Raw genomic sequence first — 116,130 nt, forward strand, 5'->3', positions numbered from 1 at the left:
TGCAATACTTTTTTATATTCCCCCTATGTGTATTGTACTGTTTCTATTTTTATACTTCCATACTTCTGTTCTGTTCATCTCCTCCTGTCAGCTGTAACGTTGTACATTTCCCAGTTGTGGGACTAATAAAGGAATATCTTATCATATCTTATTTCAGTTCATACCAACAAAGTATTGACCCATCCATTTCCTGCACATCCAACAGAGCAGAACTGGATGACAAATGCTCAGGCCATTAATGCACATCCTGAAATGTGGAGCACCAAGTAGTTTTTTTTAACTATTTGCACTGAAATCCCACAGCAGCCTTATTTAGAACCACATCCAAGTGTGCAGCCAAATGTGTGACTGGAGTTAGTGACTGCTAAAACTTCAACTGTGTAACAGGGCTCATTAATGAGCAACGTGCTTTGGTGTTTTGGGTCTGATCCAGTCCTGCCAAATATGACTGATTAGTACAAATATCCTGATCCTGTTCAGACAATATGATGCAGCACAGAAAAAGACGAAGGAATCAACTCCATCATTCCCATCACTGACACATTTTAGTCATTTCATTTATCAGAATCATTTCAACGTGCATATTAAGTCTGCTAATGTTCAGGAAATAGCAGCAGGGGTCTGTAACAGGCAAACACGTGTTTCACTTTCACAATTTAATACTCACTGTGTTTTTTTCTATGCCACCCACACGTCGTCCCACAGAGACATACAAGAAAACCTAAAGTAAATGTGCCAAAAGTACAAACTAAGCGTCACCAGAACTTCACCAAAGAAGCTCTTCTCTGTGAACACAGAATTACATCCTGTTTACAGAGCTGACTTCCGCTGGTGTTACACCCCTGGCTTCCTACTCGACTGGATGAAAAATGTCAAACTAGCTGAATAAAATGAGCTCAAGCACCGTTTTGGTCTTTAAACTTCCACAGAGCTTGTACATAATAATTAAAAGATCAGCGATTAAAACATATACTGTGTATAATCTCCTGGAGGTGAGGTGAACAGTCTTCATCGGGTGACTTTATCCATGACAAAACACTGTCCCCCTGGACCTTCAATCGAAAGTAAACCCACAGAGATACCCTGTAGTTATTTTAAGAACCCCAAAATTATGAAGGAACAATGTGGTTGGCTGGTTTATTTGTTATAAGATCATCTTGAGATAAAATCACATCAGAATTTTCAAGTAATGCAGAAGTCACCACCCCATCTTCACTGAAATGACTTGTTTTGCTCAGTTTTATGGTCACGCTATCCCCTGAACTAGTAATAGCAGAGGAACCCAGTGGCCCAGTAAAATAAGTTCCTCTCAAATTGGTCAGGAGGTCATACATACCCTGAAATAATAGTATAGTTAAAAAAGAACTAATGTCTGAGTATGAGTTCTTTGAAACTGGAGATTGAGGCCATGAACTCATTAGGAAAATGTTTACTGAGGTAATAAATAAAGTGAGAAGTTGGCTCATTTTTCTCATTGACTTCCATTCATTCATGATATCAACTCCCTTTTTTTTTTTTTTTGCCACCAGCACAGTCGCCCCCTGCTGGCCTTTATGGAGCAACACAGGTTTAAGGCACTTCCGCGTTGGCTTCACTTTTTTTTTTTAAGCCTCCCAGAAAACTTCACTTTTTTTAAAAAGAACTTGCTGTTTTGCATCTTTTCAAATAGTCTACTGTGTTTGGGAAAAGATAAAACACTCTATCAAGGCGGACACTTCCAAACAAACTGCCTCCATGTGACCCCACATGACAAACGAAGACATCTGAGCGAACCACAGCTGCTGTTCCTGTAAACTTACTTCAGGAGCGTCTCCGCCGTCTTTTCTCTCACCTGGTGACACTCCGCAGGTGATCTATCACACATTAAAGCAGCTTCAGTCCCGGACGGAGCAGCTTCTCCTCCGCCGACGTGAATCGGCAGCTCCTCACTTCCTTGATGCCCTGCGAGGCTGCACTGTGTCAGACAGACAAACAATCAGCCACAAAACAGTCAGATTGTGAAGAGCACTCATGTGCAGCCTGCGGCAGAGCCAGAGCAATCAATTCATTCTGAGAAGTCATTAGTCATTTAAGTGGTTTTTCTTAGGAAGTGTACCAAACACTTACTGGTTCCAGAGCTCAAACTGGGACGTTTTGTCACTTTCTATTGACTGTTTTGAGGGTTTGTGCTGTGAGAAGTCAAAAACAGACATAAGTTTGGGCTTCAGGACACTATGCCAGACATTTGGGTTTATTTTATTTCATTTTAGTTTAGTTTTCGTTACTATCAAAAAACTATTTCTCTTAATTGAGAAAGTGATTAATTCATAGGTTAACTGATAATAAACATAACAGCGCAAACTATTTAAATTTCCACCATTTCCACCAACATAGGGAAAGGAAAACTAGAAATAAAGTCTTTTTCCCCAAACATTTATCTAAACTGCGCAGCTTCCTTATGCAATAAAGTTTATTCTAATTCTAATTCTGTATTTATTATTGACATTTTTCCATGTGCTATATATTGAATCCTGCTCTACCCTTTAGTCACATGTCACACTTTTCTGTGTTCACTGCTCTGACAAACACACTCTCCCAGATTATACTGGAAGTTAATTCAAAGTAACCAGTATGAAGTCTGCCAGGTTTGACATTTGTGGTTTGACCACTAATTTGACATTAGTTCTAAATAACAAAGTTCTTCCTAGAAAACAAAGTGTTACCAAATATTAGAGCTTAAGGCTTGCAGGTTTTTAAGGGTTATATTTCAGTCATGGATGGATCATTGGAGACACTTATAGTTGAAGGATTTCTCTGCCTTTTTCCTGTAATAGGCCTTTTCCACCACTAGATGTCACCCTGCGTTCAATGTTAACCAATTTCTAACAATTGGCACAGGGTGTGAGAGATATTACACAACTCATCCAAGTCAAGTCATGAGGTTTTTCTTTCTTTTCTTTTCTTTTCTTTGTTCATTCTTCCAAAAGACCAAAATAGAAACACGATTGGACTTTGCATTGAGTCCAAACTTGTCTCAATGGATGTTTATTCAAAAAGCAGGTGACAGCAGATTTGTCATTGTCATCTAGAGTCCTCTGTGGTCTTGAATGTGAGTATTTGACAAAGGCGAGTGTTTGCCTCCATACCAGTTAGTGACAAAAGTAACCCCAGTCTTACTTAAATTAAACCTTAGATGAATTAAAAATGAAACCTTAGATGATTATCATCAACAATACCCTTGATACTAAAAGGTAACCTTAGTTTTTCTTCATCCACGTCACGCTCAGCTGCCTCACACTCGAGCTTCACCAAACAAGACACCTCAGACCTTGAAAGTAACTTGATATCCAGTCCATGAATGTCACATGACAGCAGAGGTGAAACAGCACACCCTGATTAATATATAAACCTCGTGAAAAAGTTATAGTGAAACATATTAACCGTGCCAAACAAAGATTTTGGGAACACTTCTTAATTTCTTTTTATGTCAACACAGCTGACACATATTAGTGTATTAGCACATACTGTGTTTCAGCAGCGAAACACACATATATGCATGTCATAGAAGTAAAAAAACAACCTTCAAAATTCAATATATTATGTGAAAGTTAGATTTTATTGGCACATCAATGATATTTGCAAATTCATCAAAAAAAAATCAAACGTTGTGACTTCCCCCTGCTCCTGCATTGGATCTCACATGTTCACGTGTGTTATTCATTACTGATGGCTGTTTGCACGCCAAATTATCACTCAGGGACATTAAAGCTTTACTTTTTTATAAGGCCATCATCATGTCATGAATGCAGTCTAAGAAAAAATGAATAAAACGTATGTTAAATAATGAGCTAAATGATAACATGAGCTAAATCTGAGGAAAATATCAATTAATTCTCCCTTTTCTCAAGTGTTCTGATGTGTAAAAGGCTGTTTTTGCTCAGTCAATCAGGAGAGCAAAACATTTCTTCTCACATAATCTTTATATCATGTGCCCGTAGATGGAGTGTCACACACTATCTGTGACAAAGTCTGGTCCAAGTGCTCATAGTGTCTAATGTCCAAACTCACTGTATCATCATTGAATTGATGAATTTTCTTCATCAGCAGATGAGAAACGCACATAAAGATGGACGACATGACGGCTCCATAAAAGTGAAGCCAAAACATCTCAGTCGCCGCTGGTGTAGTTCTTATCATCCTGATGTATGTTCAAGTGTTTTTCTGTGCTAATTTTTCTGTGCACAGTGGGAGGAAGCGGAAACAAGTCGTCCATCTTTGTATACAGTCCAAGGTTGAAATGAACCCTCTGGTCTTTTAGAGGTGTAAACAGTAAGCTTTGCAAAACGCCAACATGCCATTCTCAACATTTTCCCCACACATTCCCACTCATTCCTGTGTCTACAAAACATTCAATCCCAGAGAGAAGTCATCACAAAGCTTTGAACCAAATCATTTTTAACATAACACCAGTGACGAATGAAGGTAAAAGCAAACTTCCTTGTACCTCTGCGCTTCCTCAATGAGTCAATACAGGACACTTGTATGCTAAGCTTCTCGTGGGAATTTCCTATTGGCGTAAATGAAAATCACTCTTGTGTCCAATCCGATTCAAGTCCAACGGAAACGGTACTGAGCATGATACACATCTGACAACACCACACCCACAGTGAACTTGAGAGGGTGCAGGCTTTGTGTGATAGGAGACACAAATAATTAAGGGTGAAGACAAAGACATGAACAGGGTTTTAGACCTTTTAGACCTCCCTACAGAAAAATGCTCTTCAGGAGCTTATCACTTTGGCTTTGTTATTTTCCTTCTGTTTGCGAGGGCATGTAGAAATTTCTCTCAACTGCTTTATCTTCATGCAGTGGATGGCCCACTAACAATAAATACCATCTCTGCAGAGATCATTCACCTTTCCTGTCACGGCTTATCTGACATCTTGTTCCACAACTGCTCTCATTTTACGCCCTTCCTTCAGTTTACGTCTACTGTTTACAGAAGGGGACTGTCTTTTAATGGAATCCCATCCAAGTATTGTGGCTGTGGATTCTCATTAATAACAATCTTGTACAAACCTGTACAAAAGCGTATATAGATGACAACATACAACAGTCATTTTTTTAATAAATAGTGTCATTGAAAACCTCTATGGAGTGAAAATAGTGCCACATTTGAACTGCAACACTACCAGAACTCATTGAATATAGGTTCCAGTCTATCTTCATGCTATACTGACATGAGCCCATACGCACAGTGGAAGAGTTTCTCATCTTAATACTCAAATACGGTGTTTACATGAGCATCACATTACTGAGATACTGCAAAAACCCGATCATAACCAGGATAACAAGCATGTAAACTCATTCTCTTTAGTGGCATTAAGAAGGGGTCACTTAACAGCAGCAACAAATAACTTAATGTATTTATTGGAATATATTAGAATAGACTCTCTGAATGCATCCTTTAAGAACCTCCACGTCGGGAACCTCGTAGATAGAAACTTCACAGTTTTGATGATAATTACTATTCAAGTTAATTCTTTTTTTCAATCTGAATTGGAAAAATTCAGTAAAATAATAACTTCTGCACCGTTCCAGAGGTCAATGACTTGTTTTCTTTGGCACCAAGATGAGGGTTCATAGTAAACCAATGCTGGCAGCCTTTCCTACCTCTCAATAGTTGCATAGACTTTTTAAACATCATGGGGGGTTGCATTAGCTTCAAATGGTCCTCCTTTGAATTTTTTTTTTTTTACATTTTGACTCATTGTTATCTTCATGCAGCGTTACTGCCCCCTATGATTAGCAAATTCCCGGCTCTCCAGTGCTTGAGACATGTCTGCCTTTGTAAACGTATAGGTACAGCAAAGATACAAAAAACAATACATGACCTACTTGTCAAAACATTGCACTACAGCAACATCAGTGGTCAAAAGCTCCTCAGGGTGCCTTTAATTCCACTCATTCACAATTCCACTTTACTTCACATGCCAGGACAGATAGGATAGGATAGGATAGGACGGGATAGGATAGGATAGCACTTTATTAATCCCTTGGGAGGGTTCCCTCAGGAAATTGGGAGATAAACACTCCCTTCATTGTTGTTTCATTGTTGGCCACCCTGAGGAGTTTCAAATACACGCAAGTAAAAAAAAAAAGGCTCCTGACACCATTTCTATAGTGCAGTTCAGTAACGTCTGTAGCTTTTCCAAAAGAGTGATCACAACTCTCATTTCCAAAATGAGGCGGGTATGAGAGTGATGCACCAGAACAGTAGAAATCTATAAATAAATTAATCTCATAATTCCCTTCCGCCTAAGTGATTTCTCAGTGCACCTGTAGTCATTATTGTCCTAACAAGGTGGTCCAGGCTTCTTTAAGTCTGCCCAGTATTTCACCAAGTTTTGCGAAGACCCAAGGATGTAGGTGATGATCCTGGAGAATTCACAGCGATCATATCTTGTGTTATAGGTCTTGAACTGGGAGGGATTTGGCGGTGATGTGGGTCCAAGTCCTAACTTTTTTATACACATTCCAATATAAGCATCCTCTATGTTAAAGGGTTTGATTGATTTTGAGACCTCCACAAATTTCTCTGGAAGGTCGTTGGAGATAATATACCCCATACCCAGAACGTAGGTCGGGTACGTGGCTTCTGGGTACATCTCCTCAGGGACGTACCACTTGGAGCTCTTCGAACGGATGACCGACCTGCTCCACATGAGCATCCCGGTCAGGTAGTTCAGCTTGGGAATCCCCGGCTTCTGTAGCATGATCACCAAGTTGTCGATGTTCAGGAACATGTCCGAGTCGATCTTCATGGCGTACGCTGCGGTGGGGCAGCGAGTGGCCAGCCAGTCCATGATCACCATGGTTTTGATGGTCAGATTGAGATAAGAGTCAATAAAGTCACTCTGGATCAAGTCGTGGTGCTGCTGATTCTCCTGTTTGAGCTGCTCAGCATCAGCTCCTCTAGACAGGCCCAGCATGAAGAGAGTAAGCACCACCTCGCCCTGAACCAGGCGGTCTCTGCCCCATGTCTGCCGGATGGCGTCCCGAGCTGCCACGTTCTTTGGTGCCACTGGAACCATCAGGACCAGGAAAGGAGTGTTGTTCTTGCATGCCTCTGTGTTATCCATGATAAAGTGGTAGTTGCGTGGGTAGGCTTGGTGGTACTGAGTGCCTGTAGGTGGTACAGTAGCGAGTTCTGCAGCTCCAAGGGTTTCATTTGGTTTAACTCTGTGTTTTGGATGGATACGAAAAGGAGGAGGTAGATAGACCTGATTGGTCCGATTGAGAAACCTATGGTAGTGGTCTTGGAGTGCAAAGCTCTCCCACCACGAAGGAGAGTAGCTGGACAGAGTGTAACACAAAGTGAAGAGTACTAGACTAGACAGGAGCAGGAACTGGAACCAGGAGTGTAACAAAGGCTTCTTCTGACAATGCAGGATCTCCACAAGTTGTCTAAAAGGACAAGAAAGGCAAAGTTAAAACTGGTGAGAACTTAATTAGGATGTAAACTGTGGAATGTATAATGTTTCAATGGAGTCAGTGAGTTAGCTGTGGGCTACAATGGGGTGTCTGTATTCATTTACATTTTGGAAAACTGGTACCATTAAAACTATGCTGAGTTTGTTTATAGCAGCTCCTGTTTGCAATGTATTCTTGTATTGATTACTTTGATACTAAGGAACACTTCAAACTTAATGAATCCTGGGGGATTTATGAACAATTAGTCACAATGGATATAATCATGTCCTTGGAAAGCATAAGTCACACTGAATCTAAAAATATCATGTCTGTGTGTTTTTACTTGGAGGAGGAGCACGATTTCTTATGCAAATTGCAATCTGCACCAAAGGTTTTTAAAGTACTTTAACTGTCTCCGTGTGCTGGGTGTTGCCACGCCAACTGCTGACTTTGATGGTTAGTGGGCCAAATCATCAGTTCAAAACTAGAGTAACTAACGTCTCATTGTTTTCAGGATACCAGCATGTACCCCCGTCCCTGACCTTACCCATGCCCCATCCTTTATACTGGGAAAAAAGTCCTGTTTCTCAGTGATATCTTACTTTACATAAACCTGCTTAATCCCTTCAGAGGTAATTAACATGTGAAATCAAAAACAAGTCAAACTGGAATAAACTGCAGAACATTTGTTGGGATTTAAAACAAAACAGTAATCTGGAGTCAGGAGGAAGTCTTCTGCTAGCGGAGGAGCTACAACAAAAAAACACTGAACTGTGAAATGTAGTGCTACGTCGTCACCTGCAGACTACAAAGATGCATGAAAACAAATTCACTTTTAACAGCAACAAGTCTTTACAGAAACAATGTCCCTCTGTTCTTTGGACCAACCAAAGAACAGACTGTAGACAAGTTTAATTAGTGCTACTAACACGGAGGAGGATTGTGGAAAGAAATGCTTCTGTTTAATTCTTTTAAGTGCAACTTTTCTATGTTTTGAGCAGCGCTCAAAGTTTAAGAGACAGATTAAATGCTCTGGATAGTTGCTTTTATCTCATTTCCATTAATATTAATATTGTTAGGATGCTTATCTGAATATGAAAAAACTCTAAATGAACTGTGAATGATGTGAGGGAGATGTTTACATCCTTAAAGCCATAAAGCTAATATCTAATACCCAAGGGTCCCCAAGTACAGTGACAGAGCTCGGTGACTTCCTACAATCATGTTGCTTTGCTTTGGATCCTTTGACAATGACAGCAGAAAAAACAAAAAAGTTGCTGCTTTTCTTGGTCTTAACATTAAAGTAGATTTTACAGTTTAGACTGCTGGTCAGACCAAACCTGACATCTGAGCTCTGAGAAACTAGGACCGACTCTGGCCTTGTCTCGTGTTCATGAAATAAAGAATGAAACTAATTGTTAATTGCAGTCCTAAAGATAAACTTTATTGATCCCACACAGGGACATCTAAGAATAAGAACATACAACCTGCATCACAGGGATGTTGTGATGGTCTCCTCTGTGACAGGCCACTTTAAAGATGGACGGTATTATGTATTAGTGCGCAGGAGGAGGACCGCAGTGATAAGACCAGGTGAGGCCAAGCAGCCAGCAGGTCACACAGCGGCCCACACACACACACACACACACACACACACACACACACACAGAGAGAGACTGAAACGCCGCAACAAAATGTGCCTGGATCCCTGAATCAGACCTTTAACTGAGAAAACAGCCAGCGGCCTCAAAGCTTTACTGCTGTGACGCGGTGATCACCTGCACCTCACCGGAGAATAACCCCAAGAACCTCCGTGATCCCAGCGGACACGCGGATAAGACGGACAGAAGGACGCCGAACTCCTCCATGAAGGTGGGTCAGAGGCGGAGAGCTGACACGAGTATGGGCCGACGGGTGAGTGTCTTAACCCGGGCAGCTGCAGCAGCAGGGCCCGCCGAGCCTCCCTGGAGCTCCATCGGTCAAGTTATTGGCTGCCTGCTTTTGAAACTAAATGCGCCTGACTGAGTTCAGACAGACAAACCGGAAATAAACAGTGTTGTTGGCTTAAATAGAGTGAGACTAGCTGTGAGTGATAGGGGAGTGACATTAAAGGTACAATATGTAGAGTCAAGTTTTAGGTTCTAACATTAAAATATTAACCAATGATATCAACCAAATGTGCAGAGTATCAGTACTGACGTTATTTACGAGGAACAATCTCAACTATTGACTGTAGAAAATAAGTGGATGTAAATGTGAAGCCAATGCAGAAGGACCTTAAACCTGTGTTCTGTCTAATGGCCGACAAAATAGGCCCATGAGAAAATGACCCTATTTCTCATTTGATTACTTTTACTTCTGTAAACACTTTCCTGATGAGTTTATCACCTCAATCACGAGTTTCAAGCCCTCTTCAACACAGCATTGTGTTCATTTAATAGATTTTGGTCCCATTTAGTGAAAAATCAACCGCCTTGTGAATATTGTCTCTCTCATAATTAAAGAGCAGGTCTGCACCAAACTCTTTAATTATGAGAGAGACCCAGTGATTCAAGTATTCAAAGTTAAGGAATAAAAGAATCCCCACATGACCCACCCATCAGGCATTAGGCGACAGTGGCAGGAAAGACTCCCCTTTAACGGGAAGAAACCACTGACAGAACCAGGCTCAGAGGTGGATGATTGGTGATTGATTAAGATAATGAGTCTTTTTATTTTAATGTCAGACACCACTTGATTTACCCCCAGAGTCAAAGGAAACACAGTCTAGTATATCAGATATGACTGCAACAAAATCAACATACAAGTCAGTCCCACTCTAAAGGCTAAAGGTTCTTAAGGTTCTCTCTTTAATAACAATATTAGCTGTCATTATTGTCTTTATTGTCTTTATTGATAGCTGTACAATTAAGTACAATTTCACAATATCAAAGAAGACAAATAATTTCCCATGAGGCTATGATGCACTGTTATAGGAGCTCTCAGAGACTCTGGGAGAACCAAGAACTTCTCATTAAAAGTCATTATGAAGCCACATTATATCGAAACCAGACAAAACTCGTGACTCTGTCGCTTATATTACCCACAAGCGGATGAATACGTGGTGGTCGATGTCAGTGGGTGTCTGCAGCTCCAGAGAAGCTGGTGTTTGGGCTGAGTCTGGCCTAAAGGTGGGACCTCATTTACTCATCAGGTAAACAGCATGATTTCCGGTCAGATCCTTTGTGCGCTTCTGTGCGTAAAATACGCACACGATGACGTTTAAAATATATTCTCCTCGGTTGTTATGAATGGAAAACCTAGTTTGTTTTTTTTTAGTTTTGCGTCTCTTTTTGTCTACGTGGTAATTTAAATACCTGTTATTACTTACTCGGTCCTGTCAGCTGACAGCGGTTCCAAAAGGGCTAATCATTTAAATTTCACTGAGAAAAAGTCTATGTGTCTTATGGTAACTGTGTTGTGTGACTTCTCTTCTTTAGTCCGCCTAAAATAGTTAAATAGTGACTAATCTGTGCGTCATGTTCATTTTAAAGCCAAAAACGCTTATTCACACTCCACCCTGTTTAAACTGGTGCTCTGCACTAAACTAAAGCTCTGTTTTATTTTGAAGGGAGTAAAACGCTGTTTAAGTTCTTACCTTTTCAGCCCGTTCGCACCTGAGTCGGTCTCTGGGACCCCCATGACAGCAGAAACCCCTCCGTCCCGATTTCCTCAGTCCTCCCCTACCTTCTGCGCTTCGCATTGACTCGACTATTAAACTATGAGGAGCTTAATAGTAACTAACCTAAATGTCACATCATGAACTCCAACACCGCCCACGGGAATGAACTGTGGGACGGTAAATGAGAGAGAGAGACAGAGAGAGAGAGAGAGAGAGAGCCTGTCCCCTTGTGGAGGTCTGTCAAGTACCTAGTCACACACACATATAGAAACTATACAAAATCTCTATACAAAAAAGCAAAGTTTGAATTGTTCCTCAAATTAAAACCAGCTCTTCCCTCCATCACCAGAACTCAACTGTCATCTGAAAAGTTATTGCACAGGCTCATGTGGTCTTTTTAGTATTTTCTGGGAGACAGCGGAGGAAGAGGGGGCTTCACCACAGTAATTATGCAGAAGGGAGGAGGCACATTCCTGCTGATCTCATTGATTGAAATGCTATGCTAAAAACACTGTTGTAGATCCCTTTAGGACGATTTGACTGCAAAACTGTTCTCTGTTCCATTCTTTCAACCGTGTGCAGGTCCTGCATTGTGTGGACGTGTAATTACCAAAATGTTTCACCAACAAGTTGATCGAATGGCATGGTGGTGTACTTTTATCGGGTCACCAACTCGCTCCAAATGAGAGAAGGCAGGTAATCAAAAAGAACATTTATTCTTCAGTTTAAATAAAAGGCTGAACTTCCTTGTTCAAACCCGCCTGAGAACGAGCAGCTGCACAGAGACGACACTGAACTCCTGATTGATTATTGTGACAAAAGAAAAGTCAGTTTAATATTGCATACATACGATGTGAAAGCACTTGAGGAACATTTTCTTTTAGGGAATAGTTTGACCTCTTGGGAAGTAGCCTATGCTAATTCGCTTGCTAGTGGGGAGCGACATGAGAGGATCTATGCCACTCATGTTTGTACAGTAAATATGAAGCCAAATACCAAAAAATGAAGATACAGGAATAAACCTAAAAGGATGCAAATGCTTTGTTACTCCAGCCGTACCATAGCCGTGTATAATCTGTATCTTTGAACATGACAAAAATGTACCTTTTATGTCCTGGTGCAAAAATGTATCCACTGGAAAGATACAGATTTGGTGCTGATGAGGTGCAGCAGGACCAACACGCCATTTGATACCTTTTATGAGCATTTATTTCAATAAACCCAACTCTCTGAAATCAGGATTTTGTGATCACTGATTTGCTTGTTAGCAGTACAATGATGTACCCTTTGCTGTCAGCAACGGTTTGTACATCTTGAAATAAACATTTAGGAACCTTACACTGTACTTTTCTGATAAATGTATCTTAGGGTACAGAAATGATACCTCTGTTTCTCCGTGTGTGTTGTTGGTGTGCTCAGAAACAGAAGGAAACTAGCCTGGCTCTGTCCAAAGGTGACAAAATGTATCTACCTGCACCTCCAAAGCTCAACCTGTTAACTCAGACTTTTTCTTGTTTGGGACCAGTTGACAGGCAGCTATGGGAGAGTCCAGGAAGTTAATGGTCCCAGTCTGATCTGTCAGCAAAGCAGCTAATGAGTAACAAACTACTCTTTCAGGTGTCTGGCCAAGGTCGCTATTAAACTTAGAGCCTTGATGTCAGTGTATAGTCTAACAAGTAAGTTGTTATGGGATCTACTTGTGTGCCCCTCAGACATGTGGCACGCTGTCCTGGAAACATCAAGATAGAAATTAACTGAAACATTTAAATGCCTTAGTAAATTACCACTGTAATTTTAGTCCAGACTGCAGATTTACCGTGAATCCGTGGTCCCCAGAGACTCCTCATTACAGAATAATATATTATGTAAAGCTTTAAAAATGGCCTTCCTGAGTTTTACACACCAAAACTTGATTTAAATTTGGAAAATATTGCTACCTGTTTATAGTAAGAAATGGGTGACAGGTGCCTACATATTCCCCCACTATGTCCAGTGTCAGATGATATAGCAACAGCTCACATACATCTATGCAAACTATCAGCAGTCGTACTTTTAAAGGAAATTTCTCAGTGAGCAGATGGGCCCGATACCAGTTTCCTTGTCAGAGTAGTACAACGCAGTGGAAAATTACCGCAGTTTACCTGATGTTCTCTTTACTTATTTAAATAGTATTGGTGGCCTGCAAGCGTCTTATGCAACGAGCTGCAGACCTGCATGACCTTGTGAAGGCACTGAAATGCATTTTCTTTATGGATAGTGTCTCGGCTTTGTATTTAAAATTGCTGATCTCGTTTTATAGTTTTCAGATATGTTAAAATACGAACTAGAACCTCAAGCCTCTGCCTGTAATCATTAATTCTGTGTTCCACAAAGCCAGTCACACAATAGATCAGCCATTGTTAGATCAGATTAGTCATATTTCTCTCTGTTTCCGCTGTCAGCCATTAAGACTTGATTAACTGACCGTTAACCACATCAGTGTGGTGAAACGCTGCAGAATCTGAGCTTCAAGCCTCCAAGACTGAGATGTATGCTATAACCACAGTTATTTGTTTATTACATACGGTGCAATTAGCCGCACTCGTATCCGATTGCACCAAATATGTTGTCCGCCAGCTAACGCCACCGCTGAGCTAACAAAAGAGAAAGAAGTTATTGTGTCTATATGTTGTTTTCTGTTCAGTCTCTGTGGCCAACTTTTGAAAAACAGATCAGAAAGAACCTTTGACAGCTACATATTTTTCCGAATGTATGCCCGATATGTGGAGAATTGTGTCTGTGGCTTCACTGCACATTTACTGTGCAGGTCAGCGTTTACACTCTCTTCTAACTTCAGATCTACTTTCACACATCTACACTCACTCTTTGTATGAAATGTTTCTGTTAGCAGCACCGCTACCGATTATATTCTACTTGTTTGATCTGAAAAAAGTGTAAAAATGACAATGTGTGGATTAACGGAGGGGTTAACTTAATGTGGGGACTATCTCTTGGCTGGCAGCTGTTATTTCCTGGAAACTTGTCATGACTGTGAGGTTGCCAGGCCTGGACCAAAAATGGAAAGAAATAATTAAAATACAGACAAATCATCTAAAAAAAATTAAAAAAAAAATGTTTTACTTTTTTATGTTTTCTTAATTTTGTATTCTCTCACCTTTGCTTGTTATTGGTTTATCTTTACAATTATGTCCAAGAGGTCATTTTTCCAAAGTTCTACAGGCAAATAAAATTGTGCAGTTTTCCCACACAGACACACACAGCATGTGCTGACATTAACTGGAGACAGAGACGGTGGCCTTTCATCCGTTTGTGTTTATTGACATAGAGTCATTGTCATAGTCGTGACTTCCTTGGAAAGTGTTGCAGTGGCCCCGATGTACAAATCACATCTGTTGTCAAGTTATTCAATTTCAGTTTTCTAAAATGCAATGAAAAGTACATTTATACACTTTACATTTGTGTAAATATTTTTCATATATTGTGTGATATAGTTCAGTTGAAACACAAGGCACTTGGACACCTTTGAAATACTGATTAGCATAAATCAATGTGCAAACGAGAATACAAGATAAATCAACACAGTTACTGGCCACATGTGGCCATTGTCAAACATTCAATGTTCAGAAATACTCAAGAGACAGTTTTTTAAACCACTGTTTGGCTTTTTCTTGTACCTTTTTGTGTTTAAACATTCATATGAAGCAAATGTGTACTCCTTATTGCCTAATACACACCTTTGTCTACCTTAGTCCCCTTTGAATGTCGTCCTCTGGTCTTGTCTAGAAGGCAGAGCTGATCCTGTCTAGATCATTGTCTTGGAATGATTAATAGAGCAAGGAACTAGCTAAGATACACTGCAAGCGAAAGAGTGAACCTCAAACCTACATTCAGTTGCGTCAATAGTTTTTTGTCTTCCTTCTTGCGACTTGAAAAATCACATAGTCAAACAGATTTGCTCTGCATGGATTATATCTTTGTCACATATCGTACTGTCGTAAAATGTCCCAAACTAATTCTTAAAACTAAACAACAGAGCAGCCGTCAGCCACATTGAGATCACTTTACCACCAGTAAATCGGTGAGACAACTCTGTCCTAAATTCGGGATGTTTGGCCAGTTATTTTGCATGTTGTGGGCTGGAAAATAAAGCAGGTAAGGGATCACCTCTGGTGCACATGATAACGTACCAGATTAAATCCGAAGAAACCACACAAGACATTGAGTCAGACATGTGAGATTGACTCCAAATCACCTCATACCCATTTTGTAACCAGACGACCATGTAAAATCAGTCCTGTCAAATTTTTCGAATGATTTTTTTTTTTATGTAACCCCTTAATTGCACAAATTCTTAACTTAACCTGAAGGAAAAACATAGATGGGCTTAACATAAGTAGATCTTAAGGTGTATGAACTGTATTTGCTCCCCATAATCCTGCTGTCCCCCATATTTATTTATGAGTCTGAGGAAGCAGTCAGTGGGGGTTGTCAAACATCAAAACAACAAAATGGTTAGTGCACCTGCTCTTTTCATGACCTGGTTTGGTATATCTAACACAGGTGATTGTCCATTGTAAACTGTTATTTGACCATGAAGTCAAGGTGTAGATGAATGGGAGGAGATGGCTGAATCGAGGACCATTAAAAGGGTCAATTCACCCAATTAAACGTTATATTTTGTGGCTTATGCCGTGTCTAGCCATGCCGATAGATGTGGTTTGTGTGTAACATTAGCATGCTAACATGCCCACAATGACAACACTAATATGCTAAAGTTCACCTTGTTGACCACAGTATCAGTTAGCTTAGTTTAGCATGTTAGCAATTTTATTAAGAATACTAAACACAAAGAATAGCTGTGTTTGTTTTTCTTTCTGTGGGTCATAAACCAAAGTATTGGACAAACTGAAATGTCGACCTGATGATGGATGTTCTAGGATTCACCATGAATGTCTGTGCAAATGCCATGGCAACTCATCAAACAGTTCATGAGATATTTCCATCTGTACCAAATTGGTGGACTGACCAGCAATGCTATCCCTAGTGTGGCTAGACATTACTTTTAAAAATAGTAGTAGTTCAGATAAAGGAATGGTGATGCCTGTGGACTGTCCAAAACAGTTTGTTTGTGCAAAGACCAGTTACTGCTGAATTTTTCAGATGGCCTTTTTTTTACGCTGTTTACAGCAGAAATCTCAAAACGATATCTCAAAATGTCAGGTAAAACGGCATGGCCAGATTCCACGGGGGGTGAGTTTTTGTCATTTGGGTGAACTGACCCTTTAAAGTTTTAGACAGCTAAAACTAAATGGTGCAAAAACGTGTTGCGACACAACACTCCAATGCCTTGTTTAGGTACACAAAGACGTCTGTAGGCTTCTTTTCAGTCTTTCAGTCTGTCTTCAGTTGCCTCTGGGCTGGAATGACTGAAGTGCTTTATGGCTGTAGCAGGTGACGCCGACCTTTAATCCCTCACGTGCACACACACACACACACACATACACACACTCATCATCATGCATGTATGGCTGTCAACACATACACCCAGACATACATACATGCAAGTAGGGACACAGAAAACACAAACACACACTTCCGGCATCTATGCATTACTGAGTGCACACCCTAACTGACAACGGCTGGTTTGAGGAGGAGCGCCCTCGGGGGAACAACCACCCAGGACAAAGAATCACTTCGCCTGGGTCCCACCCCCGCAGACAGGTTCAGCACTTCCCCCTCCTCTCCTTCCTCCTCTTCGTCTTCGCCTTCCGTCTCCCTCCCTGCCATCTGTCCCAGAGCTCCCAGCCCTAACATCGATGCAGCTGAAAGTCCGAAATGTAACAGAGGAGAGTCCGAGAGGCCGAGCGGCCCGATGCCGCTGCCTCTTCCACCCATGGAGAAGAGCGGTGCCCCGTGGTGACCCAGGGCTCTGGCATGGCAGAAAGCTGAGAGAGGCAAAGAGGCCCCAAGGCCCCCGAGAAGAGCTGCAGCAGCCCCAGGGATGATGATGTGGGCCCCGCCTACAGATGGTAGTTCAGCCGCGCTCTGGTTACCCAGCAGACCCAGCCCCATCCCCAGCCTGCTCGGACCACCTTGCTCCTGAGCAACAAAGTGCCCGTGGGCCTTGATGTGCTTCCTTAGCGAGCTGGGATCTGTGTAGCGCTTCATGCAGCCTGCCATCTTGCAGTAGTAAGGCTTGTCAACGTAGTGGGTGCGAGTGTGTTTGAAGCGGTCGCTAGAGTTGGAGTAACGCTTGCTGCAGCCTTCATAAGGGCAGATGTAGGGTTTTTCTCCTAGAGGAGGACAAAAGAAAGCAGAGGGAGAATTAATAAATAACTTGATTACAGTATAAATACAAATAGAGCCAGAAAAGGCTGGTTTAATGGGTTTCACTGCAGGTGTAAGAGAATAAAACATTTTGTAACTTATGATGCTCTGTTACTTCATTTTAATTTAAATTAACATTGTAATCAAAGGCCCTCAGAAATTGTCTGACCAGTAAAACCATTGTTTTATCCATACAAAATGGATTTCGCTAATTTGTTTATGCTGTGTCATTGCTTTACACAGACTTTAGAGTGGTGCATCAGCAGTTTGGTGCCACACTCCCATAAAGAACAGAAAGAAGTACAGAAGACAGAAAAAGAGATAACAGATAACCCTGTGACTTTTTATTTGGGGTCATCTTTAGAAACACAAAAGACACAGATGGCCTTACAAATCTGTTCTCACACATGACAAGCAAAAACTTAGCTTAATTTTGTACCTTTTTGTACCTACACACGGGGGAAAAAACAAAATAACACTGCAGTTTACCATGAGTTTACCATTTGAGAGCAAGATTACATTAAGACGGCCATTCATAATGTTCAGTTTCCTTCTGTTGCACAAACTACTGCACCCCCTCCCACTGTATGCTTCACCCTGAGATCATAACTGAGAGAGGGGGAGGCCAGTGACCCCTTAACAAATGCATGACTCGAAGTTCTTCCCTTTTTAGAGGAGTAAGATGTACTGTCTAGTATACACCGACCGGAATAACAGGTAACTATAGACCCAGTTTCCAATTTAAATCCTTGATGATGAGGACACGACATAGCAAACATTCAAGCCCACGTCAATGGGCACAATTTCACAAGGCCATATTGTTATAAGTTATCCCACCTTGTGAAACTTTGTATTTGCACAAGCTTTGTGTGCTGTGTAAAGGTTCTTCATTCATTGGTATGAAAGGACTTCATTACTTCTCGTCATTATCAGGAGCTGTCAAAGGCTAGCAGATCCTGTTCATGCTGCGTTGCATGCCTTATTGATGTCATTGTTGAAATATAATTTAAAGCGATCAAGAAACACCTATAGGGCTGGTGGAAAAGATGACGCACATAGGCTACTGATAAAGAACAGGTAGGGAGCCATGTTTTCTGTAGACGTCAGAGGACTGATAACAATCAGAATAAAACGTAACAATAGAGCGAGTGAAGTGAAGGCTTTCTGCTGTTTGTGAGAATCCCTCTACTGCAGGTTGGCAGAAAACCAAAATAAAGTCTTATGATGATGAGTCTTTGAATTTGTATTACTTTTGGGGCCTTTTGGAAACAGACGCTTATCCAAACCAAGATAAAGTCTTTACATTGAAAAAGACCAGAGGGTCGATTTGCACCCAGATGCAAAGAACCAGACGGCTTTTTGGCTATTTACACCCAGGAAAATGGAGTTCAAATCCTGTGTGAACAGAAAATTATATCATTCTATTAGTAGACTTACTTAATATATATTTACTTGTATTTCAGTTTTCTTTTATTATCAGTTTTGAGTCACAGTTTGGTTAGGTTCAGGCACCAAAACTATTTGGTTATGTTTAGGGAAAAAAAATCATGGTTTACATTAAGATAATAAGTCAACTACTTTTCAAGTTATCTTTCATAACAACTTCACTATACTTTTCTGTCTTTGGAACATTATTTCAGGGACCTCACAAGGTGACATTGTATTGAAACTGTTCAATCTTCTTTGGGATGAATTGCCTTGTTGAAAATAATTCCAGTTTTTCGGTGCGCGCCCAGTGATCCATCTTAACTTGTCTGGTTGGAGATACAGAAACAAGACTGTCAACAAAGTGCATTGTCTCTCCTCCATCTGGCAGAGTACTTTCATATCTTCAAAACATCACTAAGGCCAAATAAGGCAAAATGACTTGTTAAGACTTGTTTATCCCAGTCTCAGTATTTGTTTGTTTCATTTGATTTTTCTCTGCAGTTTAAAATGAAAGACCAGACTCCTGATTCACGCTTGTTTAAAAAAACACAGAGATAATTATGTCAGACAAAAGCCATGTGGTGTCTAACAGCAAGAACGTAGCTACAACTCAACTCAAAGTGATGAGTTGTGTAAAACGCTGATAAGCAGGAGTGAAGACGGGAAACGGTGAACTGACCCTGGCAGCCCCCGAGGGAATCAAACACAATACACTATATGCACGTAGGCTACAATAGAGCCAGATTCTTCCTCTTCTGGGCTCACATGACAGTCACAGTACATGACTACTATAAAAACTAAACTATTTGTTCTTTAAGAGATGTGCATTTGTTTGAACGTTTCAGAAGTGCATCACTTTTTATGGAAATGCAAAAGCATATTTCGTTTTTAACTATAAGTTCCTGACACACAGTTGGCTGCTACTGAAGCCATATCTCCTAGTCTTTAATGTATGTTTTTAAATACAGGGTTTTTTTAGATTTAAGCTGTAAGGTTTAGTATCTTTTGACACCTATGAATGCTCTGGAAGCTTAAAACACAGAAACAGGACAGGGTTTGGAACGTGAAAGCCGATAAGAGACCCATGCAGGAGACACTTTGGATTCTTTACTCGAGTTTCGTGCCCCCTTTCTTATGTTTGGTTATTGTCAACAAATTGCATGAAAAAGTCAAAGCCAACAAGGGTTTAGTCCATTTCTTAACACTTTCTGACTTCCCTTCCACTTTCTTTCTTTCCTTCAGTGACAAGCCCATTTGTTCCTCATGAAGTCTTAAATCTTTAAAAACATGACATTAATTTCATTAATTTTTTTTTTTTAAAGGCTCAGCCATTTTCTAAAGAAAAAAAGTTATTAGCAATGTTACTCAAACAGGAGTGAATAGTTGATTTATTGGGGACTATTTCCAGCAGCATGATGGTAAATGTGGGAAAAATAAACCCATGTTCATGGTAATAGTCACCCAGTACAGCGACGTGTTTCACTGATGTGTTTTTAGTAGTTTTGAGGTCTCAAGCTTTGGATACAGAGATGATACTTGTTAGTAGGATCAATTCATTGTTGGTCTTTTGAGCATCTACCCTTTGAAAGCTGCCTTTTTTCTTTGCTGCTTGTGAATTTGTCATAGTGAACTCACCTGTGTGTGAGCGGGTGTGTATCTTCAGGTTCTCCAGACGTGAGAAGCTCTTGTTACAGGTGGGACAATGGTGTGGCTTCTCATTAGTGTGAGTGCGAATGTGAATCAGCATTTTGTACCTATAAAACATAAAAACAAAAACCTGTTAATAGAGTACACACAAACACTTATAATGCGTTGCTTTTGAAATATTCAGTATCTTTTCTGATGATGTAGCTGCTTATATTTGAAATAGAAGCCACTTGTGTGATCATACAAGGCTGCTAGTGACGGTGGTTTTATATCTAAAAGGCCTCATCTCATTGCTAACACTCTCTCTTGTGTGTCTACTGCTGCAGCGAGACTATGATAACTACTTTTATGTTTTATGCTTCTGTGCACTTTGCATGCAGCCTGGCATAATTGACATTTGGTGACTGAAATCACACAGATGCCTTACAATATGATACAACAGATGTGCAATTAAAACAAATCTGAAGTGCATACTGTGCTTGTTTAGTCAGAAGAGGTGTGGTTTGAACTAGTTCTTGATACAATTTGCCATATTGTTAAGCAAACAGCTCGTCTTTCAGGCAGTGTCCCTCTTTGATACAATGTGGTCTTTATTTTAAAAATGTCTTCATGATTTGAAATTAAAATTTCTGACACATGACCCATCAGTTCAGACGGCGTTCCTCCATTTATAAGATAAGATAACTTTTATTGATCCCACAGTGGGGAAAGTTCCCTGTTATTGCAGCTCAAAAGACAGACATAAAGTAAAACAATTAAAGAAAGAGAAATTAAATTAACATTATATACACAGTAATACAATAATTATAAAGAAACATTACGCTGCCTTGAACATCTTTCTTGTGAAAATAGGGATTGATGGACCCCCATTAAAGTTAATACATACAGATAAATAGTGTTAAACTAAGTACAAACACTGTCGATCTGTTGTTAGTGCATCATAGTAATCCATTATCGGTCTTTTAATGGGATTTAATGGGTCTTTAATTTTAAAGGCTAAATTTGAGGGAAGTTTGCAAAATGATGCATTTACAACATTTAAGACAGTTTCTACACTCACAACATTTCCATGTGATGGAATGACGCAGTCATAAAAACAAGACTTTTGGGTTTGTATATTTCATTAGATAAAAAAGTGGATACAGAATATTTATGATACTGTCAGATGTGGAATAAATAGATTTTAACGAATTTAGGAGGAATTATAAGGTGAAGTTGATGTCAGGGCTTGATGTGACTTATGGCAATGAAATTAATTGATTAACATCTTTAATCATTTATCACACAGTAAAAAAAAAAAAAAAAAGCTGGTTTCAGCCTCTCAAAAGTGAGGTGATTACTGTTTTATATTTCATATCAGTGTAAAGTAAACACCACTGCATGACCAGACCCCAGACTACATATCACCAGGAACCAGGAACCTGTTGGCTGTTCCGGTCTCAGGGTGTGTGACTAAGGAGGGGCAGAGCTTTTGCTGTTAGGGTACCTCAGCTCTGCAATGACAAACTGTCTTTTTGCAAAGTCAGTATCTGACCTGGCATTGAAGCCCCTCCCGTTGCGAGCACAGCCCTCCCACTGGCAGCAGTACCCTGAATCCTTTTCAGGCTTGACATGGAAGTCGTTGATGTGATCCACCAAGTCCTGCAGCGAGTCGAACAGCAGGTGGCACTGGAGGATAGAAAGGGAGAGGAGACAGACAGACTGACTGACTGACTGAGCTCAGTTAATGATCACAGACACTGCTCCTAATTCTAGCAGTGATTCCAAACATCATATGTGTTTTATGTGACTTCATATCAATGTTTTGGGGGTTTTCTTTAGATTTGAAATGTACTGATGTGATTGAATTATTTATGTTCTCCTGAATCCAATTAAGCATCAAAAACATTTTCTACTATCTTTCCTACTTACACTTTAAATGAAGAATGATTTCTCACGCTTGAAACGTTTGTCCTCTAAAACTTAAAAATACTGCAAAATCACAATTTTATATAGAAAATCCCAAACCACCAAATACTCAACTTCCAGTGATAATACAACTGAGAAAAGCAACAACTCCTCACATTTTATACACAAGAACACGTGAAGTTTTGGCTTTTTTGCATAATGAATGGCTACTACGATTACCTGAGTGTCGCAATCAAATCATTAAATTAGTTTCATTATCAAATGCTAATTTTTAGTACTGTAAATATAAGTCATCTTCCTCTGTCCCACTGCAACTGTCACTCACAAATAAATTGTGTTCACAGCACCACCTACTGGTCAAAGTGTTTATTGCAGTCTTTCTTGACCGAGCCCTCTATGATATTCTTGATTGACTGATAAGGACTCAAAGCTCAACTGAGACTAATTCTTGTATTTTGTGAGAGATCATTGTAACTCAGACCCCATCAAGCCTCTGGCAAAACACATAATTCGTACTAATACATTTGTGAAGAAAGCTGACACAAACCCCTCAGTGATTTACTAACTATATTCACCTTCATCCAACGGCAGGCCAGCTGACCATCCAGTGAGGGCTCTGGTGAAACTTGCTTATCTCTGTTCTGGCCAATGAACATGGGGGGAAAGCTGTACGCCCTCGGTGGGCTTCCGATCGGCAGATAAAATGGATAACCCTGTGGTGAAGCTCCACCTTCCACACCTCGATGACGAGCTGGTTCCTGATTGAGGAGGAGGAGGAGGAGGGTAAAAATAAAGACAAGTTAATGTTGTGTTCACCACTTCACGTTGTGTCATTCATTAGGAGAAGGGGGGAAAAGTCCCATTTGGGATTCCAAGATATTGCCATTGCTGACATATACATCTAAATAAAATCAATTTTTTTATACAATCTATCCAGCTAAGTAAAATTGAGCTTTATTTGTATCTGATTTTACTTATTTACCACAAAGTAAGTGACATAAAAAAAGCTTATTTAGGATATTTATCTGTTGTGGTTACATTCGGGGTAACATTCTTCAAATAATGTGTGAACACTTCCAAATCAGAATAACATACACTTTCCCTTTCTTCCTATTCTGCTGGTGTAGCATCAATGCAGCATAAACACAGATGGTAGGACAGATATATCTGCATCAAGCTGAGCAAAAAAAAAAAAAGTTCAGTTTGGGTATTTACTTTACAATTTTACTTAAACATTTGGGGAATATTTTGTCCTGTGCACCCTGGAACACCAAGAAGCATATCTAGTAGCACTGCAATACCTCGCCAGTGAAACTGACATCAAATGGATCTATTGTCTCTGGGAAATTCACATGGTTTGTTAAGAGTGACACAGAGTCACAATGTGTCATGGGTTATACCTTTTAAGCAATTTCGTTGACTGTTTTCTGTGTCTGGTTGAATATTGTCTGACTGCGGATCTATCTAAATAATTAAATGATAGTTATCAGTAAAATGTTAAAACATGTTGGCTATAAACAGTATTAATCTCTGTTAAAGATTTTAGTTTTCGTAAATATTGGACTTTTGACTGGAAAACAGGCAGTGAAAAGAGTGGAAAAAATGACAAATGTTTTTGTGACATGCTGTTGTATAAAAATAACTAGCATATCAAGCACTGGCAGAGTAGACAGCATTCTAAAGTGGCATGTGAAAAAGTGAAAATGGCAATATGACCTTGTGATGACAGTAAAAATAAATGTGAATTTATATAGTTAGCCATATATGGTTATAATGGTTTATATGGTAAGGTAAGGGCCTAGTATTGAACCCTGTGGAACCTCACCTCTGACCTTACTGAAAAGAAGAATGATTTAACAGTGGCATCGGAAAACTATGCTGATTATGCACTTGAAATATTACTAGTACGACTTGCTTCTTTTCATCACTGTTGCTGTAGCTGTAAAGTTGTAAAGCAACTTTGGCAAAGCTGTTTTTAAGTGCTATACTGCTTGGCTAAGTACCACCGTCTTTGATTAGAAAAACTTTTTAAAAAGATCTCTGTAGCCTATTTATGGATGGATGATGAAACCATAGTGTTTTTTTTTTTTAATGGTTTGAATTGGAAGGAAAATTCACACTAGTCAAATGAATTATTATGGAGGAAGGCTGCTGCTCAGAATTTCAAAGGCATCTTTGAAGTATGTCTGGGGGACATAATAGGTGTTCTCGCACAGTTCTCTTTTAGTGTTTTAGACAATTGAAAACCGGTACTTTCTGAGCAAAGAGGGGAGATGTGATGCTGTAACAAAGAAGTTGTGTGTTTCAAGTTTTACCATTCAAGCATGGCTAGAATTTGATTTAGACAGAGTTACTGGACGGCGGTGTGTAAACAATTAGATTTCACTCCCAGGGTCCCAATTCAATTCAATCCTGTTGAAGAAGAGAGGGGCACATTCAGCCACAATCAGTAGCTGGCTGGATTATTCTGAGAAGAATTGTGGTCTTGGATAAGATTAACTGCTGACATGAAGATACACACCAACACAGAACTTCTTCTCCAGCGTACCTTTATGAATTCTAGGGTTAGAGGCCTAATTTAAAGCAGCTATAATATTATTTTCAATGACAATTTATCAAATGGGAAAGGGATCACTCGAGCAATGAGTCTGCAGAGAATGATCAGCTGAATCTGCTGCTCCCCTCAGCTTCATAGAGCTTTATAGCAAGTTTTATTGCTCATATATTATATTGTTTAGCTGTCAAACAACAACTTTACTGTTTTGATTTGCTCTTTTTGGTCACTATAGGCAGCTGTTTTCCTCAAAAAAGCTCAAAAGCTCTAAAAACCCACTGTGCACTAGGACACTGGTGTATTCCAACAAGTTGATTAGCTTATGTAAGATTAAAAAATTAGGTTTAGAGGTGTTTAGCAGATTTGATTCCCTTTCAGACAGCGCTAACTCTTCCCCCTTGTGCCCAGTCTTTATGCTAAGCGAGGCTATATTCACAGCACAAAAATGACTGGTATGGATCATGTAACTCGCTGCAAGAAAGCAAACAAGCATATTTTCCCACATATAAAAATATTCATTTAACCCTCAATGCCACTTGCCATATGCTAGCAGTGTGTGTTGGCCTTCGATGGCCAAAGATAACAGATCTCTTTTCTATCAGATTTCCCAACCATCTTTGTGTGCCTAGTATGCTTCATGGAGCCACACTGTTCAATGGCAATTCAATATTTGAAATCTAATCTTAAAATCCACTTTAAAATGACAAATGCAGCTGTAGCTGTCACTATCAGATCTGGTGATAATCTACGTTTGAAAATTACAACTTTTAATTCATACAGTGATGATTGGAAAAGCAGCAGTTGTTCGTGTCTCTGAGCGAAGACCTGGACTCACCCGTGAGAAGATATGTGGCTGAGGGCTGCTGCTGCTGTGAGGGGAGTCCATGGGTGAGGAAGGGGAGAGGGAGGAAGGGGAGGAAGGAGACGGGGAGAGGGAGAGGGAGAGGGAGGAGGCATGGCGGGAGGAGGGTGACAGGCTGAGGTCCATGGCTGGAGGACTGAAGCAGGACCTGGGTCGTTCTTGAGAGGAAGACTGGGAGTCTGGAGGTTGAAGAAAAGCAAAGTCCAATTGTAGTTACTGCAGGTGAGCTATTTTAGCTTAGTTAGCATACTGTCAACAAACTGTACAACAGATTGTATAACAGATTGTAAAACAGATTGTAAACAAATCGTATAACATGTTTTCCTACATAGTGATATATTCTGTTTGTGAGAGGTCAAACTCCCTGTTTAGACCTCAATTGTAAACAGATTGTTAATAAAATGGGAAAAAAAGAATTCCATAATTCATAACTGTGGTATAATCAACCCATATATAGATGTATTCAATGAGCGCTTGGGCTGTAAAGTTATGTAGTTATACAGTCCATTCAAACTGCCACAGAGGCTATGCTGTGTTTAGTCTTGAGGTCACTTAATGTCAGTGTCATGCTTTACTTGTTATGAGCCACACTGACAAATCTGGGGACAATGTCTGCCTGCTTGAGGATAGAAGAGAGCTCCCATTCATTGGATTTACAATATTGAATTACAAGGAAAGTGAGAGCACAGAATCTACTTGTTAAACTATTGCATTATGACAGTAATCGTCTTAACCACAGCAGCGGGGCATCGACCAAGGCATGCCATGTGTGTATTATAGAGAGGGGAGAAATGATGGTGGCTTCGTCTATAAGCAAACTGTATGTTGTGCCTCAGTTGTTCTGGTTAAGTCTACCTGGGGAGGAGGGTGGAGATGGGAAGGTTGTGCATAGCAGGCGTGGTCGTGTGGCGCTCAGAGGGGCACAGATAGAGGACGGACACGCCCTCTTTCCTAATCTCACTGGACCATCTGTCCGTCCTGAGGGAAGCTTCAGGTCCAGCGGCTCATCCAATGACAGCATGGCTGCTGGTTATTCCTTCACACCTGAGGAGAGAAAACCATCATGCAGTCAGCAGTTTATCTTAGTACTAGAGTGCAGAAAAATCTCCAAAATTCCCTAATAGGACATTTAATCATTCTGTGATTCAACTCACATGTGAGAAAATAATTTATAGGAAGGTATCTGATGCAAATGACTGCAGGCTTTTTAGGAGTTTGCACACAAGGTACTCATTATGCTCTCTCTCCCGTGATTTCTCTCTGGCTCTGACAGAGATCCACAGGTCTCTTGTGGGTGTTAACCAAGACAGGAAGTCCCTCCTCGCACTCACAGTGGAGTGAGACAAGTCTGATCCATCAGTCAAACCACTCCAGCCACTAGTTAATCAAAACAACCTCATGAACAGTCTCTCACAGCGGGACGCTGACCAGTCAGGTGAGTAAAACTTTTAGCACCAATCTGCCACTGACATCAGTGCAGAGCAGAGTTAGATGTGAAGTGTGACTGTGCGGGGAAAACAAATCTCCTCTGTAAAAATGTCTACTTGGCTTTTAAAGACAGCTGGACTCTCATTTTAGCTGTTTGCTATTGTAAAAATAAAAACTCTAACAGCATTAGTCACAACTGCAGTCAGATCCTTTGGGGTCGGATAAAATCATTATTCAAATGTTTCATATGACATGTTTATAGACAAAATGAACCACAGGAAGCCAGTGTAGTCGCTGTGGTAAACATGACATTAATAATTAAAAGTGACACAGCTTCAGACAAGGAGACATGAATAAGCAACTTCAATGTTACACACAATAACAGTAATACTGATGATGCTGTAAATGATGACAAAATACTAATTAGCCGAATTATTACAACACTGAAACTGTCCCAAATAGTGTAGTGAAATTACTCCAGCTAAAACATATCATTTATATAGATTATTTAGATTAGTGTACAGTAACTAAGGTTACACTTTTTCAGGCCAATAACAGAATCTCTACGTGCTCAACAAGCTGTATATCTATTGATCTTTCAATCTATCTACAGATAAACTATTTATCAATCAGCCTGCTGTAACAGCTTACTGGGACGCTTGAATAAAACATTACACATAAAACATTATTACAAAATTATAGGCCTGTTTTACTCCTGATATCAGAAAATACAATAACCTCGATTTAGCTGATGTCTCATCCTGTGACCGCTGTTTTCTAAGACAATCCACTCAATTTGAGAATGACAGCAGTTCTGTGAATTGTAGTTGCTGCTCAGTTCCTGAGGAGAAAAACCTCCTGTGAATCATTATGATGTGGGCTTGTTACTGCGATCCACTACATTTCTGTGGTCGGGCTTCACGGAGGGGCTTAACGAGATTTTGCAGTAGTTTTCCACCCATAGTGGTATGATACTCTTGGTGAAGCATAAGACAAAAAGCAACCCTGGTCTATGACTCAACTCGTAAGTTTTTGTTAGACCAAGTGACTCAAGACCCAGATATCTGCTTCAAAGGAAGGAATCTCACAGGAGGAAACCAAAGGGGGAAAACTGCAGTGAAGTGGACCAAACCTGCGAACAAATGCTCGACAGCTGCTGTGAAAGTTGAAACAAAACACGCTCTGATTTTCATTAACAGCCGCACTGTTACACAACATACACACCTGAGAGCTGCCTGGCAAATCCTCAGTCATCTGTTTGCTTTAAGAGCATCTGTTATTAATTCTCAATATGTGGAAAAGTAATAATGGTTAACCATTCCTTTTGCCACAAACTGGGCCTGAGCGTTACAGAAATAAGCATAACGCATTATATGGGCTACAAATTTAGAAATGCATATTCCTTTTGTTTGCCAAAAACGTATTTACGGACAATAAAATGTACAGAATGTTTTCCTACATAGTGATGCTGCTTATGTTTGTGAGAGGTCAAACTCCCTGTTAGATTGTCAACAAAATGTTCATATAATGTCCATCAGAAATCCAGATTTACTTCTTTGAAATTTGGCAGGTGTCCTATTGGCAGTACTGAAAAAAAAAATCACAGATCAATCAACTAATCACCCATTTAACCACCCAGTGGACTTGTGAAACATGCCATCAATTCAAAATGATGTTGACAAAATGTTGCTTTGAGTGATTCTCGTAAAATAAAGAAAAGTCTTGAAGCATGAAGATGATTTAAACAATGTTTTCTGAGCTGTTAAAGAGGGCCTGGGCTCTCATGGACCTAAAACAGCATCAGCATTAAGAGTTCCTGTTCATTTAAACATATATTGTCATCAATACACATCAATATTCAAATATCGGCCAGTGCTCCAGTATTGCCAGAGAGTAGCTCTGCACCGAGGCAGTCTTCACCACTAGAATGACAAAGTTTGTTGGGTTTTGTTTTCCCAAACCTTTGACAAGTAGGTTTCTCTGCCAGGACCACAGGACCTTAACCAAAGAGGTGGTAGAGCAGAAAATGCTACTGATTGCGCTGAGGTACGATATGAGGACAGAGCTCATACAGTATGCTGTACTTCAGAGGAGAAGCTTGGAGGCTAACGGCTAAATAGTTTGACATTTGGGGAATTATGCCCCTTCACTTTCTTGCCAACAGTTACAGGAGAAGACTGATAATGTGACGTTTCTACAGGCGACCAGCAAAGACTCCAGGGAGCTTCTTTGTCCACCTGTTGGTCGCCAAAAATAACGATACAACATGTACACTTTAAAAAAGAGAGACCCAATGTGTTAATTGCTAAGCTTTAGAGGTGTTGGTACATACATGTAGGTGTATACTATACCTTGGAAAAGCCAGGTTGGCTGTTTTCTCCTGTCTTTACGGTAAAATAATCTAACATAATATAAAGTAAGATAAACCCAGTCTTTAAACTAAGCTGAGGTAAACTCTTTATGAGAAGTCATCCTTGACTTTAGGGTCTATTGCTTCCTCGTGTATGTATACGCTATGACTCATGACTTTTTAATAATCTTCTCCTTATTCTCTTCTTTCTGTCCTTGAATCTGGTGAATTAAATAAAAAGGGTAAAATTGAAAAGACAGAATCTGAAGTTTCTTAAATCTTCTCCTGTCTTTACGGTAAAATAATCTAAGCTAATATAAAGTAAGATAAACCCAGTCTTTAAACTAATCACCAGCTTGTTCTAGCTCCATACTTAACACACAGATGTAAGGGTCTCATGGAAGTTATCTAACTTTACATCAAGAAGGCAAATAGACATATTTCCCAAAATGTCAAACTATTCCTTTGACCTGAGTCTGGAAACAACTCCACCTTGTAGACTTTTCACTTTCACATAAAACTTCACACCCACAGCACAAAAATGTTTTCAGATATCTGTTTTTCTGGTCAGCTGTTATATATTCAGGCAGTATTTGTGTCCTGTGGAGCTCCTAAATGGCGCCAGGCGTGGGTTGCAAGTAGATTTGTGACACAACTGTAAAACCTCCATTGAGTGTCTCACTGTATGGCTCTTTAATGATAGCTGGCAGTAAGACCATTCTTAATTTACTTTCACTGCCTGGATTTCCAAACACAGTCTGAGATTCAAACTGGCAACTTTCCAGCTACATGTACACCTCTTTAACTTCTAAACTTGCTGTCACCACAAATTCTTCCACAATCACCGACAGGATCCCCCGACATAATATGAGGCAGAGGCTAAACCACAATGAAGTCAGTGTTTAGGTCCTTCTGCCGGCCTGCCAGCTACTTCACCACACTGGTTTCACATTCCACAGCAACCTCGCTGACTTCTCTCAAACACACACACACAGTTTTATTCGGAGGTATTGTGACGGCACGCACATACAGGGCCATATGTATCCAGGCACGCATGCAGACTAAAGTCGCACCAGCAGGCATGCGCAAAACTCATAACCACACGTGAGTCCCCCACCTCCAGCAGCTCCTCCCCCCTTTTCCCTCAGTGACCTGTGTTTGGGCAGCATGCCCGGGCCCTCTTATGGATCCCCTACTGCCTAGCAAAACACATACTTTGACTGTTCACACACTTGCACATAAGCACATGTGCTTGTGTACACATGCACACACAGTCACGTATAGTGCATATTCTAAACACATGTAAGGAGAAGTGCTTTTTCATGCACAGACAGTTACACACACACACACACACACACACACACACACACAAGTTTGTCTTTCTGTGCTTGTGAGGACCATCATAACCAAAACCACCACAAGAAGTTCCTAACCACAAATCTTATCTTGGACCTTATTCTAGCCTCATATTATGCAAAATGCACTTTTTAACATCTTTTCAACATAAATATGTATCTAATCTAGAAACCCTCAATCTATGAGAAAAGGCCACCCTCTCTCTTTTTCTTCTGCTCCATCTTTCAGTAAATGTGACTGGAAACATGCAGTTTAGATTTGTCTCGCTTTATGATGTCATGAGGGGATCTACTGATCATGCGAGCTCCTCCAGCTCTTCAGCAGACTGACTGACCCCACCCACTGAAAACCTCCTGAATCCATCTCTGTCTGCCATTGTTTTTTCCTCCGTAACGCCAGCTACAGGTAACACAAAGATGTCGAAGGCTGTTCTGTTCTCTCCTAAAATGGAGCGTACAGAAAGAGGCTGAAAACAGCTGCAGCAGCCATGTCTGGTATGAGGAAAATAATGGACTCTTTTGAGCATTAAACCATGTAAATCTATTCAAGTAGGACCTCCAAATACAAGTACAGCACACCTTTGAAGAGATATTGGTCCTCACAAAGATACCAATACAACCGCTTCACACACACACACATGCTCACTACATGAATATTTATGTGTTTGGTCACACTCTTATTCTCAGGACCGCAGATTTTAATGGACTTCACATCAGCATACACACTTGTACATGCAAATAAACACCGACTCACACTTGACAACAGCAGAGGCAGAAACACTTTGCACGCAGTTGTATGTAAAAGAGTTCACACATACAAACAGACCACAGAGTGGTGCTGATATTCCCGGTGTCTTCAGGAGCAAGCAGCAGTGCACATGCCTGTATACATTCAGTCACACCCAGATTCATTGCGATGCAGCTCCTCGGTGCACGTAGTGTGCGCATGCAAAGACAAAGCAAATCTTTTCCATGATGATTCCTCATAGAAACACACTGGAGGCTAAATATTGTTTCACAGAATTACGAGTAAAACTCTACAGAAACACATACTGTACAGATTGGATGCCCCCTTTGGGTGTAACGTACACACACACACACACACACACACACACACACACACACACACACACACACGAGACAGACTTTCCCCCTCCCACAGGAAACCTTTGCTTCCACGGCGCCCTGATCTGGCCTCTCCCTCCCCATTTTTTTTTTTTTTTACTCCTCTTGCTCTCTCTCTCCTTCCCTCCCTCTCACTCCTTCCTGTGGTTTTCCTCTCCCAGTCCTCCAGCAGAGCATACCTCTCCTGTTCTCCTCCCCTCTCCTCTGCCCTCTGCACCTCCCACTCCTTTTTCTTCTCTCCCATTTTTTATTCTCCAGAGCGTTTTTGTACTCCCTTTTCCATTTTTCTTCAATTTCTTGCCATTCTGTCGTAGCAGAAACTCTTTATGAGAAGTCATCCTTGACTTTAGGGTCTATTGCTTCCTCGTGTATGTATACGCTATGACTCATGACTTTTTAATAATCTTCTCCTTATTCTCTTCTTTCTGTCCTTGAATCTGGTGAATTAAATAAAAAGGGTAAAATTGAAAAGACAGAATCTGAAGTTTCTTAAATCTTGAGCAGTATTGGAGATGAACTTTGAAAAGTTGGTATTTTAGGGGGGTTTGGAGGAACAGGGGTGTGACAGAAGATGGTCCATCACTCCAGGAACGATGACAGCCCTTACATCCTGCAATCTTTCCATCCCCCGTCCTTATAAGGTATTGCGCAATGCTGGTGCAACAGCGAGGATGACAGGAGGCTTTGTTTTTGTGACTTGAAAGCATACAGACGCAGGAGTAGAGAGGGTGACTGTAAAGGCTGAGGTGCGTTCATGGGAAATGGCTGGATTTGGCTGAAACTGGACACCTGTTTGAGCAGAAAATAGCAGGGAACATTTCAGTGGAAAAAAACAAAAAGACAGCAGTTTGCCTAGAGAGAAAAAGGGATTCTAAGGACATCGAGTGTGGTTGAGAAGCATGGGGGGAAACAGCAGGGGGTTCCTCTTACCACTCAACAAGCAGACAACAAGCGAAACATGCTGTAGTTCTTGGAGGTAAAACTTTTCATTAATGGAGGACAAACAAGAGTTCTTCTTTTCTTATTCACAGTATTATTTCAGATTACACAATATATTTTTGACTGTTTTCAAGGTCCCAAGTCTACATATATCACCCATAACGGTAATGCCCATATCATGTTTCAAGCTCAAGTCACAAAAACAAAACCACCGCCACAGCAGTTAGGTGGTTTCTGCCGCCACGGCAGCGAAAGGAAATTTACTGTCAGTGTTCACAGCTTGTGAATGTGTTGAACCACTGTATTATATTATGTCAGCTCTGATTCACAGCATGTTCCCAGTGCCAGCATTCAGGAGGGCGAATTTCTCTCAGGATGAGAAAAATGGCAACATACAGGGAGACCGAGAGCGAGCGGGCGGTGAAAACAGCAAAATCAAAAACTGAGAGAGAAGAAAGGAGGGAGGGAGAAGACAAAGTGTGGGAGTCAGACGTGAGCTCCCACCCTTTCTTCTCCTCACACTTTTCCCATTATTCGTCTCAGTATCATCCTCCCTCCCACACTCCCTCTCTCTCTCTCGTGTCTCGGCAGCGCTAAGTGATGCAACTCTGCAGAGCAAGTCTGCAATCGCCACCAGTGGAGCCTGCAGCGTCTCTCGCACTGACACTGGCGTCTTTACCATTTAGTAGGGGAGTGGTGGCGGCTGTCAGGGGAGGAGGAGCGGGGGAGTAATCTCTCAAGACAGGGATTATTTAGCCCTTCACTAAAGAAAAAAATGTTCTTTCCAGACTTTCTGTACATCTCTAACCTTATTTTTGAATCACTAGGACACCAGAATGTATTTTTCCACCTATACCAGAGAAAAGGGGGGTTTCTCAACTTTCAGAAGTCTTTTAATTATTGACAGTTAAGAAAAGAAGAAATTAAGAAAGTCGACCTCATGGTCTTCGTAGTGTAGCACACACGACACTGTTTGAAATGTCCTTCTTGAGTGGTGGTCCTCCACTGCTTCTAGGACTGTAAATTATACATAGCTGGTCTTTGTAGTCTTTGGCTTATGTCTCAGTATCATCTGAGACTGGGTCTAGCTTAAGTAAAATAGAAAAAACATCAATTAGTGACTCGCACTTATTGGATCATATGGAATACATGGAGCAAGAAATTATAACGTACTACCTGCCAAACAGGTGGGATCAAAGAGGGCTACTGCCACAGAGTTCATCCTTAAATAAACAGGAGACAAATATTTTGAGGCAGATGGGAAGGAGATCACTTGGGGTCAGTGGAGTGATGCAGCAGGAGCTGTTAGACAAGGATAAACCCACCTCATCCCACTTTATCCCTTTGCAGCTCAAAGATGAACGTAACCATGTATAGTCATGATATACAAAATTCAAGCTGATACCATTTTGGAGCAAGTTTGTATGGATCTTCTTCCTCCCCAGCTTATGTGGTGGCTGCTTCCCTTAGTGGAGGGTAACACAGTTTTAGTCTTTTTCCCATTCAGCAAAACTAAACCGAGCTTGCTTTCTTTTTCAGGAACACTACTTTACATTCACTTGTCAATGGAAGCAAAACATACCTATTGAAACATTTTAAAGCTGCAATAATTTTATATTGACAATGAATCAAATTACAGCATGTAAAGTAAAAGAGGCCCCTTATAGTGACAAACCCACAGAGAAGTATGAACAAACTCTAAATCTTTGGGCTTTCATCTTTCAGCTCATTGTTGTGATTTTACTTCCCTGTTTTGATCGACTCTCACCGCTCTCGTAGTGTCGTTTTCCAGCCCCACCGAGCGGCCGTTTTCATGCAGAAGGGTCTGTTGTTCGGAGTGCAAGGCACTTCAAGGTAAGTGACGAGGCACTTGAGCTCAAACTAATGCTAATGTCGCTCAATGTTTCCTGAATGTTTGTTTATGTAGAGATAATATGTCAATTTTGTGTTTGAAGTTTGTTCTGAAATTCTGGAAATCACTGCTTTCAGTTCAACACATGGCCTGGTCCGTTTCATTGGTTATAAGGTAACATCGAGCAGCTGTAGACTACCTGGCTCGCTGATTTAGAACAGCTGACCAGATCTTTGTTTGAGGTGTTTGATGTTTTATTACTTATTAATCACATCAACTGTTGTTCACTGGTTCAAGATAAGTCTGAAAGTGTATTTATAGTTTCACTCATACATTTTTGTCAAATCATCGCTACGAGCAGCGAGTTTAAGAGGGACATCACGGCCCTCTACAAACCCAAACACTGAGGGGACACTGAACAGATCACAGCAATTACACCGCAGGGGGTGACGCAATGTGAAAAGACCACATGCCTGTAGTGTTTTTCACCTCATATTTTAAATCCTGATTTAATCATATTCTATTGTTGTTTGAATTCAGACTTGTTCATATCTTATAGTCTCATTCTTCCACTTTACTTTATTCCTTCCATTGCAGTTGAACTTCTCTTAATTTATTTCCAACTCTATCCTTTCTACTCACTCATAACCCCCACCCATAATCCCTTGCACCACCACCACCACTACCACCGCCCCACCGTTTGGCAGCCGGACAAGGTCAACACAGAAAGCTCTTCTCTTCTCCTCTCTGGTTTCCCTCCCTGTAATTCTTTGCATCAGCGGAGCAACAGATCCCTCCCCCTCCCCAATCCTATCATCCCCCGCCGGCCCTCTGAGGAGAGAGGGAACGGGAAGGACTAAAGATGGAGAAGAGGAGGAAGGAGAGGTCCGGGGGAAAGGAGTGAGTGCAGCTACTCTGTGCTGTGTTAAAATATGAAGACACGGAGGATGAAAGAGGGAAATGAAAGACAGAGACAGGGAGGAGTGAAGTTGGTGGAAAGAGACAGAAAAAGTGTTTTAGACCTTTTGTTTTCAGGCCTGAAAGACAAGGCCAAGAGCAGTGAGCGTCCCAGAAATCAATCCCTCTTTTTCTCTCCATCACTGACTTTCCTTCTCTCCCTTTCTGTTTTGTCTTTGTATTTAATTTCTTTCTTCTTTCATTCTTTCTTTCTTCCTCTCCATCCCTCTTTCATTCCCTCAGCTCTGTCATCCAGACTTAAAACACACAAACACATGAGCCTCACATTCCTACATGCAGAGCAGATTCACCCAATTTGTTTCCACTGCGTGCGTGTGTGTGTGTGTGTGTGCGCGTGTGTGTGTGTGTGTGTGTGCCAAGCCAGTAAATAATAACCAATCCCAGCTGTACTGTAGGCTGTTCCTCTCATTCTCGGTGGGGAAAACAAAGAAAAAGGCTCCATCAAATGACAGAGTATCAAATAATGAGCTGGAAAAACATCAGCGAAGAGTTAAACAGCAAGAATTAATAATGTTTTAATACTAATAGACATAATGAGTCCTGGTGTCCACGTATAGAGGTTACATGTACATGTACAATTTGTACTCATGTCAATGGGGAGTTTCACAGTCAAACCACCTCAATCCTTTTCCATCCTGTCATCAAGCACTTTTTTGGGGGGGGAAGCTGCTGCACAGGTAAATAAACTCCAGTTTCCTTCACAATCACTCATTAAGTAGGCTTCCTCACACTGGGGGAAAAATAACCCACCAATTTCATCCTGATTCTCTGGATCACTGTGATGTGGCTGAATCTTAACAAAACAGAGAAGCGTTTCTCCACCTTAAGGGAGAGGAAGGGGGTGATGAAAACAAGAATATTGGGGGACACAGTATAGATAAGACAAGAGAGACAGATGGAGATTAAAGAGAAAAGGTGTTGGAAGTTGTCTTGAATACATCATTCAGTATACAGTAAATTTCAACATCTTGAAATGCAGATATATTAATCTGACCACTAAAGCCAGTTCTGTATTAAAAACAGCTAAATATTCAACTTTAGATAAGTTAATTTTCATGGGACTGCAGTGATTAGCAGACATTAATAGCTAGTGATTTGAAATACTACATGTGTGTCCTGCTGTTCGATGTGCAGGGAGGTAGTTGGTGTGGAGAAAAGTGCAGGAATGTCACACCAGAGTCCAAAGTTCATGTCCGTGTTCGGTGTGATTAAGTTTAGGTAACAAGAGCAGTTTAGTTAAGGTTGGGAAAAGATTGTTATTCTGTCGGAAAACACATGAAATACATTTAGCTGATGTGTTTAGGGGCAGCATGGTGGTTAGCACTGTTACCCCACAGCAGGAAGGTTCCAGGTTCAAATCCGCTGGCTGGTTTGCGGTTTGAACCTCTAACATTTCTTGTGGTTTGAACCTTGAACATTTTCATTAAAACATATTTGATGTTGAAAATTAGTTGTATATAAAGGTAATTTCAAGGGATTTCTAAGATAGAAAGTACTTTGTTATAGAAAGTACTTTGTTGGAGAAAGGCGCTGAAAGAATCAGTGGTTTAGTCAGCTGATGGAATATTAATCAACAATTTTGAGAATCGATCAATCATTTCAGTCATTTGTCTTTAGCTGGTTCTTCACAGCTTTCAACAGCTTTAAACAGCTTTTTGCCATTTTAGCCTATAATGAATTATAGGGATATATCTTTTATATATATATATATATATATATATATATATATATATATATATATATATCTTTAGGGATTGGGCACTTGGTCGGACAAAACAAGAAATTAAAGACCTCACCTTTGGATTTACACTCCTGTCTTAGATTTTATGGACCAGATGATTAATTGATTATTTGAAGATATAATATAAACATCTGATTGCACACAGTATTGTTTGTGTATTCTGTTACAGTCCTACTGGAGCTGAAAACATGATGTTGACACCAAAGCAATGGGTCAACATCATCAAAGACACCATGACAGAGTGATGAAAGAGGAAGAGGAATAAGTCTATCCATTGTAGTCCACATCCATGAGCCAGTGGGGCACAGAAGAAGTCCATCTCTAATTCTACACCCATCTTTCATGGCAGTTGATCCCTCTACACAATCACAATTCTCTTTCATGCCAAGATATCTTTTTTTTAATCCATTTTTTTTCCTCTCTTTCTCTGCTCACGCTTCACTCCATCTCTTTGCCGGGCCGTCTTGCACGGAGGCCAGCACTTCGTTTGCCTCCTTCCTCAAACACAGACCAAAGAGAACGAGCGCAAGAGGCAGCGAGTGGGAGGGAAGGGAGAGGAGAATAAGAAGGGGGAGAGAGGCAGAGTGATGGAGGGGGGTGTCGGGTGGGGTTTGTGGAATTTGGTCTATGTTTGGTTTGGAAGTAAAGGCCCTCCTGAGGCGCTGGGCTCTCAGGAGCATAATGGAAAAGAGACGGAGAAGAAAGGGAGGTTTATGGATGTGTGTGTACCCTCACAGGTGGTCGGCACATACTGATGGGGGGGCCTTTTGTGTGTCAAAATGTGTGTGTGTGTGTGTGTGTGTGTGCTGAATTGTGTCATCGTGTTGGCGAAGCTGCGTGTGCTCAAAGCACGCGTGTATATTTGTGAGTTTATTTGCAGATGTTGGGACGGATGCATGTAAGATTTTAGCATGTAAGAATCAGAGAAGGACGACAGAGAGAGGAGGTGAATAAGACATTCCTAAGATGGAGGAGGAGGAGGGGGGAGATGCAGGGAGCCAGTGGTTAGTTAGTGGTTAGAAACTAAGAGGAGAAAAATGAATGTCTGGTCCAGGGCTGGGCCCAAAAACGATACCGCAACCAAGCAAGGAGCCAAGCGAGAGGAAAGCAGAGGATAAAATAAAGTAAAAAAGAGTTATGTAAAGGAGGAGAACCAGGGGAGGCCTCCTCCTCCTCCTCCACCAGCACCACCACCTCCCACCTTCCTCCCATATGAGGCCTGCTAACTCCTGCCTCTGCCGCAGGGGAGAAAATGGGGGAGTGGTGCTTTTATAGCTGAGCTGAACCCGCTGAACCCATCATGTGCAAACAGCAGGCAAAGTATGAAGACAACAGAGGGCCGAGGCCAGCAGCCACACGGGGGCCACCAGTGGGGGGTCTCAGGTTGAGGAGCACAGGAGGGCTGGAGGTACGAGGAGGAAGAGGACAGTGATGAAGGGGGAAGAGAAGAGTCACCGCAGGTCAACTATACACATCACTCTGGGCCGGGGTCTTTGTTTTTTCTTTCACTTTTTGCTTATTTGATTTGCCTTTCTTTACTTACTTCACATTCTTTTCATCTTCTTTCATTCCTTCTTTTCCATCTTCCTGCTCCTGCATTCTGTCATTCCTTCTTTTTTTCCTTCCTTTTCTTTCCTTCCTTCCTTCTTGCTGCTGTTTCCTTCACTTTTTTATTTGCTCCTCCACTTGCTTTTCTTTTTGTCCTTACTACTACTTTCATTCCTTCAGTCATTCTTCTATCATTCTTTGCTTCCATTATTCCTTTTGCCTTTTTCATTAAGTTTCTTTTTTCTTCCACACTTTTATTTTACTTTCTTTCTGCCATTCTTTGCTTTCTTTATTTCTTTGGCTTTATTCCCATTTTTCATTTCTCCTTCCCTTTCCATCTTCCTTTGTTGCATCCTTCCTTATTTACTTCCTTCCTTGCTCCCTGTCTCTTCCACAGTTTGCTCGCTTCACTTTTTTCTTTACTTACTCCATTTTGTTGACTTTTGTTTCTAGATTGCTTTGTTCATTTTATCCTTTCACATCTGTTTACTCCGTCAGTGATTCATCCTGTCATTCTTTGCTTCCTTCCTTCCTTTTAAGTACTTTTTAGGTATTTTCTGCCTTAACTAGAGAGTTAACAGTGGAGAGATGGCAGGAAAGAAGGCTGCACTCAAACCAGGGACATTGCAGTGGGTTGGCACCATAAACTCTTTGGCCACCAGGGCTCCATCCTTCATTCTTTTTACTTTCTTTTGCCTCCTTTGCTTTCTTTGGCTGCTTCCTCTTACTCCCTTCACTAATTTCTTTCTTTCCTTAACTCTTTTTTTGCCTTTTTTCAGCCCTTGACTTTCTTCCATCTTCATTTTCTTCTTGCTCTCTTTAATCTATTCGTATGTCTCTTCCCTTTCTTCCCTTCCTCCCTTCGTCCCTTCCTTTCTATATACACACCATTTTACATACACATGCAAGCACATACACACACACACACACACACACACACACACACACACATATGCTCATTTATGCCATATGTATGAGCAGCACTCCCACCCTGCAGCAGACAGTGTGGGTGGAAGTGGGCTCCAAGGCAGACGCACCCAACAACAACAGGAAAAGAGTTTGCTTGGCTCCAGGCCTTTTTAAAAATCCATTCATGAGCGTTTGTCCAACCTTTAGAGAAGAGCATGATGCAACAAGCCTGCAACCTGCACATCGCTGCCATCACGCGAAAACCTCACATCCTCTAAAAGTTTTCACCCTGACCACCATGATGCATCTCAGAAAACTAAAGAAGGGGTTTGAGTGGAGTTGACGCACCCATGGGTCAGTCCCTAGACCTGCCCTGCCTCTTGGGACCCAGGAGAGTTTCAGTTGAAGTAGAAGCAAAAACAATGAGTGTAGCTGCAGTTAGGCAGTTTTTCTAATAGGGAGTCGTATTCATGCTTTAGGGAGGATGAGGAGTCATGTTCGGTGATGGGCAGTAGTGTCACAAGGGTGGGGGATTTTGTGTGATTTGATGAACCAAACTGCTGGGAGGAAAAAAAGGATCTTGTGTCCACCCATTTTCACTTGGGAGTTTGTAAAGTGGGGGTGTATGTGTCAGCTTTAGGGTTTTAAACTTGTGGACTATATCACACATTAAGGTCCCACTTTGTATCAGTGCAAGATCATACATAAATTGGCATACTGTTCATTGCTGATCTGGCACCCACACAGGCAGGATGAAGACACACTAGCAGTACATTTCTCAAGTTAAGGTCACACTTGGTTAAGGTTAAAGAAAGATTGTGCTTTATGTTAAAAAAAATCAATATTGCCTTTTGAAGCAAACCCATCAAGCTCAAATGCTTTGTGCAGCCATTCAACCACCCTGCACCCTCCATAAGGTAGTATAAAGGCATCTGTATGCTTCAAACAAAGAGCACGTCAGATTTTCAAAACAGAGTCTGAAACTAGTTTAGAACTTGCTGAAACCAATAATTTGATAAGCACACTCATGTGCTCAAAATCAATACTACGCCTGTATTTCATCAAGTCTGCAGATGTCTGATGTATGTTTGTACAATCGTCACATCGGTACATTTTAACCTTGTGTTTTCACCAAGCAGGAGTACATAAAAGGACAACAACAGAGGCCCCAGGGTAGATCCTTGAGGAGCTCCATATCTAAGAAAAGGAGAATGTAACTACAGCTGCAATTACTGATTTTTCTCAAATAATAAGTTTGTCAATAAAGTCTGAAAACAAATCTTGATATGCAAATATTAAGATAATATTCAAATGTCTTGAATTGTCCGAAAACATCGCAACATTGACACATGAAATTCAATATATGCAATTTACTATCATGTTAGACTGAGAAAAACAGCAAATCTTCACCTTTGGAAGCTGGAAACCGCAAATATTTAGTATTTTGTTTAGAAGAAAATCTGAAATTATTGATCAATTATTGAAATTACTGCTGATCAGATTAATGATTTAAATGAAATGAAGGGACCACATACAGTCCTATTCACCACACATAATGGGCCAATACCAGAAAATAGAGTTTTTGTATCACTGCCAGGTTTACGAAAAGAATACCTGAGGGCCTAAGACAGATCTTTGAGGAGCTCCATATCGATGAAGAGCTGTAAATGAGGAGAGCTCAGTAGTGCCAACGTCATATAACTGTCCTTGACACAAACAAACGTTAAAAATAAATAAATAAATAAAATAATATATATATATATGTACACACACACACTATGTAATATATCCGAGGCCATTCATGTAGGATATATGATTTTAGATAAAGGTTAAAATTAACAAGTCCCCATTAAAAAATCTAAATGTTATATTATGTCATAACAGATAAAGGCCCATTAAGTGTGATAACAAACTCATAACTGAGTAGCCCAGATATTCAAAACCAGTTACAGAAGCGCTTTAAGGGACTGTTTCATATTAGATTCATCTTTTTGTTTGGATAAGGAAGACAAGCCAGCAGCTGGATTTACCTTACACCAGCCTGTAGACAGTGGATCAGCCTCCTCTGCTCCCTGTAGTCTGTCTGAAGAGGATTTCGAGCCTCCAATAGACAACACAAAAAAAAAAAAAAAAAAACAACTGAGGACGCAGATTACGAAAATCAAACGAGTTTGTCCGTCGTTTCCCGCACCATCTTCGATTAAGTTATCAGTTTTCTCTGGCGTGTTTCAAAATAAAAGAAAGTGATCGATATTTTGAAAGCAAATCCTCCCACAGGGGATCGTTCAAGGGTGGTGGTGGTGGCAGGGGGGGGTGCCTGTTGCGAATGGTCAGTTTTCAGATCCGCGACCGAAAACCTTGTCCTGTCAATTAGTTTTCTCTCCAAATGAGACTAAAGCGAGCGACAGAAACCACCGAGCAGGGGGAGAAACTAAATGTCAGTCAGATGCGAGGATGTGAGCTGCGATGTCAACGTGAAATCCGCCGTAAAGACAAAAGGGGAAAAAAAGAAAAAATATATAGAGGCTCTCCGGGAGGCGCATCGCTCTGTTGCGACGCTGGTCAACTGAGCTTCCAGCGGCGGAGAGGAGGGAAGAGGCTGTCTGGGAGGGAGGGAGGGAGGGACACCGAGACAGAGGGAGGGAGGGAGAGACACTGGAGGAGAGAGAGAGAGAGAGAGAGATCCAGCTTCCTCCTTCCAGCTGTTGACTCCCAGGACAGACTGAACTGTGTTGTCCTCACACTGTTGAAGAGAAGCAAAACACTAATTTAATTTGCTTTATTGGTCTAGAAAAGATGTCTGTGTTTCCAAAAGGCAATGAGAGGGGAAAAAAATCATAAAAACAGGGTTTCTTACAATAAGAAAAGCTGAAACAGTTCAGTGCCAGTTTGAACTGTCCAACCTCCACCCAACATGCACCCTGACAGGAAGCCACCCTGGCTCTGTTCGAGGTTTCTTCCCATTAAAGGGGAGTTTTCCTGCCACTGTTGCCTAATATAATATCTGATGCTTGCTCATGTGGGGATTCTTGAATCCTTCATTTTGAATTCTTGAATCGTCGGGTCTCTCTCTTAATCAAACAGTTTGGTCTAGACCTTGTCTTTATGGAAAGTATGAACTGTAGGAGCCAGTGCAGTGATTTCATTAGCGGAGTAATGAGTTCAGTTTTTTGTGTACCTGTAAGGACTCTGGCTGCTGCACTCCGAATGAGCTGCAGGCGTCCAACTGATTGTTTGGATAATCCTGCAAATTACAGCAGTCTAACCTGCTTGAGACGAAGGCATGAGATCATTATCCAAAATAAGTCCAAGGTGTGAATACACAGGAGTGTATTTATATTTTGAGAGTCAATAGACTTATTTATATAGTCTGAAAATACAATCAGCCTTAACGTCATAATGTAGCGTTATTATTTTACTGGGAGGTTTCTCGTATATCAATATCTGTTTTTAGTGTCACAGTTTATTTCTTTCAGTGTCTGAACTGAGGGGGAACTCCTCCTTCAACATCTTTCTTTCTTTCTTTCTCTCTGCGTGTATGTAAACAAGTCACCTTGTTCTTTCGTCATCATGTCCATCATGTAGGGGAATTCTGTTGTTTTAGGAATAACAAGACGAAGGCAAAGCGTGTTTGTGTTTCTCAAACACAGCTCAACATGTTTTACATGCACACGTCAGAGAGAAGATGCTGCTATCTATTGGAATTCAATAACAGTTCTGTGGTTAAAAATGTTTGTGTTTTAAAGTCAGAGTGGTGACATCTGCTGACCTGGGCTCAGTACTGAGCAGGAATGAAGGGATGAGCGGTGTCTCATGAAGACATGAAGACACCGGGTTGCGACCAGCTTCCGCCCCAGGAGAGAACCCTGAACCTTCTTATTGTGTGGTGCCAGAGCTGACTGCAGCGCTTCACAAACGTCATGAAGATGTATTTTGCTGATACGTAAGTTTATATGAAGCAGCTGTAAAGCACTTTGAATTGCCTTGTGTCTGAGTGGTGCTGTGTAAATAAGCTCGTCTTGCCTTTTGGAAATAAATCACAAGACCAATATGAAGTCAGTGTTGGTGCACATGAACAAATCTATGACTAACAAAAGAGCAATATGCAGCTTCTTCTTCACAGCTTTAGCACCTTTTACCAACAAACCTGCAGCAAGCAGCACTTTGGTCACTGACACCTTCACACCTCTCTGGCATCTTACATGTAGATGCTTCTTGTTACTAAGAATAAGGACATCAAGAGGAAGGAGAGGAAGTTCAGAGCTGCACACCGTGTGTTAACCTTCACTGATCAACAGTCACTTCTGTCCTCTTCAGCCTTCACTCCAAGCAGACGGCCTTTTATTATAAGAGTAGCCATGTTGTTGGCAGAAGTTGGATGTGTGTTCATGGGTTTCATCCTGTGCAGCTCAGGTATTAATGATTATTACTTTATATCCATTACATATTCCTGTTAATAACTGATATTAATATAATTGATAGTTGATTGTAATTGATAGATGTTTTTACTTGAGTTTATTGAGTTACTAAAGCTAAAGCTAAAGTTAATTATGTTACTATTTTAACCTGCATTAACACCTTAAAGAACATTGTGTAAAAAAATCAGTCCTCTCTAAGATTTTTATCACAGATCAATATGGAATATTAGGATGAGAATCAGGTTTGCTGCAAAGGGAGGTTTCACAATAAAAGGAATTTATAGAAATAGAAGTAAAAACAAAACAAGAACCGCAAGTCAAGAAACATACCTACACTCCTCACAAAAAGTTAGGGATATTCAGCTTTCAGGTGAAATTTCAGGATGAACCTAAAATGCATTCGAACCTTTCCAGGTGAACTTAATGTGACCTTCTCTAAACTTTTGAATGCACATGTCCAACTGTTAAGTGTCTCAGTACTTTCTGCACAAGTTGCTGTTCTCTAACAAGAAGCTTAACAGCAACATTCACAACAGGTTTGATCCATGAATCCACCAATACATTTCCTGCTTCAGTTAGAATTGGTATTTAAACAGTCCTCCTCATCATGCTGTTCACATTCTGACATCATGAGACCAAGACGACACCTAACAGTTGATCAGCAGCACCTCAACACTGGAGGCTTCAAACAGGAAGTCCTCAGACGGAGGTGTTCACTGAGCTTAGAGGGTCACAGAGTGTCATCAGGAGGTTGGAACAGTGATACAGAGACTGGAAGAGTCACAGAAAGGAGAGGAGTGGACGTCCTTTGGCCACATCCCAATTTATTGAGACACTGAACATGTTTTGTTGTGGTATACCTACCACCGTTGTTAGATTTTCTTCAAATAAATTGTTTAAGATGAATAAAACTACCATTGCATGCTTCTACTTAAATGCCCTACTTTCATGATATAATATCACTGTAGCATTCACTTTTTACATTTTCCATATATTTCACCTGAAAGTCGAATATCCCTAACTTTTTGTGAGTAGTGTATAAAAATAATTTACAGTATGAAAAATAGATGTAGAATAGATGTGCAATTTGTTTTTTAAAAGAAATGAAAAAGCTGTAACATTTGTGCAAAATATTGAACATAGAATGTATGAAGTATATTACTAAGCAATAGAAAGGCATGTGTTTTTCAAATTGTTGTCTTCTCTTAAAGGGCTTCACAGACAAGCAAACAGCATCTGTGCTTTAAAAGGTTCATCAGTGGATCTGTCCTGCACAGCTGAACATCCCACTTCAGGCATGAAATGGTACACTGTACACTGGGATGAATACGAAATTGTTCACAAAGAGATCTCTGCAGACGGAAGTCGTGCATCGTACAACATGTCTGAAGAGAGTAACTTCACTCTAACGATCAACGACCTAAGAGAGAGTGATGCAAACATTTACAGCTGCAGAGACAGTACAGCTAGATTGGAAAACTCCTGGGTCAGAAGAATTCAGCTCCATGTTGCAGGTACAGTGGCTGCCTTTGTTACTTACAAAGAATCGGATCATTTTATGAGATTTGATTTTGTCATGACATCGTGTCAGACCTGCAGGTGAAGGTGATTCCTTCCACAGAGGGACTGACAGTAACACTGATGTGCAGCACCAGCTGTCCTCTGACTGAAAACCCTGCAGCCTACATCTGGTACAAGAACAGACAGTTTCTCTATCAGGACTGGTCTCCCTGGTACCAGCAGCTGGTCAGCAGTGAGGAGGCAGCCACATACTCCTGTGCTGTCAGAGGCTACGAGGATCTCAGAGCCCCTGAAGTCTCCGTGGGTGAGTCACAACGTTATGCATCTTATGTAACAAAAAACTAAGCCTGTGAAAAACTGTGACTAAAAATGCAAAAATGCCGTATTTCTGTCCAGATTCTGTCACATCGAGCTGCTTCAGTGTGACCTATGCTAAAGGGAGGATGTGTTCATATAAGCAGACATCAGAGGATGAACCCTGCTCCATCACATATCCAACAGGTTACTTTTTACACAAACACAAGCACAACTCCTGGAACCCCTCACCCCACACCAAAGATATGCCAACTTCACCCAGGACAGCTGTACACTGTGTGTGTGTACAGATGTAATGATAATACATACTAATACTAACAAATATCAGACCTAGTTAATCAGCCAGTTCTGGTTATATCTTTGCCTTCTTTAAAAATGACAACAACAAAAAACACACACACAATTACCATCATTAACATTCTGCATTTTTTTTCAAACTATCTCTCAACAGAGGTACATGTTCAACAGACACCTTCAGAGGGATACATCACACTGAACTGTGCCACCAGCTGTCCTCTGACTGATCCTCAAACCACCTATAGGTGGTACCAGAACGGGCAATTATACACACATGTTAATAGTCAACATTATTTAGTTTCCCCCTCCGTGAATAGACTTTCCTGCGCTGTAAATGGCCACGAGGATCTGCTCTCTGCTCAATCCTGTGAGTATGAATCTATCTATCTATCTATCTATCTATCTATCTATCTATCTATCTATCTATCTATCTATCTATCTATCTATCTATCTATCTATCTATCTATTACTGCAAATATCCTGATGTTTTTTGTGTATTATCTGCTCATATCCAAATGATGCATTCATATTCACTTGCATCCCTAATACCTGCACACTCGGTTATGCCATAGTTACAATGGCATTATGTAGAGGATGTTTTTAAAGAGTTAATTTAATAGTTAGTTTTTACAATTTACTGCAGCAGTCAAATGAACATTCATCCATTCTGCCAAAATCACTTTGCGGTCAGTCTTGTCAGTTAATATCTACGCTTAAGTCTTAACATCAATCAAGTATCTTTCTGTTTTTCATCTATATTTCAGGTGCTGAGGCGCAGAGGTGCTGGAGTGTGAATTATGTCAGAAGGAGAATCTGTGCTCTGCGAGGGTCCTCGGTGAACATTTCCAGTGAATACTCATATACCAACAGCTTGCCGCTCAGGTCTAAAACATGGTATAAAAGAAAGAGAAATGCCAAGGCGGATGCTGAAGAGCTGATTCAGGCTGCAGGTCGTGTGCAGTTTAATGACGAGGCGAAGAACCAACACATCCTGAGAATTGAAAATCTGCAGAGGACAGACTCTGCAGAATATGCATTCAGACTCCTGACAGTTGAAGGAACTCCAAGACAGTCTGATTTACCTGGAGTGACTTTGGTTGTGACAGGTAATTCTTTAGAATAATGAATGGAGAGTTTGTCGCTCCCTCTCTGTGTATTTGCAGCAGTAAGAGTGGCTAAAATGAACTCAACACCACCTCAAAATTATAGGTTTTTTCCTTGTTGGATACACAGTATACACAGAGACAGTAATGTTGGTTCAGCTGGGTATTTCAAGCTAGGGGAAAACACAGGCCTGCTGTCAGTGGGTGTTAAAGGAATAGTTCAACAATTTGGGAAATATGCTCAATCGAATCCCGGCAGAGAGTTACATGAGGAGATTGATACCACTCTCATGTCTGTCCATAACATAGAAATTTACATCAAGTAACTCACAGAATTAACCGGCCACACCTGACATTGTTAGCGCTCCTCTCGTCCCATTGAAGAGCACTGGCTGGCAGAATCCGTGTATTTTGCCAGCCTGGTTGTCAGAAGAGAGTCAATCTCAGGCGTGACCAAACCATTTTTGTCACTCACATAGTCCAATGTGCTGAATGCTCGCAGTGTATGTATGTGAGGTGGACAAAACCCAGTTGAGTACAGTAAAGGAAGGGTAAGGTTGATTATTATATATGCCTCTATAAGTAAGCAATCTAACCATGTTTCAGGTCTGAAAGTGACGTTCACTCCCTCTTCAGTGGTGTCAGAAGGCCAGAGAGTCACAGTGACCTGCAGTACCAGCTGTCCTCTCACCCACAACACAAACTACATCTGGAGCTTGAACGGTCGACCTCTGAACCTGCAAGAGACCCAAAACAAACACCTGGTTCTGGATCCAGTCGGCAGTCAGCATGCAGGAAACTACGTCTGTGCTGTCGAAACCCACAAACAACTCAACATCAGCTCATATGAAAGGACTCTCATTGTTGAAGGTGGGCATAGTTTTTCATTTTTACTCAAGTGTTTTAAGGTAATAGAAGTACACTTTAATTTCAGTTTTAGAGTGTGTCCGACCAGTAACAAATCTTATACCCATCCCTTTCCAGCTATGTGGAAAACTACGGCAATAATAAATGCAGTAAGACTGATAGTTGCATTACTGATCCCAATTCCTCTACTTGTCTTCCACCTGTGGATGAGGTAAAAGTTTAGATGTACTTCCTGTCATCAATGTTGTCTTTCTGCTTTGTTGAGTAACAATAATAATTTTGCACTGTCTGACCAAAACAAAACCAGGAAGACACTGACCTCCACCACTGCGCCTAATGACAAAGGTGAAAGGTGAGCACAGAATCTGAAGGCTAGAAACCTAATGTGTGTGTGTGTGTGTGTGTGTGTGCGTTTCTGTGTCATCATCTCTGCTTTCTGTGCTCTGCAGATCAACTCGTTATATTTGAGCACATCATTCCTGTTCATCAACCCTGTGATCGCAGCAACCAAAGCACCATGTGTCTGACTGGGTTTTTGCTAATTTACAACGTCTGTCTTGTTTATCTAGAGCCCTTCTGTTTCTTAGCAAAGATGTGCAACTTGAATAACACAGGATTTACATTCTTTATGTGGACAGAGAAGCTAATATTGTTTTGTGTCGTCTGCATGTGTGCATAGGCAGTGCTTAAATGTTAGCCATAACAAGGTAATATTTCTTCTGCTCTCAAGTTTTCAGTACTAATAAAGCAGCATGAATACTTCACTGTAAGGTGTGTTTTAATGATGCTGCTGCTGCATTAACAGTGTGAAAATAAATACAGAAATTTTGCTTTTGAATCACAGTGATCACAATGATCACAGATTTTGAGATGCACACACAAAGCAGGTTAAGTGGCTGAAGCTGCTATTTTATTATATTCTGTTCTGTGACTGTTGAGCTCTGGAAGTATAGAGTGCTGCAGGAATGAGTCCAAAAACCCAGAAATAAGTAAGCATTTGGAACATTTTTGCAGTCCCTTGTCTCAAAGTCAGCGAGTCTTTTTTGGGTGAATTTTTGGCTTAAGAGATTTTCACATTCTGTTCTCTGACATAAAATAAGTCATTAAATACCCCTCTCTTTAAGTTTGAATCTTTTATGTGTCTTAATAGAGGCGGTTGCTAACAAGCGGCTCAGTGAGACTACAGAGGTTGTCGGGGGACGGACACTGATTTAATTACTCCTTTACAGTCGCCAGTTGTTTTTGATACTCACACTCTTGCAGACTATTCTAACTCAACCTTTCCAACTTCATCAATTTATTGTATTTTACAGTCCTAGCTTTTTCAAATGCCATGTAGTTTATTGGTGGTGAATTAGAAGTGTCACCACTACCGGCAATGATGTCACAGTGTCCTGAAGCGCACTGTGCATGTGTGCGGCGAGGGAAAGAGTTAAACTGCTGGAGGTCAGCAAAAACAGGATTTTCAAGGGGTGTCGAGCTGCTCACTGCAAACTTATAAAACACTCTCACTTAGTTCACCGCTTAAAGTACTCAATACATCTCCATCTAGTGGCGGTAGAAATAAAGTCAGGGGATCACTAAAATCTTTAGTTATGAGAACTATGAATGTCCGCACCAGATTGGATCACATCCAATAGTTTTTGATATTTCACTCACATTTTGGTGTACCAGATACTGCCATCCACAGAGCCTTACTTTTCTAAAGCTATGGCAGAGAGGCCTTCAGTTTTAGATTACTTCATTTGCACTGTATTGCCCAGTCAATACACCAATTACCAATATGCTGCACATTAATGAGCTGAAGACTTGATATACAAACACTCTCCATAAATGAATCCCACCATTTAAGTTCTTACATTAATTGTACTGCACTGTGACTGTGAGCTGTGCCCCTCTGGTGGGATTGAGATCCATTCAGTTTCTCTCACTGACTTTCTCTAGTGGTTTAAGTGGGGACCTACAATTGGAGTTATGGAGAACCAGCTCAGTCTGACTACTTAACTGTTTTTATCACAACACCTTATAACCTTTTACTTTATATGACTGTGAAAACATTGAAATGTGCACAACAAATGATATTGCATTAAAACTGATCTGACCTAAGCACAAATTTTGGTTAGTTGATGTGGGTTATTAGAATCAACCAAAAGATAAATGGAAAATTTAAATAGATTATCGGTCTATTAAAAAGGCATTGTGACACTTTACAATGAGAATGGCATGACAAGATTACAACAAAAACGTTGTGGTTGTTCTTGTCACAGAAATATATAGAAATATAGTGAGAACATGTAGTCTAGATACATACAGAGATACTGGAAGAAAATCAAACATGTTGGACATTTTCACAGCCAATTGCTGTAATATTCAGAAGACAATTTCTAAGTCTAAAGTCTGTGAATTTATGAGAAAAAAAAACTGAATTCAACCTTGTAGACTCGGGCAGTAAAGGGAATGCACGGTTGTGAAGATGGTGATTCTGGTCTAAAAACATGAGTATTTCCTTATTGCTAAATCTGACTACAAAGTATAATTTGATGAGGCATAAAACATGGCAAGTGGCGGCATCTGGTATGAGGAGGTTGATCCAGCCTTGCCGTGTGAATCAATGTGGTTTCTTAATAAAAAAGAAAACAAAATTACAGGTTTTTCTCATAAATTTGTAACTTTAATGTCAGAGAATGTGTTTTTTGGGGTTGTTTTTTGTTTTTTTTTACAGATTTATGACTTTACAATCTCAGAGAATGAAAACAAATTTGTTTTTCTCATAAATGTGTCAGTTTGTGTCTTACATAACTTTATGACAGCAAACAGATGGCTTCACATGAACTTTTAAGAGATCAGTTGGGTTACATCCACAGCTTCCGCCTCTTATTGCTGCACCACAAACCAACAGGAAATAAGACTTCCTTTACTTACCTATACTGACTCTGCTCTCACTCTGATAATTCTGATAACATCATGCCACAGTTTAATACTTGTGTAAATATGTTAAAGGTCAAAATGTGAGCAGATAAAAGTCATAACTGCCTTTAGAGGGAATCAAGATTTTTTCCTGCAAAACATTAAACAAATGTTGTTTTTATTAGATTCAACTTTATTGTCAATGCTCAGAGTGCAAGCACTGAGAGAACAAACTGCAGAGATGCTCCGAGATACTTGTAGAGGATTTCAGAATCAGTTGATCACTGAGAGAGGAAGGAAGAGACATTTGGATCTCAGAGCTGCAGGGTGTTTGTCCACCTCCCTCTGACCAACAGGCCACTCTGTCCTCTTCAGCCTCTCTTATAAGACTACCCTCAGTTTTTTGACAGGTGAGAGGCAGAAATAATCAAATAAAACATTTTCTGATTAGAAACTAAGGGACTGCAGCAGCCATGCTTTATGCTGGATGTGTTTTTCTGGATTTAATCCTCTACATCTCAGGTAAGATTTATTATTTACTTCTTATACAATTCTAAACTATAATCACTATATGTATGGTTATACGTGTGATTATTAACTGTAATCTGTTAAAAACAAAGGAGTGGATGAAATCTTTTATATGAGGGGAAGAGTTAAACTATGTCAACTAAAAAGTGAACACACTTTACAAACATTTTAAAGAAAACATTGCATATCCTACTACTGGATGGAGCTCTTCAAATTTCCTTATGTACTGTATATCATACTGTCATGATTAGTAAACATCAAATATTTAAATGGTATCAATTTGTCCAGATGTTTGCTAATATTATCTTCTGTTTAAGGGGTTCATGGACAAGCAAACAGCATCTGTGCCTTAAAAGGTTCATCAGTGGATCTGCCCTGCTCGGCTGAACATCCCACTTCAACCATGAAATGGTACACTGTGCACAGGAATGCCTCCACGTATGTTCATGATAAGATTTCTGCAAATGGAGGTCGAGTATCGAACAACATGTCTGAAGAGAGCAACTACACGCTAACAATTAATGATCTGAAAGAGAGCGATGCAAAATTTTACTGCTGCAGAGAAACTGACGACCCAGAGCCCTGCTGGCACAACGGAACTGAGCTCTATGTTACAGGTACAGTGGCTGCCACATAACTATCACTTTAAGACTGACTTTAGAATATGACTTCTTATTTTATTCACCATCATGTCAGACCTGCAGGTGAAGGTGATTCCTTCCACAGAGGGACAGACAGTAACACTGATGTGCAGCACCAGCTGTCCTCTGACTGGAAACCCTGCAGCCTACATCTGGTACAAGAACAGACAGTTTCTCTATCAGGACTGGTCTCCCTGGTACCAGCAGCTGGTCAGCAGTGAGGAGGCAGCCACATACTCCTGTGCTGTCAGAGGCTACGAGGATCTCAGAGCCCCTGAAGTCTCCGTGGGTGAGTCACGTTAAGAAACCTCTTGCCCACCTAACATGTTATACTTTGAACAAAAGCTCAAACATTCATCTGAAACTTGACCAAAATGCTAAATCCTATGCTTTTGTCCAGATTCTGTCACATCGAGCTGCTTCAGTGTGACCTATGCTAAAGGGAGGATGTGTTCATATAAGCAGAAATCAGAGGATGAACCCTGCACCATCACATATCCAACAGGTTAGATTGCTCTAAACATATTGTATATATTGTACATACTTTTTGTTGTACATACTTTTTTATGTGTATATCTCTGTCCACTAGTTTATCATTTATTGCTTTTCTATTTCTGCTGCGCTCTTACTTCTCTTCTCTCACCAAATATATCTCAGTGACTGTGTATCAATCTTCTCCCAACAGAGGTATATGTTCAAAGGACTGTGGAGAACTATGTCACACTGACTTGTGCCACCAACTGTCTTCTGACTGACCCTCAAGCTGCCTATAGGTGGTACTTGAACAACCACTTACACAGTTCCTGTGAGAGTCAAGACATTACAGTTTTTAAGTCCTCTTCTGAATCCGCCTCTTGTGCTGTAAAAGGTCACGAAGATCTGCATTCTGATGAATACTGTGAGTATGAGCCAACTTATCTTCTCATTTTCGCTTGTGGAATAGAGCATTTGTATCATTATCTGCATCCCACACGGGCAGTAAGAAAACTAATAATTTGAATAATGTTACCACCATATAAACATTGTGTATTACTACCAGTCTACATTATGCCACGAAATACTACAAGAAAATGTAAATATACATAAGATTTTGTATTAAAAAAAATAGAGTCTGGTTAAAATGTAAATATAGATGTTACTAAAAAGTATTTAATTATTCTTTTCAGGTGTTAATGAAATGAAATGCTCGAGTGTGAATTATGTCAGCAGGAGGATCTGCGCCCTAGAGGGCGCCTCTGTGAACATTAGCTGTGACTACTCGGATCCCAACAGCAGGTTTTCCTATCAGAAATTATGGAATAAAGTAAACGGACATGATGAGGAGGACGCTGAAGAGATGATTGAGGCTGCAGGTCGCGTGGAGTATCATGACGACATAAAAAAACACCACATACTGGCACTCCACAACCTGATGAAGAATGACTCAGGGGAATACAAATTCAGTGTCCACAGAATTAGCAAAAGTTGGAGACTGTCTGATTTAGCAAGAGTGACTTTGATTGTTACAGGTAATACTTCAGTTTAAGTACCTGAATATTTTTCAGTAGGGAATCTGTTGCTCTTGCTTCATGAGATAACACTTGCTACATAGGACAGAAAAATTATCTAAAGGTGGCATGCTTCCAAAAAATGTTTTCTCCTTCTATCCCCATGATAACTGTGCCTCAGATTAATCCATCAGAGTGTTTAACCAACAGTAAATTACATTAATTTATTTGTTAACTTACATATTTCAGTTTTCTTTTAATATTATTATTATTATTATTATTATTATCAGTTTTCAGTGGCAGTTTGGTTAGGTTTAGGGGGGAAAAGGATCATTATTTGGGTTAGAATAACAAATCAAATGCATATATAAAAGGCAGTGTACATTAAACACAAAATATCTTCTTTCCAACACAAACCCTGGTGTAAATAGCCACATTGCTTGTTTACACCCAGGTGCAAATAGTGTTGTTGACTACTTACACCTTGGTGCATAACATCTGCCTGTATCTATTCTCTCCCTGGAGTCCCAAAAACCTTTAAGTTTTTACAAAATGATGTAGCAATTACCTGTCAAGTGTTGTAGTTCATTATAAAATTATCTCAGTGCAATTGATATATTGTTAACTTTAAGAAATGTAAGAATTTGTAATAGGTCCTTGTTCTGCCTAAATATTGCATATTGTAAGACATCATATCTGATGGACACAAGTACACATGGTCGTGTATTTTCTATTGTGTTATAAAATATCCAATGCTAAATGGACTGTATATTGAGCTTTAACACATTCACACATGAAGGATCTAATTGGATATTAGGAGAGTGTTCATTCACACTATAAGCAATGCTTTGGGAGCTCTCTGGGGTTCAGTGTGTTTACAGGAGTTGAGGATTGAACTGCCAATCTTCTGATTAGTGGGCGACCTGGTTTACTCTCTGAGCTAATAGGCACACACAAGCTTAGACAGGACATCTTTCGTGTTAATTGATCTATGAAACCAATTTCCAGGCCTGAAAGTGACAATGACTCCCTCTTCAGTGGTGACAGAAGGCCAGAGAGCCACACTGACCTGCAGTACCAGCTGTCCTCTGCCCCACAACACAAACTACATCTGGTACTTGAACGGACGACCTCTGAACCTGCAACAGAACCAAAAAAAAAACCTGGTTCTGGACCCAGTCGGCAGTCAGCATGCAGGAAACTACTCCTGTGCTGTTGAAAGTCCCCAAAACATCAGCTCACACGAAAGAACTCTCAAAGTCAAACGTGAGCACAGCTTTAAATTTTCATACAGTAACAGTTGTTTTGAAGCATGTTTACCATTGAAACTCAATCAAATGTCTCAATTTTTTTAATTCTCTGTGACATGTGTTGCATTAGTCACCCATTCTTAATCTAATTTTGATTAAATGCATATCAATATAACTGTGTTCCCCTGTACAAAAAGACCCATGCCTTGTTAGAAGGAAAGTGAAGCCACAGTAAAGGCAGCAGGCAGACACTTTCAGTCCAGAGGATTGTGGAGATGAGGATTGAAGTACAGGGTCAAAGCCTTCAAGATACATTACTTACTTTCTTTGTATTGTTTTGAAATATGTTGCACTGATGACTCACATCTCCATCAATCTCTCTCCAGCTCGAGGGAAATCAGTGATGATAGGGAACGCAGTCAAACTGACTCTTTTATTGCTGATCCCGTCTGCTGCGTTTCTACTCTACCTAAAGATGAGGTAAATGACCGAATGAGAAAATCTGCTATTTCCATGATCGTACTCTCGTTTCCTGCATTCAAAGGCTTCTTGCTGACTTGATAAGTCTGTTATTAACATTAGTGATTTCATAATATGACCAATAAAATCCAGGAAGAAGAAAACTCTGCCTTCCACCGCAGAGCTAAATGACAGAGTACAAACCGGACAGGTGAGTAGAAAACATGTTAGAAATGATAGAAATGACTGTTTCTGTTTTCTGTTCATCTGTCACCTGCTCTTTCTGCACATCAGGCGGACTCTGTGTATGAGAGCATCGCACTCGTAGCCACGACTCCCACACCAAACCAGGACCACACAGTGTAATATCTGCTTGGAGCCGAGGTGTCTGCGCGGGAACCTTTGCAGAGAGCAGCTGAAATGTCTTATTCGCGTAGATTCTAGTTGGCGAGCCATGTATTGAGCCCTGCAGAGGCACCTTTAAACTCAGAGTGTTTGTGTCACAGTCAGACCTGGAGGTCACAAAAACAACCAAAAATATTGAGCCTCATCTTCATCATCAGGAGTTCGTCTATGCAGCTGATTCACATATCTGTTCATGAAGCCCTACTGCATGTATATAACCGTGATGCTGGTTCAAGTCTATCTGATGCTCCTGTGAAACGAGCAGTGAATACTGTTGCACACCACCGTTAGATAACAAATGTACACAGTGTTGCATTATAGCATTTTTCATGTTATCATTCATTTTTTCATGTTTTAATGGACTTGTTTGTCTTATATAATCACAGTTGGTTGAATTTCACATTATTTAAATCCAGAGTGTAACTTTGTCCAAGCCGCTTTGCTTCCTTCCTCCACTGCATATATTACTACCATTCATTTTATTACTGTAGGTTGTCTTTTACCATGATGTTTTAATTGTGCAAATATATTAAAAGTATTGATTTCTCTTTCTTCTGCTTGATTTCTTTCTCTCGATACATTGCTAATAAACCACCCAACTGGGATGCCCTTTAATGTGATCCCTGGTGATTGGCTGAATGAGATTTCCAATCATTACATTTGGTGCAATTTCACCAAGCCTTTAAACATTAATTGGATGAATTGGTTGTTTATAGACATATGCTGTGCTAAGTTTATATTTAGGTCAGATTCACTTATATTTTAGGACATGCGCATATACAAAAAACAAACGAGGTAGGTGGGAAACAAGTACAATTAAAGCATCAAATTATATACAATAACGTTCTATAAAATGGTTTGAACTCTAAATATGTACTGAAAATACAGTGTACAATAGAAGTGATATACTGTAATGTAAAATATGAATAAATGCAAATCAGATGCAGTAGATATTGAACAGCTCTACAGTAAGGTGCGGAAATGTCATTAAATGGATACATTATGCAAAATTAAACGCAAATATACTGTAAAGGTGGATTTATGGATCAGGTAAATGAAAGATGTTGATGTGTGAGTCCTGTTTGTATAAGTGTGCAATACTGAGTGCTGACCAGCAGCTGTCACCACTGACTATCAAATGCTTGACTGTAACAACGAACCATTGGTTGCTCATTGATTTCCTCATTTGAATTTACAGGATTCATCCAAACTTTTAGGGTAGGAGCGCATCCTGGACTCAAACTGAGTTTGTTTTAGGTGTAGATGAATACAGGCAAAAACACAAGAAAACACCAAGGCACTCTGTTTATAATAAGCATTACTCTATTGTGATGGCATAACTGGTCGAATGTAATGTTGTAGATATATTTGGGAAAATGTTTCCAATTTCAGACCTTCTTGTTATATTATATGATCTTTTTACTATATTAATGATCTTCAATGTCGGAGTCATGCACATATAATAATTAATTCCTCAATAAGTCGCGTGCGGACCAAAGTCCCCAAACACCAGCGATTAGTGACGTCACGAGGCCTCGGGGGTCACGTGATTTTGGGTCCCTCTCGCCGTTTTGAAAGAGCCTGAAGGCGCAGCCAGCACGGGAGCTACTGCTGCTCTTTACGACCGGATTGTCTCAACAGCGTGTTAAAGCGATCATGGACAGCAGAGGCTACGGTTCTGGTAAATATACACCGGTGATATAGACGCGGAGGCATTTAGCATGGCTGCATTTAGCTCTCCGTTTAGCCGCTTGCTTTGTTACACAGCCGCTGTATGTTAGCCTTTAGCTAGCTCTGATGGTTAGCTTCCTAGCAACAGCAACCCGTAGCCGGCTGTAGCTTGAGACAAAGAAGTGTTAGCTAACTGTTTAGTATTTCTATCCTATCTGTTGTGGTGTTGGTCTGATTAATGACTGCATTTCAGGGCAAACGAAAAATCGTTATCGGGAATACCAGGCCCGATAGCTAGCATTAAGACAGCATAGCTAGCTAGGTTAGCCACTTCTTCATCAGGCTGTTTATTTGCTAGTGTGCTAATACAGAGAGCCGTGAGGCCCTTTGTTAGGCTGCTGCAGTGCGTGTTAAATAATTTCATTCAAATTAGCTGGTCGGTTTTGTTAAAATGGAGTCAGTGTGGGAATAACAGACTTTTTAAGGGTGGTTAATAAAATGGCCGCCTCAATAAAAGCATAAGTTGGTTTAACATCGCCGCCACACAGACAGTTGTTCACTGGAAAAGCTGTGAAACGATAAAACTAACACATTAATAGTTTGATGAGATTATGCAGAAAACCCAGGGGGCTTGCTGTTGTGGAGCTGAACACTCATGGGACATCCCTCAGTATCTTCAGTTAACCTTTTAGTCCAGTGGACTTTGCTTAATGTTGTTTTGGCAATTGACTATTTGGACACATGTACTCATACCAGTTGTTCTCTCCTCATGTAGGTTACTCCAGCTGGGGAGGTGGAGGGTCAGGCAGCAGAGGTAAGACAATGAGCGAGCGTACTCCTGCACTGCATTATGACACAAGGACACCCAAACTTTAAGCTCGATTGAAGGGCTACAGCCAAGTCATTGTAATCCAACGAGAGCAACCTCACATAGTAATAATTTTGACTGAATGCTGCCTTTTGTCTTTTTGTGGCGTGACTCTTACTTTTAAACGATTTGTAACAGGCGGGATGAAGAAAGTATTGCCGCTTCTATTATCTTTATTACCGCCTGAATTAGTCATTTCTTTTTCCATCAGTCCATTTTGCTTAATTGATTAGTATTTTTTAGTTTATTTGAAAGGGGACAATACAATTTCATAAAACACATGATTACACATGGTTAAAAAAGCCAGAATTAGCCAGAGGGGTAGTTGGCAGGAAATTATTTCTATAAGACAAGAACTGTATTTTCGCTGTTAGTTCGTACCATTAATTTCCCAACACACAAGATAAATTCCCAGAGACAGAGATCTCAGTTCAAAGTTTTACTTGCAACAAACAAGGAGTACAGGCAAAGCTCTACATCTGCACTGAGCGGTCTCAGTGTCTTTCAAGCATATATGCAACATGTATAAGCAAAGTTCCTCCTCTCAGCAGTCCTCCGCCGCACCCTGCTCCCTCTCCCCCTTGCAGGGGCGGTTGATGGGAAGCGCAGGTGCGCTGACTTCTCACTGTTCAAGGCCTTCTCGAACTCTTCTTTATCTCAAGAATGCAAGCACAGTCTGATACATCCTACACCAACACACATCTCTTTGGTCTGTGTAAAGGTCACAGCAACTATCACACAGTCCTGCATCAGGCTAAAACTTCATGATAATAAAGCATAAATGTATTAACATAAGCGTGCCTGCACATTTTCTATTTCCTAACAGTAGTTTTCATCTGTAGTCCCCTGGCCATGATGTAAAAAAACAGTAAAATGCATCTACAAGAGAAAAACATGGTTAGACACTTGATAGGGCACTAATGTAACAAATAACATATACATAACAAACTGTTAAGAAAGCACAGAGCACACAATACCTATACAATATAATACAAGATACATATTCAAACACGTACTATAGTTATACACTTAGTAAATTCAGTGCCAACCTATTTTATTGTAATATGGGTGACAGTGGTCATTTACATCTCTTAATTCTTTATGATGTTAGGTTCTGGTGGCTTTGACCTGTATGGGGGAGGTTATAAGGACTCGATGTCTGGGCTCGGGGGCTACGGAGGAGGAGGAGGAGGAGGTGGCGGCGGCGGCGGCAGCAGCCACAGCCACATGAAGAGAGGTCTCTCGGGAGGGTCCCTGCTCTCATCCGCAGGCACTCATGCAGATGCAGTCATTGCCAAGATTAACCAGCGTCTGGACATGCTCACTCAGTTGGAGGGCGGTTTGAAAGGGGCTCGGGGTGACAGGTAATAATTTTTTCTTCCCCCTTGTTATTTGCCTTGTGCATTACGCCGTCTTCATCAGATACCACTACCGCTCATGCCAGTGAGACTATTACATTTCCCAGTGGTGTCTTTCATGTTAAACAAGTAAATAACACAGCTTCTAAATGTGGCATCTGGTTAACTGAGAACAGTGTCTCTGAATGTTGCCTCATGCCTGGACAATTACCAACCAGTTAAATATCGCTTGTTTTTAGAGACATCTGACAAAGTATCTCAGCAAATGTCTTGTCTCACGTGTAGCTGTCATAGACGCTGTCATAAAGATGCTTAGGCCTTCTAATGCTGTTGCTAACTTTAAAGTTAAAGAAGCCTCTCTGGTGTGGCCTTGTAGTACAGCAGACTTTTGTAAAATATATGTAAACAATAACAAAAAATATGCCACTGTTTGAAAATCTAGTTGTTTTTTGTTTTTTTTTTTAAGACAAGTTACGAGAGTCAATTGGGCTCTCAGCCTGCTTAATGCATTCACTTACACTTTACACTCAGCCTTGGTAAAAATGTATATGCCTGAATTGATTGATTGCAAGTTTATTGATAAGGATAAACACTTTGAGATGAACCACCTTGTTTTCAATGGGATCCTAACGATTCCTAATGTCTCTTTGGGATGAAAAGGGTGTGAGTTGCTCACAGGCTGCATTTGAATGCCTTCGCATCCATGGAAGCTTTGAATGCTCCTCATTTGCTATGTTGTGGTTTGTCCAATCGCTGGGAAGAAAATGTTGTTGCTGTTGTGATTCCTCAAAACCTTAGATGTCATGAAAATGCATGGCCCCTTGTTGGTGGTGACGTTACAGACCAACTTTCATTTGTATCAGACTGACATCCTTGCACATGAAGCCAGTCCATCTTTACCTCGCACTTCTTGAACATTGCCTTTGTCTTGCCTTTGTTCTTATGTGTTCACACACTTTGTTTCTCTCATCCTCCATGTGACCTAACCCTGTGTTCTGGCTTTAGGTTACACAAGAGAGATGAGTTTACAGGCGTTAGCTTGATATTACTTTGTCAAGCCAAACTGTTAATTGAAAGCTGCCTGCTGTATCTACAAAAACCCATGGGGAAAAATCCCTCTGAATGTTCCATCCCCCTTCTTGAGTATTGAGTATACCATAATCCAGTCGCTTCCCAGGATATTTCTCTTCTTGCACCTTTCTCAAGACACCACTGGTTCTGACGGACCATGCTCATGTCCAGTCAAGGTTTCAAAGCCTTAAGAAACTGCATTTCCCCTAATGAGCAGGATACTGTTAAACCTCCACCAGTGAAAGTGGTTGGATGAGTATCTGTAATCTTAATGATAAGAGCAAAATCAGCACTGTATCGTAGAAGACCACAAGTGGAGTGTTAACTTGTTTTGGATCATCAATTTCTGATCTAATGTGGTTTCTGAAATAAAGCTGGGAGTGACAAGAAAACGAATATGAGAAAGCGAGACCATGGAGGAGAAGGAAAAACAGGTGGAGAAATCCAAACCTGACCGCCCTCCCTGCCTCCCCTGCTCTCTGCTCTTCTCTATCAACCCTCTCCCTCCCTCCCTCCCGCAGGTATGACCAGTACGAGTCATTCGACTCGCGCTCCTCTGCTCTCACCTCCTCCCGAGATCTCTACAGATCTGGCGGCGGTAGCTATGGTTATGGCGATGGCCGTGGGGACAACATGCTGTTGGGTCAGCGAGGAGGCTCGGGCTTCGGAGGGGGAATTGGGCTAGGGGGAGGAGGAGGCTTTGACAGCCCCTCCTCTTCCTATGGAGTCGCTAAAATGCGACAGAATATGAGGGAGCCCTTCAGCAGTGGCCAGGGAGGAGGTTCTGGTGTTTCTGGAGGTGGAGGATGGGCTGGAGCAGGCCGACGTTCCCCCAGAAGGGGTGGAAGTGCCGGGGGTCGAGGAGCTGGAGGAGGGTTTGGAAGCCGCAGGTCTGACCCCACTCCATTAGGCGGAGGTGGGCGGGGAAGTGGTAGTGGTGGCCAGTCCCACCGCGGCCACTCTCCAGGAGGTGGTAGAGGCAAGCTCCCATCCCTCCTGTCCAACCGTATGTACCCTGAGAGTGGGGGCTTCCATCAGGGTTCCATTCAAGGGCCTCACGACTTTCCTGGGAGGCATTTTGGAGGGGGCCCACGGGCTGGCCGCCAGCGAGGCCGCAAGAGACCCCTCAACAAAGTAAGTACCTCCAGCCAAATAAGACCTCCTCAGACACTGGGCAAAATTTAAGCCCTTTCTGATTCCCTCCATTTTGTATTGTCAACCAACTGGCAAGTCAGCCTAAAGTGCTAGTACCTGCTATGTTCCATGTAAAGCACTTTGTCACAAATAATCCCAGACACACATTCGACACATCACTTGCCCCTCTTACTCCACCCAGCCCTTATTTAATGTGGTCAGAAATGACGCATGGAACTGCCCTTTTGTACAGTAAAGGCAAGTGTCAACTCTCCCTGCCCAAATCTTTGTCTTGTATACCTGTGGGGTATTGAATGGTTTCACTTTCTGGATTTTATTTTGATTTTTTTTCTTCTTCTTTTTTGTTCCTTTTGCCCCAGTCTTGGGTCGTGTTAAGATAAGGCTAACACTATTAATGGGGACATGCCCAATGAAGGAAGATGTTTCCTAATTGGCTTTGACAGCATTAAGTCTAGACTGTTGATGTGTTGATGATAAGTTCTGGTTATATTGTCCATATGTTTTTGGTTTTTTATTTTTGGGGGGGGGGGCTGAAAATGTATTTGTGAGTGCAAACTGATTTTGTTGACTGTAGCAGGTGAAACCACAGCGTGACATCCAAAAGAAGAGAAAGCAGACCCTTACTGCATCTGATGAGCCTGAGTCAAAGATGAACCGGACAGAGAGTGCAGGGTCAGAGGCTACCCAAGGTACTTTGTCAAAATAACAAAAGCACCACTCAGCAGACAATATTCCCCTGCCCAGCTTGGAATGATGATGATGATGATGATGATGTGTGTTTCTGCAGAGCAACCAGAAAAAAATGGCGACGACAGTGAATCAAAGACTGAAGCAGCAGCGGTGAGAAGATGGGGCTTGTTTAATGGGAACTGTGTCTTATAAAGTCCTATGTGTGTCTTTATTGTGCTACAGCAACACTCAATTTGGCACGTAGTGAGTTAATTTACCCTCATAAATAAACCACTGGACCATTTGATGTGATTAAACAATACAGCATCTCTTCAAATGCAATCAGTGTTCTTTAGAAGGAAATGCAAAGTCACTATATTGCTGAATAACGGCAATAGTGTTGTTGCACTGACAAAGAACGCTAGAATAAAAGCTCTTCTGTGGGCTTTTTCATTATCCATCATGCTTTTGCACAGATTTGAGATGGACACAGTGGCTGTTATCTAAATCATCAGCTGCTTTTTTTCCCCCAAATTAAAATAAGTAATGGTTTATTTTTCTTCACAGGAGACTCAACCCACTGTGGACGGAGATAAAGGTAAGCTTAATTACAGTTTCTCCTTCTTTTCTCTTTTCTTTTTTCTATTTTCGCTAATGGTGATCATGGATCAAAAAGCTTGTGACATGATCTTTCCTACACAAATGCAGTTTAAATAATTTGCTTATAATTACACGGTGTTCATTTTGGGTCGTTTTATACATGAGCAAGATGGCGGTGCACAATGTTCACAGCAGCTCTCCCTTCTCAAATATGATTGCACATTGTATAATGATAATACAGCCGTTCTAATTTTTTTTATTTTTTTTTATTTTTTTCTTCCTGCTCTTGTGCTTAGCTTCACCCAAACAGGAGGAGAAGAAAAGTCCACAAAGCAAACTGACCCCAGTCCAAGGGCAGGAGAAGCACCCCAAAATGAGGAAGAGGAGGGGCTTCCTGGAAAGGTGAGAGGACACCCCTAACTCTGGGTCAAGATTTACTCCTTCACCCTGCTCCGTCTGCTTTTTTCTCTGTTTATTAGTTTTCTTGCCTTTTGTTTTTACATGTTTGTATATTGTTGCACCTATGTTCTTGTTGGGATTACTGACCTATGATCGTGTATCATTTCTAATCGGACTGGGTTTCTTCCACTCTTCTTCACCCTGCTTTTTTCTGATGGACCTTTTTCTTTCAGGGTGATGTTTGCATGCTCTGTGTGCAAGTTCCGTTCTTTCTACAAGGAGGAAATGGAAACCCATCTTGAGAGTCGCTTCCACAAGGACCACTTCAAGTTCCTTTCCAGCCAACTGTCCAAGCCCACCACAGACTTCCTTCAGGTGACTGCCAAACATCACATGCAAACTTTCAGTCTAATACAGGTGTAATATAAGTGTCCATCACAAGCACTAATTGTTTGCTGATACAGGTTCCTGGGCTCACCACAACAATCTGACCCCTCCCCCCCAATAACATATACAATACTTAAACTAAACTTTACTTACTCAACGTCTATGTATTCATTATAAGAACAAATTAATGAAATCAATTTGTCATTGGTCAGGCATGATAGGTGGGCTGGGCCCCGGTATAATGGTACACTGGTTGTACTACATGCAGCAAGGTCACCAGAGTCGTTGAGGAAAAATCTGTTGCATGAAGTGTAAATTAATAAAAACTTTCTTTTTGTGTTTGCAGGAGTATTTGCAGAACAAGTTTAAGAAGACAGAGCAGAGGGTTGGCCAGTTGGAAAACCACAGTGCTGCCATCTGCCAGGTGTACAAAGAGCAGGACCTCACAAGGGGTAAGAAGCAGCAGCAGCAGTGTGTGTACAGAAGTAAGATGGGGAGATTTTAAGTGAGTGCTCATTGCAGATATTTCTCACATCTGTAGATCTCGGTATGGAGCACTTCATGAGGAAGGTGGAAGCCGCCCACTGCGCAGCATGTGACCTTTTCATTCCCATGCAGCCCCACCTGATACAGAAACACATCAAGTCTCCTGACCATAACTACAACCGTAAGGTATGTAAGGCAGCTCGCCCCCACATTGATCATTATTCTATAGAAAATTAAACGTTGTGCTTTTTTTCCTACTGATTAAAAGAAAAGGGAGAGAGAGAGGGAATGTAGGGATGCTTTTCTGTGTTCGTAATGAAGAGAGGACAACAAGATGCATTCAAGAGCTTTATGTATTTTACAAGCTCTGAGTCTAACATCACAGGCACAGATGAGACTAAAGAATACAGAGTAAAGCTTCCACATATATAGGATTCTTCAAGTAATATCTGGTTTCAGATATGTGAGGGGGTACCCCAAAGAAAGAAATGACCTTTCCATGGACTGACCAGTTGTCCAGACAAGGTGGAGCCAGGAAGATAGAATGCTGACTTACAGATAGCATACATACAATCTATTGTACATGTTCCTGCAACATGTAACATAAGAAAAAAAGGGGAAAACAACAAAAAGCATTTTTTCATGTAACTATTGGTGATTACATCGATTTAAGTTGCAGCATTGGTTAAAATTATTGTAATTAGATAAGTTCATGGAATTGTTGTGCCTTGCATTAAAGAGTGATTAATTTGCCACATTTCTCTGTTTAAAATTAAGGCACTCAAACATTTGTAATATAATGCTGAACTTGTGTTTTATAACATTACTTAACTGGGTTAAATAATGTCTGCACCATTTCTGATCAGTCCGCTGTGCTCTGTGCAGTGGTGTTAGAATCAACTGTTAAGCTGTAATACTCCTCACACCAGATGATGTGGTGGTGCACCCAAAAAAAACCCTGTACTGACTGATTCAGTACAAATAAAATTAGAAAAGCTACGGTCAGTGCTGGATGACTTTTGTAATGACGTTTGTTCTTTCAGTGTTTTGTTGTCTGTCCTATGTATGACTCGGGGCTGTTCTCTCTGTGATTCAAGGGTATGATGGAGCAATCCAAGAGGGCCAGTCTGTCAGTTGCTCGTAGCATCCTCAACCACAAACTCATTGGCAAGAAGCTGGAGAGCTACCTCAAGGTATGTACAGTGGCATGTTCCAAGTTGCACTAAATTTATTAAAGCAGTTTGCTATGCAAATGTGACGGTCACAGTGAAATATTTGCCTGTTTTTAACCCTCACTAGTTTCATGGCATCACAGTTACCCATTCTTCATTTCTAAATCACTTTACACTGTAACGCAATCTGAGCTCAAGATGATGAAATGGAAAAAATCATTTTAATACTATATTGCTAGGTTGCTATTTTAAAGTCAAAATGTAGTGGTACCGTTAAGAAAGAGGAACTGGAATTACCAAATGAGCTTCCTGGTTAAATATAGGGTATATTTAGCTGGTTTGTGTTTTTAAATGTCGTGCCAAGAAATGGCCTCATCATTGCTGATGGCATGCAGTCTAAGTACCGGTCATACCATGCTTGTACACATAACGCCAGGTCCATGTCTTTATTGTGATGAGCCCTAAATATCCCCCTTTGATCATGAATGTAGGGCCTCATTGACAACTTGTACTTATAAATGTTCTTCCATTGACAGGGTGAAAACCCATTCACCGGTAACCAAGACGACCAGGATCCAGAAGACCCCATGGTGATGGACGTGTCTGAACTGGATTTAACCACCGAGACAGCAGACGGCCAGACGGAGGCAACACCGGTCAAGGAGGAGCCGGTGGCTGAAGGAGAGACGTGCCAAGAGGGCGTTGAAGGTGAAGCAACAGAAACGGCGGAAGAAGCGCAGGAAGCGCAGGAGCAAGTAGCAGAGGAGGAAAAGATGGAGGAGGAGCTTGGAATGGAGGGAGAGGAGGAGCAGGAGAACCTGGAGGAGGAGGAGGAAGGCTTTGAAGTTGGAGAAGAGGAGGAGGGATATGTGGTGCACGATGAGATTGGCGAAGAGGGATTACAGGGTGAGATGGGAAATGAAGAGGAGGAGGAGGAGGAGGAGGTGGAGGGAGTCGAGGCAGCAGAGGTCGAAGAGGAAGACAAGAATGATGAATGACTTTTAAACCCAGTGTGTGTGCGCGCGACTTCTCAACCTTAACATCGGACCAGTCAGTGACCACCCCCGCAGCCCCATCAACCCTATTTCATTGCCAGGCATATTAAGAAATGTACACACCTGCTCCCACCATTTTTCACGGTCTAATGAATCTGAGCTCGTATAACTTTATTTCTCGTTTAAGCAAAAAGTTCCACATTTTGAGAAACACTCTTGTTCACTGTCCTGCCAAGAGTTAGATGAGAAGATTGTCAAAAACTTATGGATGCCCACCAATCAGCTCTCTTTGAGTGTTGATGAACTTATGTTTGGACTGTGGACAGGGCCAGGTCCTCCGTTCTCCAGTCCTAATGCTACGCAAAGCCCCCCCCTGCTCCAGCTCCATATGCAACACGTACAGGAGACCGATCTTCTCATTTGTAACCCTGCTAAACGGCAAATAAGTGTATTCCCCAAAATGTTGAACTATTCCTCTTAATATTTTTTTTTGTGCCTTTTGTTCAAAGTATTCTTGATTTAGATTAATTTGTTCAGAATTGTTTAAGAAATCTCAAGTATTGTAAAGTTGAGAGAGTTGTGTACTTTTTTTTTTTCTTGTCAGAGTTTACATGATGCCACAGCGTTCTGTCCATTTCTAGATTTGACGATGGTGAATGGATGATTTTCAAACCTTGAAAGCTTGCTCTTTATTCTACAGCTGGGCTGACAGAGATTCGTAAGTGGACTGTGACTGTAGAATAGGTGTGGAATATTCAGAATTCATATCAATCATGTAACAATCTTGTTTCACTCTGAGTAAGAAATAAATTTGTTGAATAAATCCCCCTTTTGATGTTTGTATTCAGTTTAACACATCATTTGCTTGATTGAAGTTAATGAAGGCAGAGTTTAAACTTGCTGAACCTACTACCAGTCTGTCATCATCAGATTAGTTTTTGTAGTTACAACTCAGAATTAATATCTACTCACGTCAACTTCCCTGGATTTAGCACCATCCTGGATCACAAGGCGGTGAACAAACCCTCAGGTCTAAACACAAATCAAACATTTTAAAAGGCAGAGGTGTAATGTTTCACATTGACATGATGCCATTGTAGAAATGGCCACCAGTGTTTCCTCAGTAATGTTCCTTGTCAGAAGCGATTGACTCTCCTCACAAAGACCTCACTATCAATACTGTAACGCAGGTGCTCATTAAAGTTCAATACAAATTTACCCTGTAAAACTCTTAAAGTATTTTGATATATCTGCGCTGCCCTTTAAGTAAACATGTACGTGGCATGTAAGCTTATCATACTGATCATTTAATGCCTTTAATGCTTTATTTCATGCATATATTATGTTCGCTTCATACAAGCATCCACCATCACTTCTATGAAAACTCAGTGACAGTGTCTTTCCTGTTTTCCATAAAGAATACAAGTTGTGCTTGACAAAGTTTTGAACAAATGCTAAAATTGTAAAAAGTACATAGTAGTATGACTTAACAGCATTAGTTCTTTTAATAGTACATTTATTTTGACAAGTGTATCTTTTACTTTTTATTCCCCTATACATGGGATTGTACATCATTTATACCTTACCTTGCCACTTATTTATGGTGAACTGGAATAAAAACATACACGATGGGTGGATTTTTTCACTCGGTTATTTACTTGTTTAATTAAATAGATGACCGGCTTAATCGGACCGGTGAGCACCAGCCAGTTTTATGGTTGAAATCGTGTCACGGTATTGCATGATGGTGCCCGGGGTGGAGGTGGAGCTGCGGTGACATTTCTCCTGACAAACCTACGGCCTGCCCCCCGTGCGTCTGACGTCATCGACGTCAAACGGGACTGTTTGTTCTGGATTTGGGGCGAGGAAGGTCTGCGAGCGTAGACAACCGACCGAAGAAGGTAAAAATAGCATTTTATGCCTCTGCGCTGGTGTCAGCGGGACATCAAACGAACGTGTACAACCCCGAGGATCCGGTGAAAGCTTTAAATTTGGCATCGGGGGCGTATTTCGCGCGCTGTCAGTGTGCGCTTCGGCAAGCGGAGCATGAGCTGTCTTCGCAGGCCTTGCACCGGTTCGGGCACACGAGATAGATGATTTTTTGTCCTTTAAGTTTGCGCGATTTGGTGTTATTGTGCATATTCTGCGGTGTATCTTTCTTGTCTGAATACTCGTGTTGTGGTCGTTTTCGTGGCGCTGACCACTCCGTGTTGTCAGTGTGCACGTTAGCTGCAGGTCGCTATCATGCTAGCCAGTTAGCTGTTAGGCTGTTTGTTTGTAGCCCCGTAGGCCGTATTCGTGACATAAGTTACGTTCTCTCGGCAGCGTAGTTTACGCACGACGGCGCAGGGGCTCGTGTGGAGCCCGGCGTACGTCATTTCGAGAATACCAGCCCCGGCCAAGTTGTATTCAGGAAGGCCGTTTACGTGCGGAGCTGTCAGTGGACATGGGGATGTACTGACACGGAAGGTTAGCAAGGCAGAGGTGTGGGGCAAAGTGTTTGTTTTTTTAAAAATAGATTGTGTCTTTATTTTCAGTTTGGTGTTAATTAACGTCGTTCACGACGCTCTGCTTCGTTTGCTTCTCTCCTTCCCTCAGATACCGGTTGTATGAAGGACCCAAGCTAGCTACGTGATACGAAATAGTAGCAAAATGGCTGATAAATTTTTGTAGAATACTTAATTTAGCTGTCAAATTACGTTCAATCGTCTCACTGCCTGAATGCCTTTTATTCAAATTAGCTGCGACATTGCCTTGCAGCTAATGCTAGCTACCTTTTTTTTTTTTTTTTTTAATATATTACGTGAACGCAGTTGCATAGTGTGCGGACTGGACGGCCTGGGTTTGTTTGAGTAGATTATCTGGATTGTTAAAAGCCTCACGCACAAACCGCAGTCTGCTGCTTAGTCTGAATCAGTCCGTGTTAATGGTGAAGTAGTTTGGCACCTGCGTTTTGACGGAGCATAAATAACAAAATTGGACATGTTGTGTTATTAAGAATGTGTTCCCATACACATAAATACTAGATTAATGTCTGGAGGCTTATCAATAACACTTGAGTTATCTGGTGCTGCAGTGTTTGTTTTGGTTTCTTGTGGTGCATTTAAAGGCTTTTTAACACTTCATCATGTGGACCTTTAGCAGGAGATGTGCATTTGTCTGATCTGTGAAAGCATTGTATAAATGTGTTTAACATACACAAACTGGGACACGATCATCTAGTTGGTCTTTTAATGTGACGATTTTAAAGCAAGGGATATAAATGTCAGCTCGGGATAAACGAAATGCAAGCTTTAGTCTGTGTTTGAGCACATAGAGATTGCCTCACAGAGAAACTCCAAATAAAGGACCTTTGAGCGCTGTGACATGTTTCAAAAGCCATCTAGAAAGTGCCAAAGTTCAAGGTCAGGGTTAAGTGTATTTGTGCATAAAACCATTGAAATTGCAGTGCTCCCAGTCTTACTAGCTTGGTCTCTTAAAGTCACTGAAAATAAGTTTAACCAATATTACACTGTAGCACATAAACGTATGAAATAGCAGCCAATTATTTACATCACATGGTGCCACATGAACATGGCAAAAAAGGGACTTGGACACAGGGAATAATGTTCTTCTTACAAAACTGCTCATTGTACAGTCTAATTCCCTGGGGAATTAAGACGAGAGCATACCAAAACATTTTATATATGTAGGCCATAATGTGCAATGTTGTCCTTAAGTTGAAATTCCAGATTGTCAGCAGAATCAAAAGACACATTCATAATGGTCTCTTGCTTGCAGAGCAGATGGGGATGTAAAAACATCAGACAGGAAGTCAGGTGAAGGGTTATGACTGCTCAGAAAGAGGCGGTCTTTGGGTATGAAATTGTGTACTGTGTCTGTTGTTTAATTTGCAAATGTGGGTTCATCTGGACAGTTCCAGTTAGAGAAAGGTAATTCTCAGAAAATTCTCTCCAATTCTCATTTCTTGATTGACTCTAATTGACTAATACTGCACATGAGGAAGAAACAGTGTGTAAAAAAGTGCAGCCTCAAATGAACTGATTAGAAGAGGCACTTGTGACTTCAAAGCACCAAATTTCCAACATGTTATGAAGGAATGCAACTCTTGTCCCTGCCATTCCTTTTATATCAAAGTACAGTTTGTTCCTTGTCTGTATTATGGGCTCTAATCATGGCTGCTTACAACACAACATGGCCAATCTTTTATTTGGTAATATTTTTTTTTTAATGTTCGTTAGAAACAACCGACATGTGATATGTTGACTTGAATTTTAATCATGCATGCCTCTTTTCTTTATACCTCTCTCAGGTGTGACACTCGGCCCTCTATCTGTGTCTTGTGGTTTCCTTGCCCCCGCAGTGTGTCACTGAAATAACCCCGGTGTTACTTAAGGAAATCGGCGCCTCACCAACTGAGATATGATCACACAATTGGATTAGACCACAGCTGCACGGCAACAAACATGTGAGTCTGGCAAAAAATAATTACCCTCCTTAATAATTAAGTAATTTAAAAAATCTGAATTAACCGATTTGTCCACTAAGATAATATAAATGTTGCACTCACCGACGGTAAATTTTGGTATTGACATTCTTTGCAGCCTCATTTTCACTGTAGGATGAATATATTACAGAGCGCATAAGACATTTGTCCAAACAGTTTTGCCTGCTGTACAGGATGTATAAACGAGAATATTTGAGTGTTGCATATGTCCATCATTGATCTGGTTGGATCATTTTGAATAGTAGGCCTTTTGGGATGGTAGATATTAATTCAGCAAATACAGGCATCCACTGCAATGTACATTAAAATATATACAAACCATTAAGAATTGTATCCTCCAGAAATGCCTTGCCAACCGCATGGGTAGGCCTGTCATAATTACTTACCCATATCGGCCTGTTGTACGACGTGGACATGACCTCGATAGTTGCCTGTTGTGTTGCGTGTAAGAGTGTGACCAACAATTTAGCTTAAGTGATGCCAGAGTAAACAACAGGGTTTTCCCCATCATTAGTGCCTAAGCGCTTTACACAATCAAATGAAGAGGGACGTGTTTTGCTGTCATTCCCGGTGGCGCTGCTTCTGTCCCCTCATGCTCTCTCTGTGTCGGAGCGTCACCGTGGGCGTGGCTCATGCAGCTCCTCCACACTCGCGCAGCGACAGCGAACCAGGTGAAGTGAATGCTTTACCCCAGGGCCAATGCTGGGGGCAAAACCTGCATCTTGCCCATTTAATGAAAAGCTCAGGGAAAAAAAGCTCTAAAGCAGAGGCGTCTGTTGCCGGTCTGATATGGACGAAGCAGTCGATGTGGCGTCCATGGACAGATATATTATCCAGCAAAAGTAGTTATCATGACAGGCCAACTCATAGCGTGTTTCTTCACCCTAAATTGTGATACAGATTTATATGCAACAGTATTGTTGTATTATTATTATTACCTGCACTGTTATTTCTTTTAGCTGCTTCAGAGTAGCTTTGCACGCTGAGCCAACTGAAAAAATACTATATATGACTTTTTAACCCTATTTAGTGTTCGGCATTTTTAAAGCTTATAGAGCCTAAGTAAATGTAGGGCTGCTGTGTAGAAGTGTAGAAATCTGTAATGTGTTTACATTTTCCATTTCTACCTCAACCCGATGCAGGCAAACAGTCTTTATTTGATCTTAAACCACAAGCAGTATTTACTCTAAGCGTTTTGACATCCAACAGGTTGTAGTTGGTCTGGAATGCACCCATTTGTTTTTGTCAGATGCAACTAAAGATGAGGTATTAGAGCAGCATGCTGAAACCGTGGACTGACAGAGTGAAGGAAACTGCTTGAGGTTGACTCAGTATGATAGATTGTGGAGATGGTTTCCGATTTGAGGTGTGATAACGATGCAGACTGCGGTTTGTATCATGAGAAAGTTGAATCAGAGTTGGCTTCAGCGGCAACAGCGGTGATGATGCTTTTGTTGTTCTTCCAGAGAGTCGAGTGAGGAGTGTAATGGCCTGAGGGGGCTCCCCCCGGTCCCACCTGCCCCTGCCGGGTCCAATCTGCCTAAACTGTCTGCTCAGCCACTGCAACCCACCACTGCGATGGGAGACGGACTGGAGCCAGGCAGCAGCCAGAACCCTCCCTCTGCCCCACCTCCTATCCCCTTCAACCCTCCTCCCCCTGAAACTTGGAACCCCACCAAACCCAAACGACAGACCAACCAGCTACAGGTACAGACATTCCTGTTTCCATGTTTATACAGGTGAACTGTGTCTGGTGTTTGGGTTCAAATTTGATTGATTTTTGTGTGACTTTGCTCTTTTTCAGTACCTGCTTAAAGAGGTGTTGAGGGCATTATGGAAACACAACTTTGCATGGCCCTTCCAAGCTCCGGTAGATGCCATCAAACTTAATTTGCCTGTGAGTCACATGTTAATGAGTGTTAGCGTGCCTGTAATCAAAATGTATTGTCCAGAACAGACTGACAGCATTTGCTTCCTCAGTTAGCACATTGCGACCGCTGACTTGACTTCTTTACTCAAATGAGAAAAAAAAAAAAAAAACTTCTTCTGTGGTTCCGTAGAGGAGAAACCAGCACCACTGAAAGAGACAGCTGTTATACTCTGTGATCTCACTCCCACACGGTCCATGTAGCTCTCAATAGTTCCAAATAGTGCTGTGCTGTGCTGTCAACCTGTTTTGATTGGTTATCAGCTGGAGTGATTGTATTTATGTTTTCAATAAATATTAACGCATAATGTGCTTTGATTACTGTGGTGAGCCATCAGTAATATGTCCACTATTTACATGCCTTTATACCTCTTAATTTATATCACTAGGTGGGATATTGTAAAGCTTAGGCAGTAGCCCTCAGTAGCAGGCATTGTAACATTAGATTACATTACATTACATTTAGCCTGTTGAAGTAAATGGCGCTTGTTAGACAGCCTGGCGTTCTTTTAGTCAATCAGCCCACATTACGGTTACTATGTTGACTACACTTGAATGCAATAATAGCGTTTGGTGGAGTGGCGGAGAGACATTATGCTTCTGTGTTTAATTCTGGAGGCAAGAGGCACTGTTCCCATGACTTAGGGAACAGTTATGAAAAACGTCAATACATTCATACATACTGTAAATTATGATATGTAAGCACTAATATGTTTCTCGTGTTTCAGTAGTCAGAATTATTACTGACATCCTTATGTAATCTCATGTTAAGGCATTCACACAAAGATACACACAAAGTGAGTATAAACCATGCAATCAATTTAAGCCAAGAAAAAAGTTTGGTCAATAGTAGAAAATATACTTCCATTGCATTCAACAAAACATTTTATTATAGAATGTACATGTGGGGAGTGTCGTTATATAATGTAAGTGAGGGGGGGTAAAGGTCCAGTCCGTCCCCCATTATAATACTATGATATTATAATGCAATGCATACAATCATTTTATTCAACATATTTGACTCCATTCTAAACAACAGGACATCTCCATCGCATTTGTGTGTTCCCGTCATTTCATTGAACTGCCTGTTTGTTTTTTCTGTGCCGTCCAGAAGAATGTGGTTCACATGAAAAGAGCCAAACAAATGTCTCCAGCATGTGCGTTGCTCTCTGCCACAACCCCAAACGGGTCACGGTCACCCAGCTGGTGTTCAGAGAACATCTGGGTGCTCTAAACGCAATATTTTTGCAAGCAGGGCATTGAATTGTTCTTCATTTGAGTTTTACACCAAAGATTCATGAAGAGACAAGTTGAAATTTGCAACTGCTTGCAAAAGAACTGCCAGTTTACACCACCACCACTACTACGGCCCACTCTCTTATGCGTCCATAGCGACAACGTGTTTCTGTTAGCTTTCTGAAGCTCGATAGATTGTTGCACAGCTCCATGATGCTTTCATGGGAATAGGACGCCAGAGTATTGCATATAAAATTTCACCGAAATGGCGTTTACTGTTACAAGTCAAGAAAAAGGACGCTTTCTTCCTTTGTATTCCCTGTGGAGAAAATTAAGACTTTTTTTTCCTTATTGAAAGCATTCATTTCTCCCAAGGATACACTGTGAACGCTGATCGCCGCGGTTACAGATTTATAAGAGGGATAGCCTGCTGTCGGACTTCCTGTGAAAGCAAGTTGATATTTAGCATCCAGACGCACACTTCACAGACACCTGACGTGCTGAGCAACAAAGCTATCAGCTGCCATCATCAATGATAGCCGCTATAATAAGAAAAATATAGAATATCACCAGACTTAAACGTGCCAGGCAACAGTGGCCCTAATATGCACTAAAGACAAATGACACAACTTATGTGAATCTTGTATTTTGGGTTTTTAAAAAGCCATAAACTTGCATTGTGTCTTGGTTTTCTCACATTCTTTACTTACATTTTTCCAGACAAGATACTAATCTAACACACTGTACCTGCTCTCATTCTCCCTTAAGGACTACTATAAGATCATCAAGACCCCTATGGACATGGGCACGATAAAAAAACGCCTGGAAAACAACTACTACTGGAATGCCCAGGAGTGTATTCAAGACTTCAACACAATGTTCACAAACTGCTACATCTACAACAAGGTCAGCCACTGGACACTTACTGACAACACCTTTACCAACTTGGAGTTCAGGTGTTAAAGCAAGACGTTATTCTGCTCAAGGAAAGAGCTTACGCCTTCTAAACATGTGTATGTGTTTGTGTGTTTAGCCTGGGGATGATATTGTCCTAATGGCGGAGGCCTTGGAGAAGCACTTTCTCCAGAAGATCACAGAGATGCCGCAGGAGGAGAAAGAGATTGCTGTGGTCACCAAGGGACGACGAGGGGGCAGACGGGACACAGGTATGAGTTTTGGATGTAATATGGGCTTAAAGTGTCAGTATAATACTGTTTTTGGTGCCTCAAGAGCCTATCTCTTCCTTTCAGTTTCGAAGTTGGCACAGCATTATGTCAGGGGTTGGGATTATTTGTATTCTTTGTATTTAAATTGCACTAGCCGAACCAGCCAGGCTTGTTCTTACAGTTGTTATATTGTCTGTATTGGTCCTTGTTCTTCATCAATTGCACCTAGCGCAGTACATTTATTATTAAACCAAGTCTTGATTGCTCCATGTTTGTTGGACATGTCCTGTGCCATTGTTGGGCGTTTTGTAATCTGTCCAACAGGTTTAAAGTCGGTCAGGAGAAGAACGCTTGGTGTGCTTAACCTTTGATTAACCTTCGCAATCTTCTTGTGTTTTATTTTCTCATTGCAGGTCTGATCAAGTCGGATTCAGGTCAAGACTCATCGTCCCCCTCCACCACCCCTCACACACGAGGCTTCTCACCCCCTTCAGCCACCCTGCAGACGACCCGTGCCGCACCCACGTCTCAAGGCCCTCCCGCCCTGGCTCTGGCCCAGTCTCAGTCCTTACGTGTGCCTCCTACACCCACCTCCCATGCACCCCTTCTGGGCCCTCCGTTTCCCCTCTCAACGCCTGACGTCCTGGCCCAGGGCATGACCTCTGTTCCCCCTCCAGCCCAGACACACCCAGGCCTCCATCCCGCTCCGATGCTACAGAGCTCCCCTGCCCTCATCAAGGTAAAGAGAAGTCAGCAGCCATTCTTATTAATCGGAAATTTGTTGTCATTTTCCAACCTGTGATCTCTGATGCTCCAACAGCAAAGGAAGAGCCAGAAGAGGAAAGCGGACACCACCACACCTACAGCTAACGACCAGCTCAGTGAATCATCTCCTGTCTCTGCTGATATTCGGCCTCGCCGAGAGAGCAGTCGCCCATCTAAGCAACCCAAAAAAGACGCATTGCAGCCGGACTCCCAGCATCACCTCGGAGGCAGTTTGGAGACAGGAGGGACAGTTATGCAGAAGCGGCAGGAGCAGTTGCGTTTCTGCGCACGCCTTGTCAGAGAGATGCTGTCCAAGAAACATGTATCATATGCCTGGCCCTTCTACAAGCCCGTCGATGTAAAAGCTCTTGGCCTCCACGACTACCACGACATCATCAAGCACCCCATGGATCTCAGCAACATCAAGGTGATTTTACTAGGATTTGTGACCAACATGTAATGGACTGTGTGTGGCTGCCAATGCAATACCTGGTTTTTCATAATGTCAAAATCTTTTGATGGTTTTGATACATTACATGTAAATTATATGCTTTCCTCTACAAGTCCCTTTTTTCATATTGCAAAATAACTACCCCTACAGGAACTTAACATAAAATGCAGTATAAAATGATCAGGAAAAGGATTAAAGTGGGTAATATATAGTCCAAAAGAAGAATATCATAAGTCTAATTGAATTGTTTGTTTCAGTTCAAGGCTAGCATCCCAATGGGCCATATTAAAAATAATGCATTTTCTTTTTTTAAATAGATACAATTTGGTTGTACAAAGAAATATTTAGGTTGAAAAACCCTCCCCCACTTCAGCAATACCTAGGTTTTTTTTTTGTTTTTTTTTAGAACCTTAAAGAGTATGGATGTGCTCATGGTTGGTGCATTTGTTTGTCTCCTTCAGAAAAAGCTGGACAACAGACAGTACAGAGATGCTCAAGAATTTGCAGCAGACGTCCGGTTGATGTTCTCCAACTGTTACAAGTACAATCCCCCAGACCACGATGTTGTTGGCATGGCGCGCAAATTACAGGTAATCAACATGCAGTACATGTAAAGCTATCATTAATAAACATCATAAACACTATATGGCCTGATAAGATTAAACTACAAGGGAGCCCAGAACAAACATGTGGGCCTGTGGGGCCCTTAGCGTCCCTGTTTCTCCCACTCTATCTGCACTGATGTGTTAATAAGTCATTTATGCTAAATGATCAGGCACAATTTAAATACAGTCTTTAGTCTTACTGAAATGATAAAGGCGTTAAGATTGACTTAATTGATTGAGTTAATAATGCAAGTGTTACCTTAACGCCCCTATCAGTTGAGTTTATAATGTCCTTTAGTGGTGCATACAGCATTAACAAATACATTCACAATTTATAAATTAACACAAGTGTATAGCCACACGCTGAACACGGAGACTTTGGGGCTCCTTAATGCCTGTGTATGACCATATGTGATCAGTATGTGGACACCTGTGTGCACCACCATGTTAGTTTACATTGCAGATGACACTGCTATTGCAGGACAAACACAGTACAATGTAATATTGTAGCAAGGTCTCATCAACTGCACAGGCCATGCGTGTGATGAAAATTCACTTCATTTTCTACGTGTTGCATTATTTTTGGGGTGAGAATGTACAATGTTTCACAAGAAATTTGAAAATAGTTAAGACTACATTAACTTTTTGGCCATCAACCTACACATTATAACCTATAATGACAAAGTCGAAAACATGTTAACATGTTATTAAATGTATTAATTTCATTTTATTTATTTATAAAGATTGAATTGCTCATATGATGAGCAGTTTTTGGTCAGTTTCCCAAGTAAATCTTATACAACACCGGTTCCAAAAATGCTGGGACGCTGTGTAAAATAAAATAAATGATTTTGCACATGCTGCGACAAACTGTGTTCCCAAGCCCATGTCGTAATATTCTTTGTACAATCAAGGGATGTGCATTTCAAGCAAAAATGCTATAGTCACAGCTAACTACTGAAGATTATTCAAATAGTACAGAATAAGAATGTATTTAATATATTGTCTTTATACTATTTTCAATACAATTTGAGTTAAAAAAGGATTAACATTATCCTGTGTCCCAACTTCTTTGCAATCAGGGTCGTATGTAAAGAAAATGATTGTATATGTCATTGCAGTTATTGCTTTTTGGCACCGTTTGTGGTTCAAGTAGAGTTCACAGTTTCTCCTGCTGTCTTCCATCCTAACAGGACGTGTTTGAGATGCGTTTTGCCAAAATGCCTGACGAGCCAGAGGAGCCGGCCCCTGTTCCCACCCCGTCATCGGCCCTCCACCCTGCCCCCTCCACTCGACAAGCCCCGCCTCCTTCTGCTGTCTCGGAAGACGACAGCTCCAGTTCCTCCGACTCGGACTCCTCAGCAGGAGACTCAGAACACGAAAGGCAACACCGATTGGCTGAGTTACAGGAACAGGTTAGAGGATGGAAAATGAAGGGGGAGGGAGGCTTATGAGACGCGACAGGTGGGTGGGCCACGCAGAACAGCTTTACCGAACGTGGGTGAATGCTGAAACACAGAAAACCAAATATGCAAGCTGCTGTCTTTTCGTCTCTTAAGACCACAATTGTCTGCGTTTGTGTCCTCCAGCTGAAAGCTGTCCACGAACAGCTGGCAGCACTCTCCCAGCCCCAAGCTAGCAAGCCCAAGAAGAAAGAGAGGGAGAAGAAGGAGAAGGAGAAGGAGAAAGAGAAGGAGAAGGAGAAGGAGAAAAAGAAAGAAAAGCACAAGAAGAAGATGGGAGCCGAGGAGCCTGTGGAGACCCCTCCCTCTGTGATGCTTCAGACTTCAAAGAAAAACAAGAGCAGCAAGGAGCCAATCATTGTAAAGAAGGACAGGAAAAAGCTTGGGTAGGTGTCTCAGATGTAGTAAGATGAGTGATGTTGTTGTAGATGTTTGAATTGGAGCTAATCTAATCATTTGTCACCTTATCACAGTAAGAAAGAAGGAGTTAAGAATAGCCGCCCAGCTGTGCCCGTTCAGCCTGGGCCAACCCCTCTCGTCCCCTCGGCCTCTCTTGAAGCAGAAGATGACATGGGTACGTATGCGCAAAATGTTGAGAGTGATTTTTTTTTGTTTGAAAGTGTGTCTTGAACAGTGGCCTAGAATCAACTTGCTGTTACGCTTCCCCCCCTCAGATGTATTCGGGGGTGTGTCCGCCGACAGGTGCAAGCCGATGTCATACGAGGAGAAGCGCCAGCTGAGCCTAGACATTAACAAGTTGCCCGGTGACAAATTGGGCCGCGTTGTGCACATAATCCAAACCCGCGAGCCTTCGCTGAAGAACTCCAACCCCGACGAGATCGAGATTGACTTTGAGACACTGAAGCCCTCCACGCTGAGAGAGCTGGAGAAATACGTCTCCAGCTGCCTCAAGAAGAAGAAAAAGCCGTCAGGTAGGCGGTTTGTGTTCATGCTCAACAATTTAAAAGGATCGTCACATGATGTTTTGTTTATCCAGTAATTACCTGAGTCATAGCGCTTGGACCTGAAGCTCTAATAAATATTAAAGCAGTGAAACATCTTCAAGACTGCATGCTATATAAAGACTAGTCACTCCTGTCTCACAGCCTCTAGGTTAAATGTCAACGAAACAAAAACAACTGTCAGTTCTAACTGAACCAGTTTGTTCTCTGATAATTAGTGGTGTTATATAATTCAGGGCTGGGCTTCACTTCTGTTGAAGTGATTCTAAGAAAACCAACAAAATCTGTATTCTCAGTTTCTGTTTCATTCATTTTCTGTGTATGTCACAAATGACTGGGACACTGCTGATTTACATACATACATATATGTATGAGATATATATTGAGATATACAGTGCGATGATAATTGAAAAATATTAAAGGAATTGTTTAACATTTTGCAAACTTCTCATATTGGGTTTGTTGCAGACAGTTAGATTAGAAGACTAATATATTGAATAATTAAGCTTTTACAGGTCTTTATCTATGTGTCACCATCCTACCAGTCATCGTAGTCATTACTTGAATGTATTCAGTCTGAGGAAGCGCTGCATGTTTGTCCAACTATTAACTAACTTCCTCTGTAAGACTTTCTTTCAGTGTCTCTACATTGGCCAAATGTGTTTTCACTAGTGAGACAGAAGTTTTTAGTCCGTCAGTTTCTGAATGCGTGTTGTGTTTTTTTTTTTTTTTCAACAGAGAAGCCCCTGGAAATGACAAATGTGACAAAGATGAAGACAGGATCCTCATCTTCAGACAGCAGCGACTCCTCTGATAGTGAAGACTCTGAGAATGGTAATACACACACAGTGTTGCCAGCAAATGTTATTAATAGAAACTGTAGCCGTAATTCTTCAGCATACCAGCTTTCCTCATATTTTGTCCATATATTTAATGCACCTTCCTCTTCCAGGGCTGGTTCCCAAGCAGCAGAAGAAGATCTTAATTAATAAAGACATCAAGAAACCGCATCACCAGTCCCATGGCAGTGGAGTGGGGCCAGTTGCTCCTCAGCTTCAGATTCAGCCTCAAGTGGTCCAGTCCAAACCGCCGTTTGTCCCTCCTCCACCTGTCCACGTCTCTGTCCCGTCTCTGGACTCCTCCCAGCTTATGAGCTCTGGATTTGATCCTCTGGCTCACTTCATGAACCCTCACCTGACGCAGTCGAACACAGAGCCCAATCAGAGCATTACTACTGCCGGTGCCCCCGTCGTGTCTGTTCTCCTCAACGCAACCATACCCACTGGCCAGACGCCCACTGAGACGCACCCTTTCCTAAACCAACATCCCATCATACCTTCTCCAGGTACGAACGCTTCACTCACACTTTGCACAGCCTGCAACTCTGTAGTTCATTTTACAAACGGTCATGAATGTGAGAATATTCATGTATCTTCATGGCTATAAGTAATCAGTAATTCATTATCAGATAATCCATTCACACTTTTTCTGCTTAACTGATTAAATATTTAGTCTGTAAAATATTAGAAAATTGTGAAAAATCACAAAGCCTCACATCTGAGAAGATCGAGGAGGCACATTTTGATATTTTATGCTTAACAACTCACTTGAAGAATTTCTTTTTGTTTTGTTTGCAGCGATCCACAATGCTCTGCCCCAGCAGCCATCAAGGCCGAGCAACCGAGCAGCGCCGCTTCCTCCAAAAATCACACAGCCTCCCCCGTCCTCGCTCCCCTCCCTGCCTCCATCCCCCGCACCTCAGCTTCAGCCCTCGCTTCCACTCCCTCTCCCTCTCCCACAGCCTGTCCCACGCCCCCGGGTCCCTTCGCCCCCATCGCACGGCATCTTGGGTACACTGTCGGCACAGCCTCCTCAAGCCCTGCTGGAAGACGACGAAGAGCCGACGCCCCCCAGTTCTGAAATCCCGCCCCTCAGTCAAGTCCACACCTTCTTGCAGTCTCTCCAGGCTCGACCCACCGCACAGACACAGCAGCTACACGTGCACTCACATTCGCCCGTGCAGGGTGCCTCTCAGCTCGTGCCGTCGATGCACACGCAGGCTGTGACGACACCCTCCCCTGCCCTGACTCAGAGACACAGCTCAGGCCACGCACACATGCGGCAGCCGTTCCCGCATACGCACACGTCAGCATCACAGCAGCAGAAAGGGGTGGCCCTGCAGCAGAAGGTACAACAGATGCAACAACATCAACAACAGCCATCACCACGCAGCAAAGGAGAGCCTTTCTCAACAAGTAAGATATCCCTAAGCCAGAGGAAGTGATTCCCAGACTGAGATAAATAAAGATAAATAAGAACGTACATTCATGTTACACAAATGTTTCTTTTTTTTATGATTCTTTATGTGACGTAAAGAACAGGAATACATGGTTGTAATAAACAGGTGCTGTTAAGGGTTAGGACTACATTAAGTAAACAATGCTGCAAAAAAAGGTCTTAAAAAAACAAACCAACATTAAAATAGTTGCAACCGCAAGCAGCACTAATACAGGCTTTTTTTTGTTATACTGCTTTTTTGCACGGTAACATGTTGATAATGTTACAATGGGATCGTGGCAATCAAACAGCTGCCGCACTTAAAAAGACTAAATACAAGAAAAATAGTTTTTAAGTCATTACTTCAATAACTACAACACAGGACAACTAGAGCCTGCAAGGCAAAGTTCTTGTAACCAGTGCATGCAGCTGAAGAGGCTACCCTTTTGGACTCATTAAATATTGAAGCACTGAAAAATGCTCTCTGTTGGTAAATGGAACTTCAGAATAAAAGCCCAATACTGTCATACTTTTGTACTTTTTGTCTGAGATCGAGATTCTTTCAGTTCACAAAATTAAGCCTCAGACTTGGGAACCACTTAACACGACGATATTATAGATGTCACTGCACGTTTAGTTGGATTTGGCTGAACTGAATTGTTGTGTATTTGCAATACTCTTGTTTTTCTAGGTTGCTTGCGTGAGAGCCCTTCTCCCCTGATGATGCATTCTCCTCAGATGCCTCAGTTCCATACAATGGGACAGCAGTCACCCTCACAGACCAAGAAACATGTGAGTCATCCACCTACTGCTTCTGTGTGTGTCTTAATTGTTTGTGCTAGTAAAACAAAATCTGGTGAACTTAATTTACATATGGGTGTATTTTTAGCCAGTTCAAGGTTCAGTACACAGAAATGTTGAGGGGAAAAGTCCCTAATTTTAATGCTGAAAACATAATTGAACAAACATTTGATTCTTGGTAATAGAGTCTTGTATATAAATGTACGTTGTGTCTGCCTGTAGGAGCAGAGGTCCAACCTGGTGGGGGTCAAAGAAGAGAAGCCTTCCCATTCTCCAGTTCTGCCCCCCTCTCCTTTCAGCCCTGTCATGCGTCAAGACACACACAAGCCTGACAACAAACACAGTAAGCACAGCAGTTTTATAGATCTACTTTACAATCCATCACATCTGAATCTATGGAAGGTCGTACTCACTTAGAAGTAGTTTGTTACAACCCTGCAGGTGTTTTAGGAATAAGGAAAGCAACATACAGCCGACGTAGTCAGTCAGTGCCATTTATTGTTTAGTGGATTGTCAAATAAATAAAAGTACAAACTCTCTGATCACCATTGTACGCAGTTCAACATGAGAGATGGCAAAGAACTAAGGGTGACAGCTGTGGGTGGCACCAAATCATTTAAAGAAACAAAAATCACACTTCCTGAACCAGCAGATACCCTCTGGTCAATTACAGCTTAACACAGCCGAAACAAAACAACCCCTGTACAGTACTCTAAACTAAAAAGAACACACTCTTAGACCCATGCATGTGATAAGTTCTTATCTAGACAGGCAAAAGCCACATGTGCTGCTAAAACTGCATATGAAAAAAATGTAAGCTAAAGCCTATAAGTTATCAGACTCCGAGTTTTCCCGGCTCGGGAGAGGTGGAGCAGGCAGGCGTGTCATTGGAGGCTGGAGCCTGTGGCAGAAAAGGGGAGGGACCAGCCAAGACTGGGAATACTGGGAGCACAGAAAAACTGCAGCATAGTAAACAACGACAAACTAATGAGCTAAATGATGAGCGCCATCATATGAACACACACAGCTAGAGTCAGGGGTGAGGGTGAGGGTGAGGGTTAGGGGTCATGGGGCCGCCTTTTCAAACACATCTTTGCTGGAACACTGATGATCTGGTTGCATTAATATCATGGCTACATGTTTATTTTGCTTGTTCTTGATATGTGCATCTACTTTAAGATATCTTTTAACCAAAATAATACTAGTCTGTTTGTGTTTAGTGTTCATAACATAGTAAAATTATAAATTGCCCTAGTTTTGGTAGCCAAAGCTGAGCAAGCAGAATATATCAGAGCAGTGATATGTGTTGGAAAGCTGCCTGCAGTCATTGGCAGAATGATTTTGTATGCTTCTTTCCAAACTTATTTACAACCACTTTGCAGAAACATTACGCCGTAAGAGCTCCTCTCCAATGATTTAAGATGCATATGTATAGTTAATCCCCATTTGTGTCTCCCTCAGGATTAGATCTGAAGTCAATGGATGGTTCTCGCCCTGGTTCTCGCCTCCCAGACTCCCCAGCACCACCATGCTCCCAGCAAGACAACAAAATCAAGCAAGAGCCTAAAACCCCTATTGCTCCCAAGAAGACACAGGTGTGTGTGAGTGTGAGATGAGAAAGTAATGTCTTGAGTCATGCTGCGACCACACCATTTAACCTTTTTAACCATTTAACCATTTTCTGCCCCCTTCTCCTCGTCTTCACTCAGGATGTGAAGTTAAAGAACATGGGCTCTTGGGCCAGCTTGGCCCAGAGGTCCCAGTCCACACCGGCCTCCTCCGGGCGCTCCTCCAGCGACAGCTTCGAACAGTTCAGACGGGCCGCCAGGGAGAAGGAAGAGAGAGAGAGACAGTTGAAAGCACAGGCTGAACAGGCCAGGAGAGAGCAGGAAAAGCTACGGTAGGTGGGAGGGAAATGTGTAACAGGGAAAGCAGAAGACAGCAGCATGGGGTGCTGTCCTGTCAAAGCTTTAAGAATAATACCAGTATTATCACTGCGTGTGTTAGCCCCTCACAGCAGTACTACAGCTCTACCAAGCAGCCATTGACGTGCTGAATATCACTTGTGATGGGTGATTTTCCCAGTGGACCGTTACTGAAGCGTCATTGAATGTCTATTAATTTGAAAGTGTTGACGGGGCGCTCCGACGCCTCAGTCAGATGCAACAAACTGACATAATGAAAGGGATTACATTAGAATTTGCCAGTCTTCTCATGATTTGTACCGGTTGTTTTGTTTGATTTCCAGCTGCACGTGGTCACACGTGACTCCCGCAGTTTTAAGTGGCCCGTTTGTCAGAGATTCTCACTGGTATTTGAATAAGTCAACAAGTTTTCCAAGTTTAAAATAACAGGAGTTGATTTTAGTGCCACAGTGTGTAGAAGAAAGAAAAAAAAAAAAAGCTGTGCTGTGCTTTTGGTATCAGCAGTAACATGTAAAATATAACACACAAAGTGTGTGAATATGTGCTGACAGGTATCAGACTAATTAATCCAGTATTGGTTGGGTTTAATAATGTTTTATTATCATCAAAGAGTTAACGAGCTGCAGCCAACCCTCTCACCGTGTTTTTTTTAATGTAGTAGCCGTGACGACGAGGATACCATGGAGCAGGCGCGTAGAGCTCAAGAAGATGCCCGCCGTCGCCAGGAGCAACAGTCACCGCTCGCTCCCACACCCCCGGCTTCCACCCCGCCCACTCACTCCCCACAGGCTCCACCCCCACAGCCACAAGCCCCGCCCCCGTCCTCCTCAGCTGCACCGAACGCTCTCGACCAGAGGGAGATGGCACGCCGCCGCGAGCAGGAGAGGCGCAGGAGGGAGGCGGTACGCACAAAACTGTAGAATTCAGAAGCACCGATTTTTTTTTATTTTTTTTTTCCTTATTATTATTTCCGAGGACAGTCTTTAATCTTCTTGTTCTCTCTCTTCTCCTCTGCAGATGGCTGACACCATCGACATCAACTTCCAGAGCGACTTGATGGCCATTTTTGAAGAGAATCTGTTCTGAGATGGAAAGAAAGCAGATAGTGGAAACGAGAGAAGGACCTGTAGACACATAGGCAAATTTACAAACATGCATATAAACCACGATGCTCTGATACACATGGTCGCTGCTCACACACACACACACACACACACACACACACACACACACACACACACACACACACACACACACACACACACACACACACACACACACACACACACACACACACACAGACACACACACACACACACAGACACAGACACACAGTCGATAGTAACTGTCCCTTTCTCTCAGTAGTTGAAACAGCTGGCTTGTGTCATGTGAAAGAGAGAGGGGGAAGTGAAACTGAAATAAGCAACCCTCTTTTCCTCCAACCTCAGATACGTTTTGGTGTCTGGCTTGGTGTTTATGGTTGTTGGTTCTGGTTCTCCAGGCTGGAAAACAGACAGTAAAATAATGAGATAGTCAGCTCCCTCGAGGAAAACAAGAAAGGCAGAATGAAAAGGAGGGGACAAAACTTTTACATAAAAAAAAAAAAAAGAATAATGGTGACGAAAGAGGTGTTTAATTTAAGAAATAAAGTGAAACCTTGTTCTCTAATGTCTTGTTAGGAGAGAATGGGGTTTAAAAGGAACGGGTGAACAAATTCTAAGCGGACAGATCACTTTGTTTTGGTTTTTTTTCCGCTTTCCTAATCTTTTTTTTTTATTATTTTGTTTTCCATTTGGATTTTAACTGGGAGGGGTGGGCCGATGTGGTCTGGTTTGTCAGGTTCAGCAGTCATCTGAGAGTCGGTTGTTTTCTCAGGACAGTGGGAACGCAACACCCCGGCCACATTCACACACTTTTCTAAGGCATCCTTCCTCCCTTCACGTCCTTCTAATTCTCTCTCTTCAGTCACTAATTGGAGAGGCGGAGGCATCGGTGACGCTCGCACGTTGAACACTCGAGGGGCAATGAGGAAGGAACGATGGCATTTTAAAAGTTTCAGAGTGTGTCCTTTGCCTTAGCGCTCTGGCCTGTAAACTAACAATCATACCCTACAAATTATACATATTATATATATAAATAGATACATGAATATATATTATATACGATGAAACGTCAACGAAAAAGAACATGAGAGGAATTTGGATTTCGGGGAGCAAAGCTCGTCTCTGTGTTCATCTCTGAGCTCTGGTTTTGATTTTGTAGAATTTACTGTAAAGAAGAAAAAAAAAAAACTTTTTTATGATTCTATCGAGAGGATTGTTTCGTCTGTTTTATTCTCTCTCACACCTTTTCTGTTTGTTTGGTTTTTTTCTTTCTCGACTCTATGCCAAAACCAATCTATTGAGTGCTGAAAGTTCATTCACATTTTTTACATGTAAAATGCATTTTCTTTTCACTTTATATTAAAGGCTATGTTTTTATTGCTATTTAATTTTCCTTTATCCCCCTTTTTAAATCCGAAGTTATGCAGCAGTTTGCTCCGTAATAGTTTGAAGCGGTTCCAAAATCACTGTATGTCACTACTCTACCAGGCCCCGTCATTCTGTAGCTGTTCAATATCTGCACTTAACCGTTCATCACTTACATCTTCTCCTTTTTTTAAAGATTTCTTTCATCATGTACATGTTTTTAGTCTTTCTTAGCCGTCTCGTCCATCTCTACCTTCCTCACAGCTTCTACAGTCTGTATAATAGGTTTTTGTTTGTCATCTTTATGTCTCTTAGTTTTAATTTTAAATTGTTTTCATTGTCCACGGTAAGTGTTTTGGGATGTCGTGTGCCATTGTGTTTTTCTGGAAGCGGGAGGTTTTCCTGGTTTCCTTAGGTTGGCCCAGAGATCTGTGAGTGTTTTTCGACTCTATAATCAACTTTTTTTTTATGTTTCATTCATTTCTTCTCCCTTTTCATATTTGATTGTTTTGAGTTTATTTTGTTTTCTTTTCCCTTTGCTATTTTTCTCCGATTTATTTTACCCAGAACAACCTGTTGGTATGTTGGTGAGTGAGGCATTGAGGTCAATAGATTCATCTTGTTCAGATTATGGAGTACAACATCTTTTTTTAAGAAAAGTATTAAAATAATATTTAAAAAACTTTAAAAACCTTTTGTCTGTTTTTTGTCTTCAGCACTGTGACAGGCTCATTCACACATGCACGGTATTTCTGTTCAGTCCTGCTGCAGTTACACCGTTTTGGACAGAGGGGGGAGCCATGAAGATGACTATGTAGACAAGTATGTGGGCTCCCCTTAAGTGTGGTTTTAGACCAGTTTAATTACACAACATCAGTGTTTGCAGCCACGTTCCAAAAGCTGGCGACAAGTCTTAAGTCAGTGGTGGAGAAGGTTCAGCTGTCATGTATGAGTGTAATGTCAGCGTGTCCACATACTTTTAATTCTAAATCTAATCTATTCAGCAAATTGATATGAAGAGATAATTTGTTAGCAGAGGCCGAGTGATATAAACATATAAAGTGACAGTCGAAGTCAAATAAACATAAAATTCTCTGCCTATAAAACATAATTTCTTGGAGTTTCATTGGTCACAGCTCTAATCTAATGTGAGAAGTGTGATGATAATAAAAGGACGCACACAAGCACAAAGGAAATAAAAACCAGTCAGAAGTAAACTGGACACGTGGTTTAGTGAGACTCGAAGGCGTTAAAGGATTCACTCTGTAATTGGACCACTGTGCAGGATGTACTTTTACAACAGAGTAGCAGAGGATGTTGTGGTTGAGACCAGTTCAAACCAGCCGGAGGTTGGAAACAAGCAGTAGAATCAAACGTTGTCAGTCACAGGACTCATCTGAAGCACGTTTAAACACCAAAAACTTCAGATACCCCGGCACAGTCAGTTTGTTTTTCCCTGAGCGCCAGCTGGTGCAGGACATACCACAGTAAACCCAAAAAAATCAATATTCCACCACTGAAACGTTAAAGGTTTTAACACCACTTGGTACTTGAACCTCAACTATCACACATTTGGCACATTTTGCTTTGGCACACACACACTGCTGAAAATGCTCGTTTTTACACTGTATCCTAAATTGTGTCTCCTGTGGCCTTGAGCGGTCTGATAACATGCATAGTGCACTGATAACCCTGCTGTTGAGAGGATCCGATGTGCTCGACTGTTCCTTATCTCATTCAGCAAGCAGAAAGCTTTCCCTTCTTTTGACTTTCAAATGAGTGTCTTTGTTGGTTTTGCATAGCATTTTAACTTGAAATCAAACTGAGGGCGTGACAGAAACTTACTGCACTTCCAAAACCCCCACTTGGAGGAGTGGTCAGTGAAACCAAATGTGGAAAAGCTGCCAAGCAGGCCCCCAGATTTATCAGGTGAGGATGAGGAAAGGCCAACATAAAGATAAGGGATGTCTGGAATAAGCAGCACTTGCTACTTCCCTCTCTAGATAAAGATGGTAAACCTTTACAGGCGAAAGAGAGCACACCTACAGAGCCTGGTGTGAGAAACAGCTAAGGCAAGAGCTGTCGGCAGTTACGTGGAAGTGAGATTTAGATGTGTGACACGGAAGAAGGAACCCGGGAGCATCTGTGGCTCCATGAGTGAGGAAGTGAAAATCTGCCACGACAAGCAGAGGGATGATGAGAGGTGAATGAATATCAGAGAAGGAATGAGGAACATTATCTAGTACTGCATGTGGCAACTAGATACTAGAGAGCAGGCTCAATGGAGTGAGCTGTGAGAGCTCATCGAGAAGCCATGTGACGCTCTTACAGAGGCAGACAAGCACAGCTCTTTGCATTCCTCACCTCCTCTGTTCAGGTATACTTTATTAGGAAAGACAAACAGTAGCAGCAGTCCTAGAACAACTTCGATATTCATTTCTTTAAAGGAATGGGACGCTGACGGGTGTTTCTATTATTTCGTCCACCCCATTTATATCAGTGGGTTTAGGTAAAAACAGCAGAAGCATCCGTCTGTACAACACAAACTACATCCTCCAAACTAATTCTAAAGTTAAATCAACACCTCTCTGCAACAGACTGAGTTAGCTTTAGATTAGTGGTCCTAATAAACTGGTAACTGGGTGTATCATCACTACAGTAGTAGGTATTTAGACATTCAGCAGTTACGGAGCAACATTAGCATTCATCTAGGGACGACAGGGACATTTATAGATATAGACATTTACACATATAACCTGTTTGAATCACAGACTGTAGAAAAGCTTCCTATATAGCTTCCTATACACCTCTATGGTTTGAATGTGAGAGGGTTTTTTTTTTGTATTTTCCCATTTCCAGAGCAGTACTTTTACTAAATCAATGGATTTAATGATACTCTCCATCTGTGCTACCACTGGTCAATGGTACAAACAGCTGAACAATTTACAATTTCATGCAATCTATGTTTAGATTGAAGCATTTTGTCACTTGTACAGCGACCAAAAGCAAAAATCCCCACTGTTCACCTACAGGCTGACCGCAGGCAGGGCTGCATGTACTCAGATTTAAATGTCTTTGTCACTGTGACCTCTTTTCAGCAGAAAAATGTGTGCATCTGCGGTTGCAGAGAGGATGTAGGATGCAGACGCAGAGTGCCACATACCAGCAGCTTGTTGTGCACATGTATGGCTTCCTCTCCACTCAGATTGTGAAAGAACCGTTGCAGTTTTCCCGCTAACGCCATTAAAAGCGATGGGGGGTGGAAATCAGTGATGAGGGCAATCATGGGGACATCAAGGCACTTCCAAAATGAATGCCAGATGACAATGAGCAACTCCATATGTGATTTATGCACACGCAAACACGTGCAGTCGCATTTCAGACTTGAAGATGTTGCACAAGACCCCACTTTATTCGGACAAACACACACTTGCTGACACATTCTGCTGCTCACACGCAACTCGCTCTCAGGCTCCAGATCTTTGTTTTACGGCGCGCATGGCCGGCTGTGGGAGGCAGTCTGGCTGTCATTCAGCTGTTGACTGGGCCTTCCCTCTCTGGCTCTGCTGTTTCACCACATACTGGTTGAGAACGTCCACGCCCTGCTCAATAAATCACTCAGGAGCATTTCTGCTTTTCCTCCGTTGTTGTCTTGGGATCCACACAACATTTCCTTTTCCTCCTTTTTCTGCTTCCTGTTCAAAAATAGAGCTTCCTTTTGTCCGTTTTGACCTTTTTAGTAACAGGGCATCCCTTTTTTGAAATAACCTTTTGGCTTTGTTTTTCACACTGTTACTTTATTTCTACTTTATGAGCCTCTGGTTATATAAATAGCACCAGTACATCATCTGTTGAGCAGTTGTTCCCAACCAACAAGGGGCAGCAGTATGAATTAAAGGCTCATGAGTCGCTTAACATTGCAGTAGGGGGAGAAAACTTGTTGACACTGAAAGCTTGTCTTGAACCTGTCGAACAGTCTCACCAAGGTCATTCGGTAGTTGACCTCTCAGTCGTATCACACCAGCTCCAGCAGTTGTGGTGATTCCTAACCAGAGGTACTCGCACCTGCATCCTGCAGTTGCCAGAGGGTACATGGAAAGATTGTGAGGAAGCTCCACTAACTAGAGAAAAAAATACATATACTTGCATATTTGTGTTAAAGAGGAAAATGAACCTCAAGTCTGGATAGAAAACTGGTGAGATGCTGAACCTTCAGTATCTTTGATGGCTGCCAGCTATGATCATGGGTAGGAAGAGAAAGAGCCCACTGAAACTAGTGGATAAGAAATTGAACTGAACTTGTTAACTAGAAATACATCTGAAATAGCCAATAGGAATGGATGAATGGTTGAAATGTCCAGATTCTGACTTTGCAAGGGGTCAAAGTATCAAATCAGACTAAACCCAAACCAACCTAATCAAATATATAAGATGAGATGAGATGAGATAAGATAAAATATTCCTTTATTAGTCCCACAAAGGGGAAATTTACAATGTTACAGCAGCAATGGGTTACAAAAATAGAGCGTTCAGTGCTATACAATACAAACAGTATATATATTATATATACACTGTATGCTGCTACACACAGTTGCTAGTTTATCAGGTACACCTGGCTAAAACTAACACAGTCTAATACAACAGTCTTGCGATAAATCCTCCCTTCATGAAGGTTACCATGTTCAGCTTTTGTTGAAACTATTTCTAGAAAGGTGTTGATTGAGCTTTGAGCACCCAAAGGTAAAAGGTAGCACACCCACGGATCAGTCATCAGCTGAGAGCGCAGATCGGACGTCTAAAGGAAGGCTGTTCCACCATGTCGGAGCCACCACTTCATTACTGTACCGAGCAAAATGGAAACATAGTAATTAACTTCTTAAGATCCGTTATACGTCCTTTCTTGACAATATGATTTAACGTTAATGTAATGTTCTTTTTTAAATGAGAAAGCTAAATTGTCCAAAGCTAATTGTTGATCCTAGAAAAATCATCCCAGGTATCACCTCAATCATATGTTTCCATTCTGCCATCAGCTCTGAATGGATCTTATTGAAGCTTAATGTTCACTCAAACAAAGAAAACTGCCATAAGATATAATTCATGATGCAATACCAACAAATGTCAAGCCTTAAACTCAATAGTACGTTGCTCTGTCCTCCTGGTAACCCTGGCCTGGTAGGGATTATGCCCTAACTTGACAGACTTGTTAGCTCATGTTTGGTGACAAACAGGTGTGGAAGACATGGAGGGCCATCAGCATCCTCATTGTCACAGCGACGGCGTACGCAGCCTCCGGGCAGCTGTTCGTGACGCTGAAAGGAAATCAGAGAACGGAGAGGCCCGATACAACAAGCTGGAAACTCTGACCGCTGGAGCACACCCATCGGCTAGACACCGAGACACGCAACCCACCTAATAAGGAAAGCAGATTGTACATGTTGAACAAACACGCCTGTCACATTTCTCACATGCTAACCTCCACACACTCGGCCATGTGTGTAAACAGGAAAGAGTCTCCACTTCTTCCCCCCCGTCCCTGCCTTTTCTCTGTTGCTCCATGGCTGTCATCCTGTTATTTTCTCCTTATCGTTTCTTTTCTTCTGTGCGCTCATTTTCATTATGAGACAGTAGTGTGCGCTTGCGGTAGGACTCTGGAGCAATCTCAAGTGCAAACAGCTCATCCTAAGCTACAGGTTCTCGCCCCATGGTCCGGCACCAAAAACAAGATAACCAGATAGAGCTTCATTATGTGTGTTTGATGTAAAAACGGCCTCTCACTGATCTGCCTGCAGGCCTCGTGCCCTCATCGTCTGAATAAAAGATGAGCCTGACACCCATTGTTGCTGGAGGTTGGTGGTGTTGCCTCTGGGGCTGTCAGTGTCATTGTGTTACTGTGTGAGAGGCAAAGTTGGTTGTGATATGGACAAGGTCAACAGGCCTAGCAAGAAGCTTAACAGCAACATTCACAACAGGTTTGATCCATGAATCCACCAATACATTTCCTGCTTCAGTTAGAATTGGTATTTAAACAGTCCTCCTCATCCTGCTGTTCACATTCTGACATCATGAGACCAAGACGACACCTAACAGTTGATCAGCAGCACCTCAACACTGGAGGCTTCAAACAGGAAGTCCTCAGACGGAGGTGTTCACTGAGCTTAGAGGGTCACAGAGTGTCATCAGGAGGTTGGAACAGTGATACAGAGACTGGAAGAGTCACAGAAAGGAGAGGAGTGGACGTCCTTTGGCCACATCCCAATTTATTGAGACACTGAAAATGTTTTGTTGTGGTATACCTACCACTGTTGGTAGATTTTCTTTCAATAAATTGTTTAAGATGAATAAAATCACCATTGCATGCTTCTACTTAAATGCCCTACTTTCATGATATAATATCACTGTAGCATTCACTTTTTACATTTTCCATATATTTCACCTGAAAGTCGAATATCCCTAACTTATTGTGAGTAGTGTAGGTACGGTAACAATATACCTGTACATATGTGGTTCTAGTTCTGACCCAATTGATCTATTTTGTTCATCATTTATACACAAAGTAGCAGCGTTGACTTCAAATATTTCCCGCTGAAAAGCTCCAGCTGTCTCTCTTTTAGCACAATATGACCTGATATCAAAGAAAAGGAAACAGCATTCAAATTAAAACCAAAGACTCGGCTACAAACTACAGATGGAGACTTGTTGGCGAAAGGATGATTTGTTAAATAAATTCAGGAATCACACACAACCCCATCGAACCACGTGGAAAACTGGAGGGATTTAAACCGTGACATGGATTAGTTAAGCTATGTGCTAAAAGGAAAGCAGAGACTGCATCTGCTCAAATGGAGATTTTAATACTGTATTTTAAAGCAGTGGTAGCACATTATTAGTATTAAACTTTAAGATTAAGTATTTTAGGCATTTCCCCTTTATTCAACAGTGAACAATTGAAAGGCGGCAGGAAGAGGGAGCGGATGAGGGATACAGCGAACAACAGAGGTCCACAGCTGGAGTCAAAGCAGGCAATCACATATCCCATACTTTATTCATTTTAACCACATTTTACTTCAGTAAAAGTGTTATCATCAAAATATACTTCAGTAAAATTAAAAGTACCTATTTCAGAATAATGCACATTATATTTTTGGATTCTAATTATTAATGCATTCGGTGTAAGAGTCATTTTAATGTTGACTTTCCACATTCCACGTCCTTATAGCTCCTCCATAAATGCTGGTTTCTCTCAGGTTCAAAGTCTCAATGAAGGTGTAAAAAGGTCACCTTCATGTGGAGTTGGCCCTATTTTCCAGCACTCCCACATCACAACATACAGGGGAACATGGTCCTAACCTCCAGTTCACCTTGGGCATCAATAATTCACCTCCAGCCACACTGACAAACCCTTAGAAACCCTCCTCACGTCTCTGCTCACACTGCCACTCACTCCCCTGCTCCTCTCTCATTGGCTGCTCCGCCTCCTCGTCAGCCAACAGGGGGGCAGCTGGGGGGCGGATACGCAGCGCTCAGGTTGGCAGAAGCAGCAAACTGAAGAGATCTGGCCCGCTCCTTTGTGAGAGAGAGAGGGAGAGAAAGGGAGAGAGAGAGAGAGAGAGAGAGAGAGGGAGAGAGAGAGGCAGCTGCAGCGAGCGGAGGAGGAGGAGGAGGAGGACCGTGCCGCACCCTTTGTGCTCCTCCTGAGACTCAGTGCGCGGATCAGTGCGCACAGGTAGAGACCGCGCAAACTACCGGAAGCGTCGGAAGCATAAGGTGCGAGTCCCGCCGCAGGTAACGAAGGCTGCCCAGCAAGTTTGTAGGAGTGAAAGAAGAGGCTCGACTGGATCCTCGATTGAAGCACTGAACAGCAGCAGCAACAGCAACAGAGAACACAGTTGCTCGGATTTTCCCACCTGGTGCGCGGAGGGTGTTGGAAGTGCGCAGGTACGCCAGCACATTGTTCCCCCGCCCGAAGGAGGAGAAAGGTGAGTTCACACTGGTGTCTCCTCTACATGGTTTCTTTTTCTTATTGTGTAAAGTGGCTCTTCTGTGAGTTTGAAGTTAAGACACAGAGTTTGGGTGTTTTTTTTTGTGTGTGTGTTTTCTTTGTTGTTTGTCTGCTGGGAGGGGTGGTGGGGGGGTCTGTGTTCCCATCAGCGTGCGGAGGCATCTGCACTGTCTCAAAGCGGTGTTGGGGGAGTCTGGAGCTCATTAGAGCCTGAACATGGTCAACACCGTCAGCCTGACCGAGCCCTTTCTCAGAAATGATCCCCTTCAAAGGCTGTTATCTGTCTTCCATGCAACATGTGACACACAGACTATAAGGTTTCATTTTTTTTTGCCTCTTCCCCTTTGACTCTGGCTGGGTGTAACCACAGCACATATACTATAGGAGGCCCTAAGAAAGTGGAAAATGACAAATAACATGGTGAGCTTTTATAGTTCACATCTTACACTGCAGGTATTTCTATTTTTTTTTTTTTTTTTTTGTTTCATGTACAATGTAATGCAATCTATGACAACAGCCTGGCAATAAATCCTGCCATTGTAAAGGTTGTACAGTTCAGGTTTTGTTGACTCAGTGTCACAGTGTTGACTCAACTCCGGCAGCGTTTGAGGCTGTAAATAGTGGTGGGGTTGTTTCCACACACACATTTACAGTCACCGGGGATCAGAAATACAAGAAAGATAACTTAAGAACTGCAGTTGATGATCATTAAGCTGTTAACCCCCCCCCCACACACCTCAATTGTTTAGCCTATGAAATGTCCAAAATAGAAAAATATCTGTCAGACCAGCAGTTTGAAATGCAAAGATATTTATTTTACTGCCACGAAACAGAGAATTCTCACAAAACCTCTCATTTGGATATCTGAAACCAGCTGGGTTTGTACATTATGACAGCAGTTAGTGATCATGACCGACTAATCGGTTCGACTGATTGTTTCATCCCTGCATCTCTTAATTCTGTCGTATGATGAAGCCCCAAACAGCACCACCACTAGATCTAAGCTTCAAACCTCCATTTGCTTTTGGCACAGACTGAAATTTGTTTGTAGCATCCATTTAAGCATCCATCGGCTTATTCTTTGACCAGATAGCTTCTAATTTAAATCAAAATGTGTCCAATTTTAGATGTTGTTGTTGAATGATAGAATTGTTTTGTGGTTAAAAATCTTCATATTCCTCATAGTGACATATAGGAAACATATTGTTTCAGTAAAATATTAAATCTTAAGTATTTTATTGCCACTCATTTGCAATCTACTCACCTCTACCTACAGCCTCAAAGACAAGTTCTCTGAGCACAAGGAGATTTTATTTTTTCATTTTTTGGTAAAGATGCTTTTTTTTTTTGCGCCAGAGACCATAAGCAGTATACACCTGTATGTGTCCCTTTATCTTTTACTTATTTTGTCCAACAAATGGTCTAAAACCCAAAGATATTCAATTTCCAATAATTTAAAACAAAGTAAAACATTAATATCAACATTCGAGAGGCTGGAACTGAATAAATGACTGAAACGATGGACCAGTGACCAAAGTTCTTCATTTTAATTTTCTCTTTTTTATGCATGTGGATGATGTGGGACAGTTGATTTACAGCTGAGTTAAAGAGGAGTCATTACGTTGGTGAAACCTGTTGGTAATCCAAATAATCGTCACGGCAATATAGTTTACTCAAAGGACTTCCTACTGGCAAAGCTACTCAGAGATTACTGTAGAAACACTCATCACTTCATTTGTGACCAAAGAATTTCATATGATATGATCTTGTTTGTCAGTGAGACATACGTTCGATTACTGCCTGGTTTCAGCAGCACCTTTACATCTCGACTGTAATCTCGGTTTCAGCCGTTCAAATGTAAAAACTGACAGCTTCACTGTTTTATATCACTGTGGGGCGATGCATAGGAAGAAGACCTACCATATTCTGTGTGTTTATTCTTCTCAGGGAAACTATAGCTTGCTTTGCGGCTTTTGGTGCACTCGTGTCTCCTGTTGAAAGTGTAAAGAAGTCTGGAGACTGACCGCATGGTTGAAGGTAATCATTACGCAGATGACTCCGGGTCAGTCCCACCAGTTGCGTGTCCAAGCTTCACAGCTGGAGCAGAGGTAGTTAATTCAAACAAGTGCACCCAGAGAGAGTGCTGCAGAGGAGATGAGCAGAAATGTTTATTTTTAACTGGAATTGGAGGTGACAAACTGTCTCTCAGATGCTGCAGCCGATATCGCCACAGTATAGGTTTTAATCAGAGGTGTGTGAGGTGTAAATGCTTCCTGTGGCAAAGAAGTGCCGGCTCAAATTGCTCTAGATTCAGAGGGAAGGCCAGAGAGACGGGGAGAAGAAGAGGCTCGGGTGTGGCTGCTCTGGTAATGACCGGTTTTGCATTCAAACTGGTGTTTACTGATTCAGCCCAGTTCGTTCACACACAAACACAAGACACAGTAGGATGCACGAGAACACACAGTCATGCAAACGCAGTCCCGCGGAGTCGCACACAGTGGACGCCCCACAGTGGACTTGGTGTCCAGCTCAAACACAATGAGGCCAAGTTTAGGGATGTCTTCAGAGTTTGAATGAGCGATGCTGGAAACGCTATAATATGGAGACAGTTTTGATTCCACACTTGAGTCTGTAAGATAAGTTTAAGCACAAAGACTAGAAAAACTGTGTGTAACTGTGTCGATTTGTCATTTTATTTGAGTTTGTGTGTTGGGCTATTTCCAGGCTGCAACCAGTAACTTCCTGGATTCAGAGCCACGTCATTAGTGCACAGTGTTGGTAGGCAAATTTTGTTTCCTTTGAATAGAGCCAGGCGAGGCTCCCCTGCCCTTTTTCAGTCTTTATGCTAAGCTAAACCAATGGGCTCCTGGCCTTTAGCTTCATATTTCTGTACAGACATGGTGTGGTATCAATCTTTTTTCCATCTAACTCCCTGCTAGAAAGCAAACAAATGTGTATCCAGAGCTGTTCAACTATTCTTTTGTCATGTGTGGAGTCAAACCTTATTGTTACAATATTAAGGTGTTTTGCACTCTGTTTTGGTCGCAACCGGTCCCTATGACAATTGGCTCCACTGTTTTCATTAACTAATCACTAACTTTATCTGTCTGCTGTTTGGTGCTGAAAACAGCTGTCTGCTGCGGCGGTAAACGGGCGGGATGAGAGCGCAGTTTCTATGGAGATCCCATGCTGCTAATTTGATTGTGCTGGTTCCACTTCCTGTGACTGCAGCTGTGTGTGTCCCAAACCTGTAGCCTTATAATCTGTGTCTGGTTTCGTGCGTGTCTGTGTTAGAATAGTTCAGCCATGTTATTATTGTGCCTCACCTGCTATGAAAAGTACGTCTCAAACAGTGTGATCAGCCTCTCAAAAGTCACTCACACTATGCTGAAGCTTGTCCTCCGTTGCGTCTGTCCAGCAGCATATTAATCATATGATATATATACGTATCATAAAAAATGGTCTTGAGTCTTGAGCTCTGCATGCTCTGAGATAGAGCAGAGCTCTGTAGTTTTGTGACCTTTGGTACAGAGATTGCACAGATTGAAATTCCCCGCACCGCTTTGCAGCTGCTTTCATTGTCAGTCTGATTGCAAAGTGCACAGGTGCTGCTGTTGCTCGAAGGCTGCGTTTTAGTCTCGGCTGCACACTCTGCACTGAAATGCTACTTTTGTAGAGTCGGTGGTGTCAATGTGACAGAAAAAAAAACATGTGGGTTTTTTTGACTATAGATGAACTAACAAACGCGGCCCTACGCGGCCCATGGCACTGTCACTTAGCAAAAGAAGCCAAAGTGTTCAAATGTTAAATGCTCACTAAGACAAGCAACCGCACAATGCAGTCTAAAATTGGTATTTTTTATTTAAACCATAACTCCATAAATTCAGTGTTTCAAGCTGTGACTTCATTGAGTCATGGTGGGATGCAGACTAGGGCTACAACTGACGATTATTTCTGTAAAATGCACATCCCAGTTTCCCAGAACTCGAGGGGACGTCTCCAAATGTCTGGATTTTGAACTGTTGATCAGACAAAACAAAAGATATTCAATTTACAGTAATGTGAGGATTTGCTGCTTTTCTCTGATAAACTAATCGTTTATCGACTTGTTTCAGCTGTGCTGCAGACTCCGCTGCCACAGCAGACTGTGGCCTCGTGTTTTAAAAAAACGTGCACAATTGAACTCTGATGATGGAGGACTTGTGATACAGTTTTTAAAAAATCTAAATGTATACGCAATTAGATTCACTTACTTCAGTAAAGAGATCCCAATGAGTTCCAGATAACAAAGTAAACAGATTTTAAATTTAAAAAAGAGAGAGCACTGGCACCAGATCAGTGCTTGTGTCTTAATACACCCTTAGTTGAGGTAGTGGGGTTGGTATCAGGAGAAACAAGGTCAGCCGGGTGTATCCCCAGTCAGCCTGGCACTGACGGGCAGGCTGACATTGAAAACAGTGAATGCTGTGTGTGTTTCCCTGGAGATTATCTTGCATGTTTTTTTTTTTAAGATTTACAGTATGAAAATGTGCAAAAATGATGGCGTGGTTATTTGTATTTTATGTCCTTGTTTTAAGCACAAGATACTGATAACAGTACAGGCAGTTGGAAAGGCAAAACTAAAGATGTCACAGGTATCTGATCTACACTACTCACAAAAAGTTAGAGATATTCGACTTTCAGGTGAAATATATGGAAAATGTAAAAAGTGAATGCTACAGTGATATTATATCATGAAAGTAGGGCATTTAAGTAGAAGCATGCAATGGTAGTTTCTTCATCTTAAACAATTTATTGAAAGAAAATCTAACAACAGTGGTAGGTATACCACAACAAAAAATTTTCGGTGCCTCAATAAATTGGGACGTGGCCAAAGGACGTCCACTCCTCTCCTTTCTGTGACTCTTCCAGTCTCTGTATCACTGTTCCAACCTCCTGATGACACTCTGTGACCCTCTAAGCTCAGTGAACACCTCCGTCTGAGGACTTCCTGTTTGAAGCCTCCAGTGTTGAGGTGCTGCTGATCAACTGTTAGGTGTCGTCTTGGTCTCATGATGTCAGAATGTGAACAGCAGGATGAGGAGGACTGTTTAAATACCAATTCTAACTGAAGCAGGAAATGTATTGGTGGATTCATGGATCAAACCTGTTGTGAATGTTGCTGTTAAGCTTCTTGTTAGAGAACAGCAACTTGTGCAAAAAGTACTGAGACACTGAACAGTTGGACATGTGCATTCAAAGGTTTAGAGAAGGTCACATTAAGTTCACCTGGAAAGGTTAGAATGCATTTTAGGTTCATCCTGAAATTTCACCTGAAAGCTGAATATCCCTAACTTTTAGTGAGCAGTGTAATTCTGATCTGAGCAGGAAGTGGAGCGGCTGCGTGAGCATGACTTTGTCTGGGCTCGAAGATCAACTGTGGTGCTGGCATTTGATTGACATCTTGCGTCTGACACGCACAGGGGCGTTCAGGAGAAATGGAAAAAAAAAGCGCACTTCCTCTCTGCGCAGTCAGACTAGCACATACACTCACCGCAAAGGTTTTTTTCTATATCTATTTTTTTTTCACTTACCTCAACTGTTTCACTTTGGTTCTTTAACCAAGCCCTTTTCTCGCAGTTGTGTCTCATCCATCATTAACTTCTCAAGCCTCCAAAGCTCTCACTCTGTCCACATTTTTCTGTTTTCGATTTGGCGTCTCTCTCCACACACCCTTGGTAGGAGAGTGGGTCACTGAGGCTCCCTCCCTGTGTGTGTGTGTGTGTTTTGTGCATGTTTGGATTGAGATTGAGTTACATAGCAGGATTCTGTAATTGTGAGGTGTGTCTCTGCTGTAGGGAGCTGCTCTGCTGTTTCCATTGTTGCGAGGGTTGAACTTGGAGTCGACGGTCCGGTGCCTGTCGTCGTGCTGCGCTCGCTTTCCACAGGCTGGTGGAGAATGTGTGAGGGAGTGCTGTTGACTCAAAGCGCACCACGCGGCCTGTACAAGTTTACCATAAATAGAGGATTAAAGCACGTTGTTGTTGGCCATGCTTTAAAAGTGAATCCCGAAGTGAAGGCTGAGCTCTGCTCTGGTCTGAACTGTTGCTGGTTTCGATTACATTGTCACAGGCGCAAAGCCTCCTGTGTTCCTGTTGAGACTTGTCAGCATGTAAAGATGTTCCTCACTCAACTCGGTAGCACTATGATGATGCCAATAACCGCTGTTGCTGCTAATCGTGATTTTTATTTTTATTTTTGGTTCATGTGGATCAAAAATCTGTAACAGGTCAGCTTCGTGGGTAAAATACGTTTTTGCTGTTTGCATGAAAACAATTTACTTTTTTCAGATTCTAAAAAAACATCTGTGTGTGTATAGAGATGCATAATATGCTGTAGTGGGGTTTGCAAAGTTCACACAGTTTAATTTTGGTATAGATGCATCGTTTCTTCTTTTCTGACTGTGAATTAAAAAAATATTCTCTAAATACAAGTTTGGTTTGAGGGGTTTTTAACCTAAAGTGCATTTCATGATACGTTGTCATGTTTACTAAAATAGTGATAAATGTAAGACCACCACCAGACATGTTTTAAGACGCACTCTGCTTTTAATAATAATTTGAGACATGATAACATGATTTTAGCTGCATCAGATAGGAGACAGAAACCTTCACTCCTCAGCAGATGAATGTGAAAGCAGCTTCCAGTGTCAAACTGCACATTCGTCATTCTGCACAGTGAAGGTCAAACACTTGAGTGAAGTCATCGACCTCAAGGCCACAACTAACTATCATTCTGATCAATTCGTCTGCCTGTTATTTTCCCAATTGATCGGCAATACACAAGAAAACCCTGAAAACTCCCCTTGGAGCCCGAGATGAAGCCATTACATGTTTGGTTTGGGCTAAAACCCAAACATGTTGAGCGCACTGTAATGTGAGACAATGAAAAGCTGCACGTTCTAACATTTGAGAAGTTGGAGCCAGAGAGTGTGAGAAACGAAGATCATCAAAATAGTTGCACATCAATTTTCTGTGGTTTGACTGTAGTGTAGCGTGCTGTACTCACTGTAAAGCCCCCATTAATCCTTAATAATATTGAGACGATGACTTAAACCATGTAGTTCAGCCATATGGTTCATGTATGATCCGTTTGTCTCGGTTAACTAACTCCCTCCGAGCTCGGCTGTGGGCTGATTGGCTGGTTATTGCAGCCAAAGTTACCAACATTATCAAACGCCTAGCGACCTAAATGAATCTACCGTATTTACTTAAACTGATAATGGATTCGTGATGTTGGTAGTACAATAAATTGGGTTTATTGTCCAGCATTAGCAGCATTGATTTTGGAATGAAGTCATGCACAGCGGTTGTGTTTGTTGTCTCAAATGAATGCGTCATTTTTCCACAGATTGAAGACCAGCGCTCAGCCGCACAGCGAAGGCCATCCCACTCCAAACTGGATCCCTCCTGTCCTCACCTGTCCAGCTGATGGCATGCCGATCTCCAACCCACCAGAGAGGGCGAGTCTGAATGGCGCCCTAGACCTTCCCCTCTGCTTCCTGTCTGCAACGCCGCTCTCCTCTCCGTCCTCTCCAGCTCTTCTCTGATCCCGCATCCACCAGATATCTCAACATGGTTGTGACTGACAACCCAGATGGATGCTACTTCAACCACAGCGTCAGATTTTTCTATGAGAAGAGTCGCAAGCACATCAGTGACGACTGGCGCACTCGTGACTATATCGTTGTCAGCCTGGGCATGACGGTCTGCTTCATTGTCATCTTTTCCAACCTTTTGGTCATAGGCGCTATTTTAAAAAACAGACGCTTCCACTACCCTATCTACTACCTGCTGGGTAACCTGGCTTTGGCAGACCTCTTCTCAGGTATGACTGTTTTGCTTTTTATGCTTCTACACTATCATTCTAATGACAAGTATCATAATTATGAGTACACAGCGACTGCAGGCCTAATTTACACTGCGTGTAAGATCAGATATTTTTAGTGAGAGGGTTCAGTTTTATGCTACAGTTCGGTCATGAAGCTCAACGCTGGAACATACATGATTTCAGGGTATCTGTAGGTCTTGTAAAGTCTTAAAAAGCATTCAATCCAGTTCCCTCAAAAAAAAATGGGAAGGTATCAAAGTCTTCGATTTAATTTGATGATGATTGTGGGCTGCCTGGAGACATTACACATCTCTGAGCTAAAAGTGGGATTGTCATTTTCAGCAAGAACTTTAATTAACTTTACCATCAAGACATCATTAATTTACTTAATTATATCATTACGCATTATCCTTATATACTGTTGGGAAATACTGGAAGTGCTGAGTCCAGGTCATATAGCCCCCACTGGTTTTCCATCATACTTTCATATTTTTGTCTTAATTTGAAATACGGTAGGTGATAAATCGCATTCTGTGTGGCATTGAAAATGTCTAAAAAGTATCGTATTAAATTAGTAGGAACCCAGATTTTTCATTTTGCTGGTTCCTTACTCCAACACAGGATTTTAAAATTGATTTTACTGATAATGTAGAAACTGTAGATTTTTTTTTGTACATATTCTACCAATGAAAAACATTTTCCTGTCCCGATCACTTCCTGATTGCACTGTGCATCTCCGTGTTGTCTCTCATTTAGTTTTACAACCTGTCAGGCTGCCTCCTTATCAGGCCATGGGGCTGCTCATATGGTTATTTGTAAAGGTGATTGGATGCCCACGCAATGATTTTAACATCTGTTGGCCATTTTTAACCACACCACAAATGTTGCTCTCTTCTCTGCCATAAGCTATGTTCTCATTAAAAACTGGTTTTGATAATGTTAAAAGGGTATTTTGGATGGACAGTTTTCGACAATTTAACCACAGTAACGCAAACGAGTATATTTATGTGTCGCTCAGTGCACTTAAGTTTAACCCTATTGTAGCTTAGATATATGATCACTAAAGTGCAACACACACACATTAGCGTCATCCATCAAAATTGCATTAGGAAAACAATTTTTTTTTATCTTTTATGGAGAGTTGATGGTTGTCTGGACACATTCGTACTTGTGAAACTGCAATGATGCAAGTCAGGATGCTGCCAAACTTGCAGAGAACAATGGCAGTGGGTGTTTGTCTTGCATCATATGCCTCCAGTGTACGTTGCCATTAAAATGTCAGGACCTGCTTCTGTGGGGATATGCACCTGGTAATGCTGAAGGTTTATTACCGCTGACCAGTTGGCCCAGAGCTGACAGTTCTTCTAAAATATTTTCATAAGTATATATGATATCCTAATATCAACATTGCCACTTGGAACATTTCTACAGCTGTGGCCGCATGCTATTAGAAACTGAATGGGACATTTAAAACTTCATGGGGCGGCGGTTGTGGCTCAGAGGTCGAGCGAATCATCCAACAGTCGGAAAATCTGCGTCCCGATCTCTGGCTCCTTCAGCTTGCACGTTGAAGTGTCCGTGGGCAAGACACTGAACCCCAAACTGCTCCTGAAGCATTGCTTCAGTGTGTGTGAGTGTCTGTGAATGATTAGCTCCCTCCTGGTGGTAAGGTTGGCAACCTTCCAGCAGTGTGTGAGAATATGTGAATGTAGTGTTGAAGTGCTTTGGGTGGTCAAAAAAAAGACCAGAAGGGTGCTAGATAAGCACAGACCATTTACCAATTGTTTAAATGGTGAAAGGAGTGACCTTGTCAGTACAAACTGTAAATATAAGTTCAGTTAGACAGTTGCCTCACCTGTTGGACTTTTCACTCCTGCTGATCTCTTAGATATGCAGGTGCTGAAAACCCTCATATTGAATGTGAGGACATGAAACTGACATTTATAGGTTTGTCCCTGTCTTGGTAGGAAAACAATCCTAAAACTCAAGCTAGTCCTTGAAGATAACACAATATGTAATAGTGTGCATTATCCTGTAGCCGTTTACTGTCTTTAGTATTAAACCGTGTATTTCCTCTTCCCAGGTGTGTCCTACCTCCACTTGATGTTTCATACTGGTCCCTGGACCATTAAGCTGTCTCCGCGCCAGTGGTTTGTGCGGCAGGGGCTGATCGACACCAGCCTGACGGCTTCGGTCCTAAACCTCCTGGCTGTTGCCGTGGAGCGCCACCAAACCATTATCACTATGCAGCTGCACAGTAAGATGAGCGCCCGGCGTATTTTCATCATCATGCTGTGCATCTGGCTGGTGGCCATACTCATGGGCCTGATTCCCACCATGGGCTGGCACTGCCTGTGCGACCTGGATAACTGCTCCACCATGGCGCCCTTGTACAGCCGCACCTACCTGGTGTTCTGGGGCATTCTCAACCTGTTGACCTTCTCCATCATGGTGGCCGTCTACACCCGGATCTTCGTCTACGTCAGGCACAAGAGCAAGCAGATGGCGCAGCACACCACCCAGATCAGACACAGAGAGACGGTGTTCAACCTGATGCTGACCGTCTCCTTGATCCTGGGTGAGGAACACACACACACACACACACACACACACACACACACACACACACACACACACACACACACACACACACACACACACACACACACACACACACATACACATACACATACACATACACACACATACACACACTAGTTATACACAAGCGCTGGGTAATAAACCAAAAACGTACTGAAACCTATGTAATGAAATTCTCACCCACCTAATTGAAGTCATGTCGGTATGCCTTGACTATCATCTGTAGCTCGACCCTGTAAGTTACGAGTACAAACAACTGAGCGTGATGCATCTTTAAGGATTAACAGAAGAGATGATATCACAATGCATAACCAAAAACGCATGCAAACACCATAAATGTATATTATATTATTAAGCATTAAAGTTCACTCTTCGCCTTCAAATCAGAAAAAAAAAACACCTCAAGGCCAGTTTGCTTAGATTTTTCTGTTTTAGCAAAACAAGGCATCAAAATATTCATAAATTGATAAAAAAGGATTTTTAGATTTGTTCTGTTAAGGGTTTTTTTAATCTTAATTTTTTTAAGTATCTATCAGTAATACTTGTTGGCATGCAAGATCCTCTCAAGAGGCTCTTGCAGCAGTTTGGGGTCAAAAGATTCAATGATCTGCTTCTTTGTAAATAATAGGATGGAAGTTGATTTAAAAAGTGAATGAATTAGCCTTCATAAAACTAAAAAGTGAAGTATTTGTCTGTAAGAGTAAATATTTGTGATTAAATAAGCATTCATCAAAAACAGACTGTATTCGTGAAGAACCTCTCAGAATCTCAGCTAATCTGTTTCTGTGCGGATGTGGTTCCATCAAATTGCTCACTGCTGAGAATCCACTGTCTATCTATCAATCAATCACCTTTCCCCAGCAGAGCCCCACCCACTTCAAACCTGCAAGACGAGCACGAACACAAAACACAGAAATCCCTCCTGTGAAGTAACCTGTGTCAGTGTCAGTCGTAGCTTGGCAGATGATATGTATGTATATGTGTGTATGAAGTAGGACTTCATCGCTTATAAGGTGCTGATTGAAAGTTAGTTTTTCAACCTTATGTACGTATGGCTCGTTTTTAGGAGGAGTTTCCAGGGAAGTGCCTGGCTGAAGCTTCACAGTATAAAATGTCAAACACCGACAGCCTCTTAAGCCCATGACTGCACACACAGGCTGGCATGCAGGCTCCTCTTTTGTCTTGTCTGTACTTGTTAAACCAGAGTTTACTCCCACCACACATTCACTCATACCCTCCTTCTCCCGCCGATCCCTCTCGTTTTCTGCTGAACCGGCTGCGCTCCCTCGGCCCTCTGCTCCCTTTCCCAGCCTCCCCTGCTCCCGTGCTCGCATTTTGAACTTTCGATTAAATTCCTCAACGTTTAAAAAAAAAAAAAAAAAAAATAGAATAAAAATGTTGCTAGTCTTTCTGCCGTCGCTCAGCAGCCGGGATTCAGCACCTCTGGCATGTGAGGAGGGCGAAGAAAACCCTGAGCATGCCCTGACAGGGAGCTGCATAGCTCAGTTACTGTGACAAAAAACAGCTTCTCTCCTGCACATGTGACAACACAGAGTGTGTTGTGGGGTTTGTCTATATTTGTGAGCACCATCTTTAGTCTTTGACCTTGACTGTGAAGACATTTTTGTTGAGTGGTGTTGCTGTATGAGGGTTAAGAGTTTTAGGTTTGAGGTTAAGCATGTAGTTATGACAGTTAAGGTTATGGTCAGGGGTTGAGGAATGCATTAAACACCGAGTGTGTGTTGCCACATTGTTTTCACATCTGCATCAGCAGCTTGTACTTATTTATATATTACTTGCATATATGAGTGCTGAGCGAGCTGTGAATATGTGCACATAATGAATTCCTGAGCCGCCTAATCGAGTATTATGACAATGAAATCTGATCATACAGACTAAACCCAGTCCACATGCTGACATGTTATGTATCTGTGTGTGTGTGAGTGTGTGCACATTGTCCAGAGAGGAATTTACAGTACATTCCCGTTCTCCCTTAGCTCCCCCCTCTACGTTTTCACATTCTTTGTCTGTTAATTTTCTTTCCTCTGAGTAACTCATTTTTTATCTGTGACTTTTCTTGTCGATTCCCAGTGTTATTGCAAGTCTTCTAATGACCTTATGTACCCTTGATCTCCCTCTCCCCTCCCCCCTCCGTCCTCTCGATCCTCCCCCTACAGGCTGTTTTGTGATATGCTGGACGCCCGGCCTGGTGGTGCTGCTGCTCGACGGTCTGGGCTGCGACAAGTGTAAGGTGCTGCGCTATGAGAAGTACTGCCTGGTGCTGGCTGAGTGCAACTCCTTCGTCAATCCCATCATCTACTCCTTCAGAGACAAAGACATGAGGAGGACCTTCAGGGAGATCCTTTGCTGCCTGTTCCGGCGGGGCAGAAGCGCACATGGCAACTCCGGAGTCACCTTTAACACCCTGGAGCACGAGGTACTGTCCGAGAGCAACGGAGGCGACAACAGCAATCAAAACAACCACTCGCACTAAAGACTCATAGGAACAAACCCCTGATACCACTGAGACACACACACCACATACAGTACGACCATGACTCGATGACTAAACGACGACAACTTAAGGGTGCATTTGAATACATTTCGTTATTTTCTGATTTACTCTTCACTCCCCAAAATCTAAAAATTTTGGTTGAATACTCAAAACAGTGTGAAATCTGATTTAAAAAAAACACACACACCTAAAAACATCCAGGTGCAATGTGTTGAATGAAATTGTGAAAGCAATTTGACATATGAAAGGAGCGAGTTTCAGCTCATTGTTTAGCTGCCCGCCAGCTACTTTACTCTTCTGGTTCACTCTCACTCCTCTCATAGCATTGTTGGTTTTTTTTACTGCAATTTGCACATTTGAATGAATTAAAAATAAGTTTGTTCTTTCTGAAAATTACGACACCTGATAGTTATTGCAGTAATCAGTACACTGATGGCAGCAGTGATGACAGAGATTCATCCCTAGATGCAAATTTGGTGATTTATTGTTTGAAAGTGACTGGTTTGTGTTTTATACTCACAAGTAGCAAAGCTGTTAAGTCATTACAGTTAACCTTTTGTCTGACTTGTCTTTACTTCGCTGCTTGAACCAATTATAAGCAAGCACGCATCTGCTTATATAGGTGCTCTGTGGGTGTGAGAACCTCCAGCTGTTAACTCTACATGTAGTATCACTGTGTTGACGGGTGTAAAAAAAAAAAAGAAAGTATGGAAATGTTGCAGTGCTTCAGCCTGCAGTCAGCTGGAGCTTTTGACAGCGTCGCTCAGAGTATGAACTCACATTGTTGAGTAAGTAAAAGCAGAGAACTTTCACAGCTTCATATCGTTTCCTTCTTTCACTTCCAGTCAGGCACCTTTTTGTAAACCAATCAAAATAAATCTCATGACAGAGTATCTGAACAACAGAGAGGACTGCGTAGTGTCCCACATTCATGTTCATCACGCAGGAACAAAAAGAGACAGAAAACAGCACCTCTCTCACCGTCGGCTTTAACGCTCTTCTAAGAATGTGTGCTCGAACACATCTCGACACACATTGAGCCTCCGGAAATGCTCTAATGTGATCACATTCAAACTGGACGCTCGAGGCGATAGAATGATTGAAAGTATATTATTATTTTTTTTTTATTGTTGATTTAATCTTTTGCTTCATTTTTGATCACTCATTTAGATAAAAGTTAAAAAAAAAATGTTTGAGTTGTAGATTTATCATCAACTAATCGATAAATCCGGCAGAGGACTGAGGGAGGGGGCAGTGTGCAGGCCTCCACAGTCATTTCAGGCAGTTTGGTACCAGCAGGTGTGTCACATGGCTGCTTCTGATTAAAAAAAGGTGTCTTTACTGAAAGTCTTAAAGGACCAGTTGCCATTAAATATTGGTCTCGCTGAATGTGAATGACTGTTGAACACACTGACAAAACATCTGTGCCTTTTACTTCCCTGTGCTGAACATAGAAACTGAAAGTAAAAAAAGAGTCTTCAGATTGATTTTAGGTGCGAAAACTCTTTGTGTCTGACTGTAGCCACACGCACCTCAACGCTCTGCTTGTGGCTGAGTCCTTTACCCTCATATGTATGGCATCATATTCGTGTCCAGAACACAGAAGAATACTTCATCATGCAAAGATTTTCTTACTGCCAATTGTTAGATCTGTTTGATATTGTTGTGCTCAAAAAGTGCCCCGTCATCCGCTCAGAATTATGACCAAATGTAATACCATACACATGTGCAGTCATCCAGGCAAGATGTCAAAGTTTCCATGAGGCAAACTCAAGCGAAACATCAAGGAGGTGACGTTCATCAAACTCAAATAAAGCAAGGCCTTAATGGCCACGCTGCCCCGTACTATAAACAGGTTTCTTTTGTGGAATTACCCTGTTGTCTTATGCAATCAGTACATAGTTTAGGCAGCACAACATTTCTGTGTTCTCTGTGCAGTTTGCTGATATGTGTGTGTGTGTGTGTACGTGTGTGTGTGTGTGTGTGTGTGTTGTACAGTCTTAAACCAGTCCAGATGTGTGCTTGTGGTTGGAGTGGGTCATGCTCCTTGCCACATTTCCTCTGACTTGTTACTCTGGCATGTGTGTATGTTGGAGATGTGCACTCTGTTATTCCTGAAAACACACACACACACACACACACACACGTACACACACAGAGCCTGTTTTTGCTGCTAGCAGGAAGTGCTGTCATGGGTGTGTGTGTGTGTGTGTGGTCTTGTGTGCATGCATGTGAGGTTTATGGACTTTTTGTTAGTGACACAAGATTAGACAGGACGCCTGAGGGAAGGAGGAGGCGGGAGTGGGATGGTTTGGATAAAATCTTCATCTGTTCCCTGTGTGTTGACGGTAAAATACGCACAGACTCAGAAATTAAGAGGAAGTTAGACATTTCTTGCTAATATCAAATCATTAACTCCAACCACTCTTAACGGGAACACCGTTACAAGAAGCTAGTAGAGGGATAACAGTATATTCAAACTATACTCTTTGTCTTCAGAATCAGATAAATCAATGTTGATACTTATGTTCATGTTAGTGTAGGCTAACTGGTGGTATTGTTTTGACGTTTCAAGCATTTTCATATTTAGAATCTATTTTTGTAAAAACATTGTTACAAATATTATGAATAAATGCATAAATCTGCTTACATCTGTGATTTGTTTGGTCATGTCTGCCTGCTTTGTCTGCTTTACAGCAAGATAGCTCTGTGATGAAAATTAATATCGCACTGTGTGGAAACACTCTCAGGGATAAACATCTTTTTCTCTCAGCTCCTTTCACTCCTTCTGCTAGTTTGGACATGACTAACCCGTTCTCTCTTCTTTCCTGTTCTCCTCCTTTTTTACTTTCTGCTACACCTAATCCCCATTCCTTATTTTTTTCTTCTCCTCTCCTGATTCCTTACCTCATTTCAACTCTTGCCTCATATTCTTATCTGTCTCTCCACCTCTGTCTGTAGAACTGTAAGTTTCGCGCTGCCGAGCCGACGGAGATGAGCAACGGGACGCCTCTCATCCACGAAGGCTCAGAAGACGCCCCGACCTCTTCTTAAAAGTGGAATTAATTCAGAAAACAACAAGAAACTTTCAACACAGTCAAGATACGCAGAAGCTCACTTGACATTGACCTCTACACATCTGTGTATGCACACACAAACGAGCCGTGAGACCTGCTTCTCTTCAACCACACGGCTGTTGTATCAGGCTCAGAAACTGTTTATTCTGTTTTTATTTGTCACTTTGACTTTTACCTCTGCTGCCAGCAGACTGCCACTGCTCTGTCTGTGTCTGTGAGAGCTGAGTTGTTCACGGAGCAAAGAAGAATTGATCGACCTCTAACATCAGTTGGCCGACGACAGAGGACGCATCTCCTTATTTGTAACAAGCGGCTCATTTGAGCTCCATCAGCAGACACAAGGGACTAACCCTCCATTACTGGGCCATTTAAACAACATGGGGGGAGATTTCCTGTTGAGACATAAATGAACTGCCAGGTTCCCCCAAACAAATGAGGCTGCTGGACTGGAACGTGCCGCCAGTAAATGGAAGAACTGAATGTGTAGCAAAGCAGTAATCCGTGCTTCATCGAGTGACATTCGTCTGGTTTTAGTAATATTTTTATGATGGATTGATGTGTGTGAGTTTATTAGGTACACCTGGGTAAAGCTAATCCAGTCTGATACAACAAATCCTCCTCAGGAGGGTTTTAATGTTCAGTTTCTGCTAAAACTCTTTTAGAGACGTGTCGATTCAACAATTTTGGAAGATGTTCTCAGTGCTGAACTGTACTGTGACATACAGAGAGGCTCTTATTGGTCTAAATGGGCGTGAACAAAATAACAGAAATACCTGAAAATGGCTTCAACACAAACGGCACATTATATCTTTCATGAAGGTCGGATTTCCTGCAGGACTAAATGGCGTTAGATTTAGCGAGCTGTACCTAATTAAGTGGCAACTGAGTGTGTGTGTATGGAATCACTGGTAATCTGATGTTACCAGGGTTCATGTCTGAGGCAGCAGTACCAGTTTATACTGGGCTTGTAAAGGGTTGTAACTAATAACAATGTTTTATTGATCAGTCACAGGCTATGATTATCAGTGAAGTTTGGGTCTTTGATGCCCCATAGACGGTTTGCAGAGCATTCAGGCCAACAGTTGAACTGCTGCTGCTTTTCACTCAGAGGTTTGGACCAACCACCCGTTCAATCCAGCTCAGTCAGCGTCTAGTTGTCATTTTAGTTTAGAATTGCCACCCCTGATTCTCAACATAGATGTGCTAATTATAAACAAATTATGACAGTGGAGACCTGATGGATTTGTAATTGCAGACACTTAATTGGATCACTGCTTGATGAACAGTCAAATTATGTTGCAACAGGATGAACCAACCTGACAATTCATTAGTTCTTCAAATTAGTGGTTCATTACTGATCTAAAAGCACAATTAAAAGATGTATTAACATGAATAAAGCCTATTTTAAAGTATTTTTGTAGAAAGTGCTTCCCAAACCTCCTCACTTCATGTCTTTGTTCACAAATCAGAATCTTCTTGGGTTTATGACTCTGGTTAGATTTCCTGATTCTGGCTACATATTTTTTATTTTTTTTTTATAGATTTTACTCTGAGATTTTAAGTATTCAATAATTTTTATCCTTCACAAAGTGGAAGAGACACAAATCTCCTCATGTGCATGTTACAAGGCACATATTTTGTCTAGATTGTACTTGTTCTCATAGATCTCACAGTAAACACACCGACATGTAACTTGAATGAGATCCTGTCTGTGCCTTAATGCAGTACCTGCTCAGGAACTTCCGCAGTGGTTAAAACTCATCATTAACCGTTTCATTGCAGTAAAAGATTGTGTATTATAAGATGTTCCTTCCTTCCTGAAGCCTTTTCTCTGTATTTTATTTTTGCATGTGTCACTGTGTGCAGCTAACACTGTGGTGTTTGCATCCTGTATATTGTCTCTGCTGGAATGACACACAGTACTGCTTTGTGAATTGTTTGTGATATAAAGCTTTATTTATGATCACATTGTAGCTGTAGATATCGTATACAGTTATGGTATACATTTGGTGCACTTGAGCAGATTTGCCGTCAGGCAACTTTAAAGAGGAAAAAACCATGAAGGGAAATGAAGCTCCTGATTTTTCATCAGGATGATTTCCAGAAATGTTGAGATTTTAAATGAAGTTTATTTTAGTCCAGCATGAGTGAGGGAAGAGGACAAGTATAAGATGGCTGATATGATGCTTTTAGGGTAAATATATTGCAGCTGATTCATGTTTATACTGTGTGTAAAACTGATAACGACATGTTTATAGGAAAGAAGCTTTGTGTGGCAGTAACAGCGTGCTTTGATTTGGTGTCTTACTGCCACGATAATCTGCCCTCAGTTAACTGACAATGATGTCATTAAAAACTTAAACTTAAAAACTTTTATTGACTTATTTTTTTCTTCCTGGCAAACTCAAGCCTCTTTCTCTCTAAACTGTCCGTTGGGATCCTGTCGGACAGTCATGGACAAATAGAAATCTCTTTTTTTAGGGACTTATACTCCATTTTTCATTCAGCTTGTCTCATTTTCTCTGTTTGTGTCCTTCAGGTTGACAGATGAAGAGACAACTTCCTGTTAGCTATCGAGCCCTTTCTTAGGTCCTTGAGAAAATTTCCTCTTTATGTGCTGTCCTATTTTTCCCAGCCCTCCTCCGTCCTCCTTCCTTCCCTGTGATGCAGTCTTTATCGACTCCTTCCTTGTGTTACCAAGAGAGAATCTTCGTCTTCTCTTTCTTCTCTGCTGGCAGTGAGAATCTCCTCTGGGAGTGTTTCTCTGTCTTCAGGTAATCCAGGTTCAAGTTTTTCAGTGTCCTCCTCTTCTTGGGTTTCTTATTGGGCAGCACCTCCCTCAGCTGACGCCAGGTTTTGTTCAGAGGCGACTTCTTCTTGTGCCAGGGAAAGGTTCTTTTGGAGGGGGAGCCACCCATAGCCAGCCGACCTTCAGGAGGAAGAACAAGGTGATGAAGGTGAACACAGAGATAGGTCTGTATTTCCACAGCAGCTTTGAATTCCCCTCTTTTGAATTTGTATTTGGTCATTTTAAGTGTTTAATTTCAAAAACCTGACTTTTGATACTGAGCAAAAATATACAGTTTTTAAGATTTTGGAGAAAAAATGTCAAAGTCAAATTCAAACCACATGAATTCATATTGATGGTTTTCAAAGTAATATATGCCAATGGAATATTCAGCGTCAAGTGTTAGCAGGGTTAAATTTACAAAAATGACTGTGACCTTTCTTCCAGACAAAGTCATGACTAGATTCAGTTCTAATTTATGTCTAATGTAAACATTCAAAACAGAAAAAATATGATTTCACTCACACTGCTGTTAGCAAAGGTGCGATTTTTAGCTAATACATTTCTGCTGATGAACATATTTTCCCACAAAACTGTCAATTCAATGTACATTAGTATCAGGATAAAACATACTTTTGTTCATTATCAGACATTTAAGAATAAATAAAAGTGAAAAAAACTGACTGTAAATGCAAATGTTCTTACTAAATTCAATATTACAGCTCAGAAAACGGTAGTCTGAATTAACGGGTCCAGTCTACATGTGCTCTTGTTTACACATCACGTACACACAAGAATGTTCATACGCACCTAATTTCTCCTCCGTCAGTCAAAACAGAAGATTTTTGTCTGTTCTCTTCATCTTTAGCTAAAAACTGAATCTAAAACTAAAACCTGAGCTCACCTTTATCATCATCATCATCATCATCCAAGGTTTGAGGGACCAGATCAGATGGCGCCACCGGCCACACATACACCAGCTCTGATTGAAAGATCAGCAAGGAGAAACATTTTGTTCTCATGCCTGCAATCCTTTTAACATGCAGCCACCAAACAGGAAAAGAACAAACTGGTTTTGTGACATTTTTCTGACATTAGTATTCAGCCATCAGTATCTTTTTTTCCACACCTCTTCTCGCCTCGGCCTCATAGCTGGGCACTGAAGAAGTGTAAAGGTTATTTGACATGTACGAGGTGTTGAGAGCAGATTACAGTCTAGAGGGTGCTGCTGGTACTTGCCCATTGATGATTGATTGCTGAAAACACCCAGGATACTTTACAGGACTGTCACATAACTAACAAACGCATATGTGCAGCTTATATTCTTGGATTTTATGTCCTTAAACTGTAAAACAATCCAAGAGCCTCTTCTTATTTTCTTATTTAATCACCATGCAGCTGTGTAGCTCCCCAGAGCTTCAGTTTAACAGTCTGGATGAGTGTGGACCTCACTGATCCATTAGGTAACACACTCACTCATTCATTAAAACACTGCTCTTCCATCTTGTTCTCTCTGTGTTGGCTCCTCTCAGAGACACAAGCAGTTTATTTAGACATTGTGCATGAACCTAATCAGCTTTATGGACACTCGAAAGACAATTCCTTCTCATTTGCAGCATGAGAGTTGTGCTC

General features: G+C 41.5%; 7 protein-coding genes across 10 annotated transcripts; 5 read left to right on the forward strand and 2 right to left on the reverse strand.

The window, feature by feature from the left end:
- Positions 1-6,240: 6,240 nt before the first annotated feature.
- Positions 6,241-11,171, reverse strand: LOC139198746 (beta-1,3-galactosyltransferase 5-like). Its single transcript, XM_070827677.1, has 2 exons — positions 11,090-11,171; positions 6,241-7,446 (listed from the first exon to the last, which is right to left on the reverse strand). Exons 1-2 carry the CDS (start codon positions 11,131-11,133, stop codon positions 6,336-6,338), a joined length of 1,155 nt encoding a protein of 384 aa, XP_070683778.1. The 5' UTR covers positions 11,134-11,171; the 3' UTR covers positions 6,241-6,335.
- Positions 11,172-16,352: 5,181 nt separating this feature from the next.
- On the reverse strand, positions 16,353-42,172 carry LOC139198744 (zinc finger protein GLIS2-like). The gene is made up of 7 exons (XM_070827675.1): positions 42,095-42,172; positions 26,695-26,883; positions 25,813-26,018; positions 22,999-23,181; positions 22,050-22,183; positions 20,504-20,622; positions 16,353-17,406 (listed from the first exon to the last, which is right to left on the reverse strand). The coding sequence occupies exons 2-7, from the start codon at positions 26,858-26,860 to the stop codon at positions 16,739-16,741; spliced, it is 1,476 nt and encodes a 491-aa protein (XP_070683776.1). The 5' UTR covers positions 26,861-26,883; positions 42,095-42,172; the 3' UTR covers positions 16,353-16,738.
- A 2,255-nt stretch (positions 42,173-44,427) lies between these two features.
- LOC139198745 (contactin-1-like) lies at positions 44,428-49,255 on the forward strand. The gene is made up of 9 exons (XM_070827676.1): positions 44,428-44,477; positions 45,694-46,307; positions 46,400-46,504; positions 46,770-46,982; positions 47,380-47,721; positions 48,325-48,588; positions 48,703-48,796; positions 48,893-48,937; positions 49,035-49,255. Exons 2-9 carry the CDS (start codon positions 46,124-46,126, stop codon positions 49,051-49,053), a joined length of 1,266 nt encoding a protein of 421 aa, XP_070683777.1. The 5' UTR covers positions 44,428-44,477; positions 45,694-46,123; the 3' UTR covers positions 49,054-49,255.
- Positions 49,256-52,709: 3,454 nt separating this feature from the next.
- Positions 52,710-56,305, forward strand: LOC139199096 (uncharacterized). Its single transcript, XM_070828110.1, has 8 exons — positions 52,710-52,950; positions 53,062-53,166; positions 53,347-53,472; positions 53,828-54,169; positions 55,187-55,414; positions 55,785-55,878; positions 56,011-56,068; positions 56,152-56,305. Exons 1-8 carry the CDS (start codon positions 52,710-52,712, stop codon positions 56,221-56,223), a joined length of 1,266 nt encoding a protein of 421 aa, XP_070684211.1. The 3' UTR covers positions 56,224-56,305.
- Positions 56,306-57,825: 1,520 nt separating this feature from the next.
- Positions 57,826-67,916, forward strand: akap8l (A kinase (PRKA) anchor protein 8-like). Of its 3 annotated transcripts, none has more exons than XM_070827667.1 (13): positions 57,826-57,943; positions 58,709-58,747; positions 59,913-60,165; positions 61,752-62,364; positions 62,960-63,074; positions 63,173-63,225; positions 63,622-63,652; positions 63,951-64,056; positions 64,287-64,428; positions 64,787-64,892; positions 64,982-65,112; positions 66,024-66,119; positions 66,635-67,916. In XM_070827667.1, the coding sequence occupies exons 1-13, from the start codon at positions 57,919-57,921 to the stop codon at positions 67,094-67,096; spliced, it is 2,172 nt and encodes a 723-aa protein (XP_070683768.1). In that variant the 5' UTR covers positions 57,826-57,918; the 3' UTR covers positions 67,097-67,916. The 3 variants fall into 3 exon arrangements, with proteins under 3 accessions (XP_070683768.1, XP_070683770.1, XP_070683769.1); XM_070827669.1 differs by having other exon boundaries at positions 63,625-63,652; XM_070827668.1 differs by having other exon boundaries at positions 62,963-63,074.
- A 1,020-nt stretch (positions 67,917-68,936) lies between these two features.
- Positions 68,937-88,337, forward strand: LOC139198734 (bromodomain-containing protein 4-like). 2 transcript variants are annotated; one of them, XM_070827660.1, is made up of 22 exons: positions 68,937-68,994; positions 71,406-71,561; positions 73,067-73,307; positions 73,405-73,497; positions 75,532-75,669; positions 75,797-75,929; positions 76,343-76,668; positions 76,750-77,121; positions 77,607-77,735; positions 78,944-79,165; positions 79,340-79,599; positions 79,687-79,787; positions 79,888-80,145; positions 80,914-81,009; positions 81,128-81,520; positions 81,813-82,430; positions 83,144-83,244; positions 83,476-83,596; positions 84,715-84,848; positions 84,963-85,153; positions 85,837-86,080; positions 86,196-88,337. In XM_070827660.1, exons 3-22 carry the CDS (start codon positions 73,179-73,181, stop codon positions 86,262-86,264), a joined length of 4,128 nt encoding a protein of 1,375 aa, XP_070683761.1. In that variant the 5' UTR covers positions 68,937-68,994; positions 71,406-71,561; positions 73,067-73,178; the 3' UTR covers positions 86,265-88,337. The 2 variants fall into 2 exon arrangements, with proteins under 2 accessions (XP_070683761.1, XP_070683762.1); XM_070827661.1 differs by having other exon boundaries at positions 85,840-86,080.
- A 7,040-nt stretch (positions 88,338-95,377) lies between these two features.
- lpar2b (lysophosphatidic acid receptor 2b) lies at positions 95,378-112,229 on the forward strand. The gene is made up of 5 exons (XM_070827678.1): positions 95,378-95,625; positions 103,038-103,514; positions 105,601-106,095; positions 108,296-108,555; positions 111,595-112,229. The coding sequence occupies exons 2-5, from the start codon at positions 103,262-103,264 to the stop codon at positions 111,685-111,687; spliced, it is 1,101 nt and encodes a 366-aa protein (XP_070683779.1). The 5' UTR covers positions 95,378-95,625; positions 103,038-103,261; the 3' UTR covers positions 111,688-112,229.
- The last annotated feature ends 3,901 nt before the right edge of the window (positions 112,230-116,130 follow it).

Source organism: Pempheris klunzingeri, chromosome 3, assembly GCF_042242105.1.
Source record: "Pempheris klunzingeri isolate RE-2024b chromosome 3, fPemKlu1.hap1, whole genome shotgun sequence".
Lineage (NCBI taxonomy): Eukaryota > Metazoa > Chordata > Actinopteri > Acropomatiformes > Pempheridae > Pempheris > Pempheris klunzingeri.

Excerpts from the sequence above, each read along its gene's own strand:
- LOC139198746 (XM_070827677.1), bottom strand. The coding sequence starts at position 11,133 with ATGGGGGTCCCAGAGACCGACTCAGGTGCGAACGGGCTGAAAAG. Across the intron at positions 7,447-11,089 it reads GGTGCGAACGGGCTGAAAAG|ACAACTTGTGGAGATCCTGC; the intron begins GTAAGAACTTAA and ends TTGTCCTTTTAG.
- LOC139198744 (XM_070827675.1), bottom strand. The coding sequence starts at position 26,860 with ATGCTGTCATTGGATGAGCCGCTGGACCTGAAGCTTCCCTCAGGACGG. Across the intron at positions 26,019-26,694 it reads ATCTCCACCCTCCTCCCCAG|ACTCCCAGTCTTCCTCTCAA; the intron begins GTAGACTTAACC and ends TTCAACCTCCAG. Across the intron at positions 20,623-22,049 it reads GGGAGGGGCTTCAATGCCAG|GTACAAAATGCTGATTCACA; the intron begins GTCAGATACTGA and ends TATGTTTTATAG.
- LOC139198745 (XM_070827676.1), top strand. The coding sequence starts at position 46,124 with ATGTGCAGCACCAGCTGTCCTCTGACTGAAAACCCTGCAGCCTACATC. Across the intron at positions 46,505-46,769 it reads CTCCATCACATATCCAACAG|AGGTACATGTTCAACAGACA; the intron begins GTTACTTTTTAC and ends ATCTCTCAACAG. Across the intron at positions 48,589-48,702 it reads AAGGACTCTCATTGTTGAAG|CTATGTGGAAAACTACGGCA; the intron begins GTGGGCATAGTT and ends ATCCCTTTCCAG.
- LOC139199096 (XM_070828110.1), top strand. The coding sequence starts at position 52,710 with ATGTCAGACCTGCAGGTGAAGGTGATTCCTTCCACAGAGGGACAGACA. Across the intron at positions 55,415-55,784 it reads AAGAACTCTCAAAGTCAAAC|CTCGAGGGAAATCAGTGATG; the intron begins GTGAGCACAGCT and ends ATCTCTCTCCAG. Across the intron at positions 56,069-56,151 it reads ACAGAGTACAAACCGGACAG|GCGGACTCTGTGTATGAGAG; the intron begins GTGAGTAGAAAA and ends TCTGCACATCAG.
- akap8l (XM_070827667.1), top strand. The coding sequence starts at position 57,919 with ATGGACAGCAGAGGCTACGGTTCTG. Across the intron at positions 62,365-62,959 it reads GCAAGAGACCCCTCAACAAA|CAGGTGAAACCACAGCGTGA; the intron begins GTAAGTACCTCC and ends TGTTGACTGTAG. Across the intron at positions 64,893-64,981 it reads AGAGCAGGACCTCACAAGGG|ATCTCGGTATGGAGCACTTC; the intron begins GTAAGAAGCAGC and ends TCACATCTGTAG.
- LOC139198734 (XM_070827660.1), top strand. The coding sequence starts at position 73,179 with ATGGGAGACGGACTGGAGCCAGGCAGCAGCCAGAACCCTCCCTCTGCC. Across the intron at positions 79,166-79,339 it reads TGGCTGAGTTACAGGAACAG|CTGAAAGCTGTCCACGAACA; the intron begins GTTAGAGGATGG and ends TGTGTCCTCCAG. Across the intron at positions 81,521-81,812 it reads TCCCATCATACCTTCTCCAG|CGATCCACAATGCTCTGCCC; the intron begins GTACGAACGCTT and ends TTTTGTTTGCAG.
- lpar2b (XM_070827678.1), top strand. The coding sequence starts at position 103,262 with ATGGTTGTGACTGACAACCCAGATGGATGCTACTTCAACCACAGCGTC. Across the intron at positions 103,515-105,600 it reads TTTGGCAGACCTCTTCTCAG|GTGTGTCCTACCTCCACTTG; the intron begins GTATGACTGTTT and ends TCCTCTTCCCAG. Across the intron at positions 108,556-111,594 it reads TTAACACCCTGGAGCACGAG|AACTGTAAGTTTCGCGCTGC; the intron begins GTACTGTCCGAG and ends CTCTGTCTGTAG.